General features: G+C 42.8%; 1 protein-coding gene across 1 annotated transcript; it reads left to right on the top strand.

Annotated features, from left to right (window-relative positions):
* Positions 1 to 44,985: 44,985 nt before the first annotated feature.
* ALDH1A1 (aldehyde dehydrogenase 1 family member A1) lies at positions 44,986 to 120,757 on the top strand. Its single transcript, XM_007667019.3, has 13 exons — positions 44,986 to 45,156; positions 66,440 to 66,544; positions 84,198 to 84,338; positions 86,558 to 86,687; positions 89,022 to 89,083; positions 93,045 to 93,173; positions 94,345 to 94,458; positions 95,963 to 96,065; positions 98,305 to 98,489; positions 102,669 to 102,833; positions 105,044 to 105,201; positions 111,444 to 111,518; positions 120,112 to 120,757. Exons 1-13 carry the CDS (start codon positions 45,061 to 45,063, stop codon positions 120,182 to 120,184), a joined length of 1,536 nt encoding a protein of 511 aa, XP_007665209.1. The 5' UTR covers positions 44,986 to 45,060; the 3' UTR covers positions 120,185 to 120,757.
* The last annotated feature ends 23,422 nt before the right edge of the window (positions 120,758 to 144,179 follow it).

Here is a 144,179-nt window from a genome sequence, read left to right as displayed (position 1 = left end):
AAGACATGTGCCTATGCACAACCATTTTTTTCTGACACTGCATTGCGCTCTATATGGATAGATGTGTCTTGTCAGAAGAATGTCTAATTCCCGAAGAGCTGTGCAATCCAAAACACTTAGGAAACCCCAATTGTCTGGAAGAACTGAGTGTGTTAAAAATGCCATCATCATTATTATTATTATTATTATTATTTGAGCCCGTTGTTGGGTAGGGATTGTCTTTATCTGTTGCTGAATTGTACTTTCCAAGCGTTTAGTACAGAGCTCTGCACACAGTAAGCACTCAATACGATTGAATGAATGAACGAATTTTCTTCAAACTCATTATTCCAGAGTTCTCGCCTGATACTACATGTCTTTTGGAGAGGTGTGTGCTTCTAGTGCACAGAGCTGCTAACAAGTAGCTAAAGAGATTGATTTGAGTCGCACCTCTTTTTTCTTTTCCTTACCCTCTGACAAAGGCACTGATGAGCAGGGAAATGACAAAGGGCAGGAAGGGGAAAGAAGTAAATAAAAACAAAGCCTCTGTGGGACTCTTGTGTTTGAAGGGGAGCAGTGAGGCAGATGCTGATCTACTTCTTTCAGGAGTTCTTGAACTGTTCCCACTACCTTAGAGTGAAATTGTCAGATGATATTGCTTGAACTGTTTTACCTGTTTTTCAGGGAACGGTTAAAATGAAACCCTCCCTTGACCCCACAGCTCCCTCCAGTTATCACCCCATCTCCTTTCTTATCCTTACTCTCCAAACTCCTTGAGTGAGTTGTCCACATCTGCTGCCACCACCCCCCCGCCCCGCCCCTCCTTTTATGGTATTTGTCAAGTGCTTACTATGTGTCAGTCACTGTACTGAGCGGTGGAGGAGATACAAGCTAATCAGGTACGACTCAGTCCATTTCCCACATGGGATTCACTGTCTTAATTCCCATTTTACAGATGAGGTAACTAAGGCACAGAGAAGCTAAGTAAGTTCCCCAAGGTCACACAGTAGCCAAGTGGAAGAGCCGGGATGAGAACCCAGGTCCTTCTGACTCCCAGGCCTCTACCATAACTGTTAGGTCATTCTACTTCTCTGCCTCTCCTCAACTCTCCTACTCTCCCACACCACTGCCACAGCTGTCAATCCCCTCCCACCATCCCAGCCCAAAATGGAAACCTAATGTGTCCCACTAGAAGCATTCATGATTGTCCCACCAACTGCAGGACTTTTTTTTTCTTCCACCTTTAAGGAGGACTCCAAAGCTCTCACATGATAGAGAAGCAGCGTGGCTCAGTGGAAAGAGCATGGGCTTTGGAGTCAGAGGTCATGAGTTTGAATCCCAGCTCTGCCACTCGTCAACTGTGTGACTGTGGGCAAGTCACCTCACTTCTCTGGGCCTCAGTGACCTCATCTGTAAAACGGGAACTAAGACTGTGAGCTCCATGTGGGACAACCTGATTCCCCTGTGTCTACCCCAAGCACTTAGAACAGTGCTATGCACATAGTAAGCGCTTAACAAATACCAAATACCAACATGATCCCTCTGTAACCAGGTGCCTCCGTGGTAGGTTTTTTTTTAGTTGTTTGTTTGTTGTCAAACACTGTTCTCAGCACTGGGGTAGGTACAAATTAATTAGGTCAGACATAACCCTGCATGGGGCTCACAGTCTAAGGAGGGAGAGCAGGTATGTAATCCCCATTTTACAGTTGAGGGAACTGAGGCACAGAAAAGGGACTTGCCCAAGATCACACAGCAATTAATTGGCCAAGCCAGGACTAGGACCCAGGTCATCTGACTCCCACGCCCGTGTTCTTTCCACTAGGCCATGATGCTTCTCTTTTTTTAATGGTATTTGTTAACTGCCTACTATGAGTCAAACACTATTAGGTCAGATACAGTCCCTGTCCCACATGGGGCTCACAGTCTAAGTAGGAGGGAGAACAGGTGTTTAATCCCCTTTTTACAGTTGAGGAAACTCAGGCACAGAGAAGTGAAGTGCTTTGCCCAAGGTCACACAGCAAGCAATCGGCAGAGCTGGGATTAGAACCCACGTTGTTCTGACTCCCAGGCCCGTGCTCTCTCCACTAGGCCATGCTGCTTCGACTTGGAACAAGGATAGTGGAGGATGGAGGAGAGTTGAAAGTACTTTGCTTAGCTATTTTACTCCTCCGAGAAAATTTACAGAAAGGAAAAGAATAAAGAAATATGGTGACACCTAATGATCAACATTTCAGATGATCAAATGTTATCTGACCCAGACAGAAACTTAGTGGGGGAGGGGAGAGGAGAAAGTTGAGAATTGTTTATAAATAAGGAAATCAGAGCCTATGGAATTGGAAAGCTTCACATTAAATTTAATCCTTCAGTAAACCTGAATACCTCTTCCAGAGTATGTTAAAATGTTGGCATTTGAGGGACAGCTAGAGGATAATTTGGAAAAGGTTAACTAGGCAGAAAAACGATTGATAATTTTTTCAAGACTAACCAGGTATTTGCTCTTTGCATTGTTATAAAGGGGGAAGAAAATGTTTAATAAATCTAATTGGCAAACTTGAATAAGAAGTCAAATAAGTAAATATGTTATGGCTTTTTTTCCTAACTTCTCAACCTGAATTAGGCTAAAAATGAAGAGGCAAATGCACAGAGAACTGGTTTATTGGATAACAGATTGGTTGCGGAGCCACACCGCTGCTCCAGTTATTGACTAGCCAAATGTTTAACCTGAGGTAAGGGAGGAAGGATAAAATATTAAGCCTAGGTCAGGGGAGAAAAATGACCAAGGACATAAATTGCTTGGCTTGTGAGATGTGGACTCAATCGCTCATTCTAAATTTAGAGGACCACTCTGATGGTTAAGCTTTTACTAGACAGACGGTGGAGGTCTCTATTATAGTCAGCAAGCTAAGATTTCCTTTTGAAAGAAAGCAATTCTAGGGGCGGGAGGGCACACTGTGCCAGACTTTCAGCCCACTTGAACGAAACTCTAACCCACCAAGGTTTGAGTTCTGGTTTCTCTTGGCAAAACACAGCATTCTACTTCAAAGGAATACTCCTGACAAAAGCTTATAAAAAAAAAAGTCTCACAAGGCTCCATGCACATCAAGTGGCTCTTACAAAACATTTTTGAGAGTGAAGTGTAAATGAATCAGAAACCCACAGATTAGATTTCCTTTCAAAATACACAAGGTTTTAAAAATGCCAGAACAATGCAAAATGTGTTTTGAGTTTTGGCTGAGCCGAATGCATTTGAAAAAAAGTATTTGAGATATTTTGCTGAACCCAAAAATACAGCCTGGGTCACCTACCCTAAACAATTCATATCCTGAACTGCAGAGGCTGCACAGTTAAGCCCAAATGGAGCTAAAGGTGTCTTGAGAATGTCTGGTGGTGACTCATCCTCCAAATATATTTTTAAAAAGTAAACCTCGAAAAATTCTGACTCTGTTTTCATTTCTGCCAACTCTCCCAGACCCTTTTTTCCACCTCCCTCTTCTCCCTCCCCTTCCCTTCTCCTGTGGTAGTTTGGAGGTTACTGAGCCCATGTTTACCCAGACAAAGGGAAAGAGAGAGCAATCAATTAGCCAGTGAATTGGGGCTGTAGGTAGAAGCCCAACCAGTTCTCTCCATAATCCCAAATCACCAGATACAATTGTCAGTGCTCTACTTCACTTTTGCTTGGCCAAGTTGTGAAGTCATAGTAGCTGTAACAGTGTATTTATGAAGCTCCTACTGTATGCAGAACACTTTACTGAGTGTTGGGAAAGTAGACAGAGTTGGGAATGACACAGATCCCTGGCTCTCAAGGGACCCACAATCTGGAAATATAAAGGAGGAGAGGGGATTGTCAGTGGATACTTAAGAAACTTGAGAAGCAGCATGCCCTAGTGGATAGAGCACGGGCCTGGGAATCAGAAGGATCTGGGTTCTAATCCTGGCTTTCTTACTTGTCTGCTGTGTGACCTGGGGAAAGTCACTTCACTTCTCTGTGCCCCATTTACCTCATCTGTAAAATGGGGATTATGACTGTGAGCCCCATGTGGCACAGAGACACACTTAATACAGTGCCTGGCACATAGTAAGCACTTAAAAACTCCCATTTTTTGAAAAGAAACAATGAAATATTTAAAATACCAAAATAACCTAAAAGATAAGGACAAATACATTGTGAACCTGTGCAGATTCAGCTAGAAGCTATGTCTATTCTTTTATTCCCAGAGCAGAGCCTGCTTAAAGCTCTCGGGAAGGGAGTGGAGTAAAGCATGGAAGAAGCCTGGTGGATTTAGCACAAGTGCCCGGAGTGTTTGTCTGGCCCTGCCTCTATAGTTATGGCAGGTGTAAGAATGGAGGAGGTGTCCTATAACCTTCCCCGAATTCCACAGAGGGTGCTGCTGGGAGAGAGTACACTCCCTGGTGGCCATAATATTAAAGGTATACAATAAATATCAAATCAAATGAATGTATTTACGTAGATTAGAAAAGCAGCGTGGCCGACTGGATATGGCACGGACTTGGAAGTCAGAAGGACCTGGGTTCTAATCCCAGCTCTACCACTTGTCTGCTGTGTGACTTGGGGCAAGTCACTTCACTTCTCTGGGCCTCAGTTCCTATATGTAAAATAGGGATTAAGATTTTGAACCCCATGTGGGAGAGGGACTGTGTCTGACCTGATGACCTAGTATCCACCCTAGCACTCAGTATGGTGCCTGGCCCATAGTAAGCCCTCAACAATCATTCTATTAATGTCTGTCTCCCCCTCTAGGCTGTAAACTCGTGTGGGCAGGGAATATGTCTCCTAAATCATTGTATTGTACTCTCCCAAGTGCTTAATACAGTGCTCTGCCCACAGTAAGCGCTCAAAATACGATTAATTGATTTATTGAAGTAAGCCTAAGACCAACTTTGAAATTCCAAGTCTGTGGAATGCCTAGGCAGTGTGCGGAACAATAGATCTTTTTAACTTTGCCTGGTGTTTGAGGGCAAAATACAGAATCCGAGAATATTCAGCAACATAGCTGATCTTAAACTTGCCTCCAGTCAACAGCATACAGCTTCTTTGCCTTTGTACAGCCTTTACGGATCCCTTTACGGTCACAAAATGCAAAAAGAAACAAGGCTTTTTCAGCAAAGATTGGTGATGGACTGGATTTAAGTTTGATGGATAAGGAGACCTTAAAGATCACTCCAAGATTTGGGGCCTGAATCGATTCACAGAGCCACCAATAAAAACAAAAAACAAAAGCAACGTTTTGGCCATTTCCCCATCTAAAGGGACATTTGTAGATGAAGGTGATTTTAAGAGAATGTGACTGGCAAGATGACCATAAACCAATATTTAGTTACACCTGGTCATTTAAGGGTGATGTTTAAATTTAAATGTTACACCTGGTCATTTAAATTACATTAAATGTAATTTGTGGCCATTTAAATGACATTTCGACAGAGGGGTGACTTGTGCAGAATCTGTTTCCCTGCTAATTCAAGTTTTCAGAGGCAGCTGAAAGTCCAGGTGCGCATATAACTGAATCAAAAGATGGAGAAGTTTGGCTCATTGAGCAAAAACTTCATAAGGAACCAGAGACAAGGAAGAAAGAGTGAAAACAGGATCAGGCACTAAAAACGTCAAGGGACTACGCAACAAGGGGTGGCCATTTTTTGTGCATAACTTGGCCAGGATGGGGGAGCCCTGCATTGGTCTTTTCAATCACATGCAACCTGGAGGGTGAAATAGCTATCAGTGGTGTTTTATTTGAATAGGAAGGGCAGCTAGATGTAATACATTATTGAGTTCCCTTTGATGTCTGTAGGCACGGGCTGTGAAACATTAAGGAGGAAATAATGTGATAGCATAGATAATGTTATTTGCAAAAGAAATAATTACAAATACTTATCTCTGAGCTACATTATTTTATCTGTGCCAGTCTCATTGCACATGGCAGACTGAAACCACTGTCTCTTCAGATGTAAGTCATGCTAGGATTTTAGAAAAGATAAATACAACCATGACACTCAGAAGCTACAAAAAATTTGAAGAAGTGAAGGTATGAGGCCACCTAGTTTTAAACAGATTGAATACCCTGATGCACAACCAAAATGGTTTCCTAGCAAGTGTTTCATTTACTCACAAAATGCATCATACCAAATAATTTAGAAAGTGGCATGTATTGCAGAGGAAAAATATATTTTGAATATTATACAATAGAATACTATTAACTTTCTAAACCATAGCTCACTTTAACAAGAGAGGGAAGATTTTGCAAACATTTTACAGCAGAGGTGAAAAAAATATTTCAAAAGCATAAAGACCTTTGTGTTCCAGGAGAGGGGATTTCTATCTATTAGGTATCCTACCCAACAAAACAGATGACTACATTCTTTTCTATGGATTCCCTCCAACAGTATAGTTGACCTATTTGGAGTATCACTCAATCAGTTGTATTTATTGAGTGTTTATTATGTACAGAGTACTGTACTAAGCACTGATGTACTAAGTACTCTGCCTTGTCGGCAGAGAATGTTTCCAGTCTAGAGGGGCAGACAGACATTAGTATAAATAAATTCTGGTTATGTACATGATCTCTGTGGAGCTGAGGGAGGGGTGAATAAAGGGGGCAAATTCAAGTGCAAGGGTGACACCGAAGGGAGAGAGAGAAGAGGAAATGAGAGCTTAGTTATGGAAGGCCTCTTGGAGGAGATGTACTTTTAATAAGGCTTTGAAGGTGGGTAGAGTGTTCGTCTGTTGGATGCGAAGAGGGAGGGCATTCTAGAGCAGAGACAGGACATGGGCTAGAGGTTGGCCATGAGACTGTGAGCCCGTCACTGGGCAGGGATTGTCTCTATCTGTTGCCGAATTGTACATTCCAAGCGCTTAGTACAGTGCTCTGCACACGGTAAGCACTCAATAAATACTACTGAATGAATGAATGAATGAATGAATGAATGGATGAGATAGGCGAGATCAAGGTACAGTGACTAGGTTGGCATTAGAGGAACGAAGTGTGCGAGCTGGGTTGCAGCAGGAAATCAGGGAAGTGAGGTAGGAGGGGACACGGTGATTGAGTGCTTTAAAGCTGACAGTAAGGACTTTCTGTTTGAGTTGCAGCGTGGCCTAGTGGATAGAGCATGGGTACGGGATTCAGAAGGGTATGGGTTCTAATCCCAGGTCCACCACTTATCTGCTATGTGACCTCGGACAAGTCAGTTAACTTCTCTTTGCCTCAGTTACCTCATCCGTAAAGTGGGGATTAAGATTGTAAACCCCATGTGGAACAGGGACTGTGGCCAACCTAATTAATTTGTATCTACCTCAGCACTTAGTACAGTGCCTGGCACATAGTAAGCGCTTAACAAATACCATTAAAAAAAATCGTGGAGGTGGATGGGCAACCACTGGAGGTGCTTGAGGATCGGGGAACTTGCACTGAAAGGTTTGGTATAAAAATGTTCCAGGCAGCAGAGTGAAGTATGGATTGAAGTGGAGAGAGACAGGAGGCAGGGAGGTCAGCAAGGAGGTTGATGCAGTAATAATATTAATAATAATAATAAATGGTGTTGGTATTTGTTAAGCACTTACTATGTGCCAAGCACTGTTCTAAGCACTGGGGTAGATACAAGGTAATCGGGTCCCATGTGGGGCTCACAGTCTTCATCCCCATTTTACAGATGAAGTAACTGAGGCGCAGAGCATTTAAGTGACTTGCCCAAGGTCACACAGCTGACAAGTGGCAGGGTCGGGATTAGAACCCACATCCTATGACTCCCAAGCCCGTGCTCTTTCCACTAAACCACGCTGCTTCTCCCAGTAATCCAGGTGGAATAGAATAAATGCTTGGATTAACGTGGTAGCAGTTTGGATGGAGAGGAAAGGGTGGATTTTAGCCATGTTGTGAAGGTTGAACCAACAGGATTTGGTGACAGAGTTAATATGTGGGATGAATGAGAGGGATGACTCGAGTTCATGCCAAGGCTATGGGCTTGTGAAACAGGGAGGATGGTGTTGGTGTTAAATACCATTGATTGATTGACAAAGACATCACTGATGGTGCAATTCACCTTCAAGTGCATGTTGAGGATGAAAAGGCCAGAATAGGACCCAAGGTCCCAGTCACACTGTGCATGCAAAAAGACTGTTCCTTGCTCTTTTCTCATTTGTTTCCTTGTCTTATTCCTTCTAAAGCTTTTACTTGAAAAGAGCTGCTTCTTTCCATATATACAAGCAGAGATTAATATAGTGCATTAAGCTCTTCAATAAATCTAAACCACTGTACTTTATCCATGAAAGTACACACTTTCTCAATAATAATAATGATAATAATAGTTGGGATCTTTGTTAAGGGCTAACTATGTGCTAAGCACTGTACCAAGCACTGGGGTAGGTACAAGATAATCAGGTAGGATACAGTCCCTGTTCCACATGGGGCTCATGGTCTAAGTACGAGGGAGAGGAGATACTGAATCCTAATTTTACAGATGAGAAAAATGAGGTGCAGAGAAGTAATAATAATAGTGGTGGTATTTGTTAAGCGCTTACTATGTGCAAAGCACTGTTCTAAGCGCTGAGGGGATACAAGGTCATCAGGTTGTCCCACATGGAGCTCACAGTTTTAATCCCCATTGTACAGATGAGGTAACTGAGGCACAGCAAAGTTAAGTGACTTGCCCGAAGTCACACAGCTGGCAAGCGGCAGAGCCGGAATTTGAACCCACAACCTCTGACTCCCAAGCCCGGGCTCTTTACACTGAGCCACGATGAAGTGACTTGCTCAAGGTCACACAGCAGGCAAATGGCAGAGTCAGGATTAGAAACAGTGTAGATAGAGTACAGACCTGAGAGTCAGAAAGACCTGGGTTCTGATCCCAGCTCCACCACTTGTCTGCCATGTAACCTCTCTGGGCCTCAGTTACCTCATCTGTAAAATGGGGATTAAGAGTGTGAGGCCCATGTGGACCAGGGACTGTGTCCAATCCAATAAACGTATATCTACCCAAGCACTTAGAATAGTGCTTGGCACATAGTAAGTGCTTCACAAGTACCATAATTATTAATTATTTTTATTATTATTAGGTCCCTTGACTCCCACTAGGCTATGCTGCTCCTCTGAACAAATAATCTCCATACACTACAAGATGAATTGATGGCATTCAGGATGTTTAAGTAGATAAAACTAGCAATTTTACTGGAAAATACAGCAATCATATCTTTATCAAATCTCAAGATTAGTGGTCTTGTGGTAACGGAATGGTATGTCTAACAATGTACTATTTCAAGTGATAAATTCACAGTTTCACAATCTAAAAAGTATAGTAAAACAATCCTTGCATTGATAAACAGTGCTGTTACGTCAAATAACCTTATCTCCAATGAAATGCCTAAATCACATTGTAAATTTTGAAATAATATATATGTGATATTTACATAAGAGAACCTTGCTAGCAGTCTTGTCATGTTAACAAGCTATCAAATAATATATTTTTCAAAATGTCAGGTTAGAAGACTCTTTCTGAATAATCTGTGAGCAGAAATGTACTCAACCCCCTCTTCTTTCCGCATCCTCTACGCGTTTGGATCTGTTCCACTTGGGCACTTGGTATTCACCCCATCCTCAGACCCACAACACATATGTACATATCTGTAACTAATTTATATGTATTAATGTCTATCTCCCCCTCTACTACCTTTCTTGCATTGCACTCGCCCAAGCACTAGGTACAGTGCTCTGAACACAGTAAGTGTTCAATAAATGCCACCGACTGCCCTATTGCTTGATTGTTATCCTATTCCTTTTTTAGAGTTGAGGGATCTGAAGCACAGAGAAGTTGGGTGACTTGCCCAAATTGTGATTTGCCCAAGAGCAGGCCAGTGGTAGAGCTAAGATTAGAACCCAGGTCTCCTGATGCCATGTTCCATACACTTTCCATTAGACATTTTCAGTAAAGGGATGGAGAAATGTTCTTCAGAAAGAAATAACAGAAATGCCATCTCTCGTTTTTCCATCTTCTGACGTTAAGGTATCATAGTGGCCTACGTGAATTAGGCATCCTTTGAAACTGGGCTAATTTCCAACAAAAAAGGAACACAGGCACTAAGCCAATTCCAGCCATAATGAAGAAGGAGCTTGGAAAAGTATGTAGGGCACACAATTTGGATCCAACATATAAGTTAAGTGGGAAGCTGTGCAAGATCACTAAACCACCCATTATTCAGTTTCCCCACCAAGAAAGTACATTCAGTTACCTCTATCCCAGCTACGCTGTGAAACACTGAAACTAGTGCTTTTTACTTTTGAGAAACAATAACCTACAAAAAGGCAATTGCATATTTAAAAAGAAATTGATGCATTCTACAAACATTAAACCCAAACTGCATTGGATTTGGTATTTATTAACTTCAATTTTAATAACCAGAGAAGGAAAATCTTCCATAGCATTTATTTTACAAGGCAGTGTGGAGTTTTAGAGGAATTAGGATGAACATAAATCCATATTCTGGAAAATAGGAGTTGAAAACTGTAAGAAATAAGGGGAGAAGTGGAGGACACAAAATATTTAAAGTAGACTAAAAATGAATGGAGGTGCAAATATGTAATGTGTTACGGCTTTAGAATTAAGAGTCCTTGAGAAGCAGAGAAAATAATCAGTGCATGATTCATTATGGGAAATTACAACAAAGTAAGAGTGAGCATCAAGACGAGAGGGGTGCAAAATCACACACTCCCTAGAGCTTCATGTGCAGGAATCACGGAAATACAAAAAGCATTTAATTTGTAAGTAACTGGTGGCAGCAATTTTCTAAAAGAAATCAGGAATGGGTTTGAAAATGTCTTAGAAATTATAAGCAAGTGGTTTGGGATATTTTCAAGGAAAGTCATGTGTGAAGATACTGAAAAATACAGAAAACAATAAATACAAATTGTAGTGGGTTAGAATTATGAGAAGCAAGGATTACTCACTGCAGCACATTTAAAAAAAACATGAATAAGATCTGAGAAGGAGAAAGAATAAGATGAAACAGGTTTGGGTGCAATAAAGGAAACATTTGATTTGATCAGGTTTTCTTTTTGATGGTTGGAATTTGTTTTATTGGTTTGTTGTAAAGAGCAAGGTGACAATTAGGGGTAAATAAAAGAACCAGAAATGGCCCCTGTTTTTCTTAAATTTTGATTGATGAATCCATTTTAAATTTCATTTAGGACAGAGGATTAATATCTAAAGAACCTTAACCTTTGGAGGAGAATAACATTATGAAATCCAAGTTGTGCTTTCATTTTTAATGTTCTATTTTCTCATTTCCCCTTTATTTTAAGAGAGGAGAGAAGAAACCAAAGAGGAAAGATGTCTTTAGTTGAAGGAGTAAGGTAAAATGCTTTGATATATTTCTTAGTGGGAGAAGGGGAAATGCCAAAATGTAGAATATAAAAATGCTTCCTTAGTAAAGAATATATTGCTATCCATTTTAAAGTTACTTACTCTATTCAGTCAGCTATGAGAACTCGTATCGTCCTATGCTGTCGAGTCCTCTCTGACCCAAATAGCGACTCCGTGGACACGTCTCTCCCAGAACACCCCACTCTCCATCTGCAATCGTTCTGGTAGTGTATCCATAGACTTTTCTTGGTAAAAATATGGAAATGGTTTACCATTGCCTTCTTCCGCCCGGTAAACTCAAGTCTCCACCCTCGACTCTCTCCCATGCCACTGCTGCCTGGCACAGGTGAGTTTTGACTCGAAGCAGATTGCCTTCCACTCGCTAGCCACTGCCCAAGCTAGGAATGGAATGGGTATGCCTCTTCTTGACTCCCTTCTCTGTGCTTCGGTTACCTCATCTGTAAAATGGGGATCAACTGTGAGCCTCACATGGGACAACCTGATTACCCTGTATCTACCCCAGTGCTTAGAACAGTGCTCTGCACATAGTAAGCGCTTAACAAATACCAACATTATTATTATTATAACCGAGACTGGTGGAGCACTGGAAACTCTCCAGGTGCGATCCTGAGGGGGGCTATGAGATTTAGGGAAGTGGATGTAGCCCTTGTAAGGTTGCTTTTCTTTGTATTCATGTCATGTTTTTACCTACTTGATTCTCAAATATGGTTGAAGTAATTTAGCTAGATCTGCATCTGCATCTTTTCTCTCCATTCATCAATCTGCCACCACTCCAGCCCAGCACCCCCAAGACAGGAAAAAATGGAAAAGTTCTTCCTCATTAGATGATACTTGTTATTATTTGATCATTTATTAATGACAGAAAAATGAGGATTGGAATGAAAACCATTATTTTTTTAGCAGATCGTGCCAGAGTATGTGAAACAGGAAGATGTCCAGGAGTCATGCTTTAAAGATCAGCCCATTGATGCTGTCCCTTTAGAGTGATGATGGTATTGAAAATTAAAGCATGCCAATAATACAAGGACAGATCGAGTTACAGGCTGATCCTGTGGATCTTACCGACTCTTCAGAGAAATGTAGATAACCCTCGTCAGATCTCCAATAGCAAAATAAAGAATTGAAAAAGTGACCCAGGTGCCAGCCCCCCCCCGACAAAACCCCATACAAATAATGGTGCCAAAAGTGACATTAAGAAAATTGCTATTTTATTTGACTAGGGTAGACGCATCAGGAAAACATGTTGCCAATTGCATGTGGATGTGTCTGGAGAAATATAGAAAAGCAAACCAAAAAAACCCCTCTCTTTTAACCAAGTCAAGGGAGATCAGGCAGAAAAGCACTCAGCAAATACACAACTTTTCAGAGGCCTGAAGCTCAGGGGCTTTATTTGCTGTAGTGCTTTTAGTTTGCTTTGAATAAGATCTGAGAACCAGATGATCTGTAATCTCTCTTGCCCTTTCTCCAGCTCTCTTGGGCTTTCTGTCTGCCCCCTCCCCTAGACCAGCTCCACTGGCTCTTCTGAAGATGTCTGGAATGGTTAAGATTCATCAGGTCACACCTCGGCCTGTCAGGACCCGGCGCCTCCTTTCCCCTGCATCAACCCATCGCTTCATTTCATCTCCAAAGGGGCTGGCGACAGGTTGGTTTCGTTAGGCACAAAGAGTTTCAGCCAGCTAAAGGCAGGCAGCAATTTCCTTCTTGGTTACCTGTCACATTCCCTTACACTCGGTATAACGAGGCAAGGCCTTTAACTCCTTTCAGGTCTGTGAACAGAAAGGGAGAGGCACAGATGAAGATGATGGTAACTTGGACTCCATGAGGCCAACAGTTTCAGACTGATCTTGGTTGTTTGGCCCAATAGAGATCACCTAAACCAATAGAGAACCACAAGAGGGTGTTCGCCTGACAGGTTAGGGATCTTGGTCTGAGAATGTAATCAGGGGTAGCTCGAGACCAATCACAAGATGATGGCCAATTGCATGATGACGGTCATCATCATCATCATGTTGGTATTGGTTAAGCGCTTACTATGTGCCGAGCACTGTTCTAAGCGCTGGGGTAGATACAGGGTAATCAGGTCGTCCCACGTGAGGCTCACGGTTAATCCCCATTTTACAGATGAGGTAACTGAGGCCCAGAGAAGTGAAGTGACTCGCCCACAGTCACACAGCTGACAAGTGGCAGAGCCGGGAGTCAAACTCATGACCTCTGACTCCCAAGCCCGTGCTCTTTCCACTGAGCCATGCTGCTTCTCTTACGGTCAATCATGAGATTCACTGTTCGTAAGTCCTCCCTCTAGATCAGTGTTTTAAAACATTTAGAATGGAACCAGTTCCCAAGTTAAAAAAAAAAAAATCTTCCCCACACATATGGACTGCTTAATTTTTTTCTCAAAGTGTTTGTTGCTGTCATGTACAAATAATCTTAGTCTCTCACTGAATTTGATTTAGAATAGGAGGAAACCCCAAAGCCAGTCTTCTTTCCTAAATATGTGCTGTCCTGGGCATAAAAAGAGAAAAAAAAATCCCTTAAATGCTCTTCTCCAAATCTCCAATTCAATTAACTTTAAACTTGGACTGACCCTGAAATGGTACTCTCTGCTGGTTGCAGCCATATAATAATAATGATGGTATTTGTTAAGCGCTTACTATGTGCCAAGCACTGTTCTAAGTGCTGGGGTAAATACAAGGTAATCGGGTGGTCCCACGTTGGGCTCACAGTCTCCATCCCCATTTTACAGATGAGGTAACTGAGGCCCAGAGAAGTGAAGTGACTTGCCAAGGTCACACAGCTGATAAGTGGCAGAGCCGGGATTAGAACCATGACCTCTGACTGCCAAGCCTGTGCTCTTGCCACTAGACCACGCTGCTCTAGGTAGCCATATTCTTTACTATATGAGGTAGCCATATTCTTTACTATATGTGGGCTGAAAGAGAGGGGTGCACCCTCACCCACTGTTTCTTGTTACACACACCCCATTACTTGTGTATGCACATAAACACACAAACACACAGACACACAAATGCATAGCAAAGGCAGGTAGCAATTACTTCCCAGCTCTATCCTGCCTCTCCCTTGAACTTCTCTGCAATTCACTACAACACCCTTTATCTCCATTTTACAATCTGTAAAAGGGAAATGATAATTCCTTCCAAGAATATTACAGTTGCAGATATCCATTACATTATCATTATAGTAAACCCCCATTTGATAATCTTTGTTGATAATGATATTTGTTAAGCACTTACTATGTGCCAAGCACTCTTCTAAGCACTGGAATAATGACGATATTTGTGAAGTGCTTACTATGTTCCAAGCACTGTTCTAAGCGCTGGTGTAGATATAACATAATCAGGTTGTCCCTCATGGGGCTCACAGTCTTAACCCCCCCATTTTACAGATGAGGTAACTGAGGCACAGATAAGTGAAGTGACTTGCCCAAAGTCACATAGCTGACAAGTGGCAGAGCCGGGATTAGAACCCACGACCTCTGACTCCCAAGCCTGGGCTCTTTCCACTAAGCCACACTGCTGCCACCATATAACAAAGCTCTCTACTGATCCCAGCAACACTCTGTCAATCAATCAGTCATATTTACTGAGCATTTACCGTGTGCAGAGCACTGTACTAAGCTCTTGGGAGAGTACGATATAAGGGAGTCAGTAGACATGTTTCCTGCCCATAGGGAGTTTACAATCTAGTGGGGGAGAGAGACATTAAAATAAATTATGGATAAGTATTTAAGTGCTGTGGGGCTGAGAATGAGGGTGAATTAAGGATACAAATCCAAGTTCAAGGGCAAGGCAGAAGGGAGAAGGAATAGGGGAAATGATGATGATGATGGTGGTATTGGTTAAGCCCTTATTATCTGCCAAGCACTGTTCTAAGCGCTGGGGTAGATACAAAGTAAACAGGTTGTCCCACGTGGAGATTCACAGTCTTCACCCCCATTTTAGAGATGAGGTAACTGAGGCACAGAGAAGTTAAGTAACTCACCCAAAATCACACAGCTGGATTACAACTCACGACCTCTGACTTCTAAGCCCGGGCTCTTTCCACTATGCCACACTGAAATGAGGGCTTAGTCGGGGAAGGCCTCTTGGAGATGTGACTTTTTTAGGGCTCTGAAAGTGGGAAGAATGATCATCTGTTGGATATGAAGGTGAAAGCATAATTGAATATGCTTTTAAAATACTTTTGTATAAAGCAGTTCCACTTAACAATGTTCCCTTAAAGAGCTACCTGTGTTTATTCTAAAAAGGATCCTCTTTTTCCCTAGCCTCTTACCTCATCCTGTTTTTCTTTCCTGATCTTTAACTGTTTTTATTTGCTTTTCTCCATCTTTCTTCCCAAGTATTTTCCTGCCTTATTCTTACTTAGGCTTGTCTAAAAAAAGTGCCATTACTGTTAATAACAATGATGGCATTTGTTAAGCGTTTACTATGTGCCAAGCACTGTTCTAAGCACTGGGGTAGATACAAGGTCATCAGGTTGTCCCACATGGGGCTCACAGTCTTCATCCCCATTTGGCAGATGAGGTAACTGAGGCACAGAGAAGTCAAGTGACTTGCCCAAAGTCACGCAGCAGACCAGTGGCGGAGCGGCATTAGAACCCATGACCTTCTGGCTCCCAGGCCCGTGCTCTAGCCACTATGTCAGGCTGCTTCTCACTATCTCCTATGAGATAATCTCCTATGAGTCACTTGGTATGCAAGAGTATACACAGGTGCAATATACCAATCCCCCCATTCCTTCCAGTCTCCTCTCTCTGGTCCTCCTCAACACATAGAAATGCACACATATGCACAGAACTGGAAGGGAAATTAATTAATTTTCTTATAAAGGGGGAGTTTCCCCTAATGACACTGCAACGTATAGTTTCCCTCTGCATTTATAGGTGATGTTCTCTGTGTCGATGTGGCTGAAAGAAATGAAATGTAACTGACCATCAGTTTATTTCCACCCAGTACTACTTATTCAGAAAAGAGCTGAGCCCTCTATAAAATAATATTTGCTGTTTCCATACCCCTTTCATTTTTCTGCCTAATTTCCCCTTTGTTTTTATTTCTCTGCAATACTTATCTCCATATATGAAAACAATTATACCTGTGGTTTCCCATCTGCAAAATGGACAAAGTGAAAAACTGAAGCTATTATGGAAATAATTTGTTCCAAAAAAGGAATTGATTCTCCAAATGTATTTTCTAGATAAGATATGACCTAAAGGTATCTACTAAGCACTGTGAGATTTGAGGTAAGATGTGCTCTATGGCTCTGACTACACAGGCAAGTAATTGAAAGAATTTTGGCGGGTTTCCAGACAATTCAAGCATAAAGATGCCACTGAGAAAAGAGGTTATCATTTTTAGCTTAAATAATCCAGGTCGATTGATTCCACAGAATTCAGTGAATAACAACTCTCCAAGTAATTTGCCAGTGGAAACATACCATAAAGATACAAAACAGTACTGCAATTATTCAGCATCATTATCCATAAATAAGTTTCTAATATGTTCAGTAGAGAACACAAGACCATGTAAGTGACACTTATTTCAAGGGTAAAAAAGAATCGGGAAGAAGATATCTTATAATTGGCTCTTTTTGGTGGATGTGGCAGGAAGATCTGGTTAATGTGCACTCATTGAGCAAAAAGGAGAGTCAAGAACTCTTTTATTAAATCATTTAAGCAAATAACAAATACGCATTGTCCTAAGAAAGAGAGAGGGGATCAGTTTTTTCCTTACATTTCCAACATTCAACCGCCTCTTGAAATACCAATCCTGTCTTCCTTCTCTATACTTCATGGAATCTGATGGACTGTAGGATTTCACAAAATCGAAAAAAAATTTTTTCACTCCAATAAAATAACAAGTGCATAAGTGAATTCAAGGTAAAACCGCCTGTAAATGAGTCCTAATTTTGTAACCTGAGCTGTTCTCCTCTAGGTGCTGAACTGCTTTCTGATAAAACTCCTAAGTCCAAATAGAAGAAAAGTATTTTTTGAACCATGATTTAGTTCTCCCGGATGCCACAGTCAACAAAGAAATAATTCAAGAGTTTGTATGTCCCTATTTCCTTTTTTTGCTATGTTTTATCTAGTCTCCTCTGTGTTCCTAACGGTAAGGCCTTTCCTTTTTTTCTCCAAACCACACTGTTACTCCTTCTCCCCACTCCTTTGATTTAACTTCAGTTAATTGGGATTGGTAGCGGTGAGGCCTTTCCTTTTTTTCTCCAAAGCACACTGTTACTCCTCCTCCCCATTCCTTTGATTTGTTTAACTTCAGTTAATTAGGATTGGTAGCCAGTTCTCAATCTGTTATGTGTTAAGATAGAGCAGTTGAAAAGAGAGACTCAGACACAACTATGTCATTTCATTGTTTGGGGGAGACAGAATGCCAGTGGGGCTTCCCTTATCAAGCTAACATCTTCCCAATGGTTAATCTCAATGGATTGAAAATGTCTTGTAAATGAAGATCCAGGATAACAACCTTTCCAAGTTTTCCCTTTTTCCTCATTTCAACACTGGCAGGAATTAATGAATTGGATTGATGTGGTGGTGATGGAAGAAGAGAAATGATCCACACGTCAAAATGACAATGTGTATTACGTGATTAACAGAATGAGTGGTATGCACAAAATCTGTGGGTATTTTCATCGAGTTTGTTGTACAATAAACTCCTTTTTTCCAATGTGGTATCAAGATCCTATCCCAATTCAATGCAGATGAAGTGTTTGCTTGAAGGCTCTCTTTCTATGAATAATATCACTTGATAAATGTGGGACTGAAGTAAGGATCTCAATATTCACTTGTTGCTATGGCCGCTTCCGTGTATATATAGCGGCCATGCTTGCTGTTCTAACAGTAGAGTTGGTTGTAGACATTAGGGCAGACTTTGCTGAAGAAGTGGAGCATAGAATCCAGCTTTTCTTTCAAAGGTAAGGCCTTGGCTTCTTGAGCATATCTGTACAGCTTAGTCTGAGTTGTGTTTGACTACGCATCTTAAAAATAGCATCAAGCACATCAAAAGAGAAGTGTGAGCTTTATTAAATATTTATGACTTTCAGAATGGTTAGCTTGAATCTTGAGCCTTTTAATGCAAAGGGTGAAAGTAATGACTAACTAAAGAAATCATTATGAAAATGTATCGGCCAAATGGAAAATCTGTAGTACCATTTTTTAAAAAAAATCTTACAGTTATTCTGACTTTTTGCCCTAATTTAAGGTTACAGCTGAACTAAGAAAAATCCCAGGAAAACACTCATAGTGGGGAAGAAACAATAACTGAAAAAAATTGAAGAGTTTTTCCCCTTAAGAAGTCCAGATAAAATAACTGAATGTGAAAGTTAAACTGAAGAGAGACTATGGGTCACTTGTGGAAAGAAATTAATGTAAAGTACCAGATACTTAAAATAGACAAGAAGAGTAGAGAAACTTAAATGCCTTTTCTCTTAAGATGGACCTCTAGGAGTTGTTTTTCCAGCACATTTTTTAATGCACAGTCAAGGTCCTCTAGATAAAAAAGAAATGAGCTAATTCCATTTAACCAAAATTTTACAATATGATAAATGCTAATATGTATGCTGTGTTAATTTAGGAGATGATAATATCTATTTATAGTTCAAAATGATTTCCCCAAATGAACTTCTTTTCTACAATATCATGGAGCACCTGGAGAGAACAGATGATGCTGTAATAAGTATGCCTGCTATTTTCTTCCATACCAGGCTCGAGTTTGGCATTAAAATGGTCTTAGTTAGAAAAAGGTACTAAATTCAACCAATAATGATAGTAATACTTAAATTGTTTGACTAAAAGACCCAACTTGTGGAATCATCACCTGGACAGATTTCAAACAGCAATTCACCTGGTGCCTAGTTTTCTCTGAAAATAAAAGAGAAGCAATTTTATCTTGTGTTCTTGATGATACCTAAAGGTTTTTAATAACTTGTATTTTACTCAATAAATAGAAGAGTAAAGAGCCCTAGGAGACAACCTAGATGACAATCTCGACTGTAAGTTCTTTGTGGGCTGGGAATGTGTCCACCACCTTGGTTATGTTGTTATATTGTACTCTCCCAAATACTTAGTACAGGGTTCTGCCTACAGTAAGTGCTCACTAAATATGTTTCATTGATTTATTGATTGATGTCATAAATGCCCGGTACCATAGTGATGTCTTTCAGAGATATAATAAAGCCAAGAATGTTACTCCACCTTTCTACATTTGCTGTACAGCTACACCATTTTATCTCCGAATAGTAAACCTCTTTGTAAATATTGTACAGACAACAATCTTCTGGTGCCATGTCCTAGAGATTTGCTATGAAACTCTTACTGTAAAAGTCTCAGCCCAAAAACATAATTCAGTATGAATGTATTTGCAATCTATAATCAGGCCTGCAAGTGGAGTTCAAGGGGCAAAATTGGAAATTGATCAATTCCCCAGATCCATAGAAATCAAACTCACCAGGAAAAATAGGTCCCCCAACCATCTGGGAAGTTAGAAAGAAAACTATCCCATATACAAATTTCTTTTCAGGAAAATGTTCTTTTGTAAAATTACACAGTCAAACGTGCCCTGGTTTTTACCCCTAATCATGCAATAGATGCAATGTTAGGATTGTCCAACAGTTCTGTAGGATATGAATAAAGTTTCATAAAATGTTTCATTCTGGCTATTTCATTATCTTTCTTTTCAAAAATTTAGGTGAATGAGTTTAAGGACTTTTGTACAATACTGGCTAAACTCTTCAGTAGCAGGTACTTCACCTCTTTTGTTAACTCCAGAATATTTCCTAATCACCAGGGAGGCATGGAGTAGAATGGCCCTAACAAATATCGGCTACTCCAAGGTAGAGTGTGGCATCTAGAGAATATTGATTTAAAATACCACAGAAGGATTCTCAGGACCTGAAATAAATGGCCACGCCAAGTAGTTAAAACTACTGCCGTATAGCTATGGTATAGCTGTGGTATATGCCACAACTGATCTGATCAGCAAGATATATCGAGTTTATACTAGGGTAAAATAAAAGGAAAAGAATGAATAATGTATACACTGCAAAGCCATTATGTCTGAGATATTTATCCTTTCCCGAATGAACTGGTTTTTAGCTGTCAGTATTATAATAAACATTTTATTTTCTTAATGAACATATAGCTGGGAAAGAAATGTATTTTTCTCCTATTTGGGGATATTCCTTTGTTTTTAGAAATGAGACAAGTGATTTGTAGCTGACAGGAAATCAGATTTTGGAGAAGAGGGGTGTTCTGAATGCAATATCCCCTACAATTTGGGTATTTTGGGAAGTGCAAGGGAAATAAATAGGAAAATGAAAGTTTTGAATGATGAGTTTATTGTAAAACTATTCTTCAGCTTTGAACCTAATCACATGGATACTTAGACAACATTTCATAGGAAAAAGATGCCTTTTCTCTCTTCCCAGGTTTGGATCGCTTTGTTTAGTTAAACATGTTCTTATTGTTATTGCCATGACAGCAACAAAGATCATTACATTTTGAAATAGTTTCCCTCTCTTTTTACCTCCATCCCTCAGTGTGTCATAAATTATATAATGTTCATATTCCAACAAATCAGCTTCATTACTTTGATGTATGAATCCAACCTATTTTTACCTATTTTCTTATTCTATAGTATGAGTTTTTACAAAGCCTTAAACATCACTTAGGGTCAAAGAAAATCTGAAAAGCATGTTCTAACTAGGATAGGGAATGTAAAATATAATAATATTTGTTTTCCCAAGTCATTGGTTCAATATCAAATACAGATTAAATGCTGTGGTTCCTTTGTTCAAGTGGCTCTGAGAGTTGAGGGTAAATCCTAAGTGCAAATACTTCTGTTAAATCTCCTCCCATAGTAAACAGAAGAGCAGAAATAGCATGTTGTCCTTTCTCATAAATTCTAATATTCCAAATGGTACACTGAAAACGGGCAACATTTTTATAAGGGAACAATTTTGTAAAACTGTTTCATATATCACTTTAAAGTCCTCATATCCCAAACTGGAAGAAACTATCATTCTTTATCTTACTGGCTTGCCAGGCCCTTTTTTAATCCCCCATTCTCTAACCCCATGTACAAGCAGTCACTGATGAAATGTTCATATTTCTGTGTTCGATTAAGAATCAGATTGAGATTCTCAATAAACAAGTATCTCAGGGCTATAGATTTCTTAGTCACAATGGCAACTTTAAAACTGGGTTTTACTTGATATGAACTTGTGTGACATTTGCTGGCAGATGACATGGGCAACCAGTTTTGCAAATTGTTCCTCCTCTTCACTGAAAATTGCAGCAGTCAGCTCATGTAATTTCCTCTCAAAGAAAATAAAGGCTTTGTCATTTTCCTCTTTATGGTACTGAGTGGGTAGGAAGGCATTCTAATACTTATTGCAGCAATGTAATGCATGCCACTAAAAATATACTACATAGGAGTTCTTTTTTCGAATAGTCAACAAATTGTAACTTCAAGAAAGTATTCAATGGAAGCAATTATATGAGAAATAAAATCACATAGTCTTGTCTCTGAAAATAAGCTAGTTATTATATCTACAGATACTGCTTGGTACATGCTAAGAGTTGGAGGCATTTACTGAGCATCTATTTAGGAATCGTACCTCTTTGTTTTCTGTTATCTCTCCTGATTCCTTGGGGGCATTAACAGCATGGGATTGTCTCCTTTCAGCATGTGCACTCTTCTGTTTTCAGTATTTTCAATTTTCAAGTACTCACCCCTCTCTTATGTATTATCCTTTCCATCCGATTAATATCAATCTCCTCTTTCCCCTAGTCTTATCCTCAAGTTAGTGTTTTCTTTATTCTCTCTTTAGTCAATCTTTACAACTTAAATTTTCCCTCATATTGGTGTAAGTTAATATTCCATTTTTCGTTCCTAATGATATTTTAGCTTTTCGTTTTCTTGGTAAAAACTCAAGGTATTAGTAGATGGTACAAATATTTCTTTTGGGTGAATCTCAGACACTGATGTAGAATATGCATTCTTCAGTCATTCTTCCAACAAATAGTATATATTGTACACATACTGTGTTCAAAGCACTGTGCCCCTGACCACATAAAACTTACAATCTAGCAGAGGAGACAGACAATAAATTATAGATAGGAGGAAGTAATGGAGTGTAAAAATATGGTCATAAAGCAGTGGGTAGGAGATGTGAGTATCCAGGTGCTTAGGTGGCATAGGAGTACTGAAGTGTCAGTTTGAGAAATATAGAATGGTGAAGCAGTGTTGCCTAGTGGAAAGAGCACAGCCCTGGGAGTCAGAGGACCTGGGCTCTAATCCCAGCTCTGCCGAATGCTTGCTGTGTGACCTTGGGCAAATCACTTCACTTCTCTGGGCCTCAGTTTCCTTATCTGTAAAATGGGGATTCAAAATATTTTCTCCCTTGTACTTAGACTGTGAGTCCCCATGTGGGACAGAGACTGTTTCTGGCCTGATTGACTTGTATGTACCCCAGCACTTAGAACAGTAATTGTACATAGTAAGCACTTAACAGATACCATAAGTATTGAATATCATTATATACGGTAAGAAGCTAAGAAATGAACAGAGGAAGGTCTCCTAGACGATTTTCTAAAGAGTGTGTGTGTATATATATTCCTCTTAAGCACACACATACAAATATATATATTCCTCTTAAGCATTTTGATATGCATTCCTACTCCAGCCCCACAGCATGTTTGTTCATATCCATCTTTAACTAATTTCAATGTCTGCCTCCCTCTCTAATCTCTCTGCTCTTTGTGGCCAGGGAACATGTCTACCAAGTCTATTGTACTGTACTCTCCCAAGACCTTAGTGCAGCACTCTGCACATCATAAAGTGTTCAATAAATACCACTGATTGGCATATATGTATATATATTGTGAGGGGGGAGATAGATCTATATAGAGTTGTCTCATATTTGAAGACACCATTGATGGTGAAGTTCACCTATGATTGCTTAAGTAAGTCAAAGGTCAGAGTCTTACCTGTAACTATGAAAACCATTTGTTTTTGACAAATTACCACAGTGAATGAGTATGGCACAAGTGCGTGTTTCAATTTGACTTCTCAAATCAAGAGGAATGGAGAGAAATTTGATGTCAAATTCTGATTGTTCTTCAAAAATCTTTTGTAGTTGTTCAACAGAGAGCTTCTGTTAGTTACATTTAGATTGTCATTATCCCTTCGGGTTATTGTCAGATGTAATCCATGTAAAACACGTTTTTATAATTCTGTCAGATATCTGACTTGATTTAGTATTTATAATTTCTTTTTTTTTTTTTGGTAAAGTGAGAGGTCGACTTCCAAGAGAAACTATATAAATAACCAGTGGACTGAAATGAAGTACAGGGAGTGTAACCCTATCCCATGATTCGAAGCAAGAGGCTGAATGAACTGAACAACGCACTGGAGAAGACTTTGAGTGGGGAGCCTTAAGATGGAAATGAGATTCCCTTTTAAATAGTAGTAATAATAATAATATTAATAATATTTAAGCATGCACTAAATGTCGAGCACTGTACTAATCGGTGGGGTAGATATAATGTATATATCTGTAATTTATTTATATTAATGTCTGTCTCCCCTTCTAGACTGAAGCTTGTGGGCAGGGAATGTGTCTATTTATTGGTATATTGTACTCTCCCAAGTGCTTAGTACAGTGCTCTGCACACAGTAAGCACTCAATAAATATGATCGAATGAATATAAGATCATCAGGTTGGACACAGTCCCTGTCCCACATGGGGCTCTCAGTCTTGGTGGGAGGGAGAACATACATACAGGTGCTTAACTAATTAGGAATAATTGTCAATGCTAAGGAACCTTAGAACTGTAGCCTAGAAGGGCCCTTCTGTAATTCTGCAGGCTTCATCACCCTGGGAAAAAAAAAAGAGGCAAGACCTCTACTCTGTGCTGTTTAGTCTGTTTAATAATATACCTCTCAATTAATTAATCAATCAATGTTATATATTGAGCACTTACTGTGTGCAGAGCAGTGGACTAAGTGGTTGGGAGAGTACAACAGACTTGGTAGACATGTTCCCTTCCCGGCAGGAACTAACAGACTGTGAGGCCCATGTGAGTCTATCCCAAATTACAGCTATGTACATAAGTGCTGTGGGGCTGAGGGTGGGGATATCAAGTCCTTAAAGGGTACAGAACCAAGTGCGTAGGCCACGCAGAAGGAAGAGGGATTAGGGGAAAGGAAGACCTAGTCGTGGAAGGCCTCTTGGAGAAGATGCTTTTTTAATAAGGCAGCATGGCTCAGTGGAAAGAGCACAGGCTGGGGAGTCATAAATCATGGGTTGAAATCCCGGCTCCTCCACTTGTCTTTATTTAGTCAAATCTTGAGCTGTATGATAGCGAATAGAGCGGCTCTTTTTGTTTAGTCTATCAAAATACTTCATGCCCCTGAGAAGGTTTAGAGTACCAATTTGTTTCAGTAGTAGTTGTGTCAATGGTAGTTTCTCACAGGCCTATATGCCCTTCTCCCTTCCCTTCTCCCACTTCCTAGCACTACCCAAGCAGAAGCACCAGAGCAGAGCCCCAGTATAAACCCTAGACAGTCACAAATGAAAAATTAATTCAAATAATATAATGATTGTAATAATAATTGCGGTATCTGTTAAGCACTTACTATGTGTCAGACACTGTACTAAGCGCTGGGGTGGGTACAAGCAAATCAGGTTGGACACAGTCCCTGTCCCACATGGGGCTCACAGTCTCATTCCTCATTTTACAGATGAGGTCACTGAGGCCTAGAGAAGTGAATGACTTGCCCAAGGTCACACAGCAGGCACATGGCAGAACCATGATTAGAACCCAAGACCTTCTGACTCCCAGGCCCAGGTTCTATCCACTAGGCCATGCTGCTTCTCAGTGAAAAAGATTCAACAATACTGGAGAGGCTCTCATAGCATAATCCAAATTAGAGGCATTCATTGAGCAATGATTGTGTGCAGACCACTGCACTAAATACTTGACTGTAATAATAATAATAATTATGATATTTGTTAAGCTCTTACTATGTGCCAAGCACTGTTCTAAGAGCTGGAGTAGATAAAAGGTAATCAGGTTGTTCTACGTGGGGCTCACAGTCTTAATCCCCATTTTACAGATGAGGTAATTGAGGCACAAAGAAGTTAAGCAGCTTGCCCAAAGTCACACAGTAGGCAAGTGGCAGAGCCGGGATTAGAACCCACAGACTCCCAAGGCTGTGTTCTTTCCGCAATGACCAGGAGGATCGCCCTGTTCGCATCCACCCCGCCCCCACCACCCCTCTCTCTCCTCAAAGGGAAAGAGAGGGAGGAAAGGGGAGAGGAAAGGGGAAAACAGACGGAGGGGCCCGGAGGTGAGGGTGAGAGGGGGAAGGGACGGCGGTGGTTATATCAGTCAATCCAATAGCACTGAGTACCTACTCTGTGCAAAGCATCCTGTTACGTACAATTAGAATTAGGATTCCCAATCCCTGCTCTCAAGAAGCTTAGAATCTAGTGGTGGAGACAAACAATAAACAATTTACAGTTAGAAGGAAGTAAAAGAGTATAGCGATAGGTCTTGTCTTATGCAGCCAAGTCGTCTCTGGCCCATAACGACTCCATGGACACATCTCTCCCAGAATGCCCCACTCTCCATCTGCGTTCATTCTGGTAGTGTATCCAGAGAGTTTTCTTGGTTAAAAATACAGAAGTGGTTTAACATTGCCTTCTTCCGCACAGTAAACTCGAGTCTCCGCCCTCGACTCTCTCCCATGCCCCTGCTGCCCAACGCAGGTGAGTTTTGAGTGGTAGCAGATTGCTTTCCACTTGCTAGCCACTGCCCAAGCTAGGAATGGAACGGGTAGGCCTCTGCTTGACTCTCCCTCCCATAATGGAGACTGGTAGAGCACTGGAAACTCTCCCGAGAGGGGGCTGACGATAGGTACATATATGCTATTGGAATTGTTAGTCCTTAAAGAGCTTAAGTGGCCAGAAAGATTCCGTTAAGGATAGGCACACTTTGTCCTAGTACCCATCCAACAGGCGAACTCTTTCAAGATGATGTGATAAATGAGCAGTTTATAGTGACTACTGTTTGATCATCTTCAGAGTATAAATTACTAGGTAGCCCAACCTTCTGACAGGGGAGCTGTATGGGGAAGAGGGAGGCAGGACTTTACCCTAGAAGGACAGACCTCCTTTATGGACTTTAGCACTCAATTCATGCGATTGTTCATAATCAATCTACACTGATAAAACATAAACAAACTATGGAGCACAAATCTGTTCGTGGTGTTACAGCTTAATGTCAGAGGGGGATGTGTGCTGCCTTTGACCACCTACCTAATAGGATGTGCCACACTTTAAGAAATCCTCCCTGAAGCCTTCTCCAAAAAAGGAGGAAAGGCTTCCCCCATAACATCCAAGTTAATAAAGGAAATAATATTCCAGGACTACACTGGCTTATAGGAGCATACATAACAATTATGTAAAAGCAAGTGAGGCTGTCAAAAACTTGGCTTTGAAACAAAGGGTCTTTAGGTAATGATGAAAGCGGCTTGACAGCAACTATTGCTAATAGCAATGTAGGTTGATAATTAACAACTTTATCTGCAACCTGTGTCTTTAATCTATTTGTTTATTCATAAGACAATTCTTTGAGAAAACGTTAACCTACCTTATTGGATCAATAATTACTTCTGTTGCCAGATGAAATGATGCATCTAAAATTCTTAATTTTTCTCATTAGGCAGAGTTCTAGCACTAAGTGTTGCTTTGTTTTCTTTTAATATGCAATTGAGGTCTTATAAGCTTTCATAGTCCCCTATTGGCTTATTGAAAATCATTAGCGAGAGAGTGAAAGATATGCAAGATTTCTACACCATTGAGTGAATGCCTTCTTTCCTATCAAAATTGTTCTTCTTTGCTTAAAACAATTTCACTCTTAACAGAGGCTAATGCCGCATATAAGGCAAATATATTTATGCAGACCCACTTAAGGTTTGTCAGGGAAATCTATCAATTTCTTTTGTTTTGTTGTCTGTCTCCCCTTTCTAGACTGTGAGCCCCTTGTTGGCTAGGGATTATCTCTGTTGCCGAATTGTACTTTCCAAATGCTTAGTACAGTGCTATGCACGCAGTAAGTGCTCAATAAATACAATTGAATGAATGAACTAAGTTTTTAGTGCAGAGTCCATATTGCTCAGACTAGTCACTTTCAATTATCTATAACAGAACGAAATGATAGAACTTGGATTATAATTCTTGCACTGAGTTCTCAACTGTGAACTCCTTGAGGGCAGGGATCATGTCTACCACCTCTATTGTATTTGACTTTCCCAAGAACACAGCTCTGCGCAAGGTAACCACTTCATACCATTGCTTGATAGATTGAGGAGTGTCTCCATTCCCACCTCATAGAATCCCTTTTAGTAGTGTCAGGGAATAGATATTCTAAACCACAGTTTACAAATCGGGAGACTCTAGTCCTTTTTCCTGATTCCTTCATGCCTCTTTTTTTTTTTTTTGTCCTTGGGTCCCTTCATTTCTTCTCTGGCTCAGGTGGGTAGAGAGAAAGGAGAAAAGTTGGGTGAAGAAGCAGTGACTCTTTTATTCCAGGTATTTCTTTATATTTTTAGTTTAAAAGGACAGATCTGGGCACTCCCTTCTTGTTTGATGTAGGCAGATGCCTTCCCACGTAGTACGGGCCTAGGAGTCAGAAGGGCATGGGTTCTAATCCCATTTCCGCCACATGTCTGCTGTGTGACGTTGGACAAGTCACTTCACTTTTTTGGGCCTCAGTTAGTTATCTCATCTGTAAAACGGGGATTGAGACCGTGAGCCCCACTAGGGACAGGAATGGTGTCTAACCCCATTTGCTTGCTTGTATCCACCCCAGTGCTTAGTACAGTGCTTGGCACAGAGTAACTGCTTAAAAAGTACCATTATTATCATTATTATTATTATTACTACACCAGGTCAGACAGGCAGATCCCATGGTTATTTAGAGAAGGGTGCCCTTTCCTGATACATTTTCAAGACACTCTCATAAGTCCTCAAGCAAACACATCCTCACCCACAGGGAGATGGGATGGAGAGGAAGGATATACAGTGTGAGACTTCAGGATTCAAGCACGATATTTTGTTGTGGGTCACAGGAATACCCACCCCTTAGCAGGACGAAAAGAAAAGGTGTTTCTGATACAATGCCTGTGTTTTTTCTGTACCCTATGACAACAGCCAATCAATCAATGGTATGGTTTGAGTGCTTGCTCAGTACAGAGCCCTGTACTAAACACATTCATTCATTCAGTCGTATTTACTGAGCGCTTACTGTGTTCAGAGCACTATACAAGCTCTTGGAAGGTACAATTTAGCAATAAAGCACATGGGAGCATATGGGAGAGTACAAGAGAGTAAGGAGACCCAATCCCTGTCTTCAAGGAGGTTACAATCTAGTAAGGGAGAAAAACATTAAATTACCAGTAGGGAAAGCAAGTGAGTGTAGAGGATGTGTACATGAGGGTGATGGGACTGCGGGTGGAGTGAGTAAATAACTGTTTAGGGGTGAAGTGGTAGGGAGGGAAAATAGGGTGGGGAAATGAAATGATTAGTCAGGGAAGGCTTCCTGGAGGAGATATCATTTTAGTAGGGTTTTGAAGATGGGGAAAGTAGAGGTCAGTTGCATGTGAAGGGGAAAGAAGTTCCACCACATAGTGAGGACATGGGCAAGGAGTCGACAGCGATAGAGATGAGAGTGAGGCTCAGTGAGTAGGTTGGTTAAAGAGAGGTATTAGAGAGTTGGGTTCCAGTGAGAGAGGAGAGAGGACTGATATGGGAAGAGAACTGATTGAATACCTTAAAGCTGATGGTAAGGAGTTTCTGCTTGATGTGGTGATGAATGAATGGGCAGCTAATGAAGGTTTCTACTAAGCTCTTGATAGTGACTCTATCACTGAGTAGCCAACACCTTTATCTTACCGGTTAAGTGCAAGTGCCCCTGCTCTTATCTTGGGTTAGGAACTTCTGTTCTTCCATTTAAAAAAAAAACAAACAAACCATGTACACAAGGGAAACAGACATAAGATAAACCATAAGCTCCTTGATGAGTAGGGAACACTTCTACCAGCTCTGTTGTATTCTACTCTCCCAAATGCTTAGCATGGTGATCTGCACATAGTAAGTGCTCAATAAATACCACTGATTGATCGATTGATCTGCTCCTAGCTGACTGGTTACAGAAATGGAGGCATTCTGCAGAGCTTGTTCCAGGTTACCCAAGAAACTGCTTCAGGTTAGGACCAATCTCACTGCAAGATCCCCTCCTTCTCCAGAATGAGATCAAATGGCCTTGAGACTCCCATCCCCTGTGCCAATAATGGAAAAAATTAGCATCTAAGGAGACTATAACGGCAATACCACCAATAGTTTTAATTTTCCAAATTTGGCTTCTGAAAAAACCCAGAGAAATGCATTTGGAGTGCATTTCCATTCTAGTGTGACTAACTCCAATTCCCAAAGTCCCCAAACTATGACACCGCCTCCAGTCTGGCCGGTAGCAATACTTTGGAGAAAAGCGTTCCATGATTCCGCCAGAGAAGAGGTATTAAACACCAGACACTTCGAAAAAGTCCTCTGAGGGACTCTCTGGATTGAGGGTTATTGTACTTGCTGTCCTCTTTCCAGAAGTTCCTCCTCTCCTCCCCTCCCAACTTCACGCCTCCCCTCAGGCTCTTCTCCCTATCCCCGAAGCTTTCTCCCACTCCAATCTCAATTCCTAGGTTTATGCCAAAAGGGGCATTTCTTCCAGACCTTCATTTATTCAGCAGTGATGCTGATGTGGTAGTGACTGTACCAGCCCTGTTGCTACCACTGCCATCCCCCCCTGCGTACTCTTCACAGTTAGGTACCATGATGAGAACACACTGATGGAGGTAACTGGAACCAGGGGAGCTGGGAGTCAACACTCCTGTTGCTATTGCCACCCGGCTGGACGGGAATGACAAAGGAAGGGGGCATGTGTGCTTGTAGCAGCAGAAGAGACGAATGACCTGGCATGACTTTCTTTGCCCTTTCTCCGTAGACATAGCTCCTCAGGCAACAAACCTTTTCCCAACTAAATGGATGTCAAGTGGAGTGGAGGATGCCTGACTTTGGTGATCAGTTATCCCACACTACACAACAGGATGTGCCTGCGCATGACAAAATTACTACATTTCATAGAAACCTCTTTTAATGTTTGTCATGCTCCTTGCTACATAATCTGTAACCTTATCTATGTGTTAGATTGCTAAGAAGGCTCCCAGTTGCACTGGGAGAATGTAGGCCTGGTGCCACTATGATATTATTTCCTCAGGCCCCTAGCATTTGGTTGGCATTTGAGAAGCAGCGTGGCTCAGTGGAAAGAGCCGGGCTTGGGAGTCAGAGGTCATGGGTTCGAATGCCGACTCTGCCACTTGTCAGCTGTGTGACTGTGGGCAAGTCCCTTAACTTCTCTGTGCCTCAGTTACCTCATCTGTAAAATGGGCACTAACTGTGAGCCTCGTGTGGGACAACCCGATTACCCTGTATCTATCCCAGCACTTAGAACAGTGCTCTGCACATAGTAAGTGCTTAACAAATACCAACATTATTATTATTATTGCTGGGGAGAAGGCCAAAGCGGTCCTATCAGCCTGTCTTAGTGCCATTTCTGATTGAGCCAATTGATTTCAATTTGCAAGGTTTCATAGAACCCACCTGTCTTTTAACAGCACAGCCACCAAGTGACTCACTGCATAGAATCTGGTTTGGATATAACACCTAGTATGGGGATGAATTTAAGAATGCTTATTCAATAGAATATTATCATGTTGAGCATAATAAACAGCTAGACCAATGAAGACTTTCAGTAAACAATGACTGAAAAAAAATCTGCATCTGTTAGGGAATTTTAACCTATGCAAACTAAGAGAAGAGTTTGCTTAGCTGAAAAAGGCTTTTATATAGAACAGAGAGATAATGAGAAAGGTTATTAGTTATTCATAAATACATCTCATTTCATATTACTAAGGTTCTAGTGAGTGATGTTTGTAACAGCTGAAAATGGTTTACAACATAAAATGCAAAGGGAAATCAGATAGAGATCTGAACACTAACTTAGAACAGGAGTAAAATTATTCGGAGCACAATTTCCAGAAAGAAAAAAAAACACACAATGGTAGTCTCTGTGAGTAGTGGCCCCAGCAGACTGCTGTTTAAGATCAAAGGATTTACGAATGGAGCTAAATCAAGAAACATAATCATTAAACAGCCAAAACACAGATTAGAATCTCCCCGGATTAACATAGGATATGAAGCAGTAGGAAATTGGCAGGCCACCCTTCCACTGAAGAAAGAAAAATCTTAAGGAACTTGAGAATGATTTCCACCAAAATAGTTAAAGAAGGCATTCAGACATATTAATTCTGCTGAATGACTATGAACCAGGAATAAACCTACTTTAATAATTTACCCAGTTGCATAATCTGCAATTATTTCTCTCAATATTCTGCAAGACCAAGAAGCACTTGTGCAAACTTCAGAGGAACAGGAGACCCCAAGTACTGTTAAAATATTAGTAATGTAAGTGGCTCTTATCCACTGAGTTAAATTTGGTGTGGTTAACCACAGGTAGGTACACCTTCATGGAAAAATATATAAATCATTTAAATATGAAATATTGAAATATTATGTACAGTTCTGGTTTCTGAATCTTGAGAAGGCTGTAACAAGCTGAAAAAAGTGCAGAGAAGGATAATGCAAAATGATCGAGGGATGAAAGGTAGGCTGAGAAAACTAAGACAATCCAATCCTCAAACAATAACTAAGAGGGCACAGGGTGAAGGTTTAACAAAATCGTAAAAAGGGTGGACAGGGAAAATTTGCAATCATTGTTGGCCAAAATGTCACCTCACTAGGATTCATTCATTCATTCAGTCGTATTTATTGAGCACTTACCTTGTGGAGAGCAGTGTACTTAGCAGTTGGGAGAGTACAATATAACAATAAACAGACACATTCCCTGCCCACAGTGAGTTTATGTCATGACCATCAGAAAGGTTGCCTAGTGGAAAGAACACAGACCTGGTAGTCTGGTGGATTTTAATCCCAGCTTTGCCACTTGCCTGCTATGTGACAGTGGTTAAGCCACTTTACTTCTCTGTACCTCTGTTTCCTCAGCTCTAAAATGGGGATTAACTGCATGCTCTCCTTCATCCTTAGATTATGAGCCCCCTGTGGGAAAGGGATATAACCAGCCTATCTCAGTATTTAACCCGGGGCTTGGCACATAGGAGATGTTTAACATATACTATTATTATTATCACTATTACTATCATTATTTTGGCAAGAAACCCATTGAAACTGCAAGCTGTTAGGTTCAGTAGAAATAAAAGGAAAGACTTGCTTATTTCAACGGGTGGGAAGCATATAAAATGTGTTACCATTGGAAGCTGGGAAAGCAGAAAATATCAATCATTCAAGAAGAGTTTGGATAAATTAATAGATGATTAGATGCTAGGTCCACAACATTTTACTAGAGGAATAGGCCAGGGAATAGGCCAGAACTACACTTTTTCTCAGAAGAGGCAGGCACAAGGACACAGTCTTATAGAAAACCAATCCTGTCTTCACAACTGCAACCTCATGGTTTCAAGCCCTTCCATGCTGAATTACAATAAGAAAGATGACTATTCAATTATCTAGCGGCTGACTATGGATCTAAATATTGTCTGTGCCTTTAAGAAGTAGCTTGGAGTTCAGTTTGCTTTTTAGCATGTAGCCTAGGATTACATTGTACAAACTAAAGACCTATATGGATTGTGTCATTTGTAAGAATGCAAATGGTTCCTCAGTGGAATCAGTGGTTCCTCAAATAGAATTTCCAGGGGTCATAATAATTAATAATTGTAACCATTTCTTAAGTGCTTACTATGTGCCAAGCACTGTACTAAGCACTGGGGTAGATATGAGATAATCAGGTCCCACATGGGGCTCACAGTCTAAGTAGGAGGGAGAACAGGTATTGAACATGTAATTTATGGAAGTGCCTTTCTAATAACCGCCATGTATATCACGGCAGATTCCACTGGAGAAAAGGGGCTGTTGCGTAACATCCAACCCAGAAGACCATAAACTGAGGTGGTTTCATTTGGATGTATTCAAAACAATAGGGAGTGACCCTTTGTCCATCTGAGATACTTTATTTCCCTCGTGTTGGAGTGTGACAGAGATGATATAGCATCTCTTTGGACATTTCTTCTCTAAAGCTGCCAGTTTACTTCATCCTTCAGTTTACGAAACCCAATATGACAAAGTTTATAGTCATATTTCTTACTTGTAGTGTGCCAATACTAACATAGCTCTGAACTCTATCACAAATAATGAAATGCTTTTGTGAACTGCCCCTTGAGACCATTGTACATCAAAGGACTTGTTTAGACTTGTTTGTTGAATAGAAACCATTTTTGGATATGACTTTATACGTTATTACCGTTTGTACCCAAACTCTAAATGAACCATGTCTTGTGGATCTCAAGACCTTTATCCTTCTCCTTAGACACTAATGGCAGGTATGCATTTCAAAGTGGATTGACCAGTTTGGGGGTATCTCTGTTATTGTGACTTCCCCAAGACTCGTTGTAACTTTCCCAGATTTGGGAGTGAGGAGGCCTATGACATCTGACATTTAAGGACACTAAGAGGTGAAAAACTTACTGTGTACAGTTTAGGCAGTTTCAACCCTTTGTGCTTCTAGTAGTGTGCTCTGCACATAGTGAACGATGAACCAAATCTGTTGACCCTAGGCCAGTGCTTCTTAAATGAACCCCCTGGGATTGAATTTAGTCCCTGAAGGACTTCCATGCAACTGCAGAGATACTGATCACCGATGGGCTGAGGCCTAAATGAAATAAAAAACAGAGCCAGGGAGGCATGAGAGAGAAAGACAAATGTGAGATGAGAGACAGAATATAAGAGAAATGAAGGGCACAGACAAAAATTGTTCTTGACTGGGATTTCTTTCATGGGTTTCATAATGACGTTTTTAGTAAACACTTACTATGTGGCAAGCACTGCGCTAAACACTGTAGTAGATACAAGTTAATCAGATTAGACACAGTCCCTATCCTACACTGGGCTTACAGTCTAAAAGGGAAGGGGAACCGGTATTCTATCCCCATTTTACTGAGGAACAAACCAAGGGCCAGACAAGTTGACTTGCCCAAAATCACAGAGCAGGCAAGTGACCAAACCAGGAGGAGAACACAGGTCTCCTGACTTCCGGTTCAATACTCTTTACACTAGTTTTTCAGAATAAGTCTATTTTTTCTCTTTGTGTGGTCCATTTCTAATACAGCACCGTAGTTTCAGGCAGAAGTTCACAGTGGTCCAGTTCAGGTATTCCTTGGTGGATAAGTGTAGAAATCAAGCATCCTAAGAAAACTGGTGAATTCTGGGGCCCCATGGAGGTGCCCAAGGTGATCATAAACTTTAAGTAGACAACGTAGCCCGAAACCTGGGAGCTGAATGAACGGAAGCCCCTGAACTTGGTGACTCCTTCCCATCTTTCCCACCCCAGAGGATCTGGGAAAACCCACATATCACAAGGGATCACAGACTTGCCCAGATAACAATGGCTGACTCTCTAGGACACCCCCAAGGATGTCGGTAATGTCTTTCAATGTCTGCCTCCCCTTCTAGACTGTACGTTTCTCGTGGGCAGAAGTCATATCTGAGAAGCAGCGTGGCTCAGTGGAAAGAGCACGGACTTTGGAGTCAGAGGTCATGGGTTCAAATTCCGGCTCGGCCGTTTGTCAGCTGTGTGGCTTTGGGCAAGTCACTTAACTTCTCGGTGCCTCAGTTACCTCATCTGTAAAATGGGGATTAAGACTGTGAGCCCCACGTGGGACAACCTGATTCCCTTGTGTCTACCCCAGCGCTTAGAACAGTGCTCGGCACATAGTAAGCGCTTAACAAATACCAACATATCTGCTAACTCTATTGTTCTGTACTCTCCCAAGCACTTAGCGCAATGCTCTGAACTGAGTAAGCGCTCAATCAATAGCACTGATTGAGTGATTGCTCTGGGCTTGACTGCTTCCATCTGAATTCAAAGGATTCAAGTGGAATTGGATTCTTCTTTCCTGTGTGGTCTCTCAATAGTGAGAGACAAAGTAGGAACTAAAATGGGTTTAGAGAGACAGTCAATCTGAAGTCAAGCCACTGGGAGTGTGGAGAAGATGAGGAAGGTGATGAAAAAAAAATTAGTGGCAGCACTTTGGACAAAACAGCTCTTGGGGTGGCAGTCAAAATGAACTGCATTGGACTCATCCCAGCCCAGTGAGGTGTATATGGCTCCTGATTATACCTCTTAAATATAATTATTACTTAAGCCTTTTGTGACATTTGTATTGTAGTATTGGACATCATGAGGAAGGGGGTAGAAAACACAAGGCATAGATTGGCCACTATTATAACCTATGCTGTGTCTACACTGAGATATTCTGTGCATTTCAGGGGGCACAATAAGAGAGATGGATTACTTGAAGGAGTTATGAACATAGAAAGCAAAGTTAGGGCTGTTTAATGGTCATCTTTGACAATAAAGTTGGATGTCAGGGTAGGTGGGAAGAGAATATCACCAAATGCACTGTTCTTCCTAGCATCCCATTGCCTTTGTTGGAGGCAAAATACAAGACTGGATGGACTATCATTGTTTTGACCCAATAATGTCATTTCTTATGGTCTCATGTTATAAACAAGATTTCCTGCTCTTCCTTAGTGGATTTTTCTGAAAGGAAAGAGTCATGAAAGGGTGAGGATGTAATTCCTCCTTCATATGTATCTGCCTTAAATAGGTTAGTACTAGAACATAAGCTCCTGCTAGATTGGAAGCTCCTTGAAGACAGGGATTGTATCTTCTAACTTTACCGTACTCTCCTGAGTGCTTCATTCAGTGTTGTCCACACAGTAGGTGCTCACTAAATACCATTGACTGAAATTCTATATATTTGGAGAATAGGAAATCGGAAATCCAGTAGACCACCTTCCGGAAGAAAAGTATTTGGAAGTTTCTCGAGGGCAGGCATCAGGTCTACTTACTCTATTGTTCGCTCCCAAGCACTTAGTGCAATGGTCTGCACACAGTAAAAGCTCAGCAAATATCACTGATTAGGTCTACAATTGGATTGAGCTTCCACATCTCAGAATCTCAGGCATTCAATGTGAAATGGCAACTTGCTATGGAAAGTTTCTTACTCTGCTGGCCTTTGCTGATGAGAGAAAGATTAATTCAAGTCACTGACATATATTACTTGCGCAGGAATAGCAGTTAAAGCACTCCATTTGATTGGAAACTTCATATTGTTTTTCAAGTAGGAGTCCAAAACCTTAAAAAAAGTGTGTATTTATTTCCTGTTGTTTATCTTGGCACCATATAAATAGCAAGATAAAATACACAAATAAATATTTAGCATAGCATATAAACAGTTGACCAGGGAAACTATTTTTAGCAGAGAATAATTCATAGTAGAAGGCTGAAAATGTCATTTTTTTCCCCAAGGCACTGGGAATTCAAACTTAGGGAAGCATGAATGATTCATTCTGAGCAAATCAAAGTCCAGAGAGATGTCCTCATACCTGCGTTCATCAGAAACCTCTAGAATCTAGTTCTGTAGACCTGGTTCTTGATTTGCCCCTTTTCTTCCCTTACTATCTCTGAACCCTGAGGCCTGTCACACATCGGCGCCAGCTAAGCGGAGTATACGTGAAGACTGGAGATGATTAACTGCCCATGGATTATACTGCCAGGGTTTGCTGGGAATGGAATGGAAACTTCCAACCTTCGTCTTTGAAAATGGTCTTTAGGCAATAGTCAAACAAAGCAGTAAAGTTCACAGAGTCAGGGGAACAGCAGCGAGGCCTGCATGAGGGATGACCCATATTTGTGCCCAGTCATTCCTCAACAAATCGTTGCCTGGGAATCAGTGATCTGCCCTCTGTTTTCCTTGGCAGTGGCATACATAAGGGCTGCAGGGAAGAGACAGGGAATGCTGATTTCACTGTGTTTGTTTTTCCCCATTTGAGTGGCTTATCAGGAGCTTTCCCCACGAATGGACCCTCCAATGGCCTTCCCTCTTCACTTCACCTGCCTCACAAGCTCTCCACCCCTTAGCCTGTACATCCTACTCACTAAAGCTGGTCTTTCTGAAGAGGGTAGGCTTAGCTTCATTCAGCCAGGCCAGGTTAGGTAGGAGGGAGTGGTAGCTAGTGAGATGATAGAGGAGAGAGGGAAGGCCAGTGGGACACCAATTCCACATGAAAAGTCCCTGGGAAAAAAAACCCTAAACTCTGAAAAATACATCCAAAGAGCTGCAGTCTTCCTGCAGTTTGCTCCTTTTACAGGTGACAGTGTTCAAGTCATCAAAACCCAGGTGATGATAACTTTTGACTTTCCAGATGGAGGAAATAAACTTTCATTACCAGCTTGCTACTGCGGCCAGTTTTTTGAGATCATATGTGTGTGTGTGTCCATATCCTCTTTCCTATCTTTTTCTCTCTCTTAATAATAATAATAATAATAATTATGGCATTTGTTAAGTGCTAACTATGTGCCAAGCACTTTTCTAAGCACTGGAGTAGATACAAGGTAATCAGGTTGTCCCACGTGGGGTTCACAGTCTTAATCCCCATTTTACAGATGAGTTAAATGAGGCACAGAGAAGTTAAGTGACTTGCCCAAAGTTTTAATCTTGGATGATGATGATCATCATTATTATCATCATCTTCATCATTTATTGTGTGGCTACTAGTAGTGGTTATAGTTGGAATGGTATTTATTGAGTTCTGATTGAATATAGTGTACTGTACTAAGCATTTGGGAAGTACATCAGAAGCAAAAGACACATTCCCTTTCCACAAGAAGCTCTCGCTGGGTGGACTGTTAGGTCGGTTCTTGGGAGCATCCAATACAAATAGGAAACCTCAATCCCTGCCTCCAGAGAAGCCCAAACCACTAGCAGGGTATTTTAAATGAGCATCCAACAGAAACTCCTTATGATCAGTTTTAAGGCAGCCGGCTTTCTCTCTCTCTCTCTCTCTCTCTCTCTCTCTCTCGTCTATAGTATTTGTTCACAGTTTACTATGTGCCAGGAACTGTATCAAGCACTGGAGTAGATAATAATAATAATTATGGTATTTGTTAAGCGCTTACTATGTGCCAAGCACTGTTCTAAGAGCTGGATAGATACAGGGTAATCAGGTTGGACACAGTCCATGTCCCCTATGTGGGACAACCTGATTATCTTGTATCCACTCCAGTGCTTGAAGCTTGGATCAGTGTTTGGAACATAGTAAGCACTTAACAAATACTATTATTATTATTATTATTATTATGTCCCATATGGGGCTCACAATTTTAATCCCCATTTTACAGATGAGGTAACTGAGGCACAGAGAAGTGAAGTGACTTGCCCAAGGTCACACAGCAGATAAGTGACGGAATTGGGATTAGACCCTAAGTCCTTCTGATTCCCAGGCTGTGCTCTATCCACTAGGACACACTGCTTCTCCCCTACCTTATCTCATCGATCTCCTACTACACCCCAGCCTACACCTCTTCCTCCTCTAACAGCAACCTACTCACTGAACTTCAATCTCTTCTTCCCTGCTGCCAACCCCTTGCTCACCTCCTCCCTCTAGCCTGGAGCTCCTTCCCCTTTATATCTGAGAGACTACCACTCTCCCCATCTCCAAAGTCCTACTAGAACCGTATGTCCTCATTCATTCAATCGTATTTATTGAGCATTTACCGTGTGCAGAGCAATGTGCTAAGCACTTGAAAAGTATAATTTGGGAACAGATAGAGACAATCCCTACCCAACAATGGGCTCACAGTGAAGAAGGGGGAGACAGACAAAAAAACAAAAGAAGTAGACAGGCATCAGTAGTTTCAAAATAAATAGAATTATAGATATATATACATCATTAATAAATTAAATAGAATAATGAATATGTACAAAGATACACACGTGCTGTGGGGCAGGGAAGGGGGTAGAGCAGAGGGAGGGAGTAGGGGCAGTGGAGAGGAGAGGAGGAGCAGAGGAAAAGGGGGGCTCAATCTGGGAAGGGCTCTTGGAGATGGTGAGCTCTCAATAGGGCTTTGAAGGGGGGAAGAGAGCTAGTTTGGCAGATGTGAGGAGGGAGGGCATTCCAGGTCAGCGGTAGGATGTATGCCAGGGGTCAACGGCAGGACAGGTGAGAACGAGGCCCAGTGAGGACGTTAGCGGCAGAGGAGCGGAGTGTGCGGGCTGGGCTGTAGAAGGAGAGTGGGAGGTGGAGGCCTCCTGGAGGCCTTCCCTGAGTGATCCCCCCGCCCCCGCCACTTGCCCACCCTATTTGCCTTCTCTTCTGCATCACCTACACACTTGGGTCTGCACCCCTTAAGCAGGCAGCAGAGTATGGCAGCAAAAGAGCAAAACTACCAGGACCCTGGGCGGCCACGATCATTAATAATAATTGTGGTATTTGTTAAGTGCGTACTATGTGTCAGGCACTGTACTAAGCGCTGGATTAGCAAGCTCTTTGAAAACAGAGAACATGTCTACTAACTTTGTTATACTGCTCTCTCCCAAACACTTAGTTCAGTGCTCTGCACACACTAAGCACTCAATAAATATGACTGGGTGATTACTGTGTGCAGAGCTCTGTACTAAGCACTGGGAAAGAATACACAGGTGAGACTAAGACATGGTCCCTGCTCCTCAGGGGGCTTACAAACTATGAGTTTAAGTGAGGAGAAGCAACTGGAGACAGACCCATCAGGAATGCTGAATAAATAAAACACAACACAGACAAATGCACCAAATGTAAACAAAGCTCAGTGGGGCTCTGTGGCTGGAGGAGCTGAATTTCAGGCTCCTAGCAGCTCAGAGTCCACAACCACAGCCATGGTGACCTCTCCAGTAGCAGCCTCCTCGTCTTCCTGAGATTTTCTGAAGGTGGCACCAGGCTGTGGCTACTTTTCTCCTTCTCACCAGGATAGTGCAGGACAGGTCAGGATGGAGGGGCTTCGGTGATGTTGGGGAGAGGCAGTGCTAGATCCCGGGGAGGCAGTGGGGTGGACCCTGAAAGCCCTGGGAGCTAGAATTGGTGGCGGGGGGCAGGTAAGCAGGTACTGCGCATAGCCATCCAGAGGAGTGGTCCAAGATGTGACTAAGAACTAAAGTTCACGGTGGCCATGCTGGAAGGAAAGCCCTGGGAGTTGCAATGGACAGCAGAGGACACCAAGAAGACATCTGATGGCAAGCACCCATCTCTTCCACCCTGCAGACCAAGCGAAGTAGCTTGATGATCATTTGCTTTACCGTAGACTCCGGGAACTGGGGTTTGCCAGAATTCACTCACTTTAAGATGCTTTTCCACTGTTAAAATTGTGGGACAAAAATCATCAAAGGCAACATTTAATGGCCATAGAAAAGAGATGCAGTGATCCAGCAACCACTCTTGAACCTTGTCATGGCTGAAGCTTCCTGCTAATTGGTTCACCAGAGGAGAAAATATATTGGCTGGTACTAGGAAACAAGGAAATGAGAAGTCAGCCACCTCTCTTTTCTTTTCTTCCTTTCAATCAGCAGGACATTTCTTTTCTCTATTGGAGTGGGCCCCAGGCTGAGTAAGGGACTGGAACCCATATTTTATTTTTTCAGTGAGGTGGTGGCTGGTTATGAGACTTGAGAGGGTTGGAGGGAGGTATTGAGGGGCTTCGGTTACTTTATTTTGCTTCACGGAGTCAAGTACAGGAACAAGGACCTGCATAATGGATTTGATTCTAGTGTTAGTGGCTTGCACGGGGTCACTGGGACCCCCTTTTCCCAGCCATTCACGATCGTCCTGGAGTCTGGGGTGCAATAAGCAGGTCACTCTGTCAGTCAATCGTATTTACTGAGCACTTACTGTGTACAGAGCACTGGACTAAGAACTTCGGAGAGTACACTATAACAAGTAGGTGGACTGAGGGGCAGCACATTGATAGGCGCACGTGTGGTCTTCGATCAATCGTATTTATTGAGCACGCACTATGTGCAGAGCACTATACTAAGTGCTTGGGAGAGTACGAAACAAAGTTGGTAGACATGTTCCCTGCCCATGAGGAGATTACAGTCTAGGGGGGAGACGGGAATTAAAATAAATTATGGATGCGTGCATAAGGCCTGTGGGGCTAAGGGTGGGGTGAATTAAGGAAACAAATCCAAGTGTAAGGATGACACTGAAGGGAGAGGGAGTAGGGGAAATGAGGGCCTAGTCAGGGAAGGCCTCTTGGATGAGATGTGATTTTAATAAGGCTTTGAAGGTAGGGAGAGTGATCATCTGTCGGATATGAAGGAGGAGAGTAATCCGGGCCAGGGTGAGAAAGACAAGATCGAGGTACAGTGAGTAGGTTAGTGTTAAAGGAGCAAAGTGAATGTGCAGAATTGTAGTAGGAAATGGGCGAGGTAAGAGGTAAGGGCAAGGAGATTGAGTGCTTTAAAGTCATTGGTAAGGAGTTTCTGTTTGATGCCGAGGTGGATGGGCAAGATGGATGGGTGAAGAGTGAACAGAGAAAGATGACAGTCAGGGAGGGAAGAAGGAGGGGGATAAGTGGCTTGATAATATGCAAAAGAGATGGGGTCAGAGGCGCAGGTAGAGGGAATAGATTTTGAGAGAAGGTGGGAGGTTTCCTCTTGAGATACTGCTGCGAAAGATGGGAGAGAATCCAAGTATTCTGGGAATTCTGTTGTCTTCCCAAAATGTCTTCAGATCCATGTGACTCTGTGGGAGCTCCCATGACCCAAAAGGAGAGAAATGTGAGCTGCTGCCTATTTTTTTTTTTCCTGAAGAGGCTCTTAGTTAGAGAAGCAGCGTGGCTCAGTGGAAAGAGCCCGGGCTGGGAAGTCAGAGGTCATGGGTTCAAATCCCTGCTCCGCCACTTGTCAGCTGTGTGACTTTGGGCAAGTCACTTCACTTCTCTGTGCCTCAATTCCCTCAACTGTAAAATGGGGATTAATACTGTGAGCCCCATGTGGGACAACCTGATCACCTTGTATACTCCCCAGTGCTTAGAACAGTGCTTTGCACATAGTAAGTGCTTAACAAATGCCATTATTACTATTATTATTATTAAAAATGCATGCTTAGCTAAATGAATTCAGGTGATCTGATTTGCAGACTCTGGGGCAGATCCACTAGGCTGTAAGCTCCTTGAAGGCAGGGATTGTGTCTACTGACTCTATTGCATTCTTCCAAGTGCTTAGTACAGTGCTCTGTGTAGAGTAAGAGCTCAGGGAAACAATACTGATTAACTGAACCACCTGTGCAGAGTAATTGCATCCCTTTGGCCACAGCCTAGTCCAGGCTAGGGGTCTGGGGTCTCTGTGGCCCCTCACCCCCTCCCAGCCAAATTGTGAGCTGGGAGAGGGGAAGGGGGATTTGACTCGAGTTTTCTGAGCATCTGCAATGGCCGTTCAGAGGCAGCAACTGTAGTGGGGGGGAAGTGAGTGCAACAGCCACAATCTAGCGCCCCAAAATGGGTTTGGGGAATTCTCCTAGTTGTGCCCTTCCCACACTCTTTCTACCCTGGACATAAGGTAAAACACTTGGAGGGAGGGGCAGAGGGGAGTGAGAAAAACAAAGAGAAGGAACGAAGGGGAGAAAGAGACAAGCTGAAAAGAGAACATGAGAGTTCCTATGGACAACTAGGAAGAGGATTTTTCTGTTGCCTTCCTTCTTTTCCCCTCCCCACCACCTAACAGGCTGTCTCATGGAATTAGATTTGGGTTATAGTTTCCTGGAAGCTCTACCCTTTCCACCCTGCAAGCTGGTGTTTCATAGGTCTATACCTTCAGGAGCTGTGAGGAAAAAACTAAAAGTAAGGTGAGCTTTAAAAACTTTAGGCTACAGAGAAGTTAAAGAGAAATATTGTAAAAAGTGAAAATGTGACTCACCGTCCCGCCTCAGCCATCAGATCCATTACCACTGTGACATGGAGAACAGCAAGGGCTGGTGAGAATTTTGCCAACTGATAGTTATTTTTAACCACACTGTGAAGCTGAAATAAATGCCAGCACACCAGCAAACCCACAGTGTAAAGGGGATTCTAAAGCAATTTGTGGTTGTGTCACTAGTCAGTAAGACATGAGAGATGGTGGTGATAGGGCACAAAACAAGGATGCATGCCAAGTGTGTTTCAAGGCATTCAGCTGAAGGCCAAATCTCACCAATTATCTGGGACTGCAAGGTCCTGGCATTTGGATAAACAACTTCTATCTGGGAGTGTAGAGGTGTGGTAAATTTCAGCTACCCGGATATGGATATTCCACCACATTATGAGTTATGTAACAGCTGTTATGAAATTGCACATTTAAACAAAAACACATTTTGTTGAATAGAACTGGAGTAGATCACCATCCTGTCTCTGGTCACTTTCCCAGCCCTCCCTCCCTCCCCCCGCCCCGCCCCCCAAAAGGGGAAATAGGGAGCAGAGGAGTTATGGATGGGGGTGTGGAAACCAACGAGAGTTGGGGGGGCAATTGTAGGAGTTTCCTTTCATTTGCAAACAGGGACAAGTGGAAAGCCGAGAATACAGGTGGGCACGACCTCCTCATCAGTTAGCCCTGATGATAAGCTACGAGAAGCAGCGTAGCCTAGTGGAGAAAGCACGGAACTGGGATTCAGAACGACCTGGGTTCTAATCGGGGCCCTGTCGCTTGCTTATAGTGTGACCTTAGGCAAATCACTCAACTTCTCTATGCCTCAGTTTCTTCAACTGTAGAATGGGGATACGTGGTGTTCTCGCTCCTTCTTTGAGTGTGAGCCCCATGCGGGACAGGGACTGGGTCCAACCTAATTAACTCGTGCCTACCCCAGTGCTCAGATCAGTGTTTGACGCCTAATCAGCACTTAACAAATACCATTAAAAAAAAAGATGATCCATACAAGCAAGCTCTTGGTTCATATCATTAGAGGTCAATCGATCACTATTATTCACTGGACCCTTACTCGGTGCACAGCACAGTTCTGGGGGGCATAACCACGGCAGCTCACATTACCCCCAACCCGGGCAATGTTTCGGCCAAGATAAATCAGGTGGGGAGAAATAACGACAAACTGTAAGCTCTCTCCCTTATATAGGGAATACTCCACTTCAGCAAAAAAGTTAGCATGTGGGTCTGCTCCTTTTTTGACTCTCTGGAAATGGGTAGGAAGCAATGCTTTTGTCTTGGCCATTTCGTTTATTGCTCCCAGGGAAATGAAAATACTATAGAAATATGAAAGGAAAAAATGACCTTAACTTTAGAGATCAAGGCGGCTTTATAGTCTTGTGACAGATTTCTGCTTTGCCAGTGAGTGTGTTTTGCAAATACTCTACTGTCTCCCCAAGAGACCTGAGTTCTGAAGAAATGGTTTCCTAAGGATTTAAGTCTAAAGTCAAAGCCCTGCTGCTCTAGGTGTTACAAATAAGTGTAGTGTCATTTTCTTTTTTGCTCGGAGTTTGTTCATCCAATCATATTCCTGCATGCAAATAAACCTTAGCCAGTTCAGACAAAAAGGCACAAATAAAGCTAAGTGCTCAGTCAGGACAAAAATCACTGAGCTTGGCTGATACCTCATTTCACCTGTATTTCAGGAACTAGCCTAGAAATGTCATCTGCAAATGTGAAAAAACAGACCCCAGGCAACCGACCTGCTCCAACTTTGCCTGCCCCGCTCGCTGATTGGAAAATCCAGTATACTAAGGTTAGTATAACGCATGTTTGCTATCTTGCCTCGGGTATATGAGAAAATACATTTTTATAATGAGGACAACGTTGATTTATATAAGACTTATGTAAAGAGTCTTATATAAACATGGAAAGGAAAGTCATGCGTAACATAGGTTCATGTAGCGTCTTGTTCAAACAGTGGAAGTTGGGCAGAACAAATTATTTGCAACTTTAACCTGTATTTGATACTGGAACTGTTGTAACTGGCTGACAGTTCTCTTGCTGACAAAAAAAAAATGCCCTAGAGAGTTTGTAAATTTCACGGGAATTGATTTAATCGACTACTGGGTGGTACATTTTGTTATGGTGATACTTTCTTGTTCTACAAAAGATCCACCATAATGCAAAGTTAGAGAAAACTAAACTCTGACGAGTTTTGTTTTTTCAATGAGAAGCAATTAAAGAAAGCAAACATACAAGCAAACAGAGCATGCAAAAAGAGATTTTTAAAAACAATACTGTCACAACATTACTGTACAAGCTGAGTATACATCTGCTAATTGGAAATAGTTCCTTTCCCAAAAGCCTAAAGAGGTAGGCTTCACATCAGTGATATGGTTCACTTGAGGAAATAAACCCCTTTATTTTTCTAAACAGCAAACTGTTAGCCAGGAATACACTTACATCTAGCAAATGCTCTTGGAAATGCAGAGTTGCTCTCAACCCTGTCCATTCCGTCTTTGTAACACCCAGCCAGAATCAAAAGAGAAATGGATCCTCCTTCACCAATCCTAAAATTCTCCCTGAGCTCTTATTTCACACCCCAGTACACAAATGCTTGTAAGTCAAAATCACCAAACTTTGAACACAACTCCGATCTAAAACCTTTAAAGTTTATGGGTTCCAAAAATTTCAGGTAAACCCTCCAGTGGCACAGAGAAGGTAAGAAAGGCAGTGTGTTGAGAATTGGTAAGTGGCCAGTTCTCTCTTCAAAACGAGCCAGCCAACCGAAAATTCATTGGGTGGTAATGATCAGTGATCATTCTCAGATGAAGAACCGGAAAGGGGATTTTTGCATAACCGTTTGGGTGATTATGGAAATATTAAAGCTCAGAAATCTTTTCGTTGTTATAATGTCACTCTTTCTTCCTCTGGCAACAGCCAATCCTGGAGAGTTGGTGAGTATTGAGTACTGTACTTTAAAATGTTCTAAAAATTGTTACAGGTCTAAAGTTCTCCAGGATGTTAACAGCTGAAGATATTCCTTTCAAAAATACCTAAGCTGGAAAAGGGTTCCCAGTAAAAGGGCTAAGCTTGTTTGCACTTACTCTGCAACAAATGCGTTGAGACTACGTCCTCAAAGCAATCTGTCTTCCCTAAATATGTGGAAAAACAGCTGCAGTGTTTCCAGACACTTGTGTCTCTTCAGTCTACATTGTAGCATTCATTCATACGAAGGATACTGCCTGAGTGGGACTCCTCAACACTTTGTTTCTTTACCTGTAATCTAACCCAAAATTTGGCCAACCCAGTATATCCTCCCTCCGATTTTTATAATGAAGCCAAATAAGCAGCAGTAATCAGAGAACACACATGAGCTTAAAAGTCATCCATATTTCCATATCCAACAGGCTGTTTTACTTTAGAATGTCATCTTGTTTATGACAACTCAGATCGTTTTGGCATCTGACCCACTGGAGTAATACTTTGTGCTTTGCAAAAGTTATCCCACTTTATGAAATCATTTCTCTTGAAATTGCACCTCAAAGGACTTGTTCTTATTGCCTGTGCTTTCCTGAATGAAATAACCTGCCTATATGTGTTCAAATCCCTAATTTAGCTGCTTTTTCCAAATGGGTTCATGCTGAATCAGTCGAGTGAATAGATGTGTGCCCAGTGACTGCCTGTCCGATTTTAAAATGATGAACCAAAGTTTTAAAAAGGGAAAGGGAGCCACTGAGTGAGTTTACATCTCCTATTCACTTGATTGATTCAGCATGAACACATTTGGAAAAAGCAACAAAATTAAGAATTTGAACATATAGACCGGTTATGAGCCCTAAAACAGTTCAGGACCATGGTGACTTCTGCTTCCTCTGTACGCTAGCATTTGTAAGTTAATGCATTGAAAAAGTACAGTCGAATTAATTAATTAATTGTGGTATTTATTAAGCGCTTTTTATGTACCAGGCAGTGTACTAAATGCTGGGGTGGATACAAGCAAAGTGGGAGGGACACAGTGGTGCTCACAGTCTCAATTCCCATTTTACAGATGAGGTAACTGAGGCCCAGAGAAGCAAAGGGACTTGCCCAAGTTCACACAGCAGGCAAGTGGCAGAGCTGAAATTAGAATCCATGACCTTCTGACTCCCAGGCCCGTGCTCTGTCCATTACACCATGCTGCTTCTCTTATTTTTATGAGTCTCTACGTGAGAAGACTCCCAGTATTATTTTATTATCTGGTTCACTGACCAACGCATCTTTTACATGAGAGATTGCAATTGCATATATAATTCTGAGTGAACTTCAAATAAATGCCAGGAACTTTATATCTTCCTGCCTCCCCAAAAAATTTATTCTGGACAAATCTTAGTGGCAGGGGTCTGGTGAATGCAAAGATGAAACGGGGGAAAAAAGAGGGCTGGTTAACCTTGTTTGTCAGTTTAGAAATTAGTAATCGCTTGGGAGTCTGAACCCCACACTGACATAGCGAGTTGTCCTGAGTGTAGATTTAGTGTAAATCAACTATCCATGGCAATGGGGGTAATAATAATAATAATAATGTTGGTATTTGTTAAGCACTTACTATGTGCAGAGCACTGTTCTAAGTGCTGGGCTAGATACAGGGTAATCAGGTTGTCCCACGTGAGGCACACAGTTAATCCCCATTTTATAGATGAGGTAACTGAGGCACAGAGAAGTTAAGTGACTTGTCCACAGTCACACAGCTGCCAAGTGGCAGAGCCGGGATTCGAACCCAAGACCTCTGACTCCCAAGCCCGGCTCTTTCCACTGAGCCACACTGCTTAAAACTGTAGCTAATCCCTACACCTGCCTAGTGGAAAGAGCACCAACCGGGGAGTCAGGAGACCTGGGTTCGAGCATCAGCTCTTCCACTGGACGGTTTATGGCTTGGGCCTTGGCCGCTCCCAGTTGGGGGGAAATCCTCAAGTTTTGAGCTGCGATCAGTGAGGCATTAAAGCATCCGTCCCTCCGTCCATGGGTCCAGACTGAATGGCCCAGCCTTATCAGCTTGTTAGTTGTTGATGGGAGACTGTTGTTATCGCCCTGATGAGTCCTTGTCCTGCTTCTTTGCCATCGGGATTCCAGCGTGAGGGAGGAGGGACAAGAGGGAGGGCTCTGCGGACCTTACTTCTGGCACAATCCTATAGCCTCCTGGCCCCCCGCCAGGTGTAGGGGGGCAAATACAGGGTGCCAACTTCCCTTCTCATGACCGAAACCTCTCAAACCCCTTCCTCTCTGGGATCTACTGGGCTGGGCTCTGAACAGGGGAATGTGGGGCTCTCAGCCCATCGATGGGCAATCATCAGGCTGACCAAAAAATGAAACAAGTTGAATGTAAGGGTGAATAAGGCTACTGATGCCTAATCAGTAAACCCCAGCTGAAAAGAAGGGGACAAGAATCTGTTATTAAAGCAAGGGGTTTCAGGCTAAACATAGGTTTGATTCAATTAATGGGTGAAAAGTTCACAGTATGTTTGTAGAGAGCAATTAGGAATTTAGGGGAAAAGGCTAGAGGCTTGGACTGTAATGGGGTTGACAAATATAAAAATAATCACAGATAGGGACGATAAAATGAATAAGTACACATACACACATATAAAATGAATAAGCCTCAAGAGAACGGGGAAATCACCCGGCTGACACGTGGGTGGCAGGGGTATTTAACGAAGGGGTCATGTGGTCAGCAGTGGCGGAGGGAGGAATTTCACACGGCAGTCCCGTGGTCGGCATGGACCATCCCGGTAGCCCGATGCGGAGATAGCACATGGTGGTCACATACTCAGCACTCTGCGATCACGTGGGCGGCACGGTGGTATCAGCTATTATCCCAGGGTCGGCATGCTGTGATCACGTTAATGGCACAGGGCTATCACGTGGCGGTCACGTGGGCAGCACGTTGTGATCACGTGGGTGGCCCAGTGATATCAAGCTGTGATCACTTGGTTAGCACATCCCAGTCACGTGGGCGGCACAGCAATGTAGAGCTGCAGCTCTCTGTTCAGGCTTTTCCCCCCTCCCTCAACTGAGAGAAGTTGGGCAATAGTAGTGGAGAATGGGGAAATAGACATTATCAGCCCATCAGTGGGCAAGTAGTTGGCTTTCAAGGAGACAATAAAGTAGCCTTCTGACTCCCAGGTCTATAATAATAATAATAATAATAATAATAACAATAATAATAATAGCATTTGTTAAGCACTTACTATGTGCCAGGCACTATTCTAAGTGCTGGAGTAGATATGAGATAATCGGGTTGGACATAGTCCCTGTCCCACACAGGGCTCACAGTCTTAATCCCCATTTTACTACTGAGGGAACTGAGACACAAAGAAGTAGAGTGACTTGCCCAAGGTCACACAGCAGACAAGTGTCAGAGCCGGGATTAGAACCCATGACCTTCTGACTCCCATGCTCTATCCACTTCGCCAAGCTGCTTCTCCAATATTATGAACTAATATCATTTTTAAGACCTAAATGAATTATTAATAACGTGTTTAATAAATTAGTTTAAATATCTCTAGAAAGTCTACACTAGACTCCCAAGGTGTATGTGGTTAGGTAGGGAATTATGATAGTCAAAGTGACCGTGATTCTTTTTCAGCTTCCATATTTCCAACACACTTACATCTCTGAGAATGCTGTGGTTCTTTGAAAAGCTTATACCTAAAATCCTGGGAGAAATAAGCCAGTTCACCAACAGGAAAAAATAATGCATTTCCTCCTCTGGAAAATAGAGCTAAAATAGATTGAAAGAACATGGCCTTCAAGACTGGGGAAGAATTGAGTATAAATTTTTATCATTGTTCATAAAGCGTTAAAAAAAATCTATGGGAAATCCACGTGAATAGTGGTAAACAAAGCTAACTCATTTTTCAGAGATAATATTTCTTTCACCAAAACAAAAGATGGCTGAAATAACCTGAATGTCTTCATTCTCCAGAGCACTTTCATTATTTCCAGTCAAGGTCCAGATTCCCGTGGGTTGAAATCTAGTATCTGGTTTTCATGAACTCAAGCTGAAGGGCTTAGGAAATACTTTCTGAACTACCTGGAGGTATGTGGATCTAGGACCTAATTTCAAATATACCAGAAATACATATTAAATTGTACTCTTTATTCCCTCCTCTACTTTCATTCATTCATTCAATCGTATTTATTGAGTGCTTATTGTGTGCAGAGCAATGTACTAAACGTTTGGGAGAGTACAACAATAAATGGACACATTCCCTGCCCACAACGAGGGGATTACGGGAATTATAATAATAACAATGGCATTTGTTAAGTGATTACTATGTGCCAAGCACTCTACTGAATGCTGGGTGGGCATAAGCAAATCGGGTTGGACACAAGCAAATCGGGTTGGACACAGTCCCTGTCCCACATTATGCTCGCAGTCTTAATCCCTATTTTACAGATGAGGTAAGTGAGGCCCAGAGAAGTGAAATGACTTGCCCAAGATCATATAGCAGAGAAGTGGTGGAAGCATTAGAACCCATGGCCTTCTGACTCCCAGGCCCGTGCTCTATCCACTCCACCGCGCTGCTTCTCAGGTAGACAGGAAGGCAGGTATAACATTTTGTGGGACCAGTGTAGCAGGTTGGTAGGGGCACAGAGGAGCTGGATTTAAAGTAGCATCAACAGAGTGGAGGTAGAGAGTTTGTGGGGAGTCCAGACCAATAAAGAACCACTCTTTGAATGGCTTTACCTGGGTAACAGATGGCAGCAATTGGATGATCTACGTTGGGTTTGTTGGTGACAGTTAATCAATCAGTGGCATTTATTGAGCGCTTACTGTGTCAGAGCCCTGTACTACGTGGTTGGGTGAGCACGGTTCAACAAAGTTGGTAGATGTCATCACTGCCCACAAGGAGCTTACAGCCTAAAGGGGAAGGCAGATATTAAAATAGATTAGGGATAGGGGAAATAGTAATAATAATAATAATAATGTTGGTTTTGGTTAAGCACTTACTATGTGCCAAGCACTGTTCTAACCACTGGGGGAGATACAAGTTCGTCAGGTTGTCCCACGTGGGGATCACAGTCTTAATCCCCATTTTACAGATGAGGTAACTGAGTCCCAGAGAAGTTAAGTGACTTGCCCCAAGTCACACAGCTGACAAGTGGTGGACAGAAGTGACAGAAGTAGCAGCCACTCAGTGGCTCAGTGGAAAGAGCACGGGCTCTGGAGTCAGAGATCATGAGTTCGAATCCCAGCTCTGCCACTTGTCAGCTGTGTGACTGTGGGCAAGTCACTTAACTTCTCTGGGACTCAGTTACCTCATTTGTAAAATGGGGATTAAGACTGTGAGCCCCATGTGGGACAACCTGATTCCCCTATGTCTACCCCAGCGCTTAGAACAGTGCTCTGCACATAGTAAGCACTTAACAAATACCAACATTATTATTATTAGAAGTAACTACATTAATCGGTCTCTCTTCATCTCCTGTCAGTTTATTTGACTCTGTTTATTGCCATTGTTCTTGTCTGTCTGTCTCCCCCGATTAGACTGTAAGCCCGTCAAACGGCAGGGACTGTCTCTATCTGTTGCCGACTTGTTCACCCCAAGCGCTTAGTACAGTGCTCTGCACATAGTAAGCGCTCAATAAATACTATTGAATGAATGAATGAGCCAGGATTAGAACCTATGACCTCTGACTCCCAAGCCTGGGCTCTTTCCACTAAGCCACGCTGCTTCTCTGGAGTATAAGCCTATGCACCTAAGTACTGTGGGGGTGGAGTTAGTATCAAATTACTTAAGGGGTGCCAGGCACTGTACTAAGTGCTAGGATGGATACAAGCAAATGAGGTTGGACACAGTCCCTGTCCTATGTGGGGCTCGCAGTCTCGATCCCCTTTTTACAGCTGAGGTAACTGAGACCCAGAGAAGTGAAGTGACTTGCTCATGGTCACACAGCAGACAAGTGGTGGAGTCGGGATTAGAACCCATGACCTACACACCCAAGTGCCTAGTCGGTACAGATGGGAGGGCCTGAGGAGGAAATATGGGCCTTAGTCTGTGAAGGCCTTTAGGAGGTGATGTGATTTTAGGAGGGTTTTGAAGGTGGGGCGGGTAGTGTACTGTCAGATATGAAGGGGGAGGGAGTTCCCGGCCCAAGGGAGAATGTAGGCAAGGGGTCGGTGAAGGATAGACAAGGTGGTGGAACAGAGAGTAGGTTGGCGTTAGAGGAGGGGAGTGTGGCAGTAAGAGAAAGATGACCAACTCTTGTGGAATTGGCAAAATGTCAGCAGGTCTGAGAGGATTACTTTGAAGTAGTTGGGACAAAGATATATCCCATTTTCCCAGATCTTTTAACATTTCAGGGTTGCTGGCCATCTCCCTCCCTTCTCTTCTTTTCTGTCTCTTTTTTTTTCCCAAGATCTGTCTAGCCCCAAAATACTTCTTTCCTTTTATTCTCTCCTACTTTGCCCTCTATTATCATCGTTATTATTATTATATTTTGCAAAGTGGTGTCAGATTACTCAGCAGTCATTTCCAAGGGATCAAGATTGCAAAGAAGGGATTATTGAGGATTTCTGAGCATTTTCTCCTCTAGTTGACACCTGTTATTTGGTTTCCTTTTCCTTCGTTTGAAAGAAAATGACATTATCAGTTGAAAATGGAAATCAAATCTAATATATTGGAGCTTGGTTTAACCTTTGGAAGCCATTTCTCTCCATTCTTTTCAGAATTCAAGTTGCTCTCCTGTGGTAAATTAAAAATTTAAGGAGACCTTATGGAAGTCTAGTGACCTGAAAGAGTTAATGTACCTCATTACCTAAATACGTGAGCAGAACCTGAATCTCTAAAATTTGAGAAGCTTCTAAGGTACTATAAAGCAGTATAGTTTCTCCTACACATATCCATCTTTCTCCTTTCTGAAATTATTTTGCCTGTCCTTCTCCATTATATGGCAGTTGGTTTAGTAATGTCGCCAAAGAGATCGTTTTCATAGGTCATTGTGGTGACTAACTGAAATAATCGTTTTGAAAAATGCCTCACTTTTGGAAAAACTAAAACAAACACATGTATGTATTTTAATCAAGCACCTGTTCTAGCTTACAAATCCATTTTTTAAAAAGTGAGTGTTCTGGAAAGTAGATGACAATAATAGTGATGGCTCCTTATGGGCAGGGAACGTGTTTGCTAATTCTGTTGTTTTGTACTCTCCCAAGTGCTTAGTACAGTGCTCTGCACATACTATGTGCTCAATAAATATGATTGATTGATGGCATTTGTTAAGTGCTTCTCGGTGGTAAGTGCTGAGGCCGTCCCTAAATCCTGTCAGTTCTGCCTTCACCAATTACTAAAATCCACCCCTATCTCTCTATCCAAACCGATACCATGTTAACGCAAGCACTTATACTATCCCGCCTTGATTATTGTGTCAGCCTCCTTGCTGACCTCCCTGTCTCCTGTCTCTCTCCACTCCAGTCCTTACTCCGTTCTGCTGCCCAAACCATTTCCCTTCAAAAACGTTCAGATCATGTTTCCCCACTCCTCAAGAAACTCCAGTGGTTGCCCATCCACCTCCTCATCAGACAGAAACTTCTCACCATTGGCTTTAAAGCATTCAATCGCCTTGTCCCCTCTTACCTCACCTCACTACTCTCCTACTACAACCCAGCCTACATACTTTGTTCCTCTAGTGCTAACCTTCTCACTCTATCTTGGTCACCGCCAACCTCTCGCCCACATCCTACCTGGAACTCCCTCCCTCCTCATATCAGATAATTGCTCTCTCCCACTTCAAAACCTTCTTGAAAGCACATCTCCTCCAAGAAGTCTTCCCTGACTAAGCCCTCCTCTCCTCTTCTCCCACTCCCTTCTGTGTCACCCTCACTTGCTCCTTTCATTCATCCTTTATCCCACCCCCAAAGCACATATGTATAGATCTGTAATTTATTAATTGATTTATGTATATTAATGTCTATCTCCCCCTCTAATAATAATGATAATAATAATAATTGTGGTATTTGTTAAATGCTTACTATATGCCAAGCACTGTACTCAGCAGTGGGGCAGATGCAAGATAATCAGATTGGACACAGTTCCTGTCCCACGTGCTCATAGTCTAAGAAGGAGGGAGAATGAGCATTTTATCACCATTTTACAGATGAGGAAAATGAGGTACTTAAGTGACTCGCTCAAGGTCACACAGCAGGCACGTTGTGGAGCCAGGATTAGAACTCAGGTCCTCTGCTCTTTCCACTAGGTCATGTTGCTTTTCATCATATGTCCCTCATATCCCACTCAGCGACATTGGGTTGCAAATAAGCGCTGGGTAGATACAAGCAAATCAGGTTGGACACAGTCCCTGTCCCAAATGAGGCTCACAGTCTCAATCCCCATTTTACAGATGAGGTGACTGAGTCACAGAGAAGAAAACTGACTTGCTCAAAGTCACACAGCAGTCACTTGGGGAAACCGGGATTAGAAACCAAGTCCTTCTGACTGCCAGGTCCATGCTCTATCCACTACACCATGCTGCTTCTCACTGTGGGCAGGGAATGTGTCTGTTTCTGTATTGTACTCACCCAAGTGTCTAGGACAGTGCTTTGAACACAGTAAAGGCTCAAGAAATCTGATTGAATAAATGAATGAATGAAAGGCTGATACAATCCAATCAGATTAGACACATCTCTTGACCCACCCGATGCTCACAATCGGTGATCATTAGACATCATTGGTCTGTTTGGATGTATTGGAAAAGTATATTTGACCACATCCACACAATTAAACTAAGAGGTCATGAGCTGTATTAACTCCATTCCCCACTGCCCTCATATGTCTATCTCCAGAAACAAAAAATTCTCTTAGTTTGGTGCGGAAGTATCTAGTACTACTATCTGCAAAGGGGAATTTTTTTCTACTCTAAATGGGGCACAAATTTTACATGAAATCACAGATCACACAGTGGGTCACTGTCATGGTAGCATCTCCAAAAATCTAGGTTAGCAGTTGCCATTGACATCCATGGGGAAACTGCCTGATAGCTTGTTCTGTAACACTGAGACCATTTGTAGCATTGAAGTTGTTTTTAAAATTTAAAAAAAAATTAAGACTGACTTGCAGAAACAAACATCGAAACTCAAATATTTGCATATTTGATCTGCATTTTCACATCTCCAATGTTCTCTCAGTAGTTGAAGATCTCCCACAAAATCCCAGTAGGAAGGAGGTGCAAAATATTCTTCATTCTTGTTCTATGGCCAATGAAACTTTCTTATCTGTCTTCCATTTTGATGGTGTAGTACTTGGTGAGGGTGTAGTAAGCATACTATACTCTCAGTAAACCACCTGATTGGGAAGAAGTCACTATGTATGCAAGCACTTAGATTCTAGTAGCATTAACCTTGCTAGTTGAAGAGTATTTGAAAATTTTTATAGTGCTTACATACTGAACTTCTTCAACATGCTCTCATAGAATATGTTTGATGTTCGGAAATGGATGCCAAGTATTTCTTATTGTCCCTGGGATATGCTAGCTATGGCTCCCAAGCAAAGAAATTTTGGAGCCTTGATTTCTCATCCCCTACTGAGTTGAAGAGACTTAGTAGTTTGCCAACACAACCATTTTTGCTCACAGGGGTATCAGTGAACAAATAATGGTTCCAGTGCAATAAATTATCATGATGATGATGTTGGAGTCTCCCACTTAACGTGACGGATGAGCCTCAGTCATGAAACTTCAGGGCCAAGTTTATGCCGTACCACTCGTGCTCTCTTTTCTCTGCTGGTCTTGTTCCTGCTGGGGCAAGGAGTGCCAAGAGTAAGTAGGTGGACAGGTATTGAATCCCATTTTACAGAGGGGGAAACTGAGACACAGAGAAGTTAAGTGGCTTGCCCAAGGTTATCCATCAGGCACTCAGCAGAGCTGGCATTAGAACCCAGGTCCTCTGATTTCCAGGCCCGGACTCTTTCCCCTAGGCCACGCTGCTTTATCTCATCAGCTCTCCGTACTGGGATGTTTCAGTTTGTCTCCATTTTTCCTGTTGCACAGATCTTACCAAGAAATACCCACTCCCTATCAGTAAAGTATATGGGAAAGAGTCTTTTAATAATAATGTTGGTATTTGTTAAGCGCTTACTATGTGCAGAGCACTGTTCTAAGCGCTGGGGTAGACACAGGGGAATCAGGTTGTCCCACGTGGGGCTCACAGTCTTCATCCCCATTTTACAGATGAGGTAACTGAGGCACAGAGAAGTTAAGTGACTTGCCCACAGTCACATAGCTGACAAGTGGCAGAGCTTGGATTCGAACCCATGACCTCTGACTCCAAAGCCCATGCCAAGCCCATGCTCTTTCCACTGAGCCACGCTGCTATTTCCACTCCTTTATATACTGTGCTCCCGGAGTGATTACTAATTAATATCCAGTGGCCTGAAAGAGCTAATGCTTCTCACAAGGGATTAAACTTAATTCTCAGAAAGTACATCCCTGGCCGGATCTGACCATTTGTTTATTAAATGTCATATGAGCTCTGTTTTTAACTCACCATCATGGCCTGTCTTGCTTGTTCAAGTACAGTTAGAGGAAGGAGCATGAAGACAAATAAAGTGTCATTTAAACTTAGGTCATCTGCAAATATTTAAAGTATAAGACCAATTTAGACCTCAATTTACAACTGGGGAGTTTCTGTGTCGTAGTGAACCCGAAATGTATTCATATTTTCAGCTTGTGACACCTTTTTAAACTGTGCTAAAGGGAATCAGCTAAAGTGAGATTTATCTGATGTCGTCTGTCCAAACTGATTGCCCAACCAGTATAATATCATCTTATTGTCTACGTCTTTCTAGAATCATTTTATCTTCTCACCTGAAGTGTGATTTCTGAAACACCCCAGTTGTTCTGGTAGTGCTCTAGCAGGCCATTATGAGGATGAGGAACTGAATTAAGTTAGAAAAAAAGAGACTGTAAAGTTGTTCTGTGGGCCGGGTCCAAAGGGAAATGATGAATTCTGGAAACTTGAGACAATCCATCTGGATTATGAGCAGGGAACGTGTCTGCTAATTCTGTTGGATTGTGCTCTCCCAAGTGCTTAGAACAGTGCTCGGCATATAGTAAGCGCTCAATAAATATCCTTGCTCATTTGATTGATTATCCCTCCATTTCCCCGGGCTTGTGGAAACCTTGCTTGTTGAGACCCTTAGTCTCACTGGCAGGGTTATAATGCTCACATTTAATAGAATGGCCAGCCCATGCATGGGCAAGAATAACTCAGAGAAGTATGATTTTTCCTGTTCTTAACACTGTTATCTAGTCAAATGGGTTGAGGTCATAAATTGGTCCTTAGAATTTATATAACTCTTCCAAAGAGCTCAAAGTGCTTTTCATATAAACAGTGAATATTTCTCTCTCCTCTAAGAGTGAAATTGAAAGAAGCGAGATAAAATTTCTGTCCTGCCTAATGACAGGAAGTGTGGTGAACACCATGCTCCTGCTCTTCCCTGGCTGTGCGCACCTGAAAAGGGACAGAGCTGGGTGCCCCAAGGCACTGATTCGCCTGTTCAGGTTGTGGTGGCTCCCATTCCTCAACTGTCATCTTGGTAAAATCAGCTAAATTCATTCTGCTGGAGGCCGTGTAGGATGCTGGCAGTTGGGGAATGTTTTCTCCATTTCAAAAATGATAATAATTGTGGTATTTGTGAAGCACTTACTAGATGGCAAGCATTCATTCATTCAATCGTATTTACTGAGTGCTTACCGTGTGTAGAGCACTAAGTGTTTGGGAAGTACAGTTCAGCAACAAAGAGAGGCAATCCCTGCCCACAATGGGCTCACAGTCTAGAAGTGGGGAGATGGACATCAAAACAAGCAAACAGGCATCAATATAAATAAATAGCATTATAGATATATATACACATCAAAACAAGTAAACAGGCATTAATATAAATCAATAGAATTATAGATATGTACATATATACACAAGTGCTGTGGGGCGGGGAGGGGGGTAGATCAAAAGGAGTGAGTCGGGGCGATGGGGGGGAAGCTGAGGAAAAAGGGGGTTTAGTCTGGGAAGGCCTCCTGGAGGAGGTGAGCCTTCAGTAGGGCTTTGAAGGGGGGGAAGTGTGATTGGCGGATTTGAGGAGGGAGCGCGTTCCAGGCCAGGGGTAGGCTGTGGGCCAAGGGTTGATGGCGGGACAGGCGAGAACGAAGCACAGTGAGAGCACCATTCTGAATGCCGGGGTAGATATCAGATCATGAGATTGGACATAATTCCTGCCCCACATGGAGCTCATAGTCTAAGAAGGAGAGAGAACAGGTAATGAATCCCCATTTTACAGTTGAGAAAACTGAGGCACAGAGAAGTCAAGTGATTTGCCCAAGATCACACAGCAGGCAAATGGCAAATTTGGGATTAGATCCCAAGTCCCTTGACTCCCAGACCCATTCTCTTTCCACTAGGCCATGCTGCTGCCCTTTCCTCCTACGCACCAGAGGAAGAGGAAAATTGGGGATCTGAGAACCCGCTGTCTTATTTATCAATCAATCAATCAATCATATGTATTGAGCACTTGCTGTGTGTAGAGAACTGTACTAAGCTCTTGCGAGAGTACATTATAACAGGGTTGGTAGAAATATTCCCAGAACACATGAGTTTACAGTCTAGAGGAAAACTTGAAATTCACAGAATTGCAATTGACCATCAGGTGGCATTTTTAATCCACCCTTGGGTCACACTTTTTTTTTAGGCGTTTACTATGTACCAGGTGCTGTACCAAGTGTTGGGGTAGATACAAGGTAATCAAGTTGGACACGTCTGTGTTCCACATGGGGATCACCATCTTAATCCCCATTTTTCAGGTGAGGTAACTGAGGCCCAGAGAAGTTAAGTGACTTGCCCAAGGTCATATAACAGGCAAGTGGAAGAACTGAGATTAGAACCCAGGTCCTTCTGACACCCAAGCTTGTGCTTTCTCCACTAGACCATATATTTATTCTCTGCCAAACTTTTTAAGGTGAGGAAGGCAGGTGATTTTAATTTTATTTTACTGATGGAGAAATTGAGGCATTTGAAATGCTCTCCTGGGTAGCACTTATGTACATGTCTTCTTTGTTTGTCCTTCCTGAACTGGATTTTAATGTCTGACTCTCCTGCTCTATTGTAAGCTTTCCTCGAGGGCAGAGACCATGTTGACTAACACTGTCATATTTTTTCAGGTGCTCGGACAGTGTTCAGCACAGAGGAAGAGCTCAAAAAGTACTAATGTTTTTATGGAGACCCAGAGAGTATTAAGAATATTAGTTGGGACTTAAGGGTTCTGACTAGTAGCTAGGAACCCTGGTTACCAGTCCAAAGTTTTATCCAGGTAACTACATACACTTCATGGTTGAGTTGCTGCTCCCTGGTGTAAGTTTTAACAGCTTTTTGAAAATATTAAAAGCAATGTCTTCAGTGCCAAGGATGGGGAGGGTGACAGAGTGATTGTTGTTATTATTAATGTTAATAATTAATAATTGTGATATTTGTTCAGTGCTTACAATGTGCCAAGCACTGTATTAAGCACTAGGCTAGATACAAAATAATCAGGTCCCACATGGGCTCAGAGTCTAAGCAGGAAGGAGAACAGGTATTGAATTCTCATTTTTCAGATGAAGGAGCTGAGGCATTGAGAAATTAATTGACTTGTCCAAGGTCATACAATCGGTTAGTGGTGAAGCTGGGTCTGACTTCCAGGCCCCTGCTCTTTCCATTAGGCCATGCTGCACACAGTGTTTGCCAAAGCAATCAGATACATCCCTGGCTGGTGAAATATATTTCTTTATTATATATCTATGAACAAGTACAGGTATATCTATATACCTATATATCTATGAACAAGTACTATTGTTGGGTTAGTAGTTAGAATCAAACTCTTCTGATGGTTCTTCCCCCAGTAATGTTTTGCCTTGATAGTTGATAACTCTGGAATATAGAGAAAAACATTTCATTATCTGAGTGATTCAAATTCTAATTAGTGACCTTACTACAAAGATTATAGGGATTAAAAATCTGACATAGACGGTTTAAATCTTCTGCTCTCTTCTAAATTAAGAAAACATTTTTCTTTGCCTAGGCACCTTGGTGTTCCCGTTATGTTTTCGTGCTTGTTTGCCATTATCAAAACTGAGATTTGGCACACAGTGTTCTTCCTTTCTAAAGGTTAGAACTGAATATGCAATGCAGTTCCTATATGGTTTTGTGATTATTTTGAGATCTTTTAATGATGCTGGATAAGCCTGTTTTATCATTTGAGGCTAGTGCTGATGATCCACAGGAAGTTTATTTTAATCTCCAAAGAGAGATTTGTGTACACTCTAGTTGTCTGCCCAGATCATGAACCCAGATGTACACATATAATGTAAAGTCTACATCCCTGGAAAGGGTTCTAGCAAGGAAGAGAAGCCTAATGTATATTCAGAATATAGTGCGGATAAATTAGAGCAACAAATTATCCCAATCCCAGGACCTAAAAGAAAATGAGACGGAGCTAAAGAAAATCAGGCCACAGGTATAAAGCAATCTTTGTAAAGTTTGCCTTTCTTTTTGTCAGATTTGCTGGGGAACTGTGATTTAAGGAAAAAGCTGTCCCTCATGTCCCCACTGTTACTCTTCCCTTTCTTTTCTTTCTCTTCCCTCACTCAGTCCCCAACCCTCCAAAGGGAGTTTGTTTCTGGTCACTTGAATCCAATGAGAGTGGACTTCCAAAGACAGACCAAGCTCAACCATGTAAATTTGCGACTGTTAATTTGAACACACTCAGTGTTTGAATGTTGACTTGATGGCAGCCCCTTGTCAGCCTAGTGTGAAGGAAACTGAAAGGTGTACAATCAGGGCAGTCATATCTCCAGTCAGAAGTTCACCATTGTTAAACTTCACATCTTTCACCACTTACTTTTTGATGGTTGTTTAATTATCTCATTAAATTCCCCACCAAATCATTAAAATTTCCAACTGTACCAATTTTAGGCAAGCTTAGCCTGCATTCATCTCCTGTCATTCCTTAAAGTCTGTCAATGGAATAAATCAACAATTTGGTTTCTCTGTATTCTACTTAGTTCACACAGGTAGTGGTAGTAATGGTATTTATTGAACACCCACTTGGTGCAATGCACTGTACTAAATGCTTGGGAAAATACAACACAAAGAAGTGACATTTTCTGACCACAAGGAGCTGACACTCTAATGGAGGAGACAGACATAACAAATATTGACAAATAGTCTGCTTATCTGCTGGGTGATCTTGGGCAAGTCACTTAACTTCTCTGTGCCTCCATTTCCACATCTGTAAAATAGGGATTCAATCCTACTAAGACTGTGAGCCCCTTATGGGGCAGGGATGTCCAACCTGATTATCTCATATCTGCCCCAGTGTTTTGTTCAATGCTTGGGATATGGTAAGTGCTTAACCAATACCATAAAAAAGATGACTAACTGAATAAGCATATATACAACAGTGCTTAGGATGGATGTAAGGAAGACCCTAAGTGCTAAGGATGGCTTATGGGTTTATATGACAGGATGCTGGGAATTCATCAGGGAAAATTTACTGGAGGAAGCGAGGTTTTAGGAGGGCTTTGTATGTAGAGATTGCTGAAGTCTGTTGGACTTGGAGGGGAAGGAATTCCAAACCAAGGCTACAAATTCAGCAAGGGGATGGAGGTGGGAGAATTGAGAATGAGGTATAGGTAGAAGGTCAACTTGGGTGAAACAAATAGAGCAGTTTGGGGAAGAGCAGGTAAAAAAGTAGATAGGTGAGGTGGGGTGAATTGGTATAGGGCCTTGAAGTCAAGGACAAGGAGTTTTTGTTTGATGTTGAGAGACCCAAGAAGCCAGCAGAGGTTTTTGAGGAGAGGAGAGATGTGGGCTTATTATGAAACCATCAGTACCAACGACGCTTTGAGTGTCTACTTTGTGTAATGCATAAATTGACCAGATTCTTTTAAGTCCAGGAAGGGACAATGAAGGGTGTTTTAGGAGTTGGAGGTTACAGAAGATGGTAGTAATTGTCTAAGCATGTGAGGGAGTGGTAAGGAGCATGAAGAGAAGGAGTAAGGAAAAAGAAAAGAGAAGCAAAAGCCTCAGAGAGAGAGAGGGTAGAGAGTCACAAAATAGTGAAACTCCTGTCATATCCATTTTCCCATTGACCTTAGTCCCTTCAACCCTTTTTTCCTTCCTACAAGCCATTGTCTTGCTCTGGTATCTCCGGAACCAGCTTGTTGCATTTCCAAGACAGCTTTCTTTGGGGTCTTACCTGCCAAAACCAAGGTACCTGACTCACCTTAGCCCTTCACAGGACAAAACACTAAGGGAAATTACAAGAGTTTCATTCATTCAATCATATTTATGGAGCACTTACTGTGTGCAGAGCACTGTACGAAGTGCTTGGGAAGTCCAATTAGAGATAATGCCTACCCAACAATGGGCTCACAGTTTAGGTGTATAATTAGAGAGAAAACATGAACAGCAATAAAGAAGTTCTTTGAGGGCAGGGGACGAGTCTGCCAACTCTGTTATATTGTACTCTCCCAAGTGCCTAATAGAGTGCCTGCACACAGTTACCACTTAATAAATAACACTGATTGATTGATAGACTTTAAGCTTGTCATGGGCAGAGAATGTGTCTAATTCTGATGCATCGTACCCTTCCAAGTGCTAGGTAAAGTACACTGCACAAAGTAAGTGCTCAATAAATACCACTGATTGATTGATAAAGAGCAACAACATAAATAATGGGAAAATGTCCATGTCTGTACATTTATGTAGATGAGAGCTGAAGAGGCAATTGTGGATCATGTACAAGGACAGCAGGGGGATTAGTGAGGAAAGATTTCCTAGAAGGTAGTTTTGTAACATGCCTTATACAGGGCTTATGCTGGAAATCAAAGAGAAACAATGCCAAAGAACCCAGAATTAAATCCTTTAAATCTAAATCCTATTGGAATGGCTACTTTTTCACTAATCCATCACTTTGTTTTTTCAACAAATTTTGGGCCAATGCACCATCTTCAGTACCTGCTGGGGAATCTGAATTTTGCCCAACCAGAATATGACTGAAAGAATGGCAGATAAGCATTGGGGAAGCAGCGTGGCTCAGTGGAAAGAGCCTGGGCTTCGGAGTCAGAGGTCATGGGTTCGACTCCCGGCTCTGCCACTTGTCAGCTGTGTGACTGTGGGCAAGTCACTTAACTTCTCTATGCCTCAGTTACCTCATCTGTAAAATGGGGATTAACTGTGAGCCTCACATGGGACAACCTGATTACCCTGTATCTACCCCAGTGCTTAGAACAGTGCTCTGCACATAGTAAGTGCTTAACAAATACCAACATTATTATTATTAGATAATATAGTCAATTCTTACGCATCATTCTTGACAGGAAACAGCTTCATCATCATCATCATCCTCATCACCATCATCATTTGTTTCCCTCAAGATGGCACTTCCTGATTAGATTGCTATTTTGTAAATAAATTTGAATCCTATATAATGATAATAATAATTTTGATACACATTTAGTGTTTACTATGTCAAGCACTGTTTTAAGAACTGGGGTAGATACAAGTTAATCAGGTTGGACACAGTTCCTGTCTCAAATGGGGCTCACAGTCTCAGGAGGAGAGAATGGGATTTAATCCCCATTTTACAGATGAGGTAATTGGGGCCCAGAGAAGTTAAGTGACTTTCCCAGAGTCACACAGAACACATGTGGCAGCACAGGGTTAGAACTCAACATGAGCAAGACTGAGCTCCTCATCTTCCCTCCCAAGCCCGGTCCTCTCCTAGACTTCCCTATCACCATGGATGGTATGACCATCCTTCCCGTCTCTCAGGCCCGCAACCTCGGTGTCATCTTTGACTTGTCTCTCTCGTTCACCCCACACATCCGATCCGTTACCAAGACCTGCCGGTCTCACCTTTACAATATCACCAAGATCTGCCCTTTCCTCTCCACCCAAACGGCTACCTTACTGCTACAGGCTCTCGTTATATATCCCGGCTAAAATACTGTGTCAGCCTTCTCTCTGATCTCCCTTCCTCCTCTCTCCCCCCGCTCCAGTTTATTCTTCACTCCGCTGCCCGGCTCGTCTTCTTGCAGAAACGATCTGGGCATGTCACTCCCCTTCTTAAACACCTCCAGTGGTTGCCTATCAACCTCCGCTCCAAACAAAAACTCCTCACTCTAGGCTTCAAGGCTCTCCATCACCTTGCCCCTTCCTACCTCTCCTCCCTTCTCTCTTTCTACTGCCCACCCCGCACGCTCCGCTCTACTGCCGCCCACCTCCTCACCGTCCCTTGGTCTCGCCTATCCCGCCGTCGACCCCTGGGCCACGTCCTCCCGCGGTCCTGGAATGCCCTCCCTCCTCACCTCCGACAATCTAATTCTCTCCCCCTCTTCAAATCCCTACTTAAAGCTCACTTCCTCCAAGAGGCCTTCCCAGACTGAGCTCCCCCCTTTTTCCCTCTGCTCCCTCTACCCCCCCCCCTTACCTCTCCACAGCTAAACCGTCTTCTCCCCCCTTTCCCTCTCCTGTCCCACCCCCTCAGCACTGTACTTGTCCGCTGTATATATCTTTATCACCCTATTTTGTTAATTTTGTTTAATGAGATGTACATCACCCTGATTCTATTTAGTTGCCATTGTTTTTATGAGATGTTCTTCCCCTTGACTCTATTTATTGCCATTGTTCTTGTCTGCCTGTCTCCCCCGATTAGACTGTAAGCCCGTCAAAGGGCAGGGACTGTATCTGTTGCCGACTTGTACATTCCAAGTGCTTAGTACAGTGCTCTGCATATAGTAAGTGCTCAATAAATACTATTGAATGAATGAACCCAGGTCCTCTGGCTCCCAGGCCCCTACTTTTTCCACGAGGCCATGTTGCTTCCCTCTTGGTAGTCTATACTTGCCCCACTTTGCTCTTGAAATTTCTGGATATGTAATCCAGTTAACCATACCAAAACTAGCCACTGTTTTTATGTATAAAAATCCATGAGATTGTAACAAACCCAGTAATGAGTAATATATTTATGGTAGTACGGTGTCCTTTGTTGATCTGTGCAGATGTGAGTAGTGCAGATGTGAGTAGTCTTTCTGGAACTACATTCCACTAGGTTCACCTTTGGCTTCGAATGAAAAGGGTCTGCTGTTGACAGACATGTGGATTTAAGATTAATTTTGGAAATGAGGATTTGTTTTGCCCTGCACAGAGTCATTCGGTCTGTCATAATATCCTCTTAATTTATTTAGTTAGAGAAAACATGTTTTTTAAATAAAGAGCCTCCTTTGCCTAAATCCCAGCTGGATAAAGTCTTGTGACTGGATCTAGCAAGTGAGAAAGTAAATTGCTTTCTCTGGCTTGCTCTTGCCCTGTCACCTAAGACTAACATAGTGGCTGTTTTCTTTGCTATATCCCCTTTGAACAGATAATCTAATTCTTCCAATATGTATTGTATCCTTGGGAGATGGGGATGTAAAGAATTAGGAGTCATGAATATAATTTAAATTTGGAGTGGTATCTAAGAATGTGGTGATAAATGACTGACTGTGTGTGTATAATATATCATATATTTGTGCTTTGTATTTGAAGAAGACACCCCTGATGGTGAAGTTCACCTATGAGCAGGAGCGTGGCTGAAAAGGCCAATGAGGGATTTCTGGTCCTGGCCACATTGGGCACACAAAAAGGCTGTTCCTACCTATGTTGTCTTTTACTTTTGTAGTGCTTGGTGCTTTTTTCTCTTTTGTCTCCTTCTCTCTCTTCCCATGTGAAATTTTCATTCAAAGGGAGCCACTCCAGTCTTAACGGCAGTGCATCATGCTGGACTCTCTTCAGCAAGTGACTCCCATTTTTCAGCTGGGATGCAGCAGTGTCTGAGGTTTTGTTTCTCCATGTCCATAAATCTTACCTTTAGACTTAGTTCGTCATATTCTGCCTCAGTTATCCAAATACAGTATTGCAGGTAGAAATGGACTTGGGGTATTTTGGGCTTAATATCTTCTAGGCTAATGATTTTAGCATGGACTCTGTTGGTACCTACAGATACCAAATGAGTTTACATTATTTTCTGCTGTTTATCTTTATTTCTCAACAGATATTCGTTAACAATGAATGGCACAATTCAGTTAGTGGCAAGAAATTCCCAGTCTATAATCCTGCGACCGAAGAAAAAATCTGTGAGGTAGAAGAAGGAGATAAGGTAAGTCGCCTAATGTGAGGGGCAACGTGGAAGTTTATTTTTTCCATGTATTCATTCAGTGGTTCGTAACCACTGTTAAACTGAGATAAACAGTTAAGACGTCAACATGTTAAATCAGAGTTCGGAGGAGGGAAAATAATGCTTTTCTCTCACAGTCAAAAGTTTTGTTTTCCTGCATCTTAACACCTGGAAAGTTCTAGAAACCAGCAGCTCTGTGGATCCCCATACTTGGGCAAACTTAGCTGGTTTATCTATTGATAGAGGAGGAGTTTACAGTGTTTGAATCCTCTCTGTGAGTATGCAGGTAAAGACACCTTCCTAAAAGAAATTGACAGATGCTTAGGAAGATTGCCAAATGGGACACCTCCCCTCACCTTCACCCCGAAATAATTTAGCAATGGCAACTGGATTTACTGAGGTATAGCACATATTTGAAAGAAATAATGAATGGTATTGACAAACAGTGTCTCTGTTGCCCCCTCATTGTGCATTTATCTCTGAAGATGATTTCATTATTTGCCTTTGTGAAGATCTAAATCGGGTGTTTAATTTCCGGCTTGTAAGAGTCATAAAGTGCTCAGGCAAATTGAATCTGCAGAAAGCATACTTTAGGATATTGGAAATATTAGAAATAATGACTTCATTTAATGTTCTTTCAGACAAAAGTGAAACCTTGATATAGGAAGAGTTTATACAGTTCCTCAAAAATGCACTTGGTATATAGATCCTTGACTAAATACCTGGCCATGTATTAAGTAAGGCTTTTGTTTTCTCTCACTCCAAAGTTCCCTTTATGAGCCATACTTGTTATATCAAGATTTCACCTTTACAGGAATGAAAATGTTAAATTTGCAAGTAAAAAGGTCCATAGCATGAATAGAATGAATTTCCAATGCAAAATTGGCTACTCCTACAATATTTTCAGGTTGAAGATAAAGAATGTTTCTGACAGATGCATCGCGGGAATACCGACATTGGAGAACGTAATTATTATGGGTGATTTTAACACTAGAATTGATAGTGATGCCCACCTATGGAAGAAAGTTGTCAGACTGCAAGGGATTGGCAAACACAACAGCAATTGCCACAGAATGCATCAAACACCATCTTGTGATGACCGACAACATCTTCAGCCTTCTGAACAAAAGAAAACATCGGGAGTGGATTCATCCACGATCTAAACAGTGGCATCTCATCCACTATATCAGACTATGGGAGAGGGATCATAAGAATGTATGTAAGCAAGTTCATGATGGGCCACTGTCTGACATGCTCCAATCTCATACTGTTTAGCTATCCAACTGCTGCATCAAAAAGATGCGGGTTTTAGAATATGCTTCAGCTCCTGTGGGGAACCCTTCCAACTCAACACAATAGGAGCATCCCCAGAAGTCCAAGAAGCAGTCATTCTAGAATTACTCAATGCGGAAGACGATTCCCTAGAGACACACACCCAAGAAGACAACCAAATGATTGTAAATTGCTTCTCCAAAACGGCCAGGCATTAGGGAGTGATGTTACCTAATGAAAACTAAGGTAAAGTATCGGCCTTCACCACACCCCAAAATGTATATTGGCACCACAGAGACAAATGATGTCACAAAAATATGTCTTTGCCCAGGCAGTGCAGTGACCAAAGATGCAGCCATAGACAAGGAATTAGAAAACTGACTTGAGAAGGCCAGCACATCTTTTGGGAGACTGTCAAACAGAGAGTGGCGGCAGTGGGGTATCAGGCTCCAGATGAAACCGAAGGTCAACAAAGCTGTAACATGTCGGTTCAACCTTCTGTATGGCTATGAGATCTGGACCAGACCCAGGCACCACATTCAACGCCTTGAGCAGTTATACCAGTGAAATGTATGGACCATATTCAATAACAAGTGACAATACAGGATCACAAACAATAAAGTTGTGGAATGAAGCCAGACTTCCAGCACTGACACTGTGTTCTCCTGTGCAGGTTGGAACATATGAGAATGAATGACAGCAGGATACTGAAACTGATGTGTGGTGAGAGAAACTGAGAAACTGAAAGCCAGGGGGACAGAAGAAACATTTAAAGTGCACAGTGAAACAAAGATCCAGGCAATACTGCATCTCAGCTGAAAAATGGGACACGGTTTCCAGCATGGCCTTCCAGCACAGGCCATCCTGCAATCAAGAAAAGAGCAGCTCTTTTTGAGCAGCAGCTCCACAGAGAGGAAAGGAGGAAACAACAAGTGCTCAATAATGTCACTACAATTACCGTTAGAGAAAACAGAGAGAAACAAAAAGAGAGGGGAGAAGGGGAAGATCAAGACAGCACATGAGAGAGAGAGAGAGTGGGAGAAAGGGAAAGAAGAAGAGATAAGAGGGAGTGAGATAGGGAGATGGAAAAAGAAATGGAGGCTATTCATCAAACTGCCATCACATTCCCTGCCACCACATCCCAGCTGAACAGGCTCTTGCTGGACTTGTCATTGGAGTTTCTGGTGTGGCTGGAAGCACGTCGTTCCAGCCAGCCACAATGGTAACTTCCAAGTGAGAGTCCAAGACGAGCCAGTTCAGCCACGGAAGGGGTGTTAACAGCAAAGCCTGCTGTTGCCACTGAAAAGGAGATGAAATGGCTGGGAAGCCTCTCCTCCACTTCTGCTATTGTTTCGCTGCATCCACTACCCTGGCTGAGTCCCCCAAGAGGCCATCCTGGCTGTATATGAAACTAAGAGAGTGTGATTGGATGGCACAATGCAGGATGCCTGGTCATCTTAGTATAGAAGCCAAAATGAAACCTTCTATAGGGGGAAGATTGTATGCTCTGGCACATCAGCTACAAGTCAAAGAAGGCATCTACCTTCTGAAACAATCAGAGTAAATGACTAGAGGTGTTGCTTCCTACACACAAGCAAATCTTTGGGTATTTGCAAGCAGTTAACTTGGAGACACCTCAGCACTGTTACGTGTCTTTTCCTTGGTATTATCAATAACCCCTGTGCAGGGAAACATGCAAGACAAAAGACGCAATTGAGTTTACAATCTAATGGGGGAGGCACAAGTGGCCAAATATGCCCTAGGTAAGAGAGTGAAAGCAAAAATGGAAATTATCTAATAGAAAAGTAGCCAATTAAATAACAAACAGGCACATACATGAGTTTGCTAGAGTGTCTGATCAGGTGGCGTAACCAGACTGGTGAGAGAGTCTTAAGGGAATGCCTCTTAGAGAAGATGGATTTTTAATGGAGCAGGGATGAGGTTTAGCAGATTTGAAGTGGGGAAAAAGAATTCTATGCAGGAGCAAAGGTGGAGGAATGAGTCAGAAATGGTTGAATTGAAAGTGAGGAGTAGTTAAAAGGGTAGCTTGGAAGGAGGTCAAGTTTATTAGAATGAGGGAAAGAGCTGATGGAAAGCTTGGAACTAGTGGTTAGGAATTTTTACTTTATGTAAGAAGAAATGGTAGCCATTGGAGGTTTTTGAGGCGAAGAGTGATGTGTTCCGGAGTCCGCGACAGCCCGGCGGAAATCACTTCCTGTTGCAGTGATTTGCGCTCGGCTTTCCGCATTTGTGGACCTGTTGGGTAAGTCCCTCCCCTCGTCCCATCACCCCACCTTTCCTGGTTTCCAGCACAACTGCCCTGTTGTTGCCTCCCAGGTCTCTCCATGCTACTCCCCACTGTTGCTTTCTTCTCATTTTTAGCAGGCCTCCCACCCCCAGACTCCCCACCCCGGACACCCCTTCCCTTCCTACCTATAGATCAGTCCAGCCCCTGTAACTGGCCCAGATAATTTCTTTAATATTTTCTTTTTATACTTAATGTAGTGGACATTGCCATTGGTTTTACAGTCCCTCCTACCATTCCATCCAAAGCCAGGGGTGGGAACTGGGCTGAACCAGGGCAGAATAGAGGAGCTCAGCCAGTGGTGGGGAACGGGGCTTGGAAAGGGGTCATGGGGAGAAGGGAGCATTGGGGGACTCTGAGATGGAGTGAATGAGTTTGTGGTGCTGAGAGAGGGGCAAGGAAAGCCACACTGAAAACCAGGACACCGGAGGACTGGAGCCAGCTAAGGGCTTTATTTACTTTCACGGAAACTGAACCGTCAATAGTATACTTCATCTGGCAGCACCACAAAAGTCACTGCGCTGTTAGGTGACGTTAATCAATCAATCCCTCAGTGGTATCTGTTGAGTGCTTAGCACTGTACTTAGCGCTTGGGAGAGTATAATACAACAGAGTTGGTAGGCCCGTTCCCTGGCCGCTTCCAAAGACCTTTTTAAAAGATGGTACGTGCAGCTGACTGGAAGACAGACTGAAGGTGGGAGAAGCTTGAGGTGGAGAGACCAATAAAGAAGTCTAATACAGTAATCCAGCTGGAAGGTGATGAGGGCTTGAACCAGGGTGGTGAGCCAGTCCACCTTCCAGTATGGGTGGACCAGAAAGAGTGAATCTGTGAAATAACAACCTAGTAGGTGCTGGAGGCGTTTAAGATGACTTCAAGGAAGCAGGTTTCTGAGACAAGGATGTCAGTGATGTAGACAGCAGTGGGAAAATTAGGAAGAGGAAGTTTAGTAAGGAAGATCGATTACATTTACTGAGTGCTTACTGTGCACAGAGGCCGGTTCTAAACGCTTGGGAGAGTACAGTAGCACAGAGTTGGTAGACATGGTGCCTGCCCACAATGAGCTCACAGTCTAGATGGGGAAAGGGACATTAATATAAATCAATAAATTACAGACAGGTACGTAAGGGCTGTGGGGCTGAGGGAAGGGTGAATAAAGGGTGAAAAGGCAAATGCAACAGTGAGGCAGAAGGGGGTGGGAGAAGAGGAAATGAGGCCCAAGTTAGGGAAGGTCTCTCTTTGAGGAGATGTACCTTCAGTAGGGGTTTGAAGGTGGAAGAGTAAACTGTCAGATAGGAAAAGGGAGGGCATTCCAGGCCAGAGGCAGGGTGTGGGTGAGAGATCAGAGATGAGGTAAATGAGATCAAGGTACACTGAGTAGGTTGGCATTAGAGAAGCAAAGTGTGAAGTCTGGGTTGAATTAATGAATCATGGATGTAAGGGAGGAGGGGGCAAGGAATTTCTTTTTGATGTAAAGGTGGATGGGCAACCACTGGAGGTTCCTGAGGAGTGGGGAGACATGGACAGAACATTTTTTTAGAAAAATGATCTGGGCAGCAGAGTGAAGTATGGACTGGAGTAGAGTGAGACAGGAAGCAGGGAGGTCAGCAAGGAGGCTGATGCAGTAAATGAGGTGAGATAGGATAAGTGCTTGGATTTGCATAGATTAAGTCTTCAGCATATTGAGTTTAAGGTGTCAGGAGGTAATCCAGGGGGCAATAGACCACAGTAAAGCAGGAGAGAGAACAGGGATGGAGATGGAGATTTGAGAGTCAGCCACATGGAGGTAGTTGAAACCACATAAGCAGATGAGTTCCCCTAGAGAATCAGTATAGAACAGAGAGTAGAAAATCCAGAATTGAGTCTTGCAGGGCACCCATAATTACCAAATCAGGAGGGAACAAAGAATCTACAAAGAACATGAGAAGGAGGGAACGGAAAGGTAGGAAGAGAAGCAGGGGGATATGGTGTCAGTTTAAACGAGACCAGAAAGTTTCCAGGAAAAAAGAGTAATCAGCAGCATCAGAGACAACACTCAACAGTATCTTTTGACCACATACTGTGTTCCAAGTCCCATGCTAAGTGTTTGGAAAAGGACAGTAGAATTACTAGAGAAGATAATAGTAATAGTGACAATAATAATAATGGTACTTGTTAAGCTCTCACTATGTGCCCTGCACTGTTCTAAATACTGGAGTACATACAAGTTATTCAAGTTGGACCTAATCCCTGTCCCATATGGGGCTCACACTCTTAATCCCCATTTCACAGATGTGGTAACTGAGGCCCCTAGAAGTCAAGTGACTTGTCCAAGGTCCCACCACAGACATGTGGCAGAACTGAAATTAGAACCCAGGTCCTTCTGACTCCCAGGCCTGTGCTCTATCCACTAAGCCACGCTGCCCACCCTCAGTGGAAGGCAGTCTGTGGGGGAGACAGACCCTAAAAGCAATTGCAGATAGAAAGGAAAAAAAGAGAGATATGCTCATGAGTTAATTTTGGATTAATAGAGTAAAAGATATGTATTTAAAGTGCTATGGGTGGCTGGGATAAGTAAAAGCTTAAATGCCACAGAAGTGCTGAAGTAGCGCTTGGAAGATATAACCTGGGAGATTACAGATTAATCAGGGAAGGCCTCCTGGAAGAGATGTAATTTCAGAAGGGCTTTGAAGATGAGGAGAGCCGTGGACTAATGGGTTTGCAAGGGGAGGGAGTTCCATGCAAGCATGAGCAAGAAGTCCTCTGCGGGAAGGACAAGAACAAGATGCAGTGAGTAGGTTAGTTTGAGAGTAATAAAGCTGGGGTGTAGTGGGAGAAGAGTAGGGGGGCGGAGAGAGCCGACTGAATGAGTAGGAGCCAGTTTTCAAAATTTCTGCTTGATGTGGGGAGGAATGGATAACCACTGGAAGTTGGGAGGTGAGTGCAGAATGACATTTTAGAAAAATGATTCAGGAGGGGGGAGAGACTGGAGATCAGTGAGGAGGCTGATTCAATGGTCAAGATGGGATGTGGCAAGCACCTGGACCAGTGTAGCGATGGATGACTGTGAGCCTGTTGTTGGGTAGGGATTGTCTCTATTTGTTGCCAAGTTGTACTTTCCAAGCACTTAGTACAGTGCTCTGCACACAGTAAGCGCTCAATAAATATGATTGAATGAATGAATGGATTTGATAGATAAGAATGGGCGGATCCTGGAAATGTTATTAAAGAAAAACAGGATTTGGCAGGCAAGAGGTTAAGGAGGATGAGAACAAGTTGCAACCCATTAGAAATAGCCAGGAGATTACTAAAGACATTGGTAAACACAGTTTCAGAATGAACAGAGAGAAATCCAAATTTCAGGAGGTCAGAAAGAGAATTCTTAGAGGAAGTGGAGACACTGAATTGCAGTAGAGAGATGTGGCAGAAGGGCCATGGGTTGGGTTTTTCAGTAGGGAGGAGATTTAGGTGCTTTTATAGGCAGAAGGAAGAAGCCATGGGAGAGTGAGAGCTTGAAATTACAAGAGGAGAGGAGGAGGATGAGAACAACGCCTTTTAAGAGGTTTAAGGGGATGGGGACAGCTAGCAAGTTCGATTTTGGAAGACAGGCGGGAAAGTTCCTTTAGAGTCAGCTAGGAAGGAAAAGAATGTGGATGTAGGGTCTGGAGAATCCTGAAGTGTTGAAGGGCACCCCCTAAGTAAATTTGTGTCTGCCCTGTACCTTGCCAAGTGAGTGAGGACATCAGCCATTAGTGAGAGAGCAGAAATCAGGGCACTGAATGCTTCAGAATGAATTTAAGGGTCTGGAAGGGTCAGAGGAGCATATGGATAAAGCTGTCACTGAGGGAGGATTAGTAAGGTGCAATTATAGCATGAGAGGATATATTTATCACCGCAAAGGTTGGCCTGGTTTTATATTTCCTCGAGGAATGCTCAGCGTTTGAAGACAGGAGCGGTGTAAACAGACTATGGGGGTAATCCAGGGCTGAAATTTAACAAGGTTAGAGCATTAAAGATAGTGTTGAAAGTGTGGGCCATTGCCTATGCAATCACTGTATTCGTATTAGACTATGAAGTCAGATGTGGAAGCAGAATTGGGAGATACTTTTCAAACCCTGCCAAGAGTTTGGGCCTTCAAAGTGGTGTTTTTTCAGGGTAATTTTATTCTTCCCACTATGTTTCAAGCCAACTATTCCATTTTGTAGCTATCCACATCTTACACTGATCTTGACTCTTCCAGAAGATAAATAAATGCATCAAATCTGTCTTATTGCTCTGGGAAACATCCTACAGGGGAAAACACAAGGTCATATGGTAATTTTAGGCATCTAGGAAAAAGAGAGAGAGAAAGAGAGATGGAGAGAGAGACCAGTCTCCTGAGGTTTCATAAGTAATGCATTTATTTGCTACACATGATTGAATTTCAGGCTCATCTTGAAATGTATTTGTATAGTACTATAATTGTATAGTGCAGGCTATCAGGAACAGCTCTGATCTAAATACAAAGGTCTCATTTAACATTTTGGGGTATGATGAAAATTCAGAGAAAAAAACAATTACATAAACTCACAAATAAAACCAAAGTAATATTTCCTTTCTAATTCACCACAAAACATAACAGCTTTTATATAAACTATTCTAGTCTATAGTTTATTATCATTATTATTATTACTTATAAAATAGCTAGGCTCTAGCTAGCCTAATAATGGCTATCAGAATCAGGACTCACAGTGAGAAATGTATTTTTCAATTGAGTTCCTGGCCAGTTTCTGTAATGGTAGGTAAGACAGTGGTTGGCTACCTATTATAGGGCTTTATATTGGTTCTTTTTGATCCCAGGCAATTGAATCAATCAATCAATCAATGGAATTTATTGAGCACTTACTAAGTGCAGAGCACTGTACTAAGCACTTGGGTGAGTACAACAGAATTAGTAGACATGCTCCCTGCCTATAACAAGCTTACAATCTAGAGGGGGAGACAGACACTAATATAAATAAACAATTTATAATATATACTTTAAAGATATGTACATAAGTGCTGTGGGGCAGAAGATGAGGTGAATATCAAATGCCCAAAGGTCACAGATCCAAGTACATAGACAAGACAGAAGGGAGAGCAAGCCAGGTAAAAGAGGGCTTAAGTGGGGAAGGCCTCCTGAAGGAGATGTGAGCTTAATTGGAGGCCAATTCTGAAATTTTTTAAAAACGTGAGTCACTTGAGCTCCTGTAGTTGGCTCTGAGTTCACAGGCAACAAGAGAATCTTTGGTGTAAATAGAATAAGAAAGATTCATTCAGTTATAATACCCCCCCAACTAGAAATCAAGTTGCCTGCATCTTTTGATCACCATGAAATTACATTGTTCCTGATCTGCAACTGTTCACTTGAGCTTGAAAAAATTCTTAGATTGTTAGTAAAGAGTGTAAGGAGGCATACAAATTTGCCTTCTGCTCAACACTTTTGCAAACAAACATGTAGTAACAACTGTTATTAACTACACTGCCTACTGAAATGTGCAAACCTAGTAAATTACATAGACATCATAAAACTAATATTCCGGAACCGACTCTTCAGATAATGAGCCAAAAGATTTTAGGAATTTAATGTGTGTGTAGAATAGAGTGAAGGGGGGCTGTGCATCACTTTACAGTGATATTAGAAAGAAGGGAGATGACAAAGCCCAGTCACAGATATGGGTGGGAACTCTTTAATTTTCTGGCAGCCAGCTCTGTCAGACTACATTCACTAAACCTAAAATCCTCCTGTAGTAATAACATATGACTACAATCCAAGCACTTATTCTGTTCCTCTTCCACTATTGCATCTGCCTCCTCACTGACCTTCCTGCTTCCAGTCTTTCCCTACTCAAGTCCATTTTTCTAAAACAACATTCAGTCCACTCCTCAAGAACCTCCACTGATTGCCCATTCCACCTCCACATGAAACAGAAACTCCTCACCATTGACTTTAAAGCACTCAATCGGCTTGGCCCCTCCTACTTTAATGCACTGATCTCTTAACTACAACCCAGCCCGCACACTTGCCTATTTTAGTGTCAGCTTATTCACTGTGCCCCCATCTCATCTATCTCACCACTGACCTCTTTCCCACATCCTCCCCCCAGCCTGGCACTCCCTTGCCCTCCCTATATGCCAGACCACCACTCTCTCCACCTTCAAAGCATTATAAAGGTCACATCTCCTCCAAGAGGTCTTCCCCCTTTAAGCCCTCTTTTTCCCAGCTCCCTCTCCCTTCTGCATCATTGATGCACTTGAATCTGTCACCTTTGGACATTTTATTCTCCCCACAGCACTTATGTACAGATCTCTAAATTATATATTATAAAGTATTTACTTGCATTAATGTCCATCTCCCCCTCTAGACTATAAACTCGTGGTGGGCAGGGAATGTGTCCATCAACTCTGTTGTATTGTCCTCTCCCAAGCCTGTAGTAGTGTTCCGCACAGAGTGAGCCCTGAATAAGTACCAATGATTGATTGATAGTAGTACTAGTAGAAGCAGAAGCATTTATTGAGAGCCCACTTGGTGGAGTGCCCTGTATGAGGTGCTTGGAAAATGCAGAATAAGGAAAGACACGACAGGAAGCTCACACTCTAATGGATGAGACAGATGATCAATGAAATGTCAAGAGCCCCTTTATAAAAATGGTAATAATAATAATTATGGAACTTGTTAAAGTGCTTACTATGTGCCAAGCAATGTTCTAAGCAACAAGTTAAGCAGGTTGGACACAGTCCCTGTTCCTCTTGGGGCTCACGCTCTTAATCCCCATTTTACAGATGAGGTAACTGAGGCCCAGAGAAGTGATGTGACTTTCCCAAGGTCATACAGCAGACAAGTGGCAGAGCCGGCATTAGAACCCGTGCTTTATCCACTAAGCCATGCTGGAAACCTGGATTCTGTGAACTGCCTTCTGCTCCTGCCTTTGAAAATAGATTTAGCATGAAATTCTACACCCCAATACAGGGCAGATAGCAGAGTATGAGTCCACATTTCCTCACCAGTCTTCAAATGTTTGCTAAGATTTTTTTTTTCATGACTTGAAATGTGCTGCTTTGAAGTTGGAAGCAGAAATATTCTAAACCCAGTGAAATCCCAACATAATTTGAGCAGTCTTATCTTGTCTTATGCTGTCGATTAGTCTCATACCCATAGCGATTCTATGGACACATTTCTCCCAGAATGCCCCACGCTCCTTATGCAGTCGTTCTGGTAGTGTGTCCAAAGAGTTTTCTTGGTAAAAATACAGAAGAGGTTTATCATTGCCTTCTTCCACGCAGTAAACTTGAGTCTCCACCCTCGACAGGTGAGTTTTGACTTGTAGCAGATTGCCATCCACTCACTAGCCACTGCCCAAGCTAGGATTGGAATGGCTATGCCACTGCTTGACTCTCCCTCCCATAACCAAGACTAGTAGAGTGCTGGAAACTCCCCAGGTGTGATCGATTCTCAGAGGGGTATTTGGGCAGTAACAAGGACAATTTCCCCTCTACGAACAAGAGATTAAAGATTCCTCTGTGTCTTAATCTCTTGCTCTTGTGTTTGATTTAACACATTCAAACATTATTCACCCAGGAACATTCACTCTTTTCTGGACTAAAAATGTGTGACTTGGGGCTCATAATTTTGGATGAAATATAAATAAATTATATGTATTATAGTGATCCTTTGATTATTCAGTCCTGCCCTACACATTGTTCCTTTCTTCCTAAAGATATTATCTTATTCATTCCTACTTTAGGACCTAGGAAAGAAAAACAGGTTCATTTTGACATCTCTAACTGTAAAGCAGGAGTTTAAGGAACCTTTCCATCCAAGCCAATTAACTGGCCACTCAGGTTTTGCTAACCTTTGAGAATAGGTATTGAATCCTCGTTTTACAGATGAGGTAACTGAGGCCCAGAGAAGTTAAGTGACTTGCCCAAGGCCACACTGCAGACAAGTGGCAGTGCTAAGATTAGCACCCAAGTCCTCTGAATCCCAGGTCTCTGGTCTTTCCACTAGGCCATGCTTGTGGAGATGGCAATAATACTATGCCTTCCACATTGACTCCTATGCCCTCAGCTCTGACCAGTTACTCTAGACTTTTGGAACCCACCCCCTATCACCTCTTAAAACACTTCCTCCTCTGTGGATATTTGAACATCTCATTCTTCACTAGCCCTTTCCCCATTTCTTAACTTTGGGGGAGATGTGAGAACATCTGAAATTCTCAAATCTCCCTCAGCCTAAAAAGCCTTCTCTGGATTCCAGTGTATCCCATGTCTGTGAACCCTTTCCTGTCTGAACTATTCAAACAGGCTGTATCCACCTGCTGCCTTGGCTTCCTCTCCTCCTATTCTCTTTGTAACCCACTTTAATTTGGGTTTTGCCCTCTTCACTCTATGAAAATTGAGCTCACCAAGAGCTGCAGTGATCTCCTCTAAGCTAAGTCTAATGGGTTCTACTCTGTTCTAATTCTTTTTTTTAAATGGTATTTGTTAAGCACTTACTATGTGCCAGGCACTGTACTAAGCACAGGGGTAGATACAAGTTAATAAAGTTGGGCACAGTCCATGTCCCACATGGGGTTTACAGTCTTAATCCCCATTTTACAGATGCGGTAACTGAGACAGAGAAAAGTTAAGTGACTTGCTCAAGGTCACACAGCAGATAAGTGGCAGAGCCAGGACTGGAACCTAGAACCTGACTCCCAGGCCTATGCTCTATCCACAAGGCAATGCTGCTTCTCTGCTAAACCTTCTTGATCTTTTAGCTGCCTTAGACAATACTGACCAGTCCTTCCTCTTGGAAGCACTTTCCAACCTTGGTTTCGCTAGCATGCTAGTCACGAGTTCTCTTACTACCTTTTTGACCACTTCTTCTCAATCTCCTTACCTACTCTTCTTCCCCATCTCAGGCCTTAACTGAGAGTGTTCAGCAGCATGTTCAGACATCCTGGATGCCCTACTCTGTTTCCTATACCCCTCATTAACTTGGGGAATTCATATGCTCACATAACTTCAGTTATGCCCTCAACGAGGGTGCCCCCCAAATCTACCTCATCAGTCCCAAACTCTCATGTAATTTACAGCCTCGCATTTCTTCTTGCCTCCAAGACATCTCCACGTGGATGTCCCACCAACACTGTAAACTCAACATAGATAATAGTCATCATCTTCCTTCCTAAACCCACTCCTCCTCCTAACTTCTCATTAAACTTGATACCGCCACCCTCCTCCTTCCCCAAAGCTTGCAACCTTGGTATCGCTTTTGACTCCTCTCTCCACTTTACTTCTCACATTCAGTCTGTCTGTAAATTCTGCTGATTTATCTCCCACCGTATTTCCCAAATCTATTTCTTTCTCTCCACACTTAGAGCATTAGGTTCCTCACTGATCTTGCTGCCTCCAGCCTCTCCTCTTATACCTATCCTCACCCTGATACCTGACAAATATTCCTAAAATATCATTCAGAATAGATCACTCCTCAAAAGCCTCCAATGGCTACCCAATTCCCTCTTCACCAAATGGATGCTCATTTTCACTGGCTTCAAGGTTCTCCACCCTTATACATCTACTCTCTTGACCCACTCGAAGCCCTTCTCAGTCTTCCCTCCTCTCCTACTTTGTAGAAGCAGCATGGCGTAATGGATAGAGCACCACCCTGGGAATCAGAAGGTCATGGGTTCTAACCCCAGCTCTGCCACTTGTCTGCTGCGTAACCTCGAACAAGTCACTTCACTTCTCTTTCCCTCAGTTCCCTCACCTGTAAAATGGGGATAAGAACTGTGAGCCCCAAGTGGGACAGAGACTGTGTCCAACCTGATTAGCTTATATCCACCCCAGTGCTCAGTACAGTGCTTGGCACATAGTAAGCGCTTAACAAATAACATCATCATTATTATTATGAACCTTCTTTCCTTGCTTTTGATTCTTCATCTTAAACCCATTGCTCACCCTTCCCCCAGTTTGGCACTCCCCATCCCCCTACCCCTGACTTCTAAATAAACCAGACCATATTCCTCCACATTTTACAGGCATTCCTGAACACCCTCTCCTCCATGAGACATTCCCTAATTCATTTCCCCTGCCCCCGTCCTAACCTACATGTGACACTGAAGTATACATCAGTTTATATACACCCTTAATTTTTTTCATATCTTGCAATTACCCATTGTCTCTCTATTGTTTCCTCCAGCTCCTACTGTAGGTTTGTGTTTTATGTCTTCCTATCTCACCTATTAAATTGTAAGTTCCTTGAGAGCAGAGATTGTGACTTTTACTTTCATTGTGCATAGCATCAAATATGTTCTGCACACTGCAGAAGCTCAGGAAATACTGTTGAACTAAGAGGCATCTGATATTTTTATTCTTATTAATAATCTCTTCTAGACCTTTGAAATAGGTAGTTAAGATGTTTTGTTCATATGTTGGTGGTGGAAAAAGTGTGTGTGTGTGTGTGTGTGTGTGTGTGTGTAGATGAGGGGAGAGAAAACCTTCCAAATGGGACAAGGAAGACCTGTAGATGTCCAGGTGGGAGCCTCTCATGTTGAGACAGTTCAAATTTGGCCTTGCTTGACCCCCAAACACTCAATTTAGCCCTACACAGATTTTTCTTGTATTCCCATCTGGTGCTGTATGAAAGAAATATTTTGTAGGCACGTAACTAGCCCAAATGAGCCTCTGCAGATGCAGAGGCTATAAGGACTTGTTTACCTCTGGGAGAGTTTTACATGTCTCTAAGAAAAAGCCTTAAATGGATGGAAATTATGATGATTCACTGTTATTGCTTGCCAAGTGTCTCAATAAGTGCTGCTTATTGGTCATGGAGCAAGTCAGTGGCAAAACAACAACGGGACCCAGGTGCCTTTATCGAGAAGCAGAGTTGTCTAGTGGAAAGAGCACGGGCTTGGGGGTCAGATGACCTACCTGGGTTCTAATCCCAGCTCTGCCGCATATCTGCTGTGTGACCTAGAGAAAGTCATTTAACTTATCTGTTGCAGAATTGTACTTTCCAAATGCTTAGTACAGTGCTCTGCACACAGTAAGTGCTCAGTAAATACGAGTGAATGAGTGAATGATCCTCATATGCAAAATGGGGATTTGATACCTGTTTTCCCTCCTACTTATACAGTAAACCCCATGTGGGACCTGATTATCATGTATCTACCTCAGTGCTTAGTACAGTGCTTGACACATAGTAAACACTTAACAAATACTACAATTATTCATCAATCAATGGTATTTATTGAGTGCTTACTGTGTGCAGAGCACTTTACCTAGCATGTGGTATAGTACAATACAACAGAGTTGGTAGGCACGTTAAGTTGGTAGGCACGTTACCTACCCACAAGGAGCTAACAGTCTAGGAGGGGAATTATCATTACTGTTATCATCTATGGAAACACCATTTCTATTTTCACATTGTATCCAGGCAGTTTTTTTTTTCCTTTTCTTTTTCCTCTAAAGGGAAATATCCTTACTCCCTCCCAGTCATTTCCCTTTTCCCCTTCACTACCTCAACTCCCTTCCTATGCTTTGGCATTTCTCTCAATAATCCAGTTGGGAAGAAAGGTTTAATAGAAATTACAAAGCCAGTTGGGGATTAGCTAGCATAGAGTTGGATGTTCTGTAATGGGCTTTGCCAGGATTCCCAAATCAGTCATTGGTATTTATTGAGTGCTTATTATGTATAGAGCACTGTATTTACCACTTGGGAGAATACGATACCACAGTGTTGGTAGAAACATTCCCTGTCCAAAATCAGTCAATCAGTGGTATTTATTGAGCATTTACTATGTGCAAAATACTGTACTAAGTGCTTGGAGGAGTACAGTACAAGAGAATTGGTAACCATGTTCTCAACAACAGGCTTACAGACATTACAATAAATTATGGACATGTACATAATTGTTGTGGAGCTGAAAGTGGGGTGATTATCAAGTGCTTAAAGCGTACAGATCCAAGTGCATAGATGATGCAGAAGGGAGAGGGAGTAGGGGAAATGAGGGCGCGGTCAAGGGAAGACCTCTCAGAGAAGTTGTGATTTCAGCAAGCCTTCAAAGGTGGGAAGAGCTCAAATGTCTTTTCACTTTTAAGGAATAAGCACAGTATATTCTTGGGAGGCAGGTTGAAGTCAAGGTATTTCTATATGCCATTTGCATATGAGGAAACCGAGCCTCAAGTCAGGAAGAAGCAGACCTTAGGACTTCTATCTTCCACCAAATAGATTCATTCATTCATTCATTCATTCATTCATTCTCTGTCTCTTTCTTTCTCTCTCTTTCTCTTCTTGGAAAGGACAAAAGCCTATAGAAACCCATATATGGGCAAAACCTTGAGTTAAACATTGAGCAGAAGCACAGATATAAAAACGGTACCACACAGATCTGTTTAAACAAAGAGCAATGTATATTGTGTATGTTGTGCTCTCCTGATAGCATACAGACAGGCTTATTTTTCCTGGTGATTTGCTTTTTTCAAACAAAGAGGAGAATCAGGCTCTCTGCATTTAACTTGGAAAGAGAACAGGCTCATGGAAGAAAGCCACTCCCAAATGTAAAAGAACAATGGGCAATTATATCATAGCTCTTTTACATGCTGCATGTCTTTCAAAAGTTACCTGGAACTCCCTCACTCACTCTTCCTATCTGAATGGCCGTTTTCCCTATCTTCAAAGCTCTACTAAAATCACATCTCCTCCAAGAGGTCTTCCCTGATTAAGTCCTCATCTTCCCACCCTATTCTCCCTCCCTTCTGCATCACTATGCCTCTGGATTTGTACCTCTAAACTGTTAGCTCCTGGTGGGCAGGGATCGTGTCTACCAGCTTTGACGCTGTTTAGTGCCATTGTTCTTGTCTGTCCGTCTCCCCCGATTAGACTGTAAGCCCGTCAAACGGCAGGGACTGTCTCCATCTGTTGCCGACTTGTTCATCCCAAGCGCTTAGTACAGTGCTCTGCACATAGTAAGCGCTCAATAAATACTATTGAATGAATGAATGAGCTTTACTGTATTGTACTCTCCCAAATGCTTAGAACAGTGTTCTGCAAACAGTAAGTGCTCAATAAATACCACTGATTGAATGATTTGATCCTTACCCCTCCCCCACCCCCACAGTATTTATATACATTTCCTTATTGAGAATTTACATTTCCTTTCTGCAGCTTCCCGTACAGCTTCCCCTTCTGTCTCCATGACTAGATTGTAAATTCCTCGATGCCAGGGACTATGTTTACGGTGTTTACCAGAGAAGCAGCATGGCCCATTGGATAGAACATGGGCCAAGGAGTCAAAAAGACCTGGGTTCTAATCCCAGCTCTGCCATCTGTCTGCTGTGTGATCCTGGGCAAGTCACTTAACTTCTCTGTGCCTCAGTTACCTCATCTGTACAATGGAGATTAAGACCGTGAGCCCTACCTGGGACAGAGACTGTGTCCAACCTGATTAACTTGTATCTACCCTGGCACTCATCACAGTCCCTGATACCTAGTAAGTGCTTAACAAATACCATTAAAAAGTTGCATTATATTCTCCCAAGTGCTTAGTATAGTGCTCTGCACACAGTAAACCCTAAATAAATACCATTCATTGATTAACTGATTATATGTTTTATGTACTTGCCAATCCACTTTCAATAAAGCCAGTTTAAAATGTTCCCCAGACCCACCCTGGCATTAAATGCTTAGGCAGCCAGAGGTATTTACCCTGCAGGAACAAAATTATGGTTTCTCTGTTGAAGGGAGGTGATAAGCAAATGCATGGTACTTAGCAGGCAGTCAAGGAGTAAGGGTTACTAAGAACAAACATCTAGGCTAAGAAAAGAGCAGGGGAGGAAGACTTCTTTAAGAACTGCCTTTCCCTGATCCACACCAAAAGAGTAGTTCAGAGCCTCCCAATCTCTAGGACCCAAAATGGCAATCTTCTCTCCCCACTCCAGGCCCACAACACCCCCTCAATAACAAGGCTCAGGCCCAATGTCAAACATTCCCAAACTTCTTAATTTTTGTTTAAAAAACAAACAAAAAGCACTGCAATGTACAGTGCCATTCTTCTAAATTGAACTTCCTTGGCTTCTAGGAGGACGTGGACAAAGCTGTGAAGGCTGCAAGGCAGGCTTTTCAAATTGGGTCACCATGGCGTACAATGGATGCTTCTGAGAGAGGAAGACTCTTGAACAAGCTGGCAGATTTAATTGAAAGGGATCGTCTTCTATTGGCAGTAAGTGATAAGCCAAATTAAGTGGGAGATCTGGAGGGGCTTCATCAAAATTCTTTACTTTGAATCGACAAGTCATTTGTCTTTGGAAGGGCAATTGTATGGTCGAACAGCAGAGGCTCAGTATGTCCAGAGTCAGGTAGGAAAACTGTTTGAGAAGGACACTTTCATGTTTACCCAGATTGTCTAGCAGGTTCTGCCTGTCTTTTTTCCATTAGCCAAGGATTTTGAGGGCTCTTCTTCATTCCTACCCGGGTTCGATCATGAGAAGTAATCCGCACCCTCTCGGGAAGAGATTCACATAGTTGAAAAGGACTACACGTGTTAATATAAAGGTGACCATTCCTCCCATCAGGTGGCAAAGGAGAAGGAAAAGGAAAGAAAAGAAGGGAATTCTCTGAATTTAATGTGTACTTTGAGCTTCAAATTTTAGAGTATAATTTATATTATAATCAGGTTATGGATAGTTACAGTTTTACCTAATTTAACCAGCTCTCACTCCCTGCATACTTACAGGGTTAAATCTGAAAAAAAAATTAAAGATGAAATGTTGTTATAGTTTCACTGCCAAAATGGATTACAATCTATCACAATCTGCCTCAGTTAACTTACACCAATGTAGTATGTTTATGTGATGAATTGTCAGTATTTCCTGGTTTCAAAATGCTTAATTTATATTCTGAAATGGGCTATCTGGAAGGCTAATCATTTATGAGTGTGTCACAAATGTATCATCTGAGAGATGGCCTTCTCCTCCCTTAGATCAGTGACACCCATGACCAGTTTTTGCTCATCTCTTGTGCGGGTGTCAACCTTCTTGCTCCCAAATTGAGCCATCCTCTCAAAAAAGTTAAATTTGACTGATGCTGGAGTCATATACTCTAAATTAAGCAAAGTTGCCTTCACATTGCTATGTGTGTCAAAGGAAGCTGTGAAGTTGACCATTTTAGCCATTTTCGTCATTTTAAAATGCCAAAAAGGAGTAAACATGCTGAAGAAATCCCTGCCATCCACATGTTGCTGTGTATAAAAATGTTAAAAGTAAAAGCCAAAGTTTTTGAAGTTTAAACCCAATTTTTCCTCAATTTCTTTTAAAAAAAATGAAACCCGAAAATTATCCACCACATCGTGTTTGTGCTAAACCTTGAAAATCCTTACCCTAATTATAATTCATCTGTTTTGACACTGTATAATATTTTAACAGTTCCCATGCTGGCAATTAGTATTTGCCAGTAGCCATATAACATTCCCTATTCTCTGTTTATCTTCTCTGAAACCCTCATTTGAGCATCTCCATCAAGACAATGCTCGCAAGCCAAAATAGTATTTTACAAGACTCAGCAAATGCAAAATCACCAGAGAATAATTGTTTGAGGCATCATGAACAAGCAGCATCAAAGGATGCCTAAGAGGCCAAAATTTTAACTACATTATCAAGAGTAACTACCAATCAAAGCACCACCGAATATTTAATCACTGAGTCAGAGTAATTGAACCACATAATGCAAAGTCTCGAGCTAGCAGCTAGACAACAGAAGAGATTTGATAGAAAAGAGAATGCAATGTTAGCCAAAAGTTTATCTCGTCTCCCTTTTCCAGCTAGAGTTACCTAGTAACTTCCATCTAGGTCAAAACCTTTTATGAACAAATTGCAATTTATTCTTGAACAATTTTAAACGAAGAACAAATTTAAGAACAAAGTGCAGAAGAGATGGGTTTGATTATTTTTCATTTAAAGGAGGAAGTCACAGAGCCCAGGTTAGCTTGAGGCTTCAGAAAAATTGGTAAGGGTTTGAACAGGGAAAAAATATTGGGTAAAATAGTGATGGATTTGCAGTCCATCAGAATGTCATCACAAACATTTAATGGTGGGTTTCAGCTTCATTTTTCCCCATCACAATGGTAATTAAACTACTAAGACATTTTCTTTCCCCTTATTCAAACGTGTTATCTGTGTATTTTTCATGTAAAAGGTGGAAGGAGAAAGAGGTAAAATCAATTTTTTTCATCCTTAAAAACAGTAGACTGTTCAGATTTTACAGGTGTGTGTGTATGTGTGTGTATATATATATATATATTCCAATCTTAATCCAAGTCTAGAAAAGCACATGCTTGAGTAGATGTTTTATGTAGAATACAAGAATGTCAAAATGTTTAAAAAATCTAAAGATATCTATAAAGTCATTTACACTGGAAGACAAATCTGGGGCTTTTTTTCCTAGACAATCGAATCGGTGAATGGAGGAAAACTGTTCTCAAGTGCATTCATGCTGGACTTAGGTGGCTGTGTTAAAACTTTGCGCTACTGTGCAGGTTGGGCTGACAAGGTCCAAGGCCGCACCATCCCAGTGGGTGAGTAATCATCAATCAATGGTAGACATGATCCCTGTCCTTAGAGAGCTTGCCACCTAGTTGAGGAGTCAGACACTAAAATAAATTACAGGTAGGGAAAGCAACAGAGTATCAACATATGTACATAAGTGTTTTGGGTATAGAGGGTGAGGTGAATACCTAAGTGCTTAATACTTAAGTGCTTAAGTGCTAAGTGAAACAGTATTGTGGAGGGCACTGGGTGGAAAGATGAGAGATTGATCAGGGAAGTTTGTCGAAGTCCATTTTATTGAATGCTCCATCACTAAATCAATGGCATTTACTGAGGGCTTAGTGTGTGCAGATTACTTACTAATTACTTAATAATAATACTGGTATTTGCTAAGTGCTTACTATGTGCAAAGCACTGTTCTAAGCGCTGGGGGGATACAGGGTGATCAGATTGTCCCACATGGAGCTCACAGTCTTCATCCCCATTTTACAGATGAGGTAACTCAGGCACAGAGAAGTGAAGTGACTTGCCCAAAGTCACACAACTGACAAGTGGTGAAGTGAGGATTAGAACCCATGACCTCTGACTCTCAAGCCTGGTTCCTTTCCACTGAACCACGTTGCTTCTCTGTACTTGGGAGAGTACAATATAATAGAGTTGGTAGACCCAATTCCTGCCCTCAAAGAGTTTGCAATCTGGTGGGAAAGAATATGTTTAGTAATTTCCAGATGTTGTTACTCCTCCAATCCCACACAGGTAATCCTATTCACTTTACAACAAATGGGAGACTTAAACTCTATATATCAGGGTGAGAGTGGAGAAGGACGACATCATAATTATGGTATTTGTTATACCCACATTATCAATGTGGGTGGGAACAATGGAGATTTAGTAAGCATGTTTATCAACTCTGATGTGCTGTACTATCCCAACTGCTTACAACAGTAATCTGTGCAAAGTAAGCACTCAGAAAATACAACTGACTGAATAGCAAGCCAAATAGAAAGTTTGGGAGAATGGATGATTTTTTAAATCATACTTTATGGGATGAAGTTATATCAACCATTTTGATTTATTGTGATATTGTGTAAAAAATTATGCCTTTTGCTAGAGGTTAGCATCCTAGATTGTCTGGCTATGTTAAAATCAAGATTAGTATTTTTGAAGTAAGCGTTAAATTGACTATATACAGGTTTCAACTGGTGACTGGCTCAAAAAAGTCATAGGCAGAGAACACTCAGAGGAACTCAACTCTAGTAGTTTTTTTATAGCAAGGTATAATATTCAAAGCAAGAATCTTGGCCCAAAGCCATTTTTAATGATGGTATATTATTAAATGCTAGCTGTGTCTAAGTTCTGGGGTAGATATGATTTAACAGTTCCTATTCCATGCGACGCTCTACTTAATCCCCATTTTACAGATGAAGAAACTGAGGCCCAGACAGGTTAGGTGACTTACCCAGGCTCACACAAAAGCTACTATCAAAGGTGGTACTAGAACCTAGGTCTCTTGACTCCCAAGTCCATGCTCTTTTCACTGTGGAGGGCTTTTCCACAATTCAAGGCTGGCACACTGACATTCAACCTGAGACTTGCTGAAGGATCAATACAGGTTTCAGTGTTCATTCAGTCATATATATTGAGTGCTTACTGTGAACAGAGCACTGTGCTAAGCACTTGATATTGAAATGTGCCACTGGACATGGCTGAGACCCCATGCCTCTAAAACCCCCTGAGCTAAAAAAAATACTTACCATTAATAAACAATTAAGAGTATGACCAGGAGGGTTGATTGGGAGAGATGAGTCTGAGAAGAAATGAGGATTTGGAAGCCCTGTAAAAGTGGGGTTCCAGAATCGAAAGATCAGGGAATCTAAGCTAATTAACATGACAGGGTATATTTTGTGCTTTTTGGCATTTTAAGAATTAAAAGTACAAAATAACCCTGAAGCAGGATTTTTGCTGTGCGAGCCAGCAAACATCTAAGTACTTGCAACATGGGAAACATCTAAGTGCAGTAAAATTGAATCAAGCTGGACAGAATCAAATTTTGAAACATGGGAAGGAAAGTCAAGTAAAGATTAAAACCAGATGGCTTTTTTTTTCATAAAGGGGGTTGTGAAATCCTCTCCTTGGCAGTGATGGGAACAGAAATTCGGCAGTCTAGATATACAATTTTGCAAGTAGCAATACTGAATAGAAAGTCATCCTGTAGGCCACCTATGAAAACTTGATACACTTCTGCCGAAGAAGATCTGGTTCAGGATTTGCTTCCACCAATTTCCAATCGAATAGGATACAGTCTCATTTTGTAAAAGATAAATACTTAATGGCTTGCCTGAATTTGTTCTTATTTCTTTTAGATGGAAACTTTTTTACATTTACAAAGCATGAACCGATTGGTGTTTGTGGCCAAATCATTCCTGTAAGTTGAATCTGTTTACATTATGCACAACTGTTGAAAAACTGAACTTTCAAGATGGCCTGATTGTCAAAATGAAGTTGCCATATTGCTTTTCTCCAAGCTGAAGTGATACTCAGAACTTTATGAAATACTTATGGAAAAGATAATTTGCAGTTTAAATCAGAAAGTGCACTGCCAGAGCCTTACCCAGGGCAAAACTGGCTCTAATTTCAGTTGGGCAAATGGGTTTTGTCATAATAATATTTTGGGGTCTGCTGAAAGCTGTGATTTTTGGCCTCGAGATTGCATTTTTCCATGTACCCTCTGATTGTTATGGGTGTCTGCCCCATTGACTGCTGCCACCCAGAAATGCTAGTAGTCCTGGAGCTGACCCTCTCACCCTAATGCCAACCTTCCTGGGCTCTGGAGCATTCCATAGATTTCCCCTGGGTATAGTCCAAAGTGATGCCTGTCAGTCATGGAGGCATGTATCAGGGTAGGTATCTGCGGTGGGGCTAGAGGTAAGTGGTTCCCAAAACATTACATTATCCCCACCTGCATAGCCCTCTCCCTCAACACATTCATTTAGCACCAAAAATGAGGCTTATCCTCTGCAGATTTGGGTCACAAGCTAATTTTCCGCTACAAATTCCTTTCAGAAAATAGACCTTATCCAATACAGACCTAGCCAATGAGCCATGCTCCCTCAATGCAGAAACTGTTCCCCGGGCGCAAGTTAGGTTTCCGTCATTTCGGTAATGTGAAACTTTAGCTCAGAGTACTCTGCGGGTAACAAGCTGTGAGTTGGGAGGTTTTTTCATTTGTTTTTCTTGATAATTGCACTTCACTGGTTACCTGTCCTGGATATGGCAGTTGGACAGGTTCTACCATTTTGTGTGTATATGTTTGTGTGTGTGTGTGTATGTGTGTGCATGTGTGTGTGTGTGTGAAAGGAGGGTCAAATCAATGGTTATAGTTGTTTTAAAAAGGGTATTGTTTTAGAGTTATCATATCACTATCCTTTCTCTTCTATCTGTTCTCTTTTCAACTGGATGGGAATCACTTTCAGAGTCTTTCAAAGTTAGGTGTTCTTTATAAAATACCTAGGACACAGGAAATGGGAGCTCTTTATAAACAGCATGATCAGATCGTCACAAAATCACTGTCATAAATTCAATTTGTTAAAGGAACAAAAATGCTAAAAGTATGCTGGAGTACTATTATAAATAGCATACTTTCAAGTCTGATTTGTGAAGCTGGTGTTCTGATTCCACCTCTAGCATTCATTCATTCAGTCATATTTATTGAGCGCTTACTGTGTGCAAAGCACTGTACTAAACGTTTGGGAGAGTTCGCTATACCAACAGACATATTCCTGCCCACGACAAGCTCAAAGTCTAGAGGGGGAGACAGACATTAATATAAATAGATTAGATAAATAAATTACAGAACTATACAGATACGTGTGTGTGTGTGTGTGTGTGTGTGTGTACACATACTGTGGGGATGGGAGGGAGGATGAATGTAGGACCAAGTAAGAGGGTAAGAGGGTCAGAGAAGGGAGTGGGAGAAGAAGAGATGAGGACTTAGTCAGGGAAGGCTTCTTAGAGGAGATGTGCCTTCAATAAGGTTGAAATGGGGGAGAGCAATTATCTGTCTGATATGAAGGGGGAAGACATTCCAGGCCAGAGGTAGGAGGTGAGCAAGAGGTCGGCGGTGAGATCAAGGTACATTGAGAAGGTTTGCATTAGAGGAACGAAGTGTGCCTTCTGGGTTGTAGTAAGAGAGTAGCAAAGTGAGGTAGGAGGGGGCAAGGTGATTAAGTGTTTTAAAGCCAATGGTGAGGAGTTTTTCATTTGATGCGGATGTGGATGGGCAACCACTAGAGTTTCTTGAGGAGTGGGAAAAACACGGTCTGAACGTTTTTGAAGGAAGATGATTCTGGCTGCAGAATTGAGTATAGACTGGAGTGGGGAGAGACAGGAGGCAGGGAGGTCAGCAAGGAGGCCGATACAATAATCAAGGCGGATAGGATAAGTGCTTGCATTAATGGGGTAGCAGTTTGGACGGAGAGGAAGGGGCGGATTTTGGCGATGTGAAGGAAGTACTGACAGGATTTAGCAATGGCTTGAATATGTGGGTGGAACGAGAGAGAGAAGTCAAGGATACTCCCAAGGTTATGGCCTTGTGAGACAGGAAGGATGCTGGTGCCATCAACAGTGATGGGAAAGTAAACAGGAGGACAGGGTTTTGAGTGAGAAGATAACGTGTGTCACCAGGCAACAAAGCTATCCAAGTAAGATTTCTTTAAAGTCAACAAAAAAAAGGGATTCTCACTGATTTAATGTTGCAGTTTTACAGATTACTAGCCAAATCAGGAGGCCATACGTTTCCAAATGGCTAGTGCCATTTTTCTTCTGAATTTCAAAGTTCTCTACCTCTTTCCTTGCATACCAACCTGAGTATATCTTGTACATTTTTTAAGTCCAATCATATTCAATCATATTTATTGAGTGCTTACTGTGTGCAGAGCACAGTACTAAGGGCTTGGGAGAATATAACAGAGTTGGTAGACACATTCTCTGACCACAGCGAGTTTAAAGTCTAGAAAGGGAGACAGGCATTAACATAAATGAATAAATTATGGATGTGTACGTAAGTGCTGTAAGGGACTGGTGAAAAAAGGTTACAAATCCAAGTGCAAGGGTGATGAAGAAGGGACTGGGAGAGGAGGACATGAGGGTCTAGTCAGGGAAGGCCTCTTAGAGGAGCTGTGCTTTCAACAAGACTTTGAAGGTGGGAAGAGTGATCATGTGTTAGATATGAAGAGGGAGGGCATTCCAGGCCTGAAGCAGGATGTAAGTGAGAGGTGGGTGGAGGTATAGATGAGATAGAGGTACAGTGAGTACCTTGGCATTAGAGGAGCCAAGTGTGTAGGCTGAGTTGTAGTAGTAAATCAGGGAGGCAAGGTAGGAGGGGGCAAGATGACTGCGTGCTTTGAAGAGGATGGTAAGGAGATTCTGTTTGATGCAGAAATGGATGGAGAACCATCAGAGGTTCTTGAGGAATGGGAAAACATAGGCTGAATGTTTTTGCAGAAAAATGATCCAGGCAGCAGAGTGAAGTGTGAACTGGAGTGAGGAGAGACAGGAGACAGAGGGGTCAGCAAGAAGGCTGATGCAGTAGCCAAGGTGGGATAGGATAATTGCTTGGATTAGCATGGTAATAGTTGGGATGAAGAGGAAAGGGCAGATTTTAGTGATGCTGTCAAGGTTGAACTGATTTGGTGACAGATTGAATATATGGGTTGAATGAGCGTGCTTTTTTACAAGGTGCAAAGGAATAGGGTTGGAGGTGCATGCGAAGGGTGTGGATTTTGAGAGTAGGCAGGAGATCTCTTCTTGAGATACTGGTGGAAAAGATGGGATTGTTAAAGAAGGTGCAGGAGGAGGGAGGGACTGGAGAGGAGCAGGGAAGGTTTTAGGGAGATCACGCCTGATGGTTTCAATTTTCTCAATAAAATGTGTGGCCAGGTCATTAGAGTCAAGAGATGGGGAAGGTGGGGGGACAGGGGGTTTGAGGAGGGAGTTAAGCATCTGAAACAACTGGTGAGGGCAGTGGATATGGGAGCCAATAAGGATGGAGAAATAATGTTGCTGGACAGAGGAGAGGGCAGAGTTAAAACAGGCAAGAATAACTTGAGGTGGATGAGTTCTGCCCAGTGTCTAGATTTCTGCCAGCAGCACTCTGTGACTCTTGCACAGGAACAAAGGAAGCTAAATTGCCTACATAATATCAGGTGTTAAATACAAGTATGGATTTTCTTCACTACTATCTAGGGAATAGTAGTCACAGCAGCATGTGACCCTCATTGAGTGCCTTATTATATCATCAGCAAATCTCTCTGAAGAATAGGACAGTAAGACACTTGTGATAGCATATATTTCAATCAACTAAAAGAAAAATCATATCTTGTTTCTAGTGGAATTTTCCTTTGGTCATGTTTGTTTGGAAGATTGGACCTGCCCTTTGCTGTGGAAACACAGTGGTTGTCAAACCAGCAGAACAAACTCCTCTGACTGCCCTATACATGGGATCCTTAATCAAAGAGGTAAGTTCACGTCAGAATCTACTGAATTGCTCAAAGATGCAATCGCTTAATGACACTGGGAACTTCCCACTGAGTGCTAGGACAGCCTGAGGAAGGCTAGTAGTAGTAATAGTAATAGGTTCCAAGTCTTGGCAGTTATGGAGGAGTCCGAGAGCATGTGGGAGCCGCTTTCATCCCTGACCCGGCACACATGAGACATGTCAGAAGCGGGGACCCTCAGAGGAGGGAGGGAAGGCAACTAGTTGTAATACGGCTTGGCTTCTTTGAATTCCAGTAAAGTGATGGGTAAAAGTCCACATTTTCATGAATACTGATGGACCAGAGGGGAAAAAAAGACACTAGATTATGGGAAGATCAAGTTTCCCTTCAACAATTATCCTCCATTGAAAAAGCATCCAAAAAGTCAAAGGTCAAAGGAAAAGCGGTTGGGAGTGAGCTGCTATTTACCTGGGTTCTTCAGCAATCAGACTGTGATACTGTATTTGTCCCTACAGTTTTATTTCATTCACTAGGGTTGATGACTAATGAATCTGAATAGACCCAAGTTTGGAGTGGCTAAGTGGATGTGTTACTAGGGACATACTGACATTCAGTGTAGCAACACAGCGGAGCCCATGTCCTATAGCAGCAGGCAAAGAGTTAAAAAAAAAAGTCCCAGAACCAGGAAAGTAAACTGAAAACCTCAGTCACTATTGAGGAATACAGTAACTCCTGAGGAACTTGAAGCAGCAATCAGCTGCCCAATATAGCTGTAAAAAGCCAAACACTGAGTCCATCAATGGTTGTAGTTATCTCATAGTATACACCCCAAACATAATCCAGGTATCATGTGAAGTGCAAAACAAAATATGATATCAAACCATTAAAATAAGGAATTTCAGCATTCATTGTGAATCTGATTTCTGTTGCCTCTCAAAGTTTCTTTACAAGTTCCTTTGTACAGTGCTGAGAAATTGCCAGAGAATAGCACACATTTCAGATAATGTATTCTTTGAGCAGCCAAACTATAGCAAATTAAAGAGGAAGAGATGCCAAGTTGCAGAAGACAAACCATATTTTCCATTTTAGAGAAGAACACATTTTAGTGGGATGGTATTAGAAACCAAAAAAAGAAAAAAACTTTTTTAAGATTTACCCAGAAGTGACTTGAGGTGGTTTCTGTTTTTTTTAGGCTGGATTTCCACCCGGGGTGGTGAATATTGTTCCAGGTTATGGCCACACTGCTGGAGCAGCTATTTCCTCTCACATGGATGTTGATAAAGTGGCCTTCACGGGGTCCACAGAGGTATTGTGATCTACCCATGCAACCACTCTTGAGAACTCTGTCACCAATTGCCAAATATAATCATTTCTCTTTTGGACTAACACCTTTTTCATAAGAATTTTTTAAATGCCTAATGACTTCTATTATCTTTGAAATCTAATTTTGTAAATCATTTTTTTCTGTCCACCCCATTAAATCATAAGTTCCTGCTGTAAGCTTCTGCTGTACCCTATCAGATTTTCAGCACAGTACTTTACATTCAGTAAGGTACTCAATAAATACCATTATTGATGATGACTTTTAGAGAGTTCTCCTTTAAAGAAATTGGGTGAAACAATGACATCTTGATTAGCTAAATAATTGCATGCCCTGTAAGCTCCTGAAAGCAAGGATCATGCCTATGATTACTCTGTTGCACTTTTCCAAGTGCTTAGTACAGTGTGTTGTACTACATAATAAGCCCCCAATAAATATTACAGATTGATTTAAAAACATAGCAGGCTTTGAGATTGAATTTTCTTCAAATTTGATCATATAGCTGCCTTGAATTCTCTTTTCTGTGGAGCTAAGAATAATGTAAAGATATGTTGATGTCAGGAATTTGTCTAGGAAGGAACATTTGTAATTTAGGAGGCTCCAAACCTATCTACTGTTTTCATAATAGAGCTATCAGGACAGGACACAGACACCCAGAGGGGTCTTCTTTACTCTGAGACTAAATCCACAACAAATTAGGATTTGGGTCTCAGATTGGGAGTAGGGAAAATGAAGCGTTTAGACTGTGAGCCCATCATTGGGCAGGGATTGTCTCTATCTCTTGCTGAATTATACATTCTAAGCACTTAGTACAGTGGTCTGCACATAATAAGCACTCAATGAATACTATTGAATGAATTTTTGGCCATTTAGGAAGCAGTGGGAAGGGTGTTCCTCTAGACTGTAAACTCACTGTAGGCAGGGAATTGTGTCTACGGCCTCTGCTATATCGTACTCTCCCAAACGCTTAGCACAGTGCTCTGCACACAGTAAGTGTTCAATAAATATGATTGATTGATGGATGCCCCGAGACTAAGTTGTGCCAAAAGGTGAAACAGAGGAAGGCCTCGGCTGCACCTGAATGAACTGAATTAAACATTTTTGTAATTCTAGAATGCAGTCGATGATATTCATTGAGTTTCTACTGAGTGTAGAGCATTATATTAAGCACTTGGGAAAGTAATACAAAAGCAAGTCATATTCTCTGCCCTTAAGGAGCATATAATCTATCTGGACATAGTTACAAGTGATCCCAAAGGGATTTTCATAGATGATTATGTAATCAGCGGTGTACCTGAAGCATAGTCATCCAAATGCCAATATGAAAGTCAGCTAATGTTGCTCAGAAAAATATTTCAAATCTCTAATTTAGTATTTTGTGTCCTTTCCCACATGAGGTTTTCTATGTTTGTTGACACTCAAGACATTAGATCAATATAAATTGATTTGGTAAAAGTCTATACTATGCTTTCTTTTTTGCTAATTTCAGGTTGGTAAATTGATCAAAGAAGCTGCTGGAAAGAGCAATCTGAAGAGGGTCACTTTGGAGCTTGGTGGAAAAAGCCCTTGCATTGTATTTGCTGATGCAGATTGTTAGTACATTACTTATAATTATTTCATCACCTTTCTTAAACTGTTCAAGGTTTAAATAATAATGGAATATAGTATACTTTCTACTTTCTTGACATATATTTGCTAGACACTGATTGTGACTTCTGCAAGGTGGCCCTCTAGGATCTAGAGATGTACTGTCTAGTGTATATCCCAGTATGCACTATGCATGCAGAGGCAAATTATAAGTACTATTATTATTATTATGGGATTTGTTATGTGTCAAGCAATGTTGTACATACTGAGGTAGGTACACACTAGTCAAGATGGACACAATCCCTACCCCACATGAGGCTCACAGTCTCAGTAGAAGGGAGAACAGGCATTGAAGCCCCACTTTACAGATGAGGAAACCGAGGCCCATAGCAGTAAAGCGAATTGCCCAAGGTTTCACACAGACAAGCGGCAGAGCTGGGATGAGAACCCCAGTCCGCTGACTTCCAGGCTCTAGGCTTCTCCTCTGCTGTATGGTGGGAGAAGGTAGGCAGCTGACCCTGGAAGTAGAGGTTGCTAGGCAGCAGACCAGGAGATGTAGACCAAGGAGTTTGTGAGGAACAGAATGGAGGACATAGCCTAGAGACAGTAAGTACAAGGTGGCACGTGGAGAATCAGAGTCAGAAGTACCAGGCAGGAGGTATGGTGGGGAAACTGTTGGAACCCAGGGCTATGGGACTTGGACTGGGTAACCTAAAGGAAGGAGCTTTGAAAAGAGCAGAGGTGCTATAGGAAAATATCTTGGAGGTGTACTGGGATTAGAGAAGAGCAAGGCCAACAGGAGTAGTAGAAGGGGCTGGAAGAGGTGACTAAGAGCTGATGGAGTCGCTGGGAGCAGAGCTACTGAGAGCTGAGAAGGACAGAAAGTTGAGGGGATGAGGAGAACAGAGAATAGAGGGTACAGGAAGAGAGAGGGAAGACTGGAAGATTGGGCAATGGCTGGGAAGAGCAAAAGGCTGGGAAGAATAAGGAAAGAGGGGGAATGCCTAGAGAAAGAAGCACAATATGAAAATCCAATGACTTTCACAGCTGAGAATAAATTGAGACCCATTTGTAGTTGCAACAAGTAGCCTTCTGAGTTGAACTGCAGGGTATTACTTTTTAGAGCATCTCAGCTCCTCTGCATCCCTTCAACATTGGCACGACATTACATTAAATCTGTCTGCTATATGCTGATTTGACATTAAAAAAACAAAACAGTGCAGTGAACAGGACCATGCCCATATCTGGATTATGAGAGTTCATTTTCCAGGCAACACAAGACAGATTCCTTTCTCAGCACCTCGCAAGAAAGAAAAAGTAACCTACCTATGGAATATTCCACTTATTCAAGTTGAAATGGGAAACTCCAAATCCCAGAATTCTTCCATTTCCTCGCTGCATTGCAGGATATGAAAATGAATATTTTGCATAGTTTCACAAACAAGTAGGATCCCCCTCTCACTTTACATTTGATATGCTTTCAACCCAATGTCAACTATTCGAGTTACTTTAATATTTGCAAATTGAGTAGTTTTGGTCAAGTCCTCAGGTACATTATAACCCATTTATTCCAGATAGCCTTTTTTAAGTAGAACATGAAATGGTGGTTAAAGCTCAGAAATGAATTATAACGATGACCAGGGTTTAACTGCTCGTAGAAGAATAAGGAGATTCTTGAATTGAAAATTGCATAGGATGCATATCCCTTGTTCATTTTAGTCATTATATTTAATGGTAAAATAAATTTTTACTGAACTTCTGGGGAGTTGAATTTGATGAGGGCTGTACTTTTAATTTGTTTAAGGGTGCAATGATAAAAAAAATCCCACAGATGGTTGTAGTCAAATGCTGTGCGTGCATACCCTTAGAGACCCTTTGAAAATTCCACTCTGGGAGCCAAGGGAAAAAACTTTTCAAATGTAAAGGCATTTCAGATTCAAGTTCTCATTGTAGGTGTTATGTTCAAGTTATTCCAGAGTTATTCTCATAAGATTGAATAATGATTTGTTGTGACTGGAGTCATCCCTGAAGACTATATTCATCTGTATTCCATAATGCCGTGAAGCTCAGCATTATTGTTTTCAGTTTCGCGCACTACCCCAAGTGGAATGCAGGCCCCAAATATTCCCAAAGCTCATCCTAAAAGTTAAAAAGTTATCTGCATGATGATTTACTTGTTTGAAGATGCTTCTCCTTTTGATAGGAAGCTGTAACTTCTTTGGGAAATGTCTCTTTTCTTTGCAGTGGACAGTGCTGTGGAATATGCACATCTGGGTGTGTTCTACCACCAAGGCCAGTGTTGCATTGCAGCATCTCGGATTTTTGTGGAAGAGCCTATTTATGATGAGTTTGTTCGCCGGAGTGTGGAACGTGCTAAGAGGTACACGCTTGGAAACCCACTGACTCCTGGAGTTGAACAAGGTCCTCAGGTGGGTAAATCATTGAAAAGAAAACTTGGTGTGGGGCAATAAAGTAAAAAAAAATGTGGTATTTGTTAAGCGCTTACTATGTGCAAAGCACTGTTCTAAGCACTGGGGGATACAAGGTGATCAGGTTGTCCCACGTGGGGCTCACAGTTTTAATCCCCATTTGACAAATGAGGTAACTGAGGCACAGAGAAGTTAAGTGACTTGCCCAAGGTCACACAGCTGACTAGTGGCAGAGCCGAGATTAGAACCCATGACCTCTGACTCCCAAGCCTGTGCTCTTTCCACTGAGCCACGCTGCTTCTCTAATTATAATTATACACGGTATCTCTACCTTTCTTTTTTTTAAGGGATTTGTTAGTTGTTACTACGTATCAGGCACTGTTCTAAGCACTGGGATAGGTACATGTCAATCAGGGTAGATATAAGTCAATCTTCTCTAATCTCATGTTTTGACACTAAGATAAGGCCATTTCCAATTTGAGGGTCATTCCCTGAACCTGTAGGAAACTTTAAATGATGTTAACAAAAGGAATGAGTTCTGGACACAAAGCAGTGATAGAGAAGTCTTCCTCGTGGTCACATTGGCTAACGGCAAAGACTGAAACCAGTTAATGTCTGACAGATTTGGAATTAAAACTGTGAGACAGTTTTCATTAAAACATGAATCTGTGGAATACTGTTTCCCACACTGATCAAAAACATCTGACATCTCCCTTCATTCCTCTCTCCAAATAGTGTCTGTTGCAAATCTTTTCTGTTATTGTTCAACGTCTCTCTTCCTTTCCATTTTCATAGGTCTTGCCCAGGAAATTAATATGCCTGGATGACTTTCTCTCTCCTCCAACTCTACAGCTGCTCTTTGATTGTACATTAACTTCATTTAGTCTCCTAACTACATAAACTCCACCCATTCCTCTCCCTCCAAACTGCTACCACGTCAAGACAGTCACTCAAACTATCTTACCTGGATTACTGCATCAGCTTCCTTGCTGACCTCCCAGCCTCCTGCCTCTCCCCCAGAACTTATCTAAAAGTCTGTTTAAAGAAGATATATACTCCTTGTTCTGCACTGACTGTTAGAATGGAAGCCAAAGAATTATTCAATTTTGCACTTATTTCAGCTTGCCCTCTTGCAATTAGGATTTAGATTTTACTACTTTTAGAATAATGACAGTTAACTACATTTTTAAAAGAATAGCCCAGGGCTATAACCTTAGTATCTGCACACAGTAAGTGTTCAATAAATACGACTGAATGAATGAATAACCTGCTGTAGCCATTGGGATATTTGTCATGGCTCACATCTCGTATGAAGATAGCTGAAAGAGCAAACATGATTCTTCTGAATAGGAAAGTCTCTCTATATTCTAAATAAAGAGAAGATAGTACTGTTTCTTGAATAGGATGGAATACATCTCTCAGTGGAACTTGTATGTGGGGAATCGAAAGCTCCTTTTGTGGCCTAAGAAAGTTACACTGAAACTTCAAATGTCGGTGAACTCTCAGGAGCAGTTAGAGGTGCCAAAAATATTCTAGAGTATAAACAGCAGAAGCTAAATGTATCTATATGCCTAAATACACACCATTTTCAAAAAACTCAGGTAATAAAACATAGAAAGCAGGAGCAGGGTCCGACTGACCTGTGGCATGGTCCATGTTTACTATTTGAATTTTTAAAATGAGAAAACGTTAAAGAACCAAGTGTGTGTATATGCATGGCACTGTGGAAAATTTAGCTTTGGCATCTCATATCCAGAGGAACAATGAGTAGGAACTGGAGAAGAACAGATTTTTTGTTTTGTCTTATGTTGTCAATCCTTCAAAGCTGACATTGGATATGAAGAATTTTGAACCTTGAAGATCGCTATTGCTATACCAATATTTATTTTTCTGGAGTAATAATCCAGTCAGTTACATTTATTGAGAACTTACTGTGTGCAGAGCACTGTATTAAGCTCTTGGGAGAGTACAATATAACAGTAAACAGACACATTCCGTGCCCATAATCAGCTTACAGTCTAGATGGGGGAGACAGACATTAATATAAATTACAGATATGTACATAGGTGCATCAGATATGTGCATAATCCAAAAAACGGTCACTCACAAAAGTTTTCTTATCTTGGATTGATTGTGACAGGGGCCCACAACAACGGAAGGAGAAATGTTAATTAAAACTAATGTGGTTTATTTTGTTGGTAACTCTCATATAGCTGGTTTTCCCTGAGTAGCATGCTTTCCGAACAACTATGTGATAGACTTTATTTTCTTCAGAATAACATAGTGGGGGGAAAATGCCTTTGTATGTGCTAAACATTGTTAATTAAACCCAAATTCTAAGTTAACTTGTCTTTTTCAATTGTTTGGAGAGGTCAGGATCTAAACTATATGCAACAGGTCTCAATTTTAAAAAGTTCACAATCTACGGAGGAGAAAAACAGAGCAATAATGAACAGTACCAGATTGTAAACTAGTCCTCTAGATTGTAAACTCATTGTGAGCGGGGAAAGTGTCTACCAACTCTGTTGAATTGTACTCTCCCAAATGCTTAGCACAGTGCTCTGCACACAATAAATGCTCAATATATACCATTAATTGCTACAATTAGGCAGACATAAGGAACAAGTTCTGAGGGAGAAGTAATTGTAATGATGATGGTAGTAACTCCATGAGAGACAGGGACTGGGCCCAACCTGATTATCTCATAGCAATCAAACCCTGGCATTTATTGAGTGCTTACTATTTGCAGAGCACTGTACTAAGGGCTTAGTCTTTAGAAATAAAGGTTTTTGCTATTTCTGCATGGTCATAAGAGGAGGAGCGTGGCTTAGTGGAAAGAACCGGCTTGGGAGTCAGAGGTCCTGGGTTCTAATCCTCGCTCTGCCACTTACCAGCTGTGTGACTATGGGCAAGTCACTTTACTTCTCTGTATCTCAGTTACCTCATCTGTAAAATGGGGATTAAGACTGTGAGCCCCACGTGGAACACCCTGATTACCTTGTCTCTACCCCAGCACTTAGAACAATGCTTGACACATAGTAAGCGCTTAACAAATACCATCATCATCATCATCAATCTAAAGGCAGATTTAAAAAAGGTCATAGATTGTGTCTAAAGCCTAAGAACACTGATGTCTGATGGCTGTCCATGAACTAAAATTGAAATGATTGGCTACTAGTATTTTTTGTTCCAGTTTAGTACAGAAGGGCCATAAAATGTGTGACTGAGCCAAGAAAATGGGGAATTTTTGCTGTGATTTTTTCTTCTGGCATGTCTTGTAGTTGGCTTGGTAGTCCACCTAATTCATATCCACCTCCCAGAGGCTCCTCCCTTGAAGCCCTGCTTCCCTTCGTTACCCCCACCATCAGCCTGCCATAGAGCCTTTCAGCATGGCAGGAAGGACTGTGAAATAAAAATGCTTGAGGTGTTCTCTGTCAGTCAGGAAAACTGCTCCATCTGGGTTCCTGAGATAGGCTTAGAGTCTAGGCTAGTGATACACAACTGTTCCCAGCAATACGTGCTAATGTTATGTTGGCCCCCACCAAACTTTGGGCCCAAACAGATTTTTTTCATTGAAAAATCATCTCCAAAAATTGTCCTTTGGGGTGCTGACTTGATCTGTAAATACTAATTCTATAGTTTCCTCTCTGAAGGTTTCAAAGAGGTATGGTGTGGCAGAATGCCTTTCAGCACAGGGCAATCAATCAATCATATTTATCGAGTGTTCACTGTGTGCAGAGGCCTGTATTAAGTTCTTGGGAGAGTACGATGTGGTCTAGTGGACAGAGCACAGACATGTGAGTCAGAAGGACATGGGTTCTAATCCCAGCTCTGCCACCTGTCTGCTGTGTGATCTTGAGCAAGTCACTTCACATCTCTGTGCCTCAGTAATCTCATCTCTAAAATGGGAATAGCACTGTGATCCCCATGTGGGACAGGGATTGTGTCCAATCTGATTAGCTTTTATCTACCCTAGAGTTTAGTACAGTGCCTGACACATAGTAAGGGCTGAACAAATACCATTAAAAAAAAAAAATTGGTAATCATGTTCCCTGCTGTTGTGCTCCAGTGTGAGACCTTAACAATATTCTGGCTTTCTAAATTACAACTAAATCAACTGTTATTGATCAAAGTTGTTTCCTTTGTGTCCTTTCCTTTTCCATTTTCTTTTTCATTTAGATTGATAAGGAACAGTATCAGAAAATACTTGAGCTAATTGAGAGTGGGAAAAAGCAAGGCGCCAAGCTGGAATGTGGAGGAGGCCCTTGGGGAAACAAAGGCTATTTTGTCCAGCCCACCGTTTTCTCTAATGTGACAGATGAGATGCGCATCGCCAAAGAAGAGGTAAATGAACTCCAAAAGCTCTGTTTAGGTTTCCGTTTTCTTTCATCATGCTTCTACACAGAATGTCTTTTTCAAAATGTCAGCTGGTTAAATCACTTTCTGCATGTAAATATTCCTCTTTGGCTTTGTTTCCATTTATAATCACCTATCATTGATCATCTCATATTGTTGGTTCTATCGAGGCTGAAACAGAGAGAAAGCCACAGGCGAGGAAGGGTTCTCCAAGACACATTAGGTATTATTGCCAGACTGCGGTTCCCTAAACTCTCCACTTTCAGATACAACTAATTCAACAAAACGCTTAGTATAGTGCTCAATAAGTATGTTTGAACAAATGAGCATAAAAAGAGACAAAAAGCCCTGCACTTCTTTTTCCCTTTTTGTTTTTCCTTTAAAGATTCACTCTGCCTCCATGGCCTGTTAGAGGAGCATCGTGGTAACCTGCCGTAGGATAATCTAAAATGGTTAATCAGCATATAAGATTGTGGTGCCTGATAAGCACTTGTTTCTCACCTAGAGATAGGCTTACTTTTACAGAGAGTTGACTTGCTGAGATGTGTACTCCCCAAAAGTGTTTTTTAAAGATGGGCACTTTATTCCTGTGGTAAACAACCGTGAGGATGGCCTGGACACAGTGGTTTAATAGGTAGTGCCAAATTAGATCCATCCCGATATCACCCGAAGGACTATTTACTGGGCCTTTTTCTCCCGAGGGCCTGAGTCACTCCTTGAATCCATAGTCAGTTCAGCAATTAGAGAGGCTCTTTCAGGACACTAGAATGCCATTTAGTGCACTGAAGTGGTGATGCAGTAATGTAGCATCCTAGGGGCCTGAGAGAATTATGGCATCCCTCTAAGGTGCCTAATTTACTACCAGGAAGTTACTTGGGCACTGAGAAGAGCCTGGCTTATTACACTCCAGTCTCTCATGACTGGATGGAGAAAGTGAATGGAAACAGAAAATAAATGGATAACAGATATGGTTGGGCAAGCATGTGTACATAAGCCAAGAACTGACCCAATGGGAAGGAATCGCAAGCCAAACTAATTCTAAGGTTCAGAAGAGGTCGAATTGGCTTTCCCACCCAGGTCCATTCTCCTCTCAGATATCCTTATACATTTCTTGGTTCTGGCAAGACAAGGAAAGTACCAAAGCATCTTGATGAGGAATATGAAGTAGCATTTCTAAATTGATCAAGGGCAAATTTCCAGAAAAATCTGTCTTAAAAGTCCATCCAACATTTCAAAATAGGAGCCCTGGGCAACTGGGTGGAACATTTGGGATTTTGAGTGCATATTTGAGTCTTAAGCACTTATTTATTGCAGCTGTACTGATGCCAGAAGGGCAGGGTTGGTGGAGTTTCTGGGTTGGATTTCTTCAGGCTACAACTGTCAGTGAATTTTGTACCAAGAGGTGGACCATACTTTTGCCCCACCTGAACTAGTTCCCCTTTGCTAGTTGCAATACTTGAGAAGTGGGGTTCCTGCTTTATGGGTTCTGATCAAGGCCAACTGCCTAATCACAGAAAAAAAAACAACTGATTCTAATGGAATGTTTACTATTACAGTCATCAACACCCGGATGAATATGTAATTCCAGGAGGGCCAGAAGAAGAGAAGTTATTTTCCTTGGTTTATTAGTTATATGTGTGTCACAATTTCAGAAAATAAAGCTCTAATAGAAAGTTTATGAAAGGAAATCCTCTGATGCATTTATAGTTGAAATGTGAAATACGAATAAATACCCTACCTGAATATGTAGTATCCATTATCTGGTGAGCTGCACAGTTACTTGACCCTGCCACACGATGAAAATAAATAATAATAACAGTAGTTAAATGCTTACTCAGTGCCAAGCATTGTACTAAACGCTGGGGTAAATACAAGATAATCAGTTTGAACACAGTCTCTGTCCCACATGGGGCTCACAGTCTAATGGGGATAAAGTGAGAAATGCTCTCCCCTTCACCCTTCAGGAGTTAAACAATATACCAGCTGCATGTTTTAGACCTTCTGGAGGTTTGACCTGCATTGAGTCACAAATACTTTATTATCTCAAATTATTGATCTATTATTGATCTAGGAAACGGCTACTTTTCACAGGAAAAAATAACTTTCCATACATTTAATTCTCTATGCTGTTCATTTATTCATCATCCAAACAGAAATCTCACTAACTTTACCTCATGTTTTATCTCTAAAATTCTCAGATATTTGGGCCAGTGCAACAGATCATGAAGTTTAAAACTGTAGATGAAGTGATCAAGAGGGCAAATAACACTCTCTATGGTTTAGCAGCAGGGGTTTTTACCCAAGACCTGGATAAAGCCTTGACCCTTTCATCTGCTCTTCAAGCTGGAACAGTGTGGTAAGTGATGCTTGTTTGGTTTGTCCTTCAAAAATATAGACCAGCATCTCTGAGCATATGAAGAGATTTCCTTGAACATCTTAGTAACCGTAAATGGTTTCGTTTCTCTTTACTTTGGAAAGCAGGCATTTTTGTGATGGTGAGATGTTTTAAACATATTTTAAACATGAAGGAGGTGGGGCTGTAGGTATTGTTACTATTTCACTTTGCTCATTCTCTAGTCTGCTCTTCATTCATGGTGTAAATTTATGGAGTTAAATCAGTGAGAGCTTGACCTTGATTTTATGCCCAGCCAGATTGCCCCTTGGAATGGCTGGGGTCACTTTCTCAATCAATCCATCAATCAATTGTATTCCTGCTGGACAAGGAGTTTGTCTACTAACTCTAGTCTATTGTACTCTTACAAGAGCTTAGTACCGTGCTCTGCACACATAAATATCATTGATTATCATGTGCAGGACACGGTACTAAGCCCTTGGGAGAGTATAATAGAAATTAAAGACACAGTCCCAGCCCTCAAGGCTCTTATAATCTAATGGGGGAGACATTCAGAGGGAGGGGAAGGAGACATAGATACACTTGGTAACAGCAAATATATGGAAAATGACAAATGAATAAATGAGAACATAAATCAATATTTGTGTTAAGGATGGCTTTGGCAGTGGCAATGGTGATGAAAATTAGTTGGGAAATACCTCCTGGAGAGAGGTAGTTTTCCAGGAGAGCTTTGAAGATGGGGACTGTGGTCCAGCAGATTTATAAGGGGAGGAAGTTCCAGCCAATGCCTATTAGGTTGTAAGTTCCTCGAGGGCAGAGACCGTGTCTTATTCCTATTATACTCTCCCAAGAATTTTGACTAGATTTCTATGTGTGGTGCACTATAGTAGGAGAGATCTGCTCCCTTTCCTCCCAACTTTCCCTCCATTTCTTCAGCCTTCTTGCTCCTCTTCCCCACCACCAAGAGTTTATCTGTACAGTTCCTCTAGTTCCTAAAACCAATCTTGCTCTTATTTGTGTAGCCCCAGTTTCATAATTAGAAACTTCCTTTAAATAGCATTGTCTTGGGAACACCACTATGATAATGGTAAGGAAGAGGTTTCCCAAACTCCAACAAACTTTATGTTAGTTTATGACAACATTTTTATGGCCAAACCCCAAATAGAGGAAACTTTTCCCTATGCTGGTCAAAAGAATTATCTACTTCATTTAATGAAACTTTGGATAAGTGAGGATATTGTAGGCTTGCCAACAACAGCACCCAGCTCTTCTCTGAACCCCCAATCAATTCATACCACAATCCAAAACGGTGCCCGTAGTCTAATTATTTATAGTTTTCTGATTTTAATAACTCCTATGGACTCATCAAGAGAGTTATTAAAATCCATGATTCCTAGGGCCTACCTAGATTTTTCAATCATTTCATGTCCTAGAGTTCATGATGAAGGAAACCAGTAAGCCAGTTCTGCAATAATATATAAAATGACCCAAGCTATAAGAAAAGCAGTGCACCATCCCAAGCTGAACAGATAGATAATGAAAGAGAAGAGGATCCAAAAAGCCAGCATGACTTCTTGCAGACTGTCAGAGTGTGGTGACAAAGGGACATTGAACACCAAACCAAGTTGAAAGTTTACTAAGCACTTGGGGTGTGCAACCTCCTGAGAGTTCTGGGGGTCAAGACATGTGCGTAGAATGGGTGAAAATAGAATACCTAAGCAGCTCCTGTATGGTGAACTGAAGGAAGACATATGCAAGTCAGTAGAGCAGATGATGTGATTGAAAGATATGGTGAAGGATAGTTTCAAACAGTGGATTGTTGGGAGTGTACTGTAGCAGATGGACCAGCCTGGCAGGCGGCAGGGAGGAGAGGGGTCACTTTCCCTGAGCAAAGTCTTTGCAGAGTTTGGGATACCAAGAGAGGCAGGCTTGAAAACAAAGTCAGGCCAATTTAGAACAGCAAGGATATATTCTTACATGGAAACACTGCAGGAGAACTTGTTAGTCCTGCTACAGTCTTTTCAGGCACACTTGCACATGTGGAACAAGCAATCTATCGATTGTATTTATTGAGCACCTACTGTGTGCAGAGCACTGTAATAAATGCAATATAACATAGTAGGTAGATGCATTCCCTTCCCACAAGGAGTTCATAGTGTAGAGGAGGAGCTTACAGTTTAGGGCTAGGGTCCTATCAGTAAGCTCCTCTTCCTGATGTGTGTGCTTGTCTGTGAATAATAATAATAATAATGGTATTTAAGTGCTTACTATGTGCCAAGCACTGTTCTAAGCAGCAGGGTACATACAAGTTAAGCAGGTTGGACACAGTCCTTGTCCCACATGGGACTCACACTCTTAATCCTCATTTTACAGATGAGGTAAATGAGGCCCAGAGAAGTTAAGTGACTTACCCAAGGTCACACAGCAGACATAGGCAGAGCCAGGATTAAAACCCGGGTGTATCTATATATTTACCATTTCAAAGAAGAGATGGACATTAGGTTCTTGATACTACATTGCCTGGAGAGGTCTTCTCTCCTCAGAATAAAGGCTTGCAGGTGTGGGTTTGTGACCAGACTATCACTGGCCTTCCCAATCTGCTCAGAAGCATTAGTGTATACCTAATGACCCTGTGCTTACCTCCAAAATAGAATCACTCTCCCACAATCATCAGTGCATAGACCCCTACCTTCACTGACACCACTGAAGAGAGATTCTTTAAGAATCTGGATAGGTCATCATTGCAGGCACCATAGCTAATAAGATGTTTTTCAAGGGGGATTTCAACGTGGGCCGTGATACTGAAGCTTAGAAAAAAATCACTGGACAATATGAGATTAGTAAATTAAACAGTGGTTTACTACTGGTCAGTGAAGATGATAAACATCAGCTCATCAATCACCACCACCAGTTTTTATATACCAATTGCAAGAATTTCTTGGCTGCCCTCCAAATTTAAGCAGTGGCATCTACTTGATTTTATCCACTAGCTGATATCAAGACCTGATGGATGTTCGGATTACTGTAACACCTGATACATTCCAAACTTTCACTACCAATAAGGTCCAAGTGTCACGAAACATAATCCAAACTACCCAAGTAGCTGAATACCAAACAACTGGAGAATGAAGTATCATGTGAGGAACTTCACAATCATTTAATCGGTCCTTACTGAGGAGACCCCATCTGTCTCTACCAATGTGTCTGACAATTGAGTGTCTGCAAAATATACCCTCTAGCAGGTAGCCTTAAAGACTATGAGTGCTTCCAGCAGAAAACTCTAGGACTGATTTGATGAGAATGACCCCGAGATCAAAGATCTACTTAGACCAAACTAGTTACATTTCAACAGCACTTTGCAGGTCCTCACATTCCTGATACTCATTGAAGCTTTCTTCCTGGACTATGCAACAAACTCAGGAGTGCACAAGACAAGTGGTGGGTTGCTGTGGCGGAAGAAATACAAGGCCATGCAGACCGAACCCTAAGGGCTTCCACACATCCATGAAGGGTGTGTATGGATGAACACAGAGAGTCACTGCACCACTGAACCCACGGCATAGACAAAAGAATCTTAAAAAGAAAGGAATCTTGAAAAAACTCCTTAACTTCTCTGTGGTGATCTGAAGTCTGGTGATCATGGAAGTTAATGCAGAAACAACACTTTAAAAGTACAATGAAGCAAGATGTCGCACGAGATGGTGTAGCAGTAGACAGTTGTGAGTCAGCAACAGAAGACAGATTGTCATGCAGCAATTGAAATAGGGTAGCTACTATAGAGCAGAGGCTTATTAAAGAAGAAGAAAACAGTGTCAGGCAGTGAGTGTAAAAATGCACGTAACCATCAGTATTGTCATCTTTGAATCCTAAGATGAGCTATACCTTGGAGATATGCACATCACACACACACACATACACACACTCAGAGACACACACTCCCTGATAACTCCCTCAGTTGCAGGAAATCACTAACTTCTCCATGGTAGAGTAGGCGAAACCTGTCAGAAAAGATTTAAAGTAATTTGGAGCCTCTTAATGATTCTCCTTTACCATCTCCTCAATCCTGTCTCACATCACATCCCGGCCCAGCAAAAGAACAGTTGGCCCCACCAAGAAAGGGCAATGCAGAGTCACACACGCAACTTGGAGGATTGTAGCCAAAAAGAGAATATTTATCTTTTTCAAAACTCCAAGCCAATTCTTTCTCTCCTGATCTCTCTGGTAAAGCTGGGCTCTTTCCATTCAGTTGAACAAGTAAGTAAATCAGACTCAAATGAACTCTGTGCACAAAGGATTTCATTATCCACAGCTGCAAAAAGAAATCCAAATCTAAGGGGTCCCAAGCCATTGATTTCATAGTCATGAGAACTACAGTGAACTTTACACATGCCTATAATGTCTGGATGTCTGCCATCCATGCGTCATCCACAATCAAGCGCTTAGTACAGCTCTGCACATAGTAAGCACTCAATAAATACAATTGAATGAATCACCCTGTCAGCTGCCCTTTCAGATCAATGGACAGAAGTAGTGGGCTGTTTCTCGTTTCCTCCAGTTCTCTTAGAGCAGACCCAATACCACCTCCCCAGTGCTTCTGGTCAGATTTGATGCAGGGAATGTGTTTATCAACTCTGTTGTAGTGCACTCTCTCAAGTGTTAAGTACAGTGCTCTGCACTTATTAAGCACTCAGTAAGTACCATTGGTCGATCGATCGAGTGGCAGATATTCACTCAATCGTATTTATTGAGTGCTTACTGTGTGCCAAGCACTGTACTGAGCGCTTGGTACTAAGACATCTCACAGGGAACTACTGGCCGTGACTCTTGTGCTCAGGGAGCTTACAATCAAACAGGATGGGGGATAGTAGAGACACATAAATGTAAAGTAATTTATAATTGAGAAAAAAAGATAAAACAGCTTGTAATTTATAATGACAATGGAAAGATGGATTAAGAGTTCAAGATGTGCATAAATAATAAAGTAGCTCCTCGAGGGCAGGGATCATATCTACCCACTGAATTGTGATCTCTCAAATGCTTAGTATAATGTTCAGTGCAGAGAAAGTGTGATTGAAGTATTTGAAGTGCAGACATTGATAGGTTCTTAAGTGCCAGAGGTGGGCCGTGCAGAAGTATTGTAGAGCCTGTTGGGGTGATATGGTCTAGGGAGAAGGACATTAAGTGGAGAATGCTTCCTGGAGGTGGTGGGCTTTCTAGAAAGCTTTGAAGCTTAAGAGAGTTGTGTTCTGGTAGATTTGAGGAAGGAGAAGGAAGCAAGGGGCCAGATGTTTGCTCAGACATTTAACTGGATATACATTTCAAAACACATAGCCCCTTATTCCCAGGTTGGTTTTGGAAGGCACCAATAAAATTCAGTCACTTTAGCCCATGTTTTCAGTACACAGTGGAAGAATTAGAGAACGTTCATTCATTCATTCAATCATATTTATTGAGCGCTTACTATGTGCAGAGCATTGTACTAAGCATTTGGAATATAAAATTCGGCAACAGATAGAGACAATCCCTGTCCAACAATGGGCTCACAGTCTAAACGGGGGAGACAGACCACAAAACAACTAGTCAGGCATCAGTACCATCAAGATAAATAGAATCATAGATATGTACACATCATTAATAAAATAGAGTAATAAATAATATATACAAATATGCACAAGTGCTGTGGGGAGGGGAAGGGGGAAGAGCAGAGGGAGGGAGTAGGGGGAATGGGGAGGGGAGGAGGGGCAGAGGTTCTGCCCAGAACCTAAGTCTGTTCTGCATATAACACAATCTACAAGTTGAGTCAAGTAAATTTAGTGTAGGAAGAAATGGTTGTGTGCATGCCATGGCTTAGGTTGAAGGTTGATTTTGCAGCCTCTTCCTTGGCCTTACTGTTCTGGATCTAACAGTCCCTGAAACTGTATAGAATTTCATACAGTAAAATAATGATTGGCAAGGGTAAAAATCATGCTGCTAGTGATGGATATAACAATAACAGAGGAGTTTACATTAGAAAAAGTCAGTTTTGGTGGGGTCCTCAAACTACCTCCTAACCTATTAATTCCCATTGATCAGTGATTACTGTAAAATACTTTAACATACCATTAGGGCCTGCAAGAACATAACTACTATATTACGGCAAAAATTACTGCACTAGCAATTTTGCACTTTTAGTAGCTACCGAGCTAATCTGAAAACTCTACACAGGGTGGGAACCCATAATAAAATGACTACTTTTCTTTTTTCAGGATTAACTGCTACAGTGCAGTTTCTTCTCAATGTCCCTTTGGAGGATTCAAGATGTCTGGGAATGGCCGAGAACTGTAAGTATCATTCCGTGGAGTCAGATGCAATATTTCAGAATATCATGCAAGATTATTCCAAACAATGTGGTGAGAAATTGGCAAAGGTTACTGGGATTCTCAAGAATACCTCCATGATCAACAGAATAGCATTTTGTTTTTTCCCTCTTTCTTTAGGGGTATCTATCGTCCATCCAGCCCATTAGCGCAGAAGGCAGTATGCAAACCATTTATGTTCAATTGCCAACAAGTAAATTATTCACATGTGAAATCTATCTGGCCAAAAGATAGGAAGCAAACAGACAGAACAGTCATGTACATCCAAAGAAAACATTATTTCCTAAAAACCTGGTGATTGTATGAATATGCAGAAACTTCTTTTGTTAATATATATATATATGTATATATATATATATATATATATATATATATATATACACATAAAGTCATCTGAGTCCCCATATGAAATGCATACTAGGTACTGTTTCTCTAAAGTGTGACTCTTGGAGATTAGATTATGGTAAAGTACCTTCATACATGGTGGTGGCTTCATGAAGGAAGGATCAAAAACTCAGCCCATCATTTTGGCATAAACATCAGGGGGAAATTGACTTCAATATCCAGTGTTTCTCAGTTCTCACTCACTTGCCATGAAAATAATTTTCTCACTGGGTTTCAGTCTCAGATTAATAATCATAGCAGTGGTAGTAATAATAATGATGATGATAGTGGTATTTATTAAATGCTTCCTATGTGTCAAGCACTGTTCTAAGAGCTAAGGTACATACAACATAATCATGTTGGACACAGTCCTTGTCCCATGCGTGGCTCAGTGAGAAGCAGCGTGGCTCAGTGGAAAGAGCACGGGCTTTGGAGTCAGGGCTCATGAGTTCGAATCCCAGCTCTGCCACTTGTCGGCTGTGTGACCGTGGGCAAGTCACTTAACTTCTCTGTGCCTCAGTTCCCTCATCTGTAAAATGGGGATTAAGACTGTGAGCCCCACGTGGGACAACCTGATTCCCCTATGTCTACCCCAGCGCTTAGAACAGTGCTCGGCACATAGTAAGCGCTTAACAAATACCAACATTATTATTACCTAGATCTCAAGCTTCAAAAACTTCTGTGTTCTCAATGACACTATACTCTAGTAAGGTCTAAGTAGGAGGGAGAACAGGGATTGACTCCCCATTTTACAGATGTGGAAACTGAGGCATCAAGACATTAAATGACTTGCCCAAAGTCACCTAGCAGACAAGAGGCAGAGCATGGATTAGAACCCAGTTCCTCTGACTTCCAAGCCCATGATCTTTCCACTAGACCATGCTACTTCCAAGTTCTTTCAGAGGAAAAAGACACACAAGGTTCAGGATAGTAATAAACAATTACAATTTATTTTTGAAGCTCAGAGACTTGATTTCAATCTGTTTGATCATCTCCAAAATGTTTTCTCTCCTCCATACATATATTTAACTAATGATCCTGGCAAATAAATTAGGCCTGTCATTTCATGGAAAACCTCGTTGTGTTACATGTATGTTACATGTTGCCTATTCAGTGAATAAGAATTTAGAATAGTCTTTCCCCAGTTTTCAAAGATCACGATCACTTAACTGTACTATGGCTTGGATACCTTGGCAAGCCAAAGATTTTGTTAAGTCTACTGCTCTTTATAATAAACATAGAAATTACCTTAGTAATAACACAGACTATGGACTAGACTAAGGTGTGATGGAGCACATGCAGTTTCTTGGCCTCAGTGGATAAACAACAAGCTAGAAGGGATGAAAATGAACCTATTGATAAAAGAGTAACTGTTACTGGTGGCTGATAAGTTGCATTAGGCAGCTCCAAGGTGAGCAACTGAAGGCTCCATTACTAACTTCCTCCCTCCTGGATGCAAAGAGCATAGCCTGGGAGTCAGAAGGACCTGAGGTCTAATCCTGGCTCTGCCAGTTTGCTGTGTGACCTTGGGTAAGTCACTTCACTTCTCAGTACCTCAGTTTCCTCAACTGTAAAATGGGAATTCAATATCTGTTCTCCCTCCTACTTAGACTCAGAGCCCCATGAGATACAGGGACTGTGTCCAACCTAATTAACTTGTACCCACCCAGGGCTTAGAATATTGCTTAACAAATACCATAAAAAAAACTTTTCTTGCCAGAATAAAATATATTCTTAAGTAGCTTCAACAGATGCAGGGCAGTGTCTCATCACTGAGTGCCAACTGCAGTTTCAACCGCCCCCTCCAATCTGGCTTCCATCCCTGTCACTCCACAGAAACTGCCCTCTCAAAGGTCACCAGTGATTTCCTTCTTGCCAAATCCAATGGCCTCTACTCCATCCTAATCCCCCTTGACCTTTCAGCTGCCTTTTACACTGTGGACCACCCCCTTCTCCCGGAAACGTTATCCAACCTTGGCTTCATTGACCCTGCCCCACCCTGGTTTTCGTCTTATCTCTCTGGCCATTCATTCTGTCACCTTCATGGTCTCTTCCTCTGCCTCCCACCCCCTAATTGTGGGGGTCCTCAAGGCTCAGTTCTGGGTCCCCTTCTACTCTCCATCTACACCCACTCCACTGTAGTTCCCATTCTCTCCCATGGCTTCAACTACCACCTCTATGCAGATGATACCCAAATCTACATCCCTGATCTCTCTTTCTCTCTCCAGTCTCGCATCGCCTCCTGCCTTCAAGACATCTCTACTTAGACGTCCTCCCGTCACCTCAAACTTAACATGGCCAAAACAGAGCTCATCTTCCCCCCCCAAACCCTGTCCTCCCCATGACTTTCCCATCCTTTTTGACCGCACCGCCATCCTTCCCGTCTCACAAGCCCATAATCTTGGGGTATCCTTGACTCCTCTCTCATTCAACTCACATATTCAATCCATCACTAAATCATGTTGGTCCCACCTTCACATCACTAAAATCCACCTTTTCCTCTCCAGCCAAACTGTTACCACATTAATCCAATCACTCATCCTATCCCTCCTGGATTACTACATCAGCTTCCTTGCTGACCTTGAAGCCTCTTGTCTTTCCCCACACCAGTCCATACTTCACTCTGCTGCCCAGATCATTTTTCTACAAAATGGTTCGGGACATGTCACCCTGCTCCTCAAAAACTCCCGTGGTTGCCCATCCACCTCCACATCAAACAAAAACTCCTCACCATTGGGTTTAAAGCACTCCACCACCTTGCCTCCTCCTACCTTTCATTCATTCATTCAATAGTATTTATTGAGCGCTTACTATGTGCAGAGCACTGTACTAAGCACTTGGGATGAACAAGTCGGCAACAGATAGAGACAGTCCCTGCCGTTTGACGGGCTTACAGTCTAATCGGGGGAGACGGACAGACAAGAACAATGGCACTAAACAGCGTCAAGGGGAAGAACATCTCGTAAAAACAATGGCAACTAAATAGAATCAAGGCGATGTACAATTCATTAACAAAATAAATAGGGTAACGAAAATATATACAGTTGAGCGGACGAGTACAGTGCTGTGGGGATGGGAAGGGAGAGGTGGAGGAGCAGAGGGAAAAGGGGAAAATGAGGCTTTATTCATTCATTCATTCATTCAATAGTATTTATTGAGCGCTTACTATGTGCAGAGCACTGTACTAAGCGCTTGGGATGAACAAGTCGGCAACAGATAGAGACAGTCCCTGCCGTTTGACGGGCTTACAGTCTAATCGGGGGAGACGGACAGACAAGAACGATGGCGCTAAACAGCGTCAAGGGGAAGAACATCTCATAAAAACAATGGCAACTAAATAGAATCAAGGCGATGTACAATTCATTAACAAAATAAATAGGGTAACGAAAATATATACAGTTGAGCGGACGAGTACAGTGCTGTGGGGATGGGAAGGGAGAGGTGGAGGAGCAGAGGGAAAAGGAGAAAATGAGGCTTTAGCTGCGGAGAGGTAAAGGGGGGATGGCAGAGGGAGTAGAGGGGGAAGAGGAGCTCAGTCTGGGAACACCTCTTGGAGGAGGTGATTTTTAAGTAAGGTTTTGAAGAGGGAAAGAGAATCAGTTTGGTGGAGATGAGGAGGGAGGGCGTTCCAGGACCGCGGGAGGACGTGACCCAGGGGTCGACGGCGGGATAGGCGAGACCGAGGGACGGCGAGGAGGTGGGCGGCAGAGGAGCGGAGCGTGCGGGGTGGGCGGTAGAAAGAGAGAAGGGAGGAGAGGTAGGAAGGGGCAAGGTGATGGAGAGCCTTGAAGCCTAGAGTGAGGAGTTTTTGTTTGGAGCGGAGGTCGATAGGCAACCACTGGAGTTGTTTAAGAAGGGGAGTGACATGCCCAGATCGTTTCTGCAGGAAGATGAGCCGGGCAGCGGAGTGAAGAATAGACCGGAGCGGGGCGAGAGAGGAGGAAGGGAGGTCAGAGAGAAGGCTGACACAGTAGTCTAGCCGGGATATAACGAGAGCCCGTAATAGTAAGGTAGCCGTTTGGGTGGAGAGGAAAGGGCGGATCTTGGCGATATTGTAGAGGTGAAACCGGCAGGTCTTGGTAACGGATAGGATATGTGGGGTGAACGAGAGGGACGAGTCAAGGATGACACCGAGATTGCGGGCCTGCGGGACGGGAAGGATGGTCGTGCCATCCACGGTGATAGAGAAGTCTGGGAGCGGACCGGGTTTGGGAGGGAAGATGAGGAGCTCAGTCTTGCTCATGTTGAGTTTTAGGTGGCGGGCCGACATCCAGGTGGAGACGTCCCGGAGGCAGGAGGAGATGCGAGCCTGAAGGGAGGGGGAGAGGACAGGGGCGGAGATGTAGATCTGCGTGTCATCTGCGTAGAGATGGTAGTCAAAGCCGTGAGAGCGGATGAGTTCACCGAGGGAGTGAGTGTAAATGGAGAACAGAAGAGGGCCAAGAACTGACCCTTGAGGAACTCCAACAGTTAAAGGATGGGAGGGGGAGGAGGCTCCAGCGTAGGAGACCGAGAATGATCGGCCAGAGAGGTAAGAGGAGAACCAGGAGAGGACAGAGTCCGTGAAGCCAAGGTGAGATAAGGTATGGAGGAGGAGGGGATGGTCGACAGTGTCAAAGGCAGCAGAGAGGTCAAGGAGGATCAGAATGGAGTAGGAGCCATTGGATTTGGCAAGAAGGAGGTCATGGGTGACCTTAGAGAGAGCAGTCTCGGTAGAGTGGAGGGGACGGAAGCCAGATTGGAGGGGGTCTAGGAGAGAATGGGAGTTAAGGAATTCTAGGCATCGATTGTAGACGACTCGTTCTAAGATTTTGGAAAGGAAGGGTAGTAGGGAGATAGGACGATAACTGGAGGGGGAAGTGGGGTCAAGAGCGGGTTTTTTTAGGATGGGGGAGACGTGGGCGTGTTTGAAGGCAGAGGGGAAGGAGCCCTTGGAGATTGAGTGGTTAAAAATAGAAGTTAAGGAAGGGAGGAGGGCAGGGGCGATGGTTTTAAGAAGGTGAGAGGGAATGGGGTCCGAGGCGCAGGTGGAGGGGGTGGCACTTGCGAGGAGGGAGGAGATCTCCTCTGAGGATACTGCAGGGAAGGATGGGAAGGTAGGGGAGGGAGTTGTTGGGGGAGAGGGGAGAGGCGGAGGGGTGACTTTGGGGAGCTCAGACCTGATCGTGTTGATTTTCGTGAGGAAATAGGTGGCCAGATCATTAGGGGTGAGAGATGGGGGAGGGGGAGGAACAGGGGGCCTAAGGAGAGAGTTAAAGCTCCGGAACAATCGGCGGGGGTGACGGGCATGAGTGTCGATGAGGGAGGAGAAGAAGCTTTGCCTGGTGGAGGAGAGGGCAGAGTTAAGGCAGGAAAAGATAAATTTGAAGTGTGTGAGGTCGGCTTGGTGCTTGGACTTTCGCCAGCAGCGCTCAGCAGCTCGAGCATAGGAGCGTAGGAGGCGGACGGAGGAGGTGATCCAGGGCTGTGGGTTAGTGGAGCGAGAGCGGCGGAGGGAAAGGGGGGCGAGAGAGTCAAGATGAGTAGAGAGGGTGGAGTTGAGAGCGGAGACCCGCTCGTCGAGAGTGGGAAGAGAGGACAGGGCGGCAAGGTGAGGCGAGATGCTATTGGAAAGACGGATGGGATCAAGAGAGCGGAGGTCTCTGTGGGGCAGTAGCGAAGATTTGCAGGGGGAGGGAGTGTGAGAGATGAGGCAGGTGAGAAGGTTATGGTCAGAGAGAGGGATTTCAGAGTTGGTGAGTGAGGAGATAGTGCAGCGGTAGGAGATGACGAGATCGAGGGTGTGACCGAGTCGGTGAGTGGGCGCGGTATGGTGGAGGAGGAGGTCGGCAGAGTCGAGGAGGGATAGCAGGTGGGCGGCAGAGGAGTCGTCGGGTACATCCGTATGGATGTTGAAGTCTCCAAGGATCAGAGTGGGCAGAGAGGAGAGAAGGAAGGTGAGAAAGGGGTCAAGGTGGTTGAAGAAGTCGGAGGTGGGACCGGGAGGGCGGTACATGACGGCGACAAGTAACTGGAGTGGGTGGTAGAGGCGAATGATATGGGCTTCGAAGGAGGGGAAGGAGAGGGAGGGGGGAGGAGGGATAGTGCGGAAGCGGCAACGGGGAGAGAGGAGGAAGCCGACGCCTCCTCCCTTACCGGTGAGTCTGGAGGAGTGGGAGAAGGAGAGGCCTCCGCTGGAGAGAGCGGCGGCGGAGACCGTGTCTTCGGGAGAGAGCCACGTTTCCGAAAGGGCGAGGAGGAGGAGAGAGCGGGAGAGGAAAAGGTCATGGATGAAAGGTAGCTTGCCTGTAATAGAGCGGGGGTTCCAGAGGCCACACTTGAAAGTAGCTGTGGGTGCAAGGGGAGAAGGGGGGGAAGGGCGGGGGGAGGGGAGGGTTTGGATGGGAAGGAGGTGGCGGGGCCCTGGACGGGGAGAGGGGGATGAGCGGTGGCCGTGGGACAAGAGGACTGGGATGGGGCATGGGTGGGGAAGAGAGAAGGGGGGAGGGGGTGAAGAGGGGGTTTGGTGGGGGGAAGAGTAGGGGGAGGGGGAAGAGGGGTAGCGCTGGTAAAGTGGGGTTCTAGGGCGGGAGAGGGGAGGGGGGGAGGAGACAGAGGAGAGAGCGGGAAAGAGCTGAGCGAGAGAGGGGAAGGGGAAGGGGAGGATAGGAAGTGGCGGGAGGGGGGAGGGGGGGAGGAGGGACATGGTGAGGACAGAGAGGTGGGTGGCAGCACTGACAACAATAAACAGTAATAAACGAAATCGGTAATATAGCAACATGATACAGTATGATACAATACAGTAGTGCTAATATAGCAACATGATACAGTATGATACAATATAGTCGTGTTAATAAAAGGGGTGATGATCAGGGTCGGGGGTAGACTCGATTAAGGGGCGACCTGATCAAATTCAAAGTCTGACGACAATAAACAATGACAAGCGAGATCGCTAATATAGCAACATGCTACAGTAAGGCACACTACAATAGTGTTACCTCACCTCGCTTCTCTCCTTCTACAACCCACCCTTCACACTTTGCTCCTCTAATGCTAACCGTCTCACTCTGCCTTGACCTCGCCTATCTCACCACTGACCCTAGCCCATACCCTGCCTCTGGCCTGGAATGCCCTCCTTCCTCAAATCTGACAGATGATTACCCTCCCCGGCCTTCAAAGCCTTATTCAAGGCACATCTCTTCCAAGAGGCCTTCCTAGACTAAGGCCCACCTTTCCTCATCTCCCACTCCCTTCTGCGTCACCCTGATTCGTTCCCTTTGCTCTTCCCCTCTCACAGCCCCACAGCACTTACATACAGATCTGTAATTTTATGTATTTGTATTGTTGTCTCTCTAGACTGTAAACTCGTTGTGGGCAGGGAATGTGTCTGTTTATTGTTGTATTGTACTCTCCCAAGTGCTTAGTATAGTGCTCCGCAGCCAGCAAGTGCTCAATAAATACTATTGAATGAATGAACTGACCCAGAGTTAGCATTAAAAAGTTGGACAGAGAGGGATACGTAACTTGAATTCCCAAAGGAGATCAATCGATCCATAGTAGGAGGAGGAGGAAGAGGAATGGTAGGAGGAATAGTAGGAGGAGGAGGAGTAAGAATAATAGTAGTAGAAGGAGGAGGAATAGGAGGAAGAGGAATAGTAGAGGGAGGAGGAGCAGGCTTGGCGCTAGTGTTATCAGATGACAAGGGACTGAGACTGATCCATGAAGCATGGAGGTTTCAGACTGCCTGCCTCCAATCTTCAGGCTATTAGGGGCTATAAAGTATGCCCTTCTGTCAAGTAGTAAACTTACCAGTGGCAGCTTCTTTGCCAGAGCACTTGCAGAAGATAAAACACTTCACGGTCCATTCAGTGACAGTTTTGCTTTTTTTAGCACTTACTATGTGCAGAACCCTGCATGAAGCACTCGAGAAAGTACAATATAATAGAGTTGGTAGATGCGATCACTGCCCACAGGGAGCTTACAATCCACGGGGGAGATGGACATTAAAATAATTGACAGGTAGGGGAGATGATAGAGTATAAGGATAATGACATTAGTGTTGTGGGGCCAGGGTGAGTATCAAAGGGCTTAAAGGTATCACAGTGCACCTCATCTAAGAAACCAAAGCAAATTTGTGTTGGGGAAATGATCACATCTCTAATGGTGAAGCAAATCCATCTGTCCTTTTTCTTAGGGGAGAATACGGCCTCCAGGAATACACAGAAGTTAAGACTGTCACGGTCAAAATTTCGGAGAAAAACTCTTAAGGCTGCTGCCAGAGTGGAACATGACCTCTTCAATGTCAAGCGTAACTTACAACAGCTAGCTTATTGTGAATGATTTTAGACCTAAGAGATTAACTTTTTTTTCCTGATAGGCTTAAAAAGGCGAGCTTTTAATCATATTAGCAGTAATACGCAAAGTATAGAAACTTTAAATGTGGCTTATTCTGAAAGGACAACTTACTTTCTGGCATTCAAGCAAATCAACCAATTCTTGTGTTCTAGTCAAATGAGACATACTTTTTCTGATATATAATCCCACCAGCACTGTAGCAAACACACTTTTCTAGTACATACTTCTAGTACAGTTTGATTTGCCATTTGATGTTTCATTTTAGAAATGTGGGATGACCAGGTGTTGTTATGCTTTGTTTCCTTAATGACCATTTAAGAAAAGCACTTAATTTACATACTTACTATCAAATAGATGCTCTGCTCAGTTTTGGTGATGTGTTAGTTGTCTCTTGAACGTTTCTCACAATGCTAAACCTGCCTGTCTAATGAAGTAATACTAAACTGTAATCTGGATGTAAACCTCATTAAAACAGTAAAAAGTTACATGGTATTGTGGAATATTTTGTTACTTTTGCAATAATAATAATAATAACTTTGGTATTTGTTAAGCCCTATGTGCCAGGCACTGTTCTAAGCGCTGAAGTAGATACAAGATAATTGGGTTGGACACAGTCTCTGTCCCACAAAGGGCTCACAGTCTTAATTCCCATTTTGCAGATGAGAGAACTGAGTCACAGAGAAGTGAAGTGACTTGCCCAAGTGGCAGAGCTGGGATTATAATTCACAACCTTCTGACTTCCAGGCCCATGCTGTATCCACTAGGCTATGCTGCTCCTCCATTATATCCCCATGTGTGTCAATACACCACTGACATTTGGAATGGCTATGTCTTTTGAGGAAATCACACTATAATGCCTCAGAATACAGTTTCTGTTATCAGCCTTGCAGATAAATTCAAAAACTCTCTACCAGGTGATGTTTTTTTCCTTTGAGAATACGCACTTTGGGAGATACAGATAATTCTCCTGATTATGTAAGAAGCAGCGTGGCCTAGTGGATAGCGTACAGGCCTGAGAGTCAGAAGGACCTGGGTTCTAATCCCAGCTCTGCCACTTGTCTGCTGTGTGACCTTGGGCAAGCCACTTACCTTTTCTGTGCCTCAGTTACCTCATCTGTAAAATGGGGATTAAGACTGTGAGCCCCACGAGGGACATGACCCCTAAGGACTTGATATTTACCCCACCCTTAGCCCTACAGCACTTACGTATCCTTACACTCCATCCTTTCCCCTAACTGTAAATTGTCTTAATTTCTGTCTCCCCCTCTGGACTGTAAGTTCCCTGAGGGCAGGGATTCTGTCTACCAACTCTATTGTATGGCAATGTCCCAAACACTTACTACAGTGCTCTGCACACAGTGAGTACTCAATGAATTCCATCGATTGACTGATACAATGCAGTGTCAGAATAATAATAATTGTGGTATTTGTTAAGAAACTGTGTGCATGTGTGTGGAGTAAGATAAAGTGAATACTACAAAATGATTTTCCTTAACGTGGAGTTCTACAAGAATGCAACCCCAGTGTTATAGAAGAACAGGGTGAATATCCTACAAACGAAACATTAGGTATACAAAAAACTCCACTGGTCGCTTGACTGTTTCACTTTAAAAGAGTTTTTAAATGAGATTACCAAAATTTCTCATCAGTTGTCCTAATGAGTTTCAAACTCGGCTTGTGGGAAGCAGTGTGGCTTAGTGGAAAGAGCACGGGCTTGGGAGTCAGAGGTCGTGGGTTCTAATCCCGGCTCTGCCACTAGTCTGCTGTGTGACCTTGGGCAAGTCACTTCACTTCTCTGGGCCTCAGTTACCTCATCTGTAAAAATGGGGGTTAAAAAAATGTGAGCCCCACATGGGACAATCTGATTACCCTGTTTCTACCCCAGCGCTTAGAACAGTTCTCAGCACATAGTAAGCAATTAACAAATACCATAATTATTATTATTAATTCATGTAGCCAGTGTCAGTATAAAAGTCTTTAAGGAGCTACAGGCTAATGAAGAAATGCAAGAAAAACCAGAACTTGAGTCTCAAATAATAGAACATTGCAGTTTAAAAAGAATGGGAAATTTGGGGAGAAGGAGAATTGCCAAGTGAAATAATTCTGTCTAATTGGCCACCGTCCCATTTTAAAGCAAGTGCTTTGAAGGGTGAAAAGAAATAACTCAACAGTTAGACAACTTAAAATGTTCATGGCATCCAACCAGAAAGTTAACAAGAAGAGGAATGAAGAGGACACAACATAGAGCAAGAGACTTGACAAGAGCCAGAAACAAGTTAAATATTTAAAAATAAACCCTCAGTGTATAAATAAGGCATTGCATGATTAAACAGAAACTATCTGCTTCATCTTCCCTTACTTTAGTTAGGCCTTAGTGCTTGAAGTCCAGCTTGGCCAAATGAAAATGCTAACGTGATGATAATTCTCTAGAGTGAGCTTTTTTCTAAAGAGCTCAACTCTTCTCTGCCTTGTTGCCTCTCAACATCCTTAGAGCCAAGAGAGAGCACCAAAAAGCTGAGAGTGTGGCGAATGTGGAATTTAGACTGTGCGTGTACACAAATGAACACTCACACACACACACACACACACACATGACAGCATCTTGCCCCCGAACACAATGTGAGAGGGTTGGGAGGAAAGTCTTATGGGGCATTAGACCTTTACTCCAGTCACTCCATCCTCTCCCTTCTCCAAAACACTGCTCCTCTCTTTCCTTCCTCCATTCCCTTAGTGACATCTTCAAATTTTACCCTCTTTTCTGGTTCCTTCCAACTCTTTTGTATGGTACTCTCCCAAGCGCTCAGTACAGGGTTCTACACACAATAAACATTCAAAAACTATGATTGATTGATTTCCCTTTTCCTTCAAACATGCTCTCAATCAATAGTATTTATTAAGTGCTCACTTTGTGCAGAGCCCTGTTATAAACAATTAAGTCTCTGCTATACTGCCTTTGATTCCTTTCCACTAGCTCTCCTCTTGACCCCTGGCAGTCTGATTTACGTCCCCTTCACCCTACTGAGACCACAAAATTAATTATTGAGCACTTACTGCATTCAGAGCAGTCATCAAGTTCTAGACCTCATCCACGTATTTCTTTCCCAGTGTTTAGCATATAGCAAGCACTTAAATACTATTATTACTACTACTAATCAGTGGTCTTTATTGAGTACTTACTGTGTGCAGAGCACTGTACTAAGCTCTTGGGAGAGTGCAATATAATAGAGTTGGTAGGCATGTTCCCTGTGTTCCCTGCCCACAGCAAGCTTACCATCTAAAGACTGGAATACTCTAATTCCTCCCATGAGCTCATTTTGGCCAACTTCAATGGGCTCTACTCAGTTCTAATCTTCCTTGACTTCTGGACTGCTTTTGACACAGTTCATCACTTCTTTCTCCAGCTTTGGTTTCACCTACAAGGTACTCACCTGGTTCTTGTCTCAGTTCCCTCAGCTGCCCTTCTTTCTCTTCTCATCCTTTAACTGTGGGTGTGCCCCTTAATGCTAGTTAGGGTCCACGGGGCCCAAAATAAAAGGGGTGTAGCAAGTAGGGAAAGCCACTTCTATTTCATTTTTCCATTGACCTCCATGCCCTTCTACTGGCTTAGCAGAGAAAAGGGAGTCTTCTGGTGGTTGGGTACTTATATTTTTTAAACATTTACTACACGTCTAGCACTGTGTTAAGTACTGAAGTAAAGATAAGATCATTGAAACAGACATAGCTCCCATCCCTGTCCCACAAAGGACTCACACTTTAAAAGTAAGGGAGAGCAGCTATTTTATCCCCATTTCACAGATTAAGAAACTGGGCCACGGGTTAAGTGATGAGAAGCAGCATGACCCAGTGGATAGAGCATGGACCTGGAAGTCAGAAGGATCTGGGTTCTAATCCCCATTCCACCAAGTCACTTCACTTCACTGTGGTTCAGTAACCTCATCTGTTAAATGGGAAATAAGACTGTGAGCTTCATGTGGCACAGGTATGGTGTTCAACCTGATTAACTTGTACCTACCCCAGTGCCTGGCACATAGTAAGCACTTAACAAATGCCATTAAAAAGAAAGTCATAGTTCAAAATCTTGCAGCAGGCCAGTGGCAGAAGCAGGAGTGGAACTCAGGTTTCCTGACTTTCAGAAGCATTGTCTCTTCCCTACTCCACATCTGGGCTCTAATCTCAGCTCTGCCGCTTGCCTGCTGCATGACCTTGGGAAAGTCAATCAATCAGTGGTATTTATTGAGCATTTACCATGAGCAGACCACTGTACCAAACACTTGGGAGAGTACACTTCCTGGTAAAATTGAGATTAAAGGGGGGATCTGCTCTTCTCCAACCCCTAGACTGAGCCTCATGTGGGTCCTGGGCTGTGTCCTATCTGATTATTTGTACCTTCTCCAGCAGTTACCTCAGTGCTTTGTATCTAGTAAGCACTTAATAGCGTAACAATAATGATTATCATTATTGGTGCCCTTATGATTCTCCTGTCTCACACCTCCTGGCTATCACAGAATAGAGTGAAGTTTCAAACATCTTGAGGCATGCATGAGCGCCACACAAGGGAAAAGTAAGCCTTAAGGAGCCACACATATTCACTAGCAAATATGCCTAATGGTGTAGGTGTAGGGCTAGGTGGCCATCTGTCGTTCACCTGGCTCATCCCTGACGGGTTCTGATTGCCCGTATCTGCCTGTCTCACCTATTAGAAGAAGGTAGGGACAGCACCTTCTACTTCTACTTTTTTTGTATGCCCCAAGCACCTAGTACAGAGCTGTAGACACAGTAGGTGCTCAGTAAATACTGACAAAGACAAATGAAAAAGTGGGGTTTAGAGATAGTGGAGAGTGGGGTTTGGGAGATTATGGAAAGCGGGGGAGGGAGGCTGTGCCACTGATGAAATATTTGTCGAGTAAGGGGTACTCAGAGAGAGGCTGAAATATTACTAGTTCCCTTTTACAATGGAGAAAACTGAGGCATAGAAAAGTTTAGTGACTGGCTCAAGGCCACACAGTTCTTCAGTGGTGGCTCCAAGACTACTTTGCTCAGTTCTTTCAAATACCTCAGAGGCCAAAGAAAAATCTGAGTGCTTTGTTTGTAGACAGTTTCTGTTCAAAAGAATATAAAAGGCATTATGAAACGTGTCATCCTAATCATGCCAAGTACACAGGCAAGCGCCAAGAAGAAAAAACAACTGAACTGGAACAATCCTGGAAAAAGCAAGAAACTTTGTCAAAAGAGATGCTCCAGTCAAAGCTAATGTCACCATGGACACTATGGCCCCAAATGCATTGAAGGCACAAAAGACTGTATTTATCATCCTGCAATTAATAATTAATATCCCTCAAGACTCAGTGGGGGAAAGGGCGGAATAGGGGCATGGAGGCAGAGAGTCTCCTGATTACATCAGCAGGAGGAGGAATGGGGAGGAGGAAAGAGGGGGGAACAGAGTTGGGGTGACGAGGGGGAGAGCAGGGACCTGCTGTCTCAGTCCAGGGAGACAGGGAATATAAACTTGAAGGTAACTAGGAAACAGTGTTGTCTTGACTGTCAGCATCTCCATGGCAGGTTGGAGCCCTCCTGGGCGAGAGAGTGAGAATAGAGGATACCTCTGCTTCCAGCTCACAACTCTGAGATGATACCTACCAGAGCCAACCTCGATATCAGACCGAAACTCTATCAGCTCATTACACTCTTATTCCAAACATTTCAGCTGCTCTGAAACCATTCTTTAGACGGAGAACCTTCAAAAGAAATGTGATGAAGAAGGCAATTAATTGTATGTCAAGATAAATGGTCTTATGAAAATATAGTCTTTTGAGAAACACAGCATCTGAAATAATTGGAGACCTATTGAAAAACAAGTCACAAATTCAGGAGAAGGTAAAAAAATGTTACTGCCTTTCCCATCACAGTGGATGAGAGCACTAGTCTCTGCGATGTAACACAGTTAGCAGCATGTTTCGCTGGGTGTTGAAAATCTTAATATGGCAGATATTGAAATACGATTGAATGAATAAACTTTAAGGTTAATTCCAATGAATGATGCCACTGCTAAAAAAGCAGCATGGCGTAGTGAATAGAGCACAGGCCTGTAAGTCAGAAGGTCATGGGTTCTAATCCCAGCTCCCCAACTTGTCTGCTGTGTGTCCTTAGGCAAGTCACTTAACTTCACTGTGCCTCAGTTACCTCATCTGTAAAATGGGGATTGAGACTGTGAGCCCCACATGGGACAAGGGACTGTGTCCAACCTAATTTGCTTGTAAATTAGTAAAGTACTTAGTAAAGTGCCTGGCACATAGTAAGTGCTTAACAAATATCATAATTATCATTATTATTATAGAAAGGGTATTAATTTTAAGAGTGAAACAACTGCGTTATGTAAAAGTAGATTGGAGTAGGGCCGTGAGCACTGAGCTAAGTCTAATCTCTTGTTGGCGGAAGGCAAGAGCAGATAGAAAATTATCAGTCAGCAGTATTTATTGAGCACTTACTGTATGCAGAACACTGTACTAAGCACCTGGAAGACTACAGTAGAGTTTGTTAGACATGATTCTGTCCTCAGGGAGCTTACAGTCAAGTGGGGACACAGGCACTAAAATGAATTACAGGTAGAGGGAAGCAATAGAGTTTAAAGACAAGTACATAGAAGCAGTTTGGCCTAGTAGAAAGAGCACTGGCCTGGGAATCAGGGGATCTGGCTTCTAATCCTAGCTCTACCACTGGCCTGCTGTGTGACCTTGGGCAAGTCACTTAACTTCTCTGTGCCTCAGTTCCCTCATCTGTAAAATGGGGGTTCATTACCTGTTCTACTTCCCATAGACTGTGTGTCCCATGTGAGACAGATTGTTTCTGGCCTGATGATCTTGTATCTAATCCAGCACTAGGTCCTATTCTTAGCACATAGTAAAAGTGCTTAACAAATACCACCATTACGTACTTAAGTGCCATGGGGGATGATGAAGAGGGTAGCCAAATGTTCAGGTGGCACAGAGGTACTGAAGGGGACTTAGTGAGGGAAATAGATTGAGAAGATTGGTGATTAATTGGTGAAAAAGTGAAAATCCTGAGTGCCTGCCCAAATATCCAAGATGGGACTCCCATTGCATTCTGTTCTACTCTGTGATCCTATCTATGGAAATCAATCAGTGGTATTTATTGAGTGCCTACTATGTGCAGAACACTGTTTCAGGTGCTTGGGAAAGTACAGTACAAGATGAATTAGCCAACGTTCCTTACCCATAATGACACAGCACACTTTCAGCTGCTACCATTTCAATCAGCAAGCTTAAGGGGATTTGGGGCAGGAGTATGTGTCCTCTGCTAAAATGAGCTGGGGGAGCCACATGGTGGTGTTAAAGTCCTTGAAATGAGGCAAGAGACAGCAGAACTCAATCAATCAATCAATGGCATTTATTGAGCACTTACTGTGTACGAAGCACTGTACAAAGTATTCAGGAAAGTACAATACAATAGAGTTGATAGATACAATCTCTGCCCACAAGGAGTTTACAATAATAATAATAAAAATGATAATATTTGTGGTATTTGTTAAGTCCTTACTATGTGCCAGGCACTGTCCTAAGCATTGGAGACAAGCAAATCGGGTTGGGCATGCTCCCCGTCCCACAGCAGGCTGTCTTAATTCCTATTTTGCAGATGAGGTAATTGAGGCACAAAGAAGTGAAGTGATTTGCCCAAGGACACAAGGCACACAGTTGGCAGAGCCAGGATTAGAACCCATGACCTTCTGACTCCCAGGCCCGTGCTCTATCCTACAGGCCAAAGAATGAGCCTGAGCAATGAAAAGTTTCTAGGGATTTGTGGGAGACTGAAATTACTTACTACAAAAATGCCATTAGTGTTGGGCACAATCTATTCGTGAGTAAAATTGTTTACTGATGGGTTATAAGGAGTAATCATGTGGCTGCCATTTTAAAAGTGATCTCCACTCAATTCCTGGGGTCAGGTACAAAAAAATTGGCCATGGAAAAACCAAAAAAATTTTCCAGCAGAACAATTTTGAAGTGAAGGGCTATGATCTTATAAATTTTGTTGTGATTTTTCTTATTAATTTGTTGTGATATTTGTTATTGTGATTTTTGTATGACTGGATAGGAGTACTGTAAATGTCGATTTAACTTCTCTGGGCCTCAGGTATCTCATCTGTAAAATGGGAATTAAGACTGCGAGCCCCATGTGGGACATGGACTGTGTCCAACGTGATTAGCTTGTATCTCCCACAGCACTTAGATCAGTGCCTGGTACATGGTAAGTGCTTAGAAAAAGCTATATAGATGTATATATTTATATATACATGCACACACACACACACACACACACAGGAAAACATTGTTACTTTGAGGTAAAAGTAATAATTATGGCATTTATTCAGTACTTCCTATGAGCCAAACAACCTTGCGAAGTTCTGGAGTAGGATTCAGATGATCAGTAGCCATTATTCAGTCACCCTAATGCAACCTTCCCCATCCCCTTGCTCATCTTTACCTTGTGCTAATTTATGCACAATCCTCCTTTAGAGTGTAAACTCCTTATGGGCAGGGAACCTATCACTTCTTTGCATTTGTACTTTCCCCCATGCTTAGTAATAATGATTGTGGCATTTAAGCGCTTACTATGTGCCAGTACAATACACCCAAAAGGGACTCAAGAAATCTTCCCTGACTAACCTCTCATCTCCCCACCCTTATTCTCCCTTCCTTCTGCATCGCTTATGCACTTGGGATGTATCCCTTGAGGAGTTTGATGCTCATCACACACACGGCACTTAGGTACATATCCTTATACTGTCTCCCCAGCTAGATTGTAAACTCTTCAAGGGCTGGGATTGTGTCTCCCTATTGTACTCTCTCAAGTGCTTAGTACAGTGTTCTGCTCATGGTAAGTGCTCAATAAATACCACTGATTGATTTAATAGCATTACTATTTCTACCTGTTGGATTTTCCTAATGAAAAATCATTTCATTCATTCAATCATATTTATTGAGCACTTACTGTGTGCAGAGCACTGTATGAAGCACTCAGAAAGTACAAATTCGGCAACAGAGACAATCCCTACCCAACAATGGGCTTACAGTCTAGAAGGGGGAGACAGACAATAAAACAAGTAGACAGGCATCAATAGCATCAAATTTCCCTGGCAAATCCGAGTTTGCCGTGATGCCAGGACTGGATGCCTAGAAAGATGTCATTACTCCAGTTTAAAATGGAACGAGGTTCCATGCTGTGGTTGAGGTTAATCTTAGTTTCCTACTCCACTGAAACAAGCTCAGAAGCTGAAAGCCCCATTTGTAAATTCAGCAGACTGACTTAATGTTCTTTTGCCTGGTGCCACTTCCTGACTTCAAACTGGTAAGCATGAAAAACTAATTCCAGCACATGCAATAGCAGTAGGCTGGAGAAGATCATTTTAGATAAGACTTTTCTAATTTTCTAAATGCACTTTTAGTTAGGAGAGACTTAGGGCACCAAAAAGCAACCCCCCCAACCCAAAACATATGGTCAGTATAGTTTCGACCTAACATTTTTCAGCTGTTCCATATTCAAACACCTGAAACAACAAACTGTTAGTCATGAATAATGTCATTAGTAATAATAATGACAATAATAATAATAATAACGACATTTAAGCGCTTCCTAGATGCCAAATCTCCTCCCTTTAATTGGGTTGAAATTGGGGCTGCATTTACATGGGGCTCGCAGTCTAAGTAGAAGAGAGTAGGATTAAATCCCCACTTTACAGGTATAAAAGTAATAATTATGGAATTTCTGAGGCCCAAATAAGTTAAGTGATTTGACCGAGGTCACACAGCAGATAAGTGGTGGAGCCGGGATTAGAACCGCCAAACCCATGCTCTTTCGACTAAGTTACATTCCTTCTCTCACTGTTGAATAGAAAATGAAACTACCATAGTGAACTGGTCATCTCAGAGGGGGTTTTCCTTATACTCACTATTACTTATTATTAGAGAAGCAGCGTGGCTCAGTGGAAAGAGCCCGGGGTTGGGAGTCAGAGGTCATGGGTTCTAATCCCAGCTCCACCACCTGTCAGATGTGTGGCTTTGGGCAAGTCACTTGACTTCTCTTTGCCTCACTTACCTCATCTGTAAAATGGGGATTAAAACTGTGAGCCCTACGTGCGACAACCTGAGGACCTTGTATCCCCTCAGTGCTTAGAACAGTGCTCTGCACATAGTAAGCGCTTAACAAATGCCATCATTATTATTATTATTACCTCCCAAAGTTAAACACAGGAGTAGGTCTTTTTTGAAGCCAGGGTCTCTTCATTAATTCAATAATGTTTTTTCCCCCTTTTCAAGGAAAAATTCATGTTTCAGGGAAACTGGCTTTCTCCCACTTTTGGAAAGAAGTAACAATCTAAACACATCGGTAAGATATACGGTAGTCCTGTGTGACATTTCCTCAGTTGGGCTGAAAAGTAGGGGGGAGGAGAAGGGGTGACATCACTTAGTTTGCTAACTGCCATCTATCAGATGGCAGTAAGGGCCAATTCTGAAAGAGGTTTGGTGTTGCTGGCACAAAGGTGAAAGCAACTGGGGTACCTGGGGCACCTAGGGGACCTGTGATTTCTGGGACCACTCTGTTTTATATTCACTGAATGAAGCGAAAGTCTCTTAGTAGTAGGACCCCAGCCAGTAATTGATGAGGGAAGATTAGTGAGAAAGAAGTAGGCAGGCAGGAGGAAAAACAACTGGCAGCAAAGTGCATTGCTTTGTTTTCCTGAATTTTTGGTCTTTAATCAAATGTGCTCTGCCTCAGGGAAGTCATCAGATGGGATTTCAGGAGAGAGAGAGCAATTACAGACCTACATATGATAACCAGAGGGGAAGGGAGGATGTCTGTCGGCCATTTTCCCTTTTGTTTTAAGTCTTTGAGTCTCATCCTGTGCCACAGTTCAAAGAGAGGGGTCAATCCGATCAGGCCACCTCAGCGCTGATTACACACAGAGTCATGTACAACTGGATCCTTACACAATTCAATATTGGAATCCCTCCCGAGAGATTGCATCTCTACATGGGCCTAGCCTGGGTACCTTTTGCTGTTGATAAAATGTTGCCTATGGAACTCGGAACCCCTCTCACTTGTTAACCTTACAAGATAAATCTCTCTCCCTTCACTGCCTGTTAGAACACGCTACTAGGCTGATGTGGTCAGATGAGTACTGGCTACAGAATAAAAGCAATGAAACAGACACACCAACACACTCACAAAATCCATTTAGATTTCCTTCATCTTCTTTCAACTGCCCAACCTATATGTACCTCCAGGTAGTTAAAATGTATTATCTTCACATGACCTCTGCTGGCAAAAACACCAATAAGCAGGCAATCGGTGTGGGTTGCCGTGGATGTGCCAGAATCAAGAAGAAGAAGAAATCTTGAGGTTTCCAAGTACACATCTCAGACAAAATACCCTCTTCCAGGGAAATCATTGCTTCTTCATCATCCAACACACACCCTTCCCCAACTCGGCAAATCTCGTCAAGTTAGTAGATCGGACACTGTTTAAACCCGTGCTCTCAAAGGAACTGAGCAACTTTCAGACTCATCCCCCTGTCCATGAAGCCGTCCCTCATAGCTAGCTGACTTCTGGCCTACTGGGCAACTCTCACTGGCATCCCCAAATCCCATGGCATCTTGGAAATACCCCAGGACCCAAGAATAACTCATTCACTCATTCAATCATATTTATTGAGCACTTACCTTGCACAAAGCACTCTCCTAAGTGCTTGGCAGAGTACACAGTAACAATAAACATAAGAATTAGGCGGGGTCTGGCTTGGGAGACTTTATCTGGGTCAGTTTGGGAAACCAATCTGTGGTATTGGGAACAGTCCAAGGACTCTCAAGGAGTTCTGACTTGGATGGGGCCACTTGGGGAGCAGAAAAACAGTGCTCAACAAATACCATCATCGTTATTATTATTATTAAAGAGGAAAAAGGGAGGGAGAAAGAGGAGAATAATTTTAATTGGAATGACTTTGAAGGATCTCCCTAAACTCATTGGACTCCCATCCCAGCTCTTCACAGAACTGAAGCACAGGGTGAGTGCTTTTAGCCTGTCCCAGACCTTCCTGAACCCCTAGCAGTCCTAGACTAAGCACAGTCCTCTCTGGCCATCAGGGATTCCCTGAGTGGGCAGTGCACCGTTGGAGAACTGGGCTGGGGCAGTGTATTGGAAAGCACTGGAGATTTTTAACATTGTCATTCTCCTTTTAAAAATGAGGGGGAAGAATATTTGTCTAAATACACCTTCTGGTCTAGTAAATTTAAGCTACACTGGAGTACTGCTACTCTGAAACTTGTCATTTATTGAGGTTTTCTGCCCCTGTTACACTCGCTTTCTCCCTGGCCCAGCACTACAAGTGGAAGAAACATCCAGAGTCAGAGCAAGACATACCAGGGATGGGAAGGCCCCACTCCACCATTGGGAGATTTGGTTCTAAACGTGGCAGTGGAATGAATATCCCCTCAAAATGGAAAGAATGCCGAGGTCTTCCAGGATTTCCCACCACCTCTGATTCTGCCCTTCGGTTGGTTTGGAAGTTGGAGACAAAGAGAAACCAATACCGGTTATGGAGAAGGTCAGGTCAAGTCGTCAGTTCACTCCCCTCCCAGTCTGCCCTTAGGCGGGTACATGAGAACTGGCACTCATCCTGCAGAAACGTTCTGGGCATGTCACTCCCCTTCTTAAAAACCTCCAGTGGCTGTCTATCAACCTCCACTCAAAACAAAAACTCCTCACTCTAAGTTTCAAGGCTCTCTATCACCTTGCCCCTTCCTACCTCTCCTCACTTCTCTCTTTCTACTGCCCACCCCGCACGCTCCGCTCCTCTGCTGCCCACCTCCTCACCATCCCTCGGTCTCGCCTATCCCGCCGTCGACCCCTGGGCCACGTCCTCCCGCAGTCCTGGAATGCCCTCCCTCCTCACCTCCGTCAATCTAATTATCTTCCCCTCTTCAAATCCCTACTTAAAGCTCACCTCCTCCAAGAGGCCTTCCCAGACTGAACTCCCCCCTTTTTCCCTCTGCTCCCTCTACCCCACCCTTCACCTCTCAGCAGCTAAACCCTCTTCTCCCCCCTTTCCCACTCCTCCTCCCCCTCTCCCGTCCCACCCCCTCAGCACTGTACTCGGCTGCTCAACTGTATATATCTTCATCACCCTATTTATTTTGTTTAATGAGATGTACATCACCCTGATTCTATTTATTTGCCATTGTTTTTATGAGATGTTCTTCCCCTTGACTCTATTTATTGCCATTGTTCTTGTCTGCCTGTCTCCCCCGATTAGACTGTAAGCCCGTCAAAGGGCAGGGACTGTCTCTATCTGTTGCCTATTTGTACATTCCAAGGTCTTAGTACAGTGCTCTGCACATAGTAAGCGCTCAATAAATACTATTGAATGAATGAATCTTTGGTGGCATTTATTGAGCTCTCCTGTTTTCACACAGTAAGCACAGTATTAGACATTTGGAAGCCCATCCAAAAAACAGTCCCTGCCTGCAAGGAGATTATGTAAAAACCAAGGTGACAGTGGCTCATTTGCTGCCAATGTATTGGGTGACAGGCATTGGGTGATACCTGTGGCTTATGTTGTGTTTATTACCCATAGAACTTAGGTATATATCTTGAAATTATATCGTGGCTTAGTGGAAAGAGCCCGGGTTTGGGAGTCAGAGGTCATGGGTTCTAATCCCGACTCCACCACTTGTCTGCTGTGTGACCTTGGGCAAGTCACTTAACTTCTCTGGGCCTCAGATACCTCATCTGTAAAAATGGGGGTTAAAAAATGTAAGCCCCATGTGAGACAATCTGATTACCCTGTATCTACTCCAGCACTTAGAACAGTGCCCTGCACATAGTAAGCGCTTAACAAATACCATAATTATATTGTAAATTATGATTATATTATACATAATATAATTACATTATAAATTATAAATCCATCTCCCTCTCTAGACTGTAAGCTCATTCGCTCTTTCATTCAATTGTATTTATTGAGCACTTATTGTGTGCCGAGCACTGTACTAAGCACTTGGACTGAGCCCCCCCCATTTCCCTCTCCTCCCCCTCCCTTGTCCCCCCACACTCTGCTCCTCCCCCTTCCCCTCCCCTCAGCACTGTGCTCATTTGTATAAATTATTTATTACCCTATTTATTTTGTTAATGAGGTGTACATCCCCTTGATTCTATTTATCTTGATGATGTCTTGTTTTTGTTTGGTTCTGTTTTGCTTTGCTGTCTGTCTCCCCCATTTAGACTGTGAGCCCGTCATTGGGTAGGGATTGTCTCTATCTGTTGCCTAATTGTACATTCCAAATGCTTAGTACAGTGCTCTGCACATAGTAAGTGCTCAATAAATACTATTGAATGAATGAATGTACAATTCAGCAACAGAGAGAGACAATCCCTGCCCAACAACGGACTCACAGTCTAAAAGGGAGAGACAGACAGCAAAACAAAACAAGTAGACAGGCATCAATACCATCAAAATAAACAGAATCATAGATATATACACATCATTAATAAAATAGAGTAATAAATGATATATACAAATATACACAAATGCTGTGCAGAGGGGAAGGAGGTAGAGCAGAGGGAGGAAGTAGGGGCAGTGGGGAGGGGAGGAGAGGCAGAGGGAAAGGGAGGGCTCAGTCTGGGAAGGCCTCCTGGAGGATGGGCAGGGAACATGTTTGCTAATTCTATTGTGTTGTACACTCCCAAGGGCTTAGTATGGTGCTCTACACATTGTAAGAGCTCAATAAATACCAATGATTGATTGATTATGTAGCAAGTACCTGCTAAGGGACAGAGCAGATACAAGACAATCAGCTCAGAGGCACACAGGGCTCACAGTTTAAGGAAGAAGAAGAGGTATTCAAAAGCCCTTCTATAGATGAAGAAAAGGAGGCACAGTGAAGGAAAGTAACATACCCACGGACCCCCAGCAGACAAGCGGCACAGTCAGAATAAGAACCAAGGTGCTTTTCCTCCCAGTCCTATGCTTTCCAACATGATTCTTGTATCAATTATACGTCAACTATACTACCACCTAACACAGCGTCAGCCTTTGCCCTCCTTCTGAACCTTAGGCTTAACACTGCACGCTTCTTCACTCACCTATTGTCTGTGTTTCAGCTCCCCCTTCTTATCCAAATCCTTTGCTATCTTTCTGCACTACACGTTATCCAAAGAAAGTTGTCTAGGGAGGACAGGGACATTTCACAAACAACTGTGACCCAATTAGAAACAGATTTTAGAAACAGCGAGCTCGACTGTATCATGTCTCTTCTCATCGTGGACATGAGAGGGCCTAAAAGGGTTCAGGAGAGCTCCTAATCCTCTAACTCAAACAGATGGAGTTTGGGAGAGGGAAGCTCTGAGGAGGCAAAGGAAATTCCCCAGAAAAAGAAAGAATCATGGTCGGTGCTTCCTGGAAGGTTAAATGCTTAAAGGAATTGGAAAACAGGGGTTCTATCTTCATGCTTGTTATCGTTTATTGTCATCAGTGCTGCCACCCACCTCTCTGACCTCACCAGCCGCCTGACTTTGAGTTTGATCAGGTCGCCCCTTAATCGAGCCTACCCCTGACCCTGGTCATCGCCCGCTTATTAACACTTCTGTATTGTATCATACTGTATCATGTTGCTATATTACCGATTTCGTTTGTTACTGTTTATTGTTGTCAGTGCTGCCACCCACCTCTCTGGCCTCACCATGTCCCTCCTCCCCCCCTCCTCCCTCCCGCCCCTTCCTATCCTCCCCTTCCCCTCTCTCACTCAGCTCTTTCCCGCTCTCTCCTCTGCCTCCTCCGCCCCTCCCCTCCCCGACCCTAGAACCCCACTTTACCAGCGCTACCCCTCTTCCCCCTCCCCCTACTCTCCCCCCCACCAAACCCCCTCCTCACCCCCTCACCCCTTCTCTCTTCCCCACCCATGCCCCATCCCAGTCCTCCTGACCCACCGCTATCCCTCATCCCCCTCTCCCCGTCCAGGGCCCCGCCACCTCCTTCCCATCCAAACCATCCCCTCCCCCCGCCCTTTCCCCCTTTCCCCCCTTGCACCCACAGCTACTTTCAAGTGTGGCCTCTGGAACCCCCGCTCTATTACAGGCAAGCTACCTTTCATCCATGACCTTTTCCTCTCCCACTCTCTCCTCCTCCTCACCCTTTCAGAAACGTGGCTCACTCCTGAAGACACGGTCTCCGCTGCTGCTCTCTCCAGCGGAGGCCTCTCCTTCTCCCACTCCCCCAGACTCACCGGTAAGGGAGGAGGCGTCGGCTTCCTCCTCTCACCCCGATGCCGCTTCCACACTATCCCTCCTCCCCCCTCCCTCTCCTTCCCCTCCTTCGAAGCCCATATCATTCGCCTCTACCACCCCCTCCAGATACTTGTCGCCGTCATCTACCACCCTCCCGGTCCCACCTCCGACTTCTTCAACCACCTAGACCCCTTTCTCACCTTCCTTCTCTCCTTCTCTCTGCCCACTCTGATCCTCGGAGACTTCAACATCCATATGGATGTACCCGATGACTCCTCTGCCGCCCGCCTGCTATCCCTCCTCAACTCTGCCGACCTCCTCCTCCACCAAACCGCGCCCACTCACCGACTCGGTCACACCCTCGATCTCGCCATCTCCTACCGCTGCACTATCTCCTCCCTCACCAACTCTGAAATCCCTCTCTCTGACCATAACCTTCTCACCTTCCTCATCTCTCACACTCCCTCCCCCTGCAAATCCTTGCTACTGCCCCACAGAGACCTCCGCTCTCTTGATCCCATCCGTCTTTCCAAAAGCATCTCTCCTCACCTTGCCGCCCTGTCCTCACTTCCCACTCTCGACGATCAGGTCTCCGCTCTCGACTCCACCCTCTCTACTCATCTCGACTCTCTCGCCCCCCTTTCCCTCCGCCGCTCTCACTCCACTAACCCACAGCCTCGGATCACCTCCTCCGTCCGCCTCCTACGCTCCTATGCTCGAGCTGCTGAGCGCTGCTGGCGAAAGTACATGCACCAAGCCAACCTCACACACGTCAAATTTATCCTTTCCTGCCTTAACTCTGCCCTCTCCTCCGCCAGGCAAAACTTCTTCTCCTCCCTCATCGACACCCATGCCCGTCACCTCCGCCGATTGTTCCGGACCTTTAACTCTCTCCTTAGGCCCCCTGTTCCTCCCCCTTCCTCATCTCTCACCCCCAGTGATCTGGCCATCTATTTCCTCATGAAAATCAACACAATCAGGTCTGAGCTTCCCAAAGTCACCCCTCCGTCTCTTTCCTCCCCCCCCACCAACCCTCTCCCCTACTTTCCCATTCTTCCCTGCAGTATCCTCAGAGGAGATCTCCTCCCTCCTCGCAAGTGCCACCCCCTCCACCTGCGCCTCGGACCCCATTCCCTCTCACCTTATTAAAACCATCGCCCCTGCCCTCCTCCCTTCCTTAACTTCTTTTTTTAACCACTCAGTCTCCAATGGCTCCTTCCCCTCTGCCTTCAGACATGCCCACGTCTCCCCCATCCTAAAAAAACCCGCTCTTGACCCCACTTCCCCCTCCAGTTATCGCCCTATCTCCCTACTACCCTTCCTTTCCAAAATCCTAGAACGAGTCATCTACAATCGATGCTTAGAATTCCTTAACTCCCATTCTCTCCTGGACCCCCTCCAATCTGGCTTCCGTCCCCTCCACTCTACCGAGACTGCTCTCTCTAAGGTCACCCATGACCTCCTTCTTGCCAAATCCAATGGCTCCTACTCCATTCTAATCCTCCTTGACCTCTCTGCTGCCTTTGACACTGTCGACCATCCCCTCCTCCTCCATACCTTATCTCACCTTGGCTTCACGGACTCCGTCCTCTCCTGGTTCTCCTCGTATCTCTCTGGCTGGTCCTTCTCGGTCTCCTTCGCTGGTGCCTCTTCCCCCTCCCATCCTTTAACTGTTGGAGTTCCTCAAGGGTCAGTTCTTGGCCCTCTTCTGTTCTCCATTTACACTCACTCCCTTGGTGAACTCATTCGCTCTCACGGCTTTGACTACCATCTCTACGCAGATGACACGCAGATCTACATCTCCGCCCCTGTCCTCTCCCCCTCCCTTCAGGCTCGCATCTCCTCCTGCCTCCGGGACGTCTCCACCTGGATGTCGGCCCGCCACCTAAAACTCAACATGAGCAAGACTGAGCTCCTCATCTTCCCTCCCAAATCCGGTCCTCTCCCAGACTTCCCTATCACCGTGGATGGCACGACCATCCTTCCCGTCTCTCAGGCCCGCAATCTCGGTGTCATCCTTGACTCGTCTCTCTCCTTCACCCCACACATCTTATCTGTTACCAAGACCTGCCGGTTTCACCTTTACAATATCGCCAAGATCCGCCCTTTCCTCTCCACCCAAACAGCTACCTTACTGCTACGGGCTCTCGTTATATCCTGGCTAGACTACTGTGTCAGCCTTCTCTCTGATCTCCCTTACTCCTCTCTCGCCCCGCTCCGGTCTATTCTTCACTCCGCTGCCCGGCTCATCTTCCTGCAGAAACGACCTGGGCATGTCACTCCCATTCTTAAACACCTCCAGTGGTTGCCTATCAACCTCCGCTCAAAACAAAACTCCTCACTCTAGGCTTCAAGGCTCTACATCACCTTGCCCCTTCCTACCTCTCCTCCCTTCTCTCTTTCTACCGCCCACCCCGCATGGTCCGCTCTTCTGCCGCCCACCTCCTCACCGTCCCTCGGTCTCGCCTATCCCACCGTCAACCCCTGGGCCACGTCCTCCCGCGGTCCTGGAACGCCCTCCCTCCTCACCTCCACCAAACTAATTCTCTTCCCCTCTTCAAAACCCTACTTAAAACTCACCTCCTCCAAGAGGCCTTCCCAGACTGAGCTCCCCTTCTCCCTCTACTCCCTCTACCACCCCCCCTTCACCTCTCCGCAGCTTAACCCTCTTTTCCCCCCATTTCCCTCTGCTCCTCCCCCCTCCCTTCCCGTCCCGTCCCGCACTGTACTCGTCTGCTCAACTGTATATATTTTCTTTACCCTATTTATTTTAATGAATTGTACATCACCTTGATTCTATTTAGTTGCCATTGTTTTTATGAGATGTTCTTCCCCTTGACTCTATTTATTGCCATTGTTCTTGTCTGTCTCCCCTGATTAGACTGTAAGCCCGTCAAACGGCAGGGACTGTCTCTATCTGTTGCCGACTTGTTCATTCCAAGCGCTTAGTACAGTGCTCTGCACACAGTAAGCGCTCAATAAATACTATTGAATGAATGAATGCTTTCCCTGGAGAATGGGGTGAGTTGCAGGTGAAAATGTCTAGCTGGGCTAATTGCACGTTAAATATCAAACAAAAAACTGCCTGGTACTTCATTAACATAATACATTATTAGAGTGTCAAGAGTCCTGTATCGGTAAAATGCAAGAACAGGCAGGAAAGTGGCTAAAAATGACTTTTATTCTCTCTCAGTTGCTCTCTCTGTTTTTCCACTCAAAAGATGTTTTGTCTCTCCATTGTCATCTCTATAAAGTTAATATCTGGAAAAAACAAATTTAAATAGGACCTTTCTGCTTTTCAAATTAACCATTAGATTATAAATTCCTCAGGCTCAGGAACCATGTCTTTTCTCCTATTAGCCCTCCTTCTGAATCTCTAATGCACCTGTGTCTGTACCCCTAAAACGCTCTAGTCTGTAAGATCCTTGTGGGCAGGGATGCAATACAATAAAGTTGTACTCCCCCAAGTGCTCAGTCCTGTGTTTTACACACAGCAAGGGCTTAATAATATTTTAATGGTATTTATTGAGGACTTACTATGTGCCAGGCATTGTACTAAGCATCGGGGTAGATAAAAGCTAATCAGGTTGGACACAGTCCATGTCCCACGTGGGGCTCACGGGCTTAATCCCCATTTTCCAGATTAAGTAACTGAGGCCCAAAGAAGTGAAGTGATTTGCCCAAGGTCACACAGCAGCCAAGTGGCAGAGCCAGGATTAGAACCCAGGTCCTCCAAGTCCCAAGCCCCTGCTCTTTCCACTAGGCCACCCTCTTCTCAAATATGACTGATTGATCGACTGATGAATCAATGAGCTGCCTGTATCATTAGAAACCTTTGCCACAGGGCCAGATTCAGACATTTGGTCTTCCTGAGGCAGGAGAAACATTTGCCACTCCATCCCATTCTGTATGATGTCATTACATGACGCTGAGCTGCACGCGCAACGTAATATAACGGGGTCATACTGGAGTCGGACTAACCCCTGAAACCTAAAGTGCTTGTCTGGGACAACCTTTGGGATGGCAGTCCCACCTTGGTCCAGATATACTGTCTTCTCTTTCCCAGTCACGCCTTCTCTCTATCCCCTCGCAGTAACCCTTCCTCCCAGACAATGCACGCTGAGGCAACATCTTTACTCACCATCTGAAGTCAGCCCTGCAATGGCATCTTATCAGTTATTTATCGATGCTTACTTTGGACAGAGTACTGTTCTAAACACTGGGGGAAGGGGAGAATATAATACAATAGAGTTGGGAGACACCATCCCTGCCCATAAGGAGCCTACAGTTTAGAGGGAAAGGCAGACATTAAAATAGATTACAGATATGTGCACCATAAGTGCTGTAGTTGAACAAATGCCATCTGCAGCTCTTACTTCGCAGGGGAAAATAACATCTTCGAAAATTCTCCAAGCCAGTTGTTGAAAGCAAAAGGTTTCAAGTTGATCCGATAGTACTTCTGACATGGCTGTGACTAATGACATTAAGTTCTAGTTTCACACATTTCACTGACAGGGAGAAAGATGTATACCACAATTAGGATAATTCCCAGGGTAATCTTTAGAACATTTTAATCAGAAAAATATGGACACTTTACCTAATAGATGATCTAATAAAGTGAAAGAAAAAAAAAGCCTGTGTTCCAAAGTCCATACAGTTCTAAGAGGATTTCAGCAGGAGGGTCTTTTTTGCCAAAAGATTAAGGATTTGGGTATTATTTGTGATGTAGCTAATTATCCCCACTGTGCAGTGAGCAGCATTGTTCTAAAGCATTTATCTGAGGTTGGAGTGTTGAAATATTACTGCTAGTGGAGGTACATTGGGAAGCAGCGTGGCTCAGTGGAAAGAGCCCTGGCTTGGAAGTCAGAGGTCATGGGTTCAAATCCCGGCTCTGCCACTTGTCAGCTGGGTGGCTGTGGGCAAGTCACTTCACTTCTCGATGCCTCAGTTACCTCATCTGTAAAATGGGGATGAAGACTGTGAGCCTCACATGGGACAACCTGATTACCCTGTATCTCCCCCAGCGCTTAGAAGCGTGGCTCGGTGGAAAGAGCACAGCCCTAGGAGCCAGAGGTCATGGGTTCAAATCCCGGCTCTGTCACTTGTCAGCTGTGTGACTATGGGCAAGTCACTTAACTTCTCTGTGCCTCAGTTCCCTCATCTGTAAAATAATAATGTTGGTATTTGTTAAGTGCTTACTATGTGCAGAGCACTGTTCTAAGCGCTGGGGTAGACACAGGGGAATCAGGTTGTCCCACGTGGGGGCTCACAGTCTTAATCCCCATTTTACAGATGAGGTAACTGAGGCACAGAGAAGTTAAGTGACTTGCCCACAGTCACACAGCTGACAAGTGGCAGAGCCGGGATTCGAACTCATGACCTCTGACTCCAAAGCCCGTGCTCTTTCCACTGAGCCACGCTGCTTCTCAAAATGGGGATTAAGACTGTGAGCCCCACGTGGGACAACCTGATTACCATGTATCTACCCCAGTGCTTAGAACAGTGCTCGGCACATAGTAAGCACTTAACAAATACCAACATTATTATTATTATTAGAACAGTGCTCTGCACATTGTAAGCACTTAACAAATGCCAACACTACATTTGGTACATTTCACCTGCTTGTAAAGCTCCCCCAAGTATTCAGGTTTAAAATTTCACCTAAAGTTGAAATAAAGTTATATGTGCACATTACTTATATCAAGCAATTATACCATCATAAATTTACAGCTAACTTAATAAGTACAATTGCTTGATACGAGCATATATATTAAAACTTTATTTCAACTTTAGGCTAAATTATACCGTGTGTCCAGCACTGCCAAGCACTGTTCTAAGTGCTGGGGTAGATACCATAATCCTGGCTTTACCACTTACCTGTTTGTGTAACCTTGGATTTGGACCTTGAAGTCACTTAACTTCTCTGTGCCTCAATTCCCTCGTCTGTAAATTGGAGAATTAATACCTGTTCTCCCTCCTTCTTAGACTGTGATCACCATGTGGGACCTGTCTATCTTGTACCTAACCCAGCACTTAGTACAGTTCTTGGCACATAGTAAGCACTTAAATGCCACAGTGAATTATTATTATTGTTGTTGTTATGAGGCTCACAGTTTAAGGAAGGGCAAACAGGCACTGGATACCCATTTACAGATGAGGAAACTGAGGCACAGAGAAGTGATTTCATTCATTCATTCAATAGTATTTACTGAGCGCTTACTATGTGCAGAGCACTGTACTAAGTGCTTGGAATGTACAAATCGGCAACAAATAGAGACAGTCCCTGCCCTTTGGCGGGCTTACAGTCTAATCGGGGGAGACAGGCAGACAAGAACAATGGCAATAAATAGAGTCAAGGGGAAGAACATCTCATAAAAACAAAGGCAAAAAAAGAGAATCAGGGTGATGTACATCTCATTAAACAAAATGAATAGGGTGTTGAAGATATGTACAGTTGAGCGGACGAGTACAGTGCTGAGGGGGTGGGATGGGAGAGGGTGAGGAGGAAAGGGAAAAGGGGGAGAAGAGGGTTTAGCTGCAGAGAGGTGAAGGGGGGTAGATGGAGCAGAGGGAAAAAGGGGGGAGCTCAGTCTGGGAAGGCCTCTTGGAGGAGGTGAGCTTTAAGTAGGGATTTGAAGAGGGGAAGAGAATTAGATTGTCGGAGGTGAGGAGGGAGAGCATTCCCGGACTGCGGGAAGACGTGGCCCAGGGGTCAACGGCGGGATAGGTGAGACTGAGGAACGGTGAGGAGGTGGGTGGCAGAGGAGCGGAGCATGCAGGGTGGGAAGTAGAAAGAGAGAAGGGAGGAGAGGTAGGAAGGGACAAGGTGATGGAGAGCCTTGAAGCCTAGAGTGAGGAGTTTTTGTTTTGAGTGGAGGTTGATAGGCAACCACTGGAGGGGGAGTGACATGCCCAGAGCGTTTCTGCAGGAAGATGAGCCAGGCAGCAGAGTGAAGAATAGACTGGACCGGGGCGAGAGAAGAGGGAAATCAGATTTGCCCAAGGTTACACAACAGAGAAGCGGCAGAACCAGCGTGGCTCAGTGGAAAGATCACGGGCTTGGGAGTCAGAGGTCATGGGTTCTAATCCGGGCTCTGCCCCCTGTCAGCTGTTTGACTCTGGGCAAGTCACTTAACTTCTCTGGGCCTCAGTTACCTCATCTAAAAATGGATATGAAGACCATGAGCCCCACGAGGGACAACCTGATCACTTTGTTTCCCCCCCACCTCTTAGAACAGTGTTTGGCACACAGAAAGCGCTCAACAAATACCGACATTATCATTATTTTTATTAACCGGGATTAAAACCTGGGTCCTCTTGATTCTCAGATCCGTGCTCTTCCCATCAGACCACCCTTCTTCTCATATCTTGGACCATTCTCATTAAAATTCAAGAGAGGGGACAACATATGTAATTAAAAATGTACGAATATAGATTGTCTAACTATCCTGCAACTTGAGCAGGTTTTTAACGACTGGTTATGAGAACAACAGCGAGGGAAAGTGTAGCTTTTCAAAGGTCTAGTCGGGTGCTTCTGGACAATCATTCGGAAATTGTGGATTGTGTTCACCACTAGGGGGCATCAGACTCTAAAATAAAATACACGTCAACAAT

This window comes from Ornithorhynchus anatinus, chromosome X5 (genome assembly GCF_004115215.2).
Source record: "Ornithorhynchus anatinus isolate Pmale09 chromosome X5, mOrnAna1.pri.v4, whole genome shotgun sequence".
Lineage (NCBI taxonomy): Eukaryota > Metazoa > Chordata > Mammalia > Monotremata > Ornithorhynchidae > Ornithorhynchus > Ornithorhynchus anatinus.
Note: the sequence above shows the minus strand (reverse complement) of the source record. Positions and strands in the feature narration are given on the sequence as shown.

Bases quoted from the DNA above. Each gene is read 5' to 3' on its own strand.
- ALDH1A1 (XM_007667019.3), top strand. From the start codon at position 45,061: ATGTCATCTGCAAATGTGAAAAAACAGACCCCAGGCAACCGACCTGCT. The intron at 96,066-98,304 runs GTTAGTACATTA...TTTTCTTTGCAG, and splicing joins TGTATTTGCTGATGCAGATT to TGGACAGTGCTGTGGAATAT. The intron at 111,519-120,111 runs GTAAGTATCATT...CCTTTTTCTTAG, and splicing joins TCTGGGAATGGCCGAGAACT to GGGAGAATACGGCCTCCAGG.